This window comes from Bombina bombina, chromosome 6 (assembly GCF_027579735.1).
Source record: "Bombina bombina isolate aBomBom1 chromosome 6, aBomBom1.pri, whole genome shotgun sequence".
NCBI classification, from domain to species: Eukaryota; Metazoa; Chordata; class Amphibia; order Anura; family Bombinatoridae; genus Bombina; species Bombina bombina.
The window spans coordinates 882,700,477-882,844,655 of NC_069504.1; the positions used below are offsets into that span (position 1 = coordinate 882,700,477).

A 144,179-nucleotide genomic window follows, 5' to 3' on the forward strand; every position below is an offset into this window, starting at 1 on the left:
AATGTTTGTGTTGACTGTCCTTTACATATCTTTCCCGCATGGCTTCAGCTGATAACAACTGCAAAACAATTCATTTTATGCTAACATAATGACCATGGCTAGCCTTCGTCTAGTCCAGAAGCAAGGATTGATTGACTCCTCTAAATAATTCAAGTTGTTTAGTGGAGTTTGACTATTCGAAAACTATTGCAGCAAATAAAACATTTGGCAGTTACAAATTAAAAAAGGAGGGCGGGGAGAGGGAGGGAAAGAAAAAGGAAGAAAGAGAATGGCACTACAAAATGGTGTCCCTTTTAGAATAAATACAGAGGAAAAATTGTGGGTGGGTGCTGTATCCAATAGAAATATGCAAGAGAATAGTGGTTGAAACTACCAATATAAAATGTAAACAAAATAGCACTCCTCACCATAAATCCACTAAAGGTTTAAACCAATATGTCCCGTGTTTGGGGAACCCAGAAAAAAGATAACAGTGGACGAGTTGTTATTAAATGAAATGGCAGCAGACCATGGTATGTTAAGTACTTATGTTACAACTTACAAACATTGCTTCCACTACATGAGTGAAGTGGAAATAATCCCTAGTAAATGGGGAAACACTTGAATAAAAACAAATCTTTATTGAAATAACTAAAATAAAAATGGGGAAAGGAATTAAAAAATGAGGAAGTGGCAATTAAGAACACAATAATAATAGTTAGGTTAGGGTAGGTAGCAAATAACTTGATGTCAGTGAGTTGGCACCACTAGGTGTGTGCACTAGTGATCAAAACTAATTGTAGGTAATTATAATAAGCCATTGTGTTGTATAGATGTGTTAATAACACTTTCACAAATTAAAGTAGTAACAAATATCCAGTTATAAAGTGAGGCAACAATGATAAGTCTCAAGTAGTTCAAAGATAGGCCAGCGTAATAGTTAAAATAAAGCTCCCTGTATATCCGTATCCATGAATAAACTGAACATTTTAATTGTCACACATTCTAGTTCATGTTACACAGCACACATAATATCAGTGGTTATGAGTAGGTGTAATACAAAGAATAATATCACGAGTGAATACGCAGTAAAATATTGTTACTAGTGGCTACAAAGTATCAGCGGCAATTGATGCATGTATCAAAATAGCAATGTCACAAATAAATGTGCAACAAAACAGTGTTGCTATTAACAGCTATGCAGTGAGAAAAATGTTGCAATCAATTGCGTCTAGCAGGATGATTTACTATGTGGTGTAATATAGGTAGATGGGTGGTCTGTAATACAGACATAGAGAACAGCAGAGTTATAAATAGAAAACCCCTGAAATAATATATCTATGTATAACCAAACTCTACAACTTTGTGCTATAGCATCATCAAAAATATTGAATGGTGGTGCACAAATAAGGTAGATCTAAGGTAAGTTACAATCTGATTATAAATATAAGGGTATACTTGTTTTATAACAAGCCGAAGCAATATTTCCCTATGAACCACAGCTATTAATTTTATGCTATAGTGACATATGAAAATGCAAGATGACACTGCATAAATATGAAAGCGAATGAAGTAGCGTGTTCGAAAGTGCTACAAATACTAGCTATTGCCCCGTATATGAGGTCCGCAAACAGGTCACTAGAATAAATAATGCTGTTAGCAAATCACTCTTGGGTGAGTTCACTTGAGCGGTATAAGCTACCCCCTATTTTATAAGTAATTATGAGTCATATATAGTGTTTCATCAGGCCATTTCAACTCATGTTTAAAAAAAAGAGGATCCCATCTATCCTCTACTTGATTCCCTAACATGTTTCGCGAATCGTGACAACGCTTTTTCAAAGGTTTGGCAGTTGCAGTACACTGTCAGAAAAAAGGGTACGGTTGGGGTCCGTTTGTGAACACTTAGGGTACAACTGCTGTGGTTGTACCCTCAATGGATCATAATTACACCTTAAGGAACTAATATGTACCATTTAGCAGTAAATAAGTTACAAATATGTTTCCAACTGTCAAAGAGTCCATGTCTATACCATTTAATCCCCCCAAAAAGGTACAATCACTTGTGTGACTAAAAGGTTGAGGGGATGGGTGGTTTAAGGCTGCTAAACCCTGCAAGTCCATATTATTTGTACAGCTCAGTTATTCATATTCACATAGCTGTCAGTCACCCAAAATGAATGCAACATACATGTTGTACAGCAAAATAATTATGTTCAATTGTTGTTGGTAATATGCAAGAAGTGGGCAAAGCAAAAAAAATACTTAATAACCCATATATTCAATGATACTGTGTTGCTGGTTCTAAATAGCAAACAAGCACTTACCATTTTAATGTTTATATTTAGAGCATCGAGATGTTAACTCTTAAACATAAAGCAAATGTATTAACTAAAATTACAAAGATTTTTTTTTGTTTTAAACTCTATAAAATAAACAAGAGCTGTTAAAGAACCAATTTAAAAAAAAAATAAAATAAAATTGTAACCGTTCCCCAATCACATACATGGACATTGTGTAACACGCCATAGCGCCATCTGTTGTTTGAAAGTTCTTTGACATGTGTAACACAGCTCCATCTATTGGTAGAAGGTTCATCACCAAAATGTGTACTGGGGAAATAGACTCATTTGCATATATTTCTTCTATAAGGTATGACAAGTCCACGGATTCATCCTTTACTTGTGGGAATATTATCCTGCTGCTAACAGGAAGTGGCAAAGAGCACCACAGCAGAGCTGTCTATATAGCTCCTCCCTTAGCTCCACCCCCAGTCATTCTCTTTGCCTACTCTAAGTACTAGGAAGGGTAAAGTGAAAGAGGTGATAAAAAATTCTGTACCTCTGTGGTCTAGTGGGTAGCCTCATGTACTTGCAAGCAGGAGCTTGGGAGTTCGATTCCACCTGCTACTGCAGTATCTACTGGAACAAAGAGTTCTCTAGCGATGATAGAGGTTACCAAAATAATTCGATGGGCAGAGACTCACTCTTGCCATCTATCAGCAATCTATATCCCAGGAGTGGAGAACTGGGAAGCAGATTTTCTAAGTCGTCAGACTTTTCATCCGGGGGAGTGGGAACTCCATCCGGAGGTGTTTGCACAATTGATTCAGCAATGGGGCACACCAGAATTGGATCTGATGGTGTCTTGTCAGAACGCCAAACTTCCTTGTTACTGGTCCAGGTCAAGGGATCCTCAGGCAGTACTGATAGATGCTCTAGCAGTACCCTGGTCGTTCAACCTGGCTTATGTGTTTCCACCATTTCCTCTCCTTCCTCGTTTGATTGCCAGAATCAAACAGGAGAGAGCTTCAGTGATTTTGATAGCACCTGCGTGGCCACGCAGGACTTGGTATGCAGACCTGGTGGACATGTCATCTCTTCCCCCATGGACTCTGCCACTGAGACAGGACCTTCTGATTCAAGGTCCGTTCCAGCATCCAAATCTACTTTCTCTGCGGCTGACTGCTTGGAGATTGAACGCTTGATTTTATCCAAGTCGGTCATAGATACCTTGATTCAGGCTTCGAAAGCCTGACACTAGGAAAATTTATCATAAGATATGGAGTAAATATCTTTATTGGTGCAAATCCAAAGGCTACTCATGGAGTAAGATCAGGATTCCTAGGATTTTGTCCTTTCTCCAAGAAGGATTGGAGAAGGGGCTATCAGCTAGTTCCTTAAAGGGACAGATATCTGCTTTATCAATTCTACTGCACAAGCGTCTGGCAGATGTTCCAGACGTTCAGTCGTTCTGTCAGGCTTTAGTTAGAATCAAGCCTGTGTTTAAACCTGTTGCTCCGCCATGGAGTTTGAATTTAGTTCTTAAAGTTCTTCAAGGGGTTACGTTTGAACCTATTCATTCCATAGATATTAAGCTTCTATCTTGGAAAGTTCTGTTTTTAGTTGCTATCTCTTCGGCTCAAAGAGTTTCTGAACTATCTGCATTGCAATGCGACGCGCCTTATCTTGTTTTCCATGCTGATAAGGTGGTTTTGCGTACCAAACCTGGATTCCTTCCTAAGGTTGTTACTAATAGGAATATCAATCAGGAAATTGTTGTTCCTTCTCTGTGTCCTAATCCTTCCTCTAAGAAGGAGCGTCTGTTGCACAACTTGGACGTGGTTCGTGCTTTGAAGTTTTATTTGCAAGCAACCAAAGATTTCCGTTGAACATCTTCTTTGTTTGTTGTCTATTCTGGAAAACGTAGAGGTCAAAAACCTACGGCTACCTCTCTTTCTTTTTGGCTGAAAAGCATCATCCATTTGGCATACGAGATTGGTGGTCAGCAGCCTCCTGAAAGGATTTCAGCTCACTCTACTAGAGCGGTGGCTTCCACATGGGCTTTTAAAAAGGATGATTCTGTTGAACAGATTTGTAAGGCTGCGACTTGGTCTTCGCTTCATACCTTTTCCAAATTTTCCAAATTTGATACTTTTGCTTCTTCGGAGGCTATTTTTGGGAGAAAAGTTCTTCAAGCAGTGGTGCCTTCTGTTTAACCATCTGTCTTGTCCCTCCCGTTCATCCGTGTCCTGTAGCTTTGGTATTGTATTCCACAAGTAAAGGATGAATCCGTGGACTCATCGTACCTTATAGAAGAAAAGTACATTTATGCTTACCTGATAAATTAATCTCTTCTATGGTACGATGAGTCCACGGCCCGCCCTGTCATTTTAAGACAGATTATATTTTTTGATTTTAAAGTTCAGTCACCTCTGCACCTTTTAGTTTCTCCTTTTTCTTCCTGTACCTTCGGTCGAATGACTGGGGGTGGAGCTAAGGGAGGAGCTATATAGACAGCTCTGCTGTGGGGCTCTTTGCCACTTCCTGTTAGCAGGAGGATAATATTCCCACAAGTAAAGGATGAATCCGTGGACTCGTCGTACCATAGAAGAAATTAATTTATCAGGTAAGCATAAATTTACTTTTTGCATAGAGTGACAATTCAATGTATGGTTGTGAGTTTTATCGTTTATGCATCCCCCAAATCCCCCTTCTTTTAGTTAGAGTTATATTTTACTATTATGTTGTTTTCTATATGTTTTCTATATATTTATGGTTTATATGGCATGTCACCCTAAATTAAATGAGGTGTTTTTAGAGTCTAGTACAGAGTGATATAAAACACATTGAGTAGTTCTTTTTTTAACTGGTTGTTTGGCCTGGTTTTTTCAGGTGGTTCTGTAGTAGTCTTTGGATTTGCTATATGGCTACAGTATCCAAACTTTTTTAAAACTGCAGCGTGGCTATTGTAATACTGTCTGAAAAAGTACACATTAAATGAATGCATATTTGAATGTTATATAAAAAATTAATGAAACAGTATTTGTAATATGCTGTGATGATGAGTACAAATTTGTCATCATGAGGTACAAAAGGCTTGTCACTGGGGCAGTACCCTTGAAAGGCCACAATATGGTACGATAGCACTGAGGTCCAATCTAGTCACCAAAGGTACATATTTGCCTTTGAAAGGTACAATCTGCAAGGATACCAATTTGTACCCATGTTAAAGGGTACAGCGGTTGTACCTTTGAGGGTACTGCCACAGTGACAAGCTGTTGTACCTTTAAAGGTACAATGTTTGCACATTTTTTCTGACAGTGTATGGTATTCTATAGCAACAGTAGAAATGCCATGTAATTGCAAGGAATTCACTGTCCCTTTAATATAAATCAGTGTGCTGTTTTCTGTATACTTTATACCTTGAGTTCACACAAGTTTTTTCTTTCAGTGCAATAAGCTTATTGTGTGTTTTGAGGCAAATTTGCCATTTTGCATTTGGTGGAACATGCACAAAATAAAATTCTTTCAAAAAATAGTGAGGCCTGTGAGAAAACTTTGTACATACATGAGGTATGCCCCTGTTCAGCCCAGTCACAAAAAGGCTGTAAGACGCATTTTACAATAGAAAAATTAAATGAGTTTTGAATTTTGCACTTGGTACAATTTTAACGTGCATTTTGACATTATATTGTACATTAAATATGATTTTAACTGTGTATTTTATATATGATTTTAACTGTGTATTTTATATATGATTTTAACTGTGTATTTTTCAAATATAATTTATTTTTTCTATACATACTTTAAATGAGAATTTCCTGCACAATTTTAATTCACATTTTGTTGCAAATGTTTAAACGGACATGAAATCCAAATTTTTTGTTTCATGATTCAGATAAAACATACAATTTTAAACAACTTTCCAATTTATTTCTATTATTTAATTTGCTTTCTTCTCTTGTTATCCTTTGCTGAAATGTTTATCTTGGTAAGTTTAGGAGCAGCAAAGAACCTAGGTTCTAGCTGCTGCTTGGTGGCTGCATATATATACTGTTTGTCATTGGCTCACCCATGTGTTCAGTTAGAAACCAGTAGTGCATTGCTGCTCCTTCAACACATAATACCAAGAGAATGAAACAAATTAGATAACAGAAGTAAATTAGAAAGTGGTTTTAAATGGTATTCTCTATCTGAATTATGAAATACATTTTTTGGGGTTTCGTGTCCCTTTAATATGAATTTTTAATAATTTTACTCTTTACTAATAATATTATTAATATATGTTTAATTTGTACTTTCAATTTGATTTTTAAAAGGCTAATTTTATTGTGCACTATACTATGGTGTATGTGTCTGCCCTTCTCATACATAAATATAGGTGCCTAGAGGGAAATAGCTGTACCTCACTGATGAGGCCCAAAGGAGGCAGAAACGATTGTCTGGGGTTACCATTTTCTTTCTTCAGAGAAGAATTGCCTGGTATTTTGGGGCTGGACTGACCTTGTTAGGCGGGATCAGACTCATATACTACAGGAAAGTTCTGCTCTCTGAAAAGCACTATTGGTCTAAAAGCAGCTACTCCCAGGTGGTAACCTGGCCATAGAACAAGCCACTGAGCTGCTGTTTGTTCCTGGCACACTGTTTCTCTTTCTGTTTGTATAAATATAGGTTACGCCGCATACGACCCTATGATCTAAAGCTTTACACAGAGGTGAGATTATATCATTTTAGGAAGACACTTACCGAATAAGTGTGTTAGAAACTAATTGCAAACCAATAATTATTTAATATCAGTCCTAGCAGCTTTGGTTCCTAAGTTATGCTGTGTAATTATTTATGCAAATGAGCACGGCTGATATATTTTTCCAGAATAGGTGGCAACCCTAAAGAGCCCCATGAATTTTATGTGATTTCTTACCATGCCGGGAAGTTTTTTTAAAAAATATACATTTACAGAACTCTGTGAAAAATCTTGTAGCACTGATTTTTATTGACATATACTAACTTGGGGGGAGCCTCAGGGAATTGGGCGCTATGGGATTTTTATTGATAAATGATCTGATAAACTTTTCTAAAGGCTTAGAATACACCCATATATAATAGAATAATGTTGTTTTAGTGTTTTGTTTTTATTTTTTCATCTAGAAGTGAAAGGCCTGATTTTTATTATAGGGTCATTTTTAAAGTAAAATTTCTTTCATTGAGGACCCAATGATCAAAGACTCGCCGATATGGAGAAAAATCATATAAAATGTATGGGGGCTCTTTTAATGCATTAAATGGTAATGTAGATGTCTCTCCTTCATTCACAGAGCCCAGCATAGCTAGAAAAGCAGTTATCAAGCTAAAATTTGTCATCTTAAAATTATTTGACGGACCTCACAGCACTGGCGAGACTGTTATAAAATCTTGCACATGCGGAATGCTTTATATTATTGGGCCTGTTATTAATAATCACGTTTACTTCACTTTATCCTTTTATCCTAAACTGTACAGAACATTTCAAAGACATGTGAGGTACTTGCTTCTAGAAATGTAAACACAGTTAGTCTAAGGAAAGAGGGGCACAACAAAATCAAACATTCAGTGTTAAAGGGACTTGAAACCCTCTTTTTCCCCATGATTCAAATAGAGACTATGATTTTAAACAACATTCCAATTTACTTCTATTATCTAATTTGTGATATTTTCTTGGTATCCTTTGTTGAAGAAACAGCCATGCACATGTGTGAGTCAATAACCAGGCAGTTACCAATCAGTAGCTCCTGAGCCTACCTAGGTGTGATTTTCCTCAAAGGATATCAAGAGAACAAAGGAGTAAATTGAAATTGTTTTGCTTAAAATTGCAAGCTATTGCGAATCAATAAGCAAAATGGGTTTTGATGTCCCTTTAAAGGTATTTATTATTAAACTACTGCTTGCACAGAACTATGGGGTTTATACAATCTTCCACTTAACAGAAAATGATTTCTGAATGTTGCCCGATATTCTCAGTGCGTTTTTCCAGCTATAACAATCACAAAATCCCTCTGCCGCTATAATACCCCTTAAGCATGAAATTGTTATCTTATGAAAACAATAGAAACTGATTATTTAACTTGTCAAACTAGCAATATCTTGACTTTAAAGGGGCAGTACACTGTAAAATTGTTTTTATATAAAAGTATTTTCAATGACTTGTTATACCAACTGCAGAGTATAAAATGTATGAGAAATTGCATTTTTCTGTTTATTTGTGTATATGAAGTAGCTGGTTTTGTGCTTTTAAACCACAGCCTATTAGAATGGGTTGAGCTTCAGGTAATATCAGATCTCATTATGTTATCACTTTTATGTAAACAGACTTGCTTCCTTATCTTATATATTTGTCTAGAAAACCAAAGCTCAATACTTATCATTTTATTACTTAACTATCCTGCCCCCCACTGAGAGTGTAACTTCTTCTGCTGACTGTGTTTACTTAGGCTATTCAATAGAATATACTCCAGTATATAAACTTTCAGTATAGGTTGGGATACCACAGGCTAAATCAGCTATTTAAAATGCCAAAATAGGGGTAAAAGAGCTACTTGTAAACAATTTAAAACACTCCAGCAGGTAAAATTAATCATTGGGAACAATTTAAAGGGGAGAGCATTTTTGGGTGAACTGTCCCTTTAAAGACAAACAAAATGGTGATATTGGAGCCAGCGTATTATTAACGCTAACATAATGTTAGTTATTATTATTATTATTATTCTTTATTTATAAAGCGCCAACAGATTCCGCAGCGCTGCCCATGGGTACAAGGATAACAGTACAGTGGAGAAACAATACGATAAGACACAAAATTTTACAGACAAATACAGGGGGAATTGAGGGCCCTGTTCCCGTGGGAACTTACAATCTAGTTGATTGAGCAGGTAGATTGTGATCAGAAAAAACAGTACTAGCACATGGCAAATAAACAGGCAATTTTCTTTTCTGTGTGCAAAATTGGTAATTTAAATTTTTTTTCAATTAACAATAAAAATGGCTGATTATGATCATGTTCATGTTGACATTGAAAATAGCTCCCAGTAGCATGCAGATAATGATCAAATGATAAACTGTGATCACCCCTGTGATTTAACCCCTGTGAAGGGTTTATGTGCAACTTGAGGGGAATGGCACTGTCAATGCTGAGCTGAAAAAAGCCAGTGATTGGTGGCTTTGTGCATACTGTAGACTGCCTCTGATTGGCCCAGCAGCGATGTTCATCTTTGGACCAGAAGTTCCATTCTGGAGCTGGCTTTAACTTTGTATGTAACCCCTTAACTGGGGATTAAAACATAATTATCTACAAGCAATAGTGCAAACATAAAATACTGTAATGCACAAGCACATTTTATTATTGCTCTGTCATGTCCCTTTAATTTAAGCTATATTTTTAATAATGTTTTCATGATTGTGACACAAGAAATACAGCACTGCCATTTTATATTAGCTTTGAGCAGTTGCATATAGCAAAAGCTACTGTAACAAACCATGCCATTTGTAAACCTTCCACTTGTTTGTCCCATATCTTTACCAAGGAGACAGTCAGCAAAAATAATAAAGTGACAAAATGTTGTTGCACCATTAACTTCATGAACACTGCTGAAAACATTGTTGCACCCATAGCAAAATAAGTGGTGGAGAAAAGAAAAATTGTGTTAAACCCTTGGATGCTAAAGACGGCCAAGACTATGTGTAAGTAGCATTAGAGAAATTGTCACACACACAGTACTTTGACAGCAACATTTTTTTTTAAATAATTTGTATTAGTTTTTCACATATAAAGAAAATAACATTTACATTTAAATCAGCCAATATAATTTCAGTAGCTCTCATCCTATTGGCTGATTTGAACAGCCAATAGGATTTGAGTAGCTCTTGTCCTATTGGCTGATTTGAATTTGAAGAATCAAATCAGCCAATAGGAATTCAAGGGACGCCATTTTTAATCGCGTACCTTGAATTCACTAATAAGTGTACGGCGGAGATCGTATGAAGAGAATCCTCCATGCTCCATGGCTCCGAGGTCGCCAGTCTTCAGTTCCACGGTCATCGGTCTTCATCTCCGCCCTCCACTCCGCGCAGAAGAAGACTTCACCTCATGGGACAGGACCTTCTCCGCCGGACTTCAGGAACGGTGAGTGCCAACCTGAGGGTTAGCCTTAGTTTTTTTTTTTGTTTTTTTTTCTTTAGATTAGGGTGGGCACTTTGAAAAAGAGCTAAATGCCCTTTTATGTCCAAACAAATGCCCTTTTCAGGGCAATCGGTAGTTTAGGTTTTTTAGGGTTAGGTTCTTTTATTTTGGGGGGTTTAGTGGGTGGGGGGATTTTACTGTTAGGGGGACTTTGTGTATTTTGAATGTAAAATAGCTGTTTATCTTGGGGCAATGCCCTGCAAAAAAAGCCCTTTTAAGGGCTATTGGTAGTTTAGCATTAGATTGGGCGTGTATTTATTTTGGGGGGGCTTTTTTATTTTTATAGGGATTATGTATAATTTTTAAAATTTGATAATATTTTTTTTATTTTCTGTAATTGTAGTTGAAAGGGACAGTCTACACCAGAATTTTGACTAGACTGTCCCTTTAATTTATACTTAGTTTTTTTTTTTTTAAAGTAGTGTTAGGTTTTTTTATTTTAATAGTAACTTTAGTATTTTGTAATTTAGGTAATTTGGGTTCATTTAGGGGGTATTAGGTTAGGGGATGTTAGGTTAGGGGGCTTAGTAATTTAATTATTTATTTGCATTGTGGGCTTTGGCGGTTTAGGGGTTAATACTTTAATAGGTAGTTTAAGTTGTGGGCTTTGGCGGTTTAGGGGTTAATACTTAAATAGGTAGTTTGCGTTGTGGGTTTATGGCAGATTAGGGGTTAATAGTTTTATTAGGTAGTTTGCGATGTTGGAGTTGGTGGATTTAGGGGTTAATACTTTATTTTTAGTTGCGGTGTGGGTTTAATGGCGGATATAGAGGTTAATACACTTTATTAGTTATTGCGGTGGGGGTTGGCGGTTGACAGGTAGATAGATATTGCGCACTCGTTAGGTGTTAGTTTATTTTTGCAGGCAGTTTCAGGAGTTACGGTGCTCCCATACTCAGCGCAAGGCTTGCTGCGGATGCCTTTGTGTGGCGAGGTGAAAATGGAGTAAGATTTCTCCATTTTCGCCACGTAAGTCCTTGCGCTGAATATTGGATACCGATTTGCGACGCGGTCCTTACCTTATGGGAGTAAAAATTGCGGGCAACAGGTGAAATATACGTGCCGCATTTATATGTGGCGCTGTATATTGGATACCAAAACTGCATAAAAACCGGCTTTGCCGGCTTTTGCGGGAGACGCCGCATATGTAATGGGGCCCATTATGTTTTTCTTCTTATATTCTAAAATGCTGAAACTTTGCTGTAGATTAATCATTTTTGTACACTTGAAGCAGCAGAAAATGCTGTCTCTGATACCAAGAATTTAAATGTCCCTTACATGAAATAATGGGTGGTAAACATTTAGGCCTAGATTATGAGTGGAGCGCAAAATTGCACTATTGCGAGTGCTTTATTTGTGATCTGCACAGCAATACCTGCGCACGCAAATGTGTGCTGGTATTACAAGTGCATTGCGAACGCGACCTCACGTTTGCTTTGCCTGAAAGCCTTTTACTCACAAGAGCGCGTTTCCACAGGCTCCAATAGGAGCCTGGTTCTCATGCCAAGAGACACGGCGCAGAACAAAGCACAGGGGGCAAGTCGCACAGCGTTGGGCCGCAAATTTAAAATACATATGTATATGAATATATACATATATAATTATGTTTTTATATGTATAATAACACAGTCTCCATAGACTTCAATGTAAAGGCACTTTTCAGTGCCATTTTTTTTCTAACATCCCACATCCCCTCACTTTAAACTCTTATGCTTCTTGCAGTTTAATTTTTTTTTTTTCATAATTATTATTTAATAAAAGGAACTTTACACTTTATTTTGGGGGCAATTGGGGCACATTTTTTAAGCACAAAGTGCTGCAGTGAACCTGCCAGAGCATCAACCAGCGACTTGTAATGGCTAATTATTTAAATGAATGAAATTATTATGAATTATTTAAATCAGCGCTCCACTTGTAATCTATTCCTTACACAGCTATGCTTTTTATGACTGCAAGGTAGTGTTTGAACAACAGGTGGCGCTCTTTTCCCACAGAGAAAGAAGTATACAGCGAGAGAAAGGTTTTGTAGCAATGATGGAGAGCTAAAATGAGAGATGTGGGATTAAAGTTTGTGTGTTCGATATAAACATCTATTCCCCAATATGAAGGGTAAACAATAATGTTTGTGCTAGGAAAATAGCAAAGATTAGTTACTAGATATTTACAGGGTGATACTTTAAAAATACTCTTTGCAGGACTGGACACCGGTAAGATAAGTAGCAGATAGGTGCCCCCTCTTAAAGTAGAAACATGACCTCCTATATCTGTCATACTCTTAATATAGATTATTTGCTTTCTCTTAATAACATCTCTCTTTATATTTTGTCATTCATTCCACCTCTTTCAGGCTTTTCTCATTTATGCCTTATTCAGCTATGGTAATTAAATATTGACAACTATGAGTAAATGCTGTTAAATACATTTATAATTGATTTGTTTTCTTGAGCTATTAGTATTTTTAAATTCCTTTTATGCTGAAATGCTTATAAAATGAATACATATCAAATAGAATTTCTGTGAATGGTGTCAGCAGTCAAATCATCTTCACTAGAATCACTACTTATAAGATTATTGGCTCATTTACAATGCATGATAAGACAGGTCCTTATTAATAATTAAGACTGGGAAATACATTTACAGGTTAAAAAAATTACCCTAGAATCCATCCATAATTCTCTTTGGAGTGTAAGCTTAACTATTTCTTAGCTTTATGCCTATCCCAAGTATTATTGAATTCCCTTACACTATTTGGCATTACCACCTTTACTGGAAGGCAGTTCCATATTTCAAGCACACCTTCTGTAAAGAAATGCTTACTGAAATGACTTCTAAATTGCTACCTTCTAATATGAACCCCCCCCTTGTTTAGATATTGCTGTTTTCATGTGAAATGCTTATTTCACATTTCCTTTATTAAATGCAATCATCTTAAAGGTACTTACTATATGAAAAAGTATATTTCAACTTTAAACCTTTAACCTTAAAGTAATGGTAAAGTTTCAAATTTGTATAATCAGGTCCGAAATTGAAACAATATTTTAGATGTACTTTAATTCATCCATTCTAATGAAGCTATGCTGTAACTTACTTTTTAATATAGCGATAAAATTCTAATACCCGCGCTCCGGCCATCCACTTAAAAAGTAATTTTATTTTTGTGAGGTAACGGTTTGAACTGTTCTCCAATCGGTGCTCTAGCCACAAAAAAACAAAAATCTTGTTTGAGTGCCGTATGACTTGAGCACTGATTGGAGAACAGTTATTGCTATATTAAAAGTAAGTTACAGCGTATTCATTAGAAAAGATTAATTAATGTCCATGATATTTAGACCTTTATAGTGTTAAAGTCTAAAGGGTTAGAAACGGTTCAGGGTTTATTTTTGTGAATGCTGCAACAACTCAAGTAATGTTTACAGGGGAGGGGTGATCAATGATTCAAAAAAGAAATGCTGGTTCTGTGTTTTCATATAAAATAATATTATGAGGTTGGTAAATATGCTTTAAAGAGACGTAAAAAGCAACAAAAAAAAACTAGGTGGGACCTAGGTGAACACATCTGGTGAACCAATGACAAGAAGCATATGTGTGTAGCCACCAATCACTGGCTAGCTCCCGGTGGTGCTTTGCTGTCCCTTAGCCTGTCGACAAAAGATACAGAGAGAAGTATGTTTCATAACAGAAGTATATTGAAAAGTCTCTTAAAATTGTGTTCTCTGGGGCTGAATTATCAAGCTCAGAATGGAGCTTGATGCCCCTTGTTTCTGGCAAGCCTTCAGGCTCGCCGGAAACAGAGGTTAGGAAGCAGGGGTCTAAAGACCGCTGCTCCATAACCTATCTGCCTGCTCTGAGGCAGCGGACAGAAATCAACCCAATCAAATATGATCGGGTTGATTGACACCCCCTGCAAGCAGACGATTGGTCGCGAATTTGCAGGGGGCGGCATTGCACCAGCAGTTCACAAGAACTGCTGGTGCAATGATAAATGCTGAAAGCGTATACTGTCTGCATTTATCGATGTGCGGTGGACATGATACGCTACTTCGTATCATGTCCGCTCGCACAATGATAATTCTGCCCCTCTGTGTGAACCATGATATTTCATTTTGACTTTGAATCCTGAAAGTCTTAAAACTGGCACTTTGCACTTTTCTTGCCAAAACAAAATTATAACCTTAACTTAATATATATATATATATACATAAAATCTTGACATTTCCAGTGGTCCAGTGACCCTCAAGAAATTGCAGCGGACGACTTAGGCATTTGACATTTTCCTATCTTTAACATTGAGTGGGCTACTAGCTTTCCCTCTGGGCTAGTAGCTTTTAACCCAAAACTAGTAAAGAATAGTGATATTTTTCTATTTTATATATATATATATATATATATATATATATATATATATATATATATATATATATATATATATATATATATATAATTTTTTTAATAATTGAGTAACCTCTGCATAATTTAGAAAGTCTGTTGACTATTAAGCCACACCCATCCAGCCAATCATCAGCGAGGAGGCGTGGCCTCTCAGCCCATTCCTGTCTCGCTGTGTCTGTACTGTGGAAGTTATTACTGGGATGCCGAGAGGATCTGAAATCCTACAAACTTCCCTATGCAAATCCCTGCACCCTATAGTCTGCGTGCAGAACCCTGAAGGACCCCCAGCCCCCACTCCAACAAAACAAGAAGAAAGCTCTTTGGAACACACTTTTTTAGGCATTTTACAGCAACAACGTACAACAAAAACATCTCAAATCCATTTAATGTGCTGGAGTGGACAAAGTTCGCGATTTTTTTTTTTTATATTCGTTTTTTTGCTATTTAATTTCTCCGCAGTCTCAAACCTTAATACAAATATAGGGTACAACATTTCTATTTAGTTAAAAAGCCAAGTCGGTCGCCTCGTGAGATTTTGTAGAAAAGAAGAAAAGTTTTTTTGGGGGACCTGAGCACATCAAGCACTTTTGCACTCAAATGTTCTCTTGCTAGAATACAAAGAAACTGACTTTTTCTGTGGTCAGATCCTCATTTCTATTACATTTCTGCAACGCTGCCGGACTTCACTACAGTGGAAGAAAATAATCTTTCGCATAAGCTTTCGGATGTTTTAGCAGCTTGTGGGACTTTTCTGTACTTATTAAGCAATGCGTTGATTTTAGGATTTATCCGCCCTTTACCCAGAGTACAAGAAAGCTGATCACTTCTGGTTTTAATTTATTTTTGGAATTTAATTTGGATTTATTTCGTTGTGGAATCTCTTTGTTTTCCTTCACTATGGATCAACTGGTCTTGCTGCTTATAACTATTCCCCTCTCCATGACTTTGGAAGGTAATGTATATCCAGATATGCACTTTTCTATATGGGTAGTGGCTGTGTATTTGCATATAATCTCTATATAATTGTGTTGTTTTTACATTTAGCTTCCATGCTACGCTTCTGGGAGTTTTAAATTTGAAACTTGTGACATTTCTGCTTTATTTTTACATGTCACAAATTACCCAACTAACATAACAAAGAAAAAATAAATCAAAATACACTTAAAAATACTACACAAACGGTGTCACCAAAATCTTTGAAGATTAAGAGTTTATACCTAAAATCATAACAACTTGTGGATCTTTCCACACTCACCTCTATTTATTTCTGACACATTCAGATGAGGGCTCTGATAACCTAAGTGTTTGTGTATTACTTATATATGATGCCAGTAAAGTGAGGTACACGTGTATGCATTTGTATTTGTGTGTAAATGATGTACAAAATATAAAAACAGACTGCTCTTATGTTTAGGTAATTTTATCAGCAATTCCTGAAAAAAAATCATACTATATTTTTAATTTCACTTGGCAAAAAAAGTTCTCATCTATTCCTTCTCTCTTTCCTTCATTATTTCTTTGTACCAATTGTCTCTGTTCTCCATATTTTACTCCATATTTACCTGTTTGTCACTTTACATCTTTCTAAACCTTTCTCTTATATCTAGAAGAATACTCATCTTTAGGCTATGACCTACATCTATAGGCCTAGTCCACCCAACTCTAGCCACCCTTTTTTATGTTTAGCCTACGTCAAATCAGTATCCTGCCTCATTTATGCTTGCATCACCAATATCTACTTAGTGCCCCAATCTGAAGGTCCCCTATAATTAGTGTGGGTCCATCATTTCTTGCCTGTCACCTCACTAAACTCTAGCCTGCTCCCCAAATTCCTAATGTATATCTGATATCTCTTCCCTGTGTCACCTCACTAAACTCTAGCCTGCTCCCCAAATTCCTAATGTATATCTGATATCTCTTCCCTGTGTCACCTCACTAAACTCTAGCCTGCTCCTCAAATTCCTAATGTATATCTGATATCTCTTGCCTCTGTCCCCAAAACCTGCATCCACCATTTTCTTTCTTGAATCTTCATAATTTGACTATCATCCTCAAATTGTAGTTTGTGTCCCTTCAATTTTTTGCCTGCATCCCACACTTCTAGTCTGTGTTCCTCAATCACTAGTATCTGTCATCTCTTGTCTATGTCACTTTCTGTTGCCTGTGTCACATCTCTAGGCCATATACTGTACCAATCTCTAGCACTTCTGTCCCATCTCTAGACAGTGTTTCTTTCTCAAGGACTGTGTCCTATATCTACGTTGTATCTTCCTTCAGTAAAAAAAACATCCCCATTGCTAAAATATGCCCCAATATCAGGGGTGTCCTCCTGTCCTATGCCCTCCATCTAAAGCTTGCATCTCCTAACTGTGGCCTGTGAATCCTCCAGCCCATGTTTATTCCTGTAGACCACCTGTGGTCCCATTCTCTGGGACTCCCCATTTCTTTCACTAAAACACCTGCATTCTTGCTTGTCTCTCTAATCTCCAGCATATTTTGTTTTATCTGTCACCCACCTCCCTCCGGCCCTCATTTTTTTTTTTACTTTGCCCCTAAATCATCTTTCTATCATTTTCTTTCTTCCTATTTTCCTTATCTCTCTCCGCTTGAATGAGTAGAATGAGCTTATGCTGAATAAAGAGCAAAGGTTAATCCTTCAAATTCAATGAAGGCAGATAAATCCTAAAAGTGGAAAGACCCCAGATTGGAACAGAACACTGTGCAAAAGAATATAATAAACTACGTATGTGTTTATTGTTCACTAATTGCACTTTCCTTAGGAAAATGGCATACCTGGGAATGAATCATAACCTATATTGTTTTGCCTTGTGTTGCTATAGTATACTTTACTTCAGGAGTCGACAAATCTGTTTAAAAATTTGGAGCCGTTAAGAATATTTAGGAGCCACGCACACTTTTAGGAGCCAGACAGTGGGATTTGTAGATATATATATGGAGACTAACCCAAAAAGTTAGGAGCCATGGTTAAATTTCTAGGAGCCTGTGGCTCCCAGGTTCCTGGGTTTGTCGAGCCCTGCAAGTTTACTTCTCTTCATTAAAGGAATAGTCTGGTCAAAATTAAACTTTTGTGATTCAGATAGAGCAGGCAATTTTTAAGCAACTTCTAATTTACTCCTATTATCAAATTTTCTTCGTTCTCTTGGTATCTTATTTGAAAAAGAAAGAATGTAAGCATAGGAGCCGGCCCATTTTTTGTTCAGCACCTGGGTAACACTTTCTGATTGGTGTCTAAATGTAGCCACTAATCAGCAACCACTACCCAGGTGCTGAACCAAAAATGTGCCAGGTCCTGAGGTTACATTCAAATAAAGTTACCAAGAGAATGAAGAAAAAATGATAATAAGAGTAAAATGAGAAAGTTGCATAAAATTGCATGCTCTATCTGAATTATGAAAGTTTAATTTTGACCTGACTATTCCTTTAATAGCTGGCAGATAATTTCCCACTTTGTCCCAAGCTCTCGACTCAGTTCTCTTAATTTAGTTTCTTTGCAATTCATTGGTGACAGTCAGAATAGTGAGAGCCAGTGAAGGAAATTTTATTTATAATCTAAAAATAAGAACCCAGAAGTAAACTTTTAGGAGCCATTGGTTCCTGTCAATACCTTTTTGTTAAAGGGACATGAGACCCCAACTTTATTTTCATGGTTCAGACAGAGCATACATTTAAGCAACATTCCCATTTACTTCTAATATAAATTTTGCTCCTCTTGGCATTCTTTGGTGAAGGAACAGTAATGCAATGCTGGGAGCTAGCTGAACACATTGGTAAGCCAGTGACAAGAGGCATATATGTGCAGCCACCAATCAGCAGATTGCTCACAGCTCCTGCTCCTACCTAGGTATACTTTTCAATAAAAGATACCAATAGAAGTAATCAAGTTAGATAAAAAAAGATAATACAAGTAAATTGGAAGGCTATTGAAATTCTATGTTCTATCTGAATGAAAAAAATGTGTATCTCATGTCCCCTTAAACAAAGAGATTGTCCTTTAAAGGAACATAACTTATTTTAGACAATTAAATAACTTAGAGTAAAGTTTTACTATGGCTCGAAGAAATATGTTGGAAAGCTTTTGCCTTGTTTAAGTTCTGAAGTCACAATTTCTCCAACACTTTTTTCACCCTTCGTAAATGTGTTTTTGTGCATTACTCCAATATTGGCAAACTCAACCCTAATACAGAGCTGATAAAACCCTAGTACACAGGAGTGTGCTTTGTGCAGCAGAGGTAATAGGAGAGCTTGGTAGCTGACGGGTAAGCTTTGCCTTTGTAGCCATGGCAACCTTTTGCTTTTAAATAGTGGTAGGAAGTACAATTAATACCTAGGTATCTTTTGCTTACTGGCTGACAGGAACAAGTGCCAGAGGGAAAGTAAAAAGTTTATTCAGCACAGCGATATCCAACAAACAAAGTGCTGCGATTGTGGAAAAACTCTCTCTTACATGAAACGAAGAACATTTCTGAGTATCTTGTCACTTTAAATCAGTCTGATTCTCTCCACGGTGACCATACAACTTAACTGTAATGTTTTACTGCTTTTATTCTCACTTATTACATTGACTGCTCCTTCTTTTCATATAACTCTATAGCTCTCCTTGACTCCAACTTAAATGTGAGCTCTGTGGCCAAATCTGCAGCCTGATATGTTCAGCTATTAATATCCCAGATACCTTACCCTCCCTATCAGGATTGTTTAAACACAATGGCTGCCTCTCCTCACTCCTCCTTCCTGTCTCCCCCTCCCTTCCTCTCTCCTTCCTCTCTCTCCCTCCCTCCCCCTCTCTTTCATCTCTCTCTGTCTTTCTCTCTTCTTTCACTTTCTCCTCTCCTCCCCCTTATCTTATTTCTAAAATTCTTTTAAAAATGTATCCACCTGTTCTCATTACCTCTGCTGTGTCTCTGACATTTCTTGGGAACACCCACAACTATTCTGAATAAACAATAGGTTGTTACAATGGTACTTGTTCTTAAAAACTAAACTTACTTTTTGGAGTAGAGAAAGGAAAAGGACAAATATTACCTTTCAAATGTAAGTCCAATAGGGAAGTATTTTCCAGATAAAGGAATGAAAGAACAAGAAGTAACAAGTTTAAGGAATTAGGCAGACTAAATTATTTTATTTGTTATTTTATGTCTATATATCTCATATCTATTTATCACCACATCATTTTATCCCCACTCTGCTTTTTATTATTTCTTTGGACTCCTTTTTTTTCCCTCTCTTCTTTGCAGCCCTATTTTTTTTTTTACCTTCTGTTTCACATCAAATCTTGACTTTCCTTCCCTCTGCGCTCTATATCTAAACACATTAATTCCTATCCCATATACTGTAATTTCAGCCAAACCCATACAGGTGGCTAATTACAGGGAAAAGGGGGGAGGGGTTCATATGACTTCACATTAGGGACCACCTACAGCTGGAGTGTGCGAGGGGGAGGCTGGCACTGCTGCCGCCTGGGCTATCATTGTGCTGTATATATACACATGTCATGCCTTAGTAGTGCTTATGGGGGTGGGGACAAATACATTTACTGGTTGCTTCAGGCCCTTTTTTAAGAGGACATAAAATATGTTAAGTAAATGATAGCAGTTAGAAATGTGCACATTTATTTAAACGTATTCTTCAACTAATAATTGTTGCTTAGCGACACATAGATAAGCTCCTGCACCAAGTGAACGCTTGATTAGGACATGGCCGGTCATTGGCTGCTACATGTGTATGCTGCTTCTGATTGGCTCATTGGCCATTTCATGCTGAGGAACCACTATGTATTACAGTTTATTTCCTTTGAAAAAATAATTTGTTTAGTAATAATATTTGCAAACAAAAATGAGTGCATTTTTTGTTATACAGCTGTTATGTCCCTTTAAGTCCAATACATCAGAGGGACAAAGTCACTGTTGCCCTGTTTGTGAATTCCCGTGAAATATTCTTCTATTGATTCTGGATTGGTTCTGTGAACATGCCTATATCTAATACAGAGCTGATACACAAGGCATTTTATTTTAGAGGTAGCAGTGACTTCCGTGTTTAAACACAAAGAAAAGATGTTTATTGAGAAGAACTTGCAGATAATTAAATTAAATAATTCTGATCTTATGTCTCTAGTCTAATAGGTCTTTTGTTTTTTTGCAGTAAAGTTTTTTTTTTTTCCCACTAAGCAGCTACACACTTGGTAATCTTTTTACAACATGATGTATTATTATAATACTCTGGGATGCTAATCTTTGAATATTCACAGGCTTTGATTCCATTTATAAGCGATTTAAATTCATTTTTACTGCTCTTTTTACGATTATTTTGTTTTGTAAATGAACATTGTGTAACATCATTTTGTAGTTCTGCATGGTGAGGTGCGGCTATATCTCTGCTGTTTAAAGGGGCATGAAAATCAAAGTTTAGAGAGAGGACGCAATTTTAAGAGCCTTTTCAGGTTACTTGTAATCAAGTGTACATCATTTTGTTGGTATCCTTTCTTGAAAAAAATTACATAGGTAGTAGAGATTTGTATTTGCAGGTTTTGTAAACCTCAGAATTATTTATTTATAAAATATTTTACCAGGAAGGATACAATGAGATTTCTCTCGTTTTCAAGTATGTCCTGGGTCCACAAAACATTGCATTGATACAATAGGGTACAATAAAATACAAAAACAATATTAATACACAATATATACAAAATTTAACATAGAACAGGTAGGAAATATATAATCAACCATGACAGATGCATTCTGTTTTGAGATATGTAGAGAGGGATCTCTTAAAGGCCATTAGGCTTGGGGAAGGTTTGAAAGTGTGCGGGAGGTCGTTCCATAATTGTGGCGCTCTGTAGGAAAAGGAGGATCGAGCTGCTTTCTTTTTGTATTGAGGCAAACTAAATAATGTGCTGGTACTGGATCAGAGGTTATAGGAGGTGGGAATAGCCGGGGGACAATGCGGAAAAAAAACAGATTTGCACAGATTTTAGCGTCTCGCTGTTGCACAAGAATGAATTTGGCAAAGAAAATGGCCGAGCAGCATGGAGGGCCTCCTTCTGCATTTAAAGGTTCACAAAACCTCTGAATGCAAATCTAGGTAGGCACCGCAGCAGCAATGCACTCCTGGGAGCTAGCTGCTTATAGGTGGCTGCACACATATTCTGGGAGCTAGCTGCTTATAGGTGGCTACACACATATGCTGGGAGCTAGCTGCTGATTGGTGGCTACACACACATGCTGGGATCTAGCTGCTGATTGGTGGCTACACACACATGCTGGGAGCTAGCTGCTGATTGGCGGCTACACACAAATGCTGGGAGCTAGCTGCTGATTGGTGGCTACACACATATGCCTCTTGTAATTCACTCAACATAAGTATTCAGCTAGGTGCCAGTAGTGCATTGCTTCTCTGGAGCGGACTAACTGTGTTAATCCATTTGCAGGGATAGATCAGTTTATATGAAAGCAATAGCGCAATAATACAATTATTTCATACATTAGAGCATACTGTATTTCTATTGTTTTGCAGTTTTGTGACAATTTAAACTCCACATGATATACATATTTATGCTAAAATACTGCTATGCTATTCTATGTACAGCTGTCATAGTGTATTAAGGAGAGAATTCTGGTCCTTACTGAAATTTACAACTGAAGTCTCTTTAGGACTGGTCTCCTCCTACTCAATTTGCCCCCTGGGTGTAATTACACCCCCCACCCCTTTCCTCGCCCTCCTTAGGGGCTCTCTGCATTCACAGAGGATTAACCACAAAAGATCAGAGTTATGTTCCAGACAGAGGCACTTTATCTAATTCACTACAACTTCTCAACCCCTTCGTCTTCTCTTGTCTATTTCCCAGTTATTGTGTGTATTTTTATGCATTACATTCACACCTGACAACCCATGCACTCTATTAGCTGAGTCATTAAACGGAGACAACCAGCATGTCCTTACAGGGGAAAACAGACTCTAGCAGGAACTGACAACTATTTGGCTCATGAAGTCTGCAATTTTCATACACTTATTTGATCTTTGCTTTGATCCTCATAATCGGCATAAACAGTAATATTGACACCTAAGTGAGAGAAGTGTCTCCTGTTCCTTTGTTTTTTTTATGGACCATACAGGGAATAAACATTAGAATTTGCAAATACATCTCTCCAGTCTCACCAATTCCTATGTTTTCTATGCACCTCGCAGACTAAAGCAGACTAGATTTATATTCTCTGTAATCTCTATTGTTTTGTGAGTCAACTGCATGGAATGTCATACAAACTATTGAAACTAGAGAGATCGGAGAGGTTTCACTGAATTCTGCCTAATATTAGCTTTATGCCTCTTCTGAGACACTGATCCACTCATATGCTAACTTTCCTGTGCAACATTACCACCTCATATTTTCTCCAAATACACTAATCTATTACTTCTGCTTTAAAGGGAAACTTAACCCAAATTTTTTCTTTTATGATTCAGATAGAGCATGCGATTTTAAGCAACTTTCTAATTTCCTCCTATTCGTTCTCTTGCTATCTTTATTTGAAAAAGAAGGCATCTAAGCTATTTGTTTGGTTCAGTACCATGGAAAGCACTTGTTCATTGGTGGATACATTTATCCACCAATCAGCAAGAACAACCCAGGTTGTTCACCAAAAATGGGCCGGCATCTAAACTTACATTTTTGAATTTCAAATAAAGATATCAAGAGAATGAAGACAATTTGATAATAGGAGTAAATTAGAAAGTTGCTTAAAATTGCATGCTCTATCTGAATCATAAAAGATAAAAAAATGGGTTCAGTGTCCCTTTAAGTGACTCCATCTTGATTTTTTTAAAAATAGTTTATATACTCTAAGCATTTAGTGAAAATCGAATGCAATAATAAAATATTCATATTATGTATAACCTTTTATTATTGCACAGATGCAAGTTGGAAACTCTAGACCAGTGCTTTCCAAACTGTGTGTCGGGACACACTAGTGTGTCGGCAACAGTGTGTAGGTGTGTCCCTGCTTCAGCACAATTTTTTTTTGAATTTTTGTTTTTGGTTTGTGACTTTCTGCCTGCTACGCATATCACATGGTTGACACGTGATAGATACCTAGGGGGACACAGATCATCTTAACCTATTGGCGCAGCTCAGTGGGAACTGAAACTATTCCCATTGGCGGCACATGGTCTCCTGACTGCACATGCAGTCTCCTTAATTGGCTTGTGACTGCATGTGTAGTCAGTGAGTGGGACAGCAATGTGTTTGCAGCGTGGGCAGTAGTCAATCGGACTCACCGAGCTATGAGGGCAGCACCTTAAATGCTGAGCTGAAGTCAGTGGGGTTTTTTTTGCAACTAGCTTCCAGTAGTGCATTGCTGCTCCTGCTCTTGATATATGGATAGGAAGTGGAAGCTTAAAAATGCTTGATGATAAAATGTGAGTGTCATTATCTAATATTCCACCAAATATTCAGAAATTGTGTTCATCCCATCAACCTTATACATCCCATTAAAATAGTAAGTAGCTATTGGTGTTATTAATTCTTGCACACACTTACTGTTACTTGTAAATACATTTAGTTATTATATAATTTATGTATGTGTCCGTATCTCTTAAAACAAGTTAGTTTAACCTCCTGTTTGCTAGTACAACTTCATTACTGTGTCGCAAAATGATGTAGGTCTAAAAAGTGTGTCACCAACATAACAAGTTTGGAAAGCTCTGCTCTAGACTTAAAGGACCACTCAATACAGTACACTTGCATAATTACAAAGTGCATAATAAAAAGACAATGATCTAACACTTACTCTAAATTTCAAATAAGCATTGAAATTTTTTTTCTCACAAATTTTATTTTTTCTCCCATTTTCCGGCCCCCACAGACTAGTATACGTATACTATACCCCGTGAGCTTGTGCACATGCTCAGTAGGATCTTGTTCCCCAGAAAGTGTGCATATAAAAAGACTAAATTGGAAAGTGTCTTAAAACTGCTGCTCTATCTGAATCATAAACGGTTTATTTTTGACTTGAGTGTCCCGTTAAACATTCCAGTAATTAATTTCATGCATTAGGCAGAATCCACCTGTGAAATTACGCCTATTACTAATGTATATTGGTGCACTCGGGAGCACGCCCGTGCGCCAACTCGCGAATGCAAGCGGAGTGCGAAGAAGTTTCTTTCAAAATTGCGCAATTATAGGCGCAGATTGCTTTCATAAATATTTTGACCACAATTACAGGCGAATTGCTATGATAAATCTACCCCTAAAACTCATGATATTGATAAAGTTTAAAAAAACTGTGTATCACTAAACAGTTTTTATTGCTCAAAACTATCCAGACCATTTATGGCCCTCACTTTTCTCCCTCTGGCTGTTGTAAAATTTCGTTTTGCTTATTGTCTAGCCAATGCAGTCAATCAGGCTGCACCAGCCAACTTATTTACATTTTACATGAATAGTTGTTGGAACCGGTCAGCAGTAATAAAAACATATTTCAAAACGGCCAGGAGTAAGTGTGTAGATCTGTCAAAGTGCTTCTGCAATACCAGACTTTGAACAATCTGGTTCTCCAGAAAAAGGGTTTGCTGCATGTTGCATAGCGCATTTTTTTTTACATTCTGGCAGCTAATAGGTTAATTGGGTCATGTGATAAGCTTGCATCTCCTTTTACCAATCCAATGGAGCCTTTTCATTACTGAAAAACAGCTTGTTGCCTGCCCCAGTATGGAATGCCTAGGTTCCCTGGTTAGACCGTTCTGCAACAGTGATATACTACAGAGACTAGCTGAAAAAAAACCTTCTCTGGTTTCTGCTTACAAGGAGAAAGGGCAAGATCTGCAGCCTGACAACCTGATCAAGCTACAATAGGAGACGAGGCATTTTAAAAAAAATAAATATTTAATCATAACAATGTCAATATGCATTTTAGTATAAACTAATATTTAAGGGTCACCACGAAACCTTTTGAACAATGAACTGTAATGAAACTTCAATGTTAGACAACAACTTGAAGTTTGAATGTGATTTAATTATTTATAATTTAAAGGGACAGCACAGTAAAAAAAACAACCAACTTTCATGGTTCAGATAGCAATTTTAAACAGCTTTTAAATTGACTTGTATTTGTTCTCTTGGCATCCTTTGTTGAAAAGCATACCTAGGTAGGCTCAGGAACAACAATGGTGGCTGCACATATGTGCCTCTTGTCTTTGGTTCACCCATTGTGTTAATCTTACTCCCAGTAGTGCATTGCTGCTCCTTCAACAAAGGATGTTAAGATAATTAATCAAATTAATAGAAATACATTAGAAAGTTGTTTTAAATGGTGTGTGTAGGGTTGCCAGCTGTGCTTCCTAAAAATACCAGATGACTTATAGGTGATTAGAGCAAATCCAAAAAAGGTGGCAGCAAAATATGGAAAATAAGATTTTATTCAGCACACAAGAGAAGCAATGTTTTGGAAACACCTTCCCTTAGTCATGCAATCTAAGGGTGTTCCCTAAACGTCGCTTGTCTTGTGTGCTGAATAAAATCTTTTCCATATTTTGCTGCCACCTTTTTTTGGATTTGCTGTGATTTACCTGAGGGTACAGGTGGTTACCCTGTGTGGCATGCAGTGGCCTGTGTTTGTATTATAGGTGATTGGATACAGGACATAGCTGGGTTCACACAATGTCTCAACTTTAGGCCCCACCCTTGATCCCACCACATATATTTTTCACAACTAAGCAGTCATTTTATCCCCTTGGTTGCCAGTAACACATGTACAAAGCAGTGATGTGACCCCCTTGGCTGCTAGAGGTACACACCCTGCAATGATTGAACACCCCCATGGTTGCCTGTAACACATATAATAGAAAATGCACAGTGTAACTTCTTTTTGAGCTACATTTCTATTTGCATAAAGGCCTAGAAGGCCCTTTACAATAGCTGGCGGGTATTTAAAAATACTGGACATTTAAGTGTCCAGTATTTTTGTACAGATTTTACTGGACAGCCTGCTAAAATACTGGACTGTCCTGTTGAATACTGGACACCTGGCAACCTTAGGTGTGTGCTCTGTCTGAATCATGAAAGAGAAAATATTTGGGTTTCCTGTCCCTTTAACTTTATCATGTTTTCCTATAAACTTGCAAGTGTGTATTTTTATTTATTCGTTTTAAACCATATCTGATGATTTTTTTGAGACAAAAAGAGTGTAATAATAAAAAACTCAGGGGTTGATCACACTTTTGTGATTATTTTCGGTAGATAACAATGTGTTAACCTCGGCTAGTATTTTAAATGTTTTCCATTGATCAGTGTCCAAAAATGCTTTCAACATTAATTCTCCTGTCCTTATAATTGTTCACAAAACCATTATCTGCATAGTTAAAGGGACAGTCTACACCTGTGACAAACGTACATTTTCTGAACGCTTCTCCCCACGCAATCCTCCAGCACCTTGATCCAGTAAAAAGCGCATACATTTTTTTTTCCTTTTTGTGTGCTGTATCAATCTTCAAGATGGCCTCAAACTCCTTCCATCATCTCCTTTTTCCCTTTCAAGGTTTTTTTGTTTTTTCTTTAGGCGCGTTCCTCTTAATGACGATGAATCCACTGCGCAGTGCAAAAGTAACAGCACATGCGCAGTGTATTGAACTTGCAGTCTTTGGCCGACTTGCTAGTACATAAATTAGCTAGTTGACTATCCACAAATCCCCAATCATAAATCACTGCTATATTTTTTTCCGCTGACCTTGCTTTGCGCTAGACATTTTACTTTGTATGGCAGCCAAATGATCCCTGTGATATATAACAACAAGTTTCTATGATCTGTGTTGTCGTACACTGTCCAGCCATCAGACTTTCCAATTTACTTCCATAAACAAAATCTGCACAGTCTTTTTATATTTACACTTTTTGAGTCACCAGCTCCTACTGAGCATGTGCAATAATTCATAGAATATACGTATATGCATTTGTGATTGGCTGATGGCTGTCATGTGATACAGGAGGCGTGGAAATAGACATAACTGAAATGTGTCTGAAAAAAATCTATTACTAATTTGAAGTTCTGACTGAGTGCTATTGCATTGTCTTTTTATCATGCATTTGATGATTATGCAGATCTACTGCATTTACTTATTCTTTAATATAGTCAATTGTACACAATCAATGAAAAAACTAAATGTTGATTTTGTGGGTTAGATTGAAGGGGCTATATTTCCTTTTAGCAGAGTATAATGCTGTTAAATGTGTGCATTTATCCTATTGTGCTCCAACCTAAGATTTATGTGTGCATGTCTTTAATTATCAGTATAGTGGGCATGTGTGTTGGGTTATTGATTTGAGCTATAGTTATTAAAAAAGTGTTTATTATTAATGTTTTATCTTTTTTGATTGAGTAGATAGCATTTGTATCCGTTTGCAATATTACGTTTAAAATCTTTTTGGGGTACTCAGTACTAAGTCAAAAAGGGATGTCCAAGGTTTATCAAATCTTTTTGGCTATTGAATCGATCAGTGAAAAATGGTTTAATAAATGTATATAAGTCGATAAGTTTCAAAAGTGTATTTAAGTATGCTCTGTGCACCAGCATTTTAAACACAGCACTTGCAAAGTTAGCCTAAGTTGTTTGTACTATCTGGTAATGACTCAATTTGTTTATTGCTGACATTATACAAGCCCCACTGGCTCTCTGAGCAGCTGCAGTATTAAAATGCTGGTGCACTAAGAATATCTAGCCATGCTTCACATGCATGAGCAGAAGAAAATGTTAACATTGAAACAGTGATAACTTTTACTAGTATCGTTTTTTGCCAATACATGTATCTTGAAAGTATGTTTTTATTCAAAGATGTAATTCATATATGCGCATGTAAATTTTGACTGGAATGTCCCTTTAAATATGGGGCAATTTTTCACTGAAACGATAATATAAAAAATGTTGCCAATAAACCATTAAAATGTCTAGTGTCTAATTGTCGGCAGTTCTGCCAGTATGCACACTACACCATGCATCTGTCATGTGTAGGTTGCTAAGTAACAGACAGGTAATGCTGTCATGCATACAAAATGTTGATTACTTCCCAGTTGGACAAAAACATCAGAAAGATCAATGTGTGGATAGGGTCGCCAGGTTCCAGTATTCAACCAGACAGTCCAGTACTAAAGTAATAAAGTTTTCACAAACATACTGGACACTTAAATGTCTTTTTTTTTTTTTCTTTTCTTTTCAGAGTTTTAGCTAAGTGTAAAAGGCCCCCTATGCCTCAACAAATTACATATATGGAGCAGAAAGAAATGATGTGCAGACAAGGGGGTCAAAAAAATATAAGGCTATTACTTTTACTCAGTGAAAAGTTTTCTCTATTCTAGCCCAGTGTTCAAAACTCTTATTTACTGCCCTTTAGGGTTCTTAAAGGGACCGTCAACACCAGAATTTTTGTTGTTTAAAAAGGTAGATAATCCCTTTATTAACCTTTCCCCAGTTTTACATAACCAACACACGTATAACAATACACATTTTACCTCTGTAATTACCTTGTATCTAAGCCTCTGCAAACTGCCCCCTTATTTCAGTTCTTTTGACAAACTTGCATTTTTAGCCAATCAGTGCTCACTCCTAGGAGTTCAATGTTATCTATATGAAACACATAAACTAACGCCCTATAGTAGTGAAAAACTGTCAAAATGCTTTCAGATTAGAGGCGGCCTTCAAGGTCTAAGAAATTAGCATATGAGCCTCCTAGGTTTAGCTTTCAACTAAGAATATCAAAAGAACAAAGCAAAATTGGTAATAAAAGTAAAATGGAAAGTTGTTTAAAATTAAAGTTAAAAAAAATTAAGTTTTTTTTTTTTTACTTGACTGTAGTTCAGAACTGCCATATTTGTACAAAAGGAAAGTAAAAGATACTTCCTCCCTGTAAAAAATATACTGGAGGTGCAAGTGAGATTTCTAGCTATCTAGCATAGTCTGTAATGGAAATGATGTGATACAGACCCTAGGCTCCTCTGCTATTACAAAATAAAGGGATAACTCCCCAAAAATAATAGTATTAATACAACCACAGAACAAGTACAGTATGAAAAATACAAATGTGTGTGTGTGTGTGATCTATATATATATATATATATATATACACAGATAAAATACAGCGCTATAAATATGATTGTCCCAAAATTTGGAGTACCAGTAATGTCCTGAAATTGCAGGTCTCCCTAGAAATCCCAAACACACCGATTCAGTGTAAGTAGGGGGGAGAGAGGGTAGTCCTTCACTCACAGCCTGATCCCAAAGGAGAGATGGAGTTCACCTAAAGTTAGGGAAACTTCCAAGGAAAATCTGGAACAGAAGAGGGAAGGGCGCACAGCAAAAGGAAATCTTCCTGGTGTAGTATGTAAATTGCACTTGAAGCCAAATGTTTCTACCTCAACTCCTATGAGGTATGGATAAGACACTGTGTGGTAAATATCCCCTCATATCCAATCCTCACCTCGCCAGCAGAAGATGAACTGCTCCAAAAGGGGGGGGCGAGCAATCTGTGTAGAATGGGTTTATGACGACCCTTAAGGGGAAATAGGGGAATATGTGCCTGCATACCAGTAATAAACAAAAGCGTGCTTTATTCAATGTTAAGCTCATATAAAAAACGTAAAACATAAAAGGCAAAACATGCACTGACAATCACCATATGCAAAATATCGTTAATACATATGGCTGAACAACTGTTGACAAACAAAGTCCTGAAAAACGTTTAAAATTGTGCCTTAGCACTTCTGACAAATGTCGGCTAGTGAGGGGGCGTGGTGCAACGCGATTGGTCGCTTCATCAGAAGTAGGGTACGCCCCCCCCAAGCCTCTTATTTATATTGTAATAGTGTCACTGTTCATTACCCAGCTTTGTATTAGACTCCATCTTTGTTAAGGGCAAGGGTAAAATATCCCTTATACGTGGTCTAACACTTCAGGGCAATCTGTTTTGAATAGAAAACCATCTTTACTTTCGTATTTGTTAACTTATTCCCTTCACTAGTATTCCATAATTCCTGCTTTGGTAACAGAATTACATAGTTCCTTTTCTGCATACTACATTTTGTATTCACTAAAAAAGAATCTTGCAATAGTGGTCTTTCAGCCTAAAGTAATCCTATGTTAAAAAACACACACATGATTCAGTCATAAAATGGAAATACATATATATATATATATATATATATATATACCTGTGTGTGTACAGGGAGTGCAGAATTATTAGGCAAATGAGTATTTTGACCACATCATCCTCTTTATGCATGTTGTCTTACTCCAAGCTGTATAGGCTCGAAAGCCTACTACCAATTAAGCATATTAGGTGATGTGCATCTCTGTAATGAGAAGGGGTGTGGTCTAATGACATCAACACCCTATATCAGGTGTGCATAATTATTAGGCAACTTCCTTTCCTTTGGCAAAATGGGTCAAAAGAAGGACTTGACAGGCTCAGAAAAGTCAAAAATAGTGAGATATCTTGCAGAGGGATGCAGCACTCTTAAAATTGCAAAGCTTCTGAAGCGTGATCATCGAACAATCAAGCGTTTCATTCAAAATAGTCAACAGGGTCGCAAGAAGCGTGTGGAAAAACCAAGGCGCAAAATAACTGCCCATGAACTGAGAAAAGTCAAGCGTGCAGCTGCCAAGATGCCACTTGCCACCAGTTTGGCCATATTTCAGAGCTGCAACATCACTGGAGTGCCCAAAAGCACAAGGTGTGCAATACTCAGAGACATGGCCAAGGTAAGAAAGGCTGAAAGACGACCACCACTGAACAAGACACACAAGCTGAAACGTCAAGACTGGGCCAAGAAATATCTCAAGACTGATTTTTCTAAGGTTTTATGGACTGATGAAATGAGAGTGAGTCTTGATGGGCCAGATGGATGGGCCCGTGGCTGGATTGGTAAAGGGCAGAGAGCTCCAGTCCGACTCAGACGCCAGCAAGGTGGAGGTGGAGTACTGGTTTGGGCTGGTATCATCAAAGATGAGCTTGTGGGGCCTTTTCAGGTTGAGGATGGAGTCAAGCTCAACTCCCAGTCCTACTGCCAGTTTCTGGAAGACACCTTCTTCAAGCAGTGGTACAGGAAGAAGTCTGCATCCTTCAAGAAAAACATGATTTTCATGCAGGACAATGCTCCATCACACGCGTCCAAGTACTCCACAGCGTGGCTGGCAAGAAAGGGTATAAAAGAAGAAAATCTAATGACATGACCTCCTTGTTCACCTGATCTGAACCCCATTGAGAACCTGTGGTCCATCATCAAATGTGAGATTTACAAGGAGGGAAAACAGTACACCTCTCTGAACAGTGTCTGGGAGGCTGTGGTTGCTGCTGCACGCAATGTTGATGGTGAACAGATCAAAACACTGACAGAATCCATGGATGGCAGGCTTTTGAGTGTCCTTGCAAAGAAAGGTGGCTATATTGGTCACTGATTTGTTTTTGTTTTGTTTTTGAATGTCAGAAATGTATATTTGTGAATGTTGAGATGTTATATTGGTTTCACTGGTAAAAATAAATAATTGAAATGGGTATATATTTGTTTTTTGTTAAGTTGCCTAATAATTATGCACAGTAATAGTCACCTGCACACACAGATATCCCCCTAAAATAGCTATAACTAAAAACAAACTAAAAACTACTTCCAAAACTATTCAGCTTTGATATTAATGAGTTTTTGGGTTCATTGAGAACATGGTTGTTGTTCAGTAATAAAATTAATCCTCAAAAATACAACTTGCCTAATAATTCTGCACTCCCTGTATATGTATGTGTGTGTGTGTATATATATATATATATATATATATCAGTCCATTGATTTATTATTGTTATTTTACATATAATGTTGATTACTATAGTGTATACATGGATATGATATATATATATATATATATATATATATATATATATATATATATATATATATATATATACATAAAATGTATGTTTATATATGTGGATATTTATTTTTCAAAATTTTCTTTTATGTCCCTTTTAATAACTACAATATTTATCATAAAAAGTACTGTAATATTTCTTTGGTGCAGGGTCAGTCTCTTGTACTAATTATTTACTCTAGTCTGTGTGTTATGTATTTGATTTGTTCTTTTTTTTCTTTGTTTATGTAAAACATTTACCATTTTAGTAATTCTGCAGAGCCTTGAATGGATTTCTCTTTAGTATATTTAAACTACAGGGCTGTAACAGCATTTATAACCCTCTTCCTGTTACTAATGACTCTCCCTATATACAATATAGCATCCTGTTGGCTTTTCCCACTGGTGCTGTTTAAGGGGCATTACTGTTGAAAACAATTAATAGGCTATGACCACTGTTATAGGTAAATGTAATATTTTATTTAGTTGGTTTTTTTTTTATTTTTATAGCCATAACCCAGCCGTTCTCAAGTTTTGCTTCTATTAGAGTTACTTAAATCTCTTTATATATGTATTTATTAGAATTTCAAGACGCATTTTACTTTTTAACACAAATTTTCTCTAGAATTTTTTTTTCACTTTTTTTAAAAAGTTTGACCATATGGACAGGTTAAGTGATTTTTGTCAAGATTCTGTAATTTATCCTGAAACTAAAGTCTGGGGGGAAAAATATTTTAAAAAAATTGAAATGTGCAAAAGCTTAAGCAGAAGAAATCATTCTGAACACAAAAGCAAGTATCATGAAGTAATTAATATAAGTATCAAAATATTGCACCAAGCAGAGATAACAATTAAGCTATTGTATTGTGTTTGTGTGTTCTGTAGTTTTAACTCCCCTTACACACCCAGTTTAATGATTCCCATGTCCCTTTTCACTAAGCTGATATTAATATTATAGTTTTTATAAACCTTGTTTTGATTTTTCTGTATTGTCCATTTTCTTCTGAGGTACTTTCTTCGGTCAGATTAATGTAAAATACACAGTCTAAATAAATATTTAAAGGGACACGCAAGTCAAAATTAATTTTTAATGATTCAGATACAGCATGCAATTTTAAACAACTTTCTAATTTACTTCCATTTACAAAATGTGCACAGTCTTTTTATATTTACACTTTGCTCCTACTGAGCATGTGCAAGAATTCACAGAATATATGTATATGCTTTTGTGATTGGCTGATGGCTGTCACATGATACAGGGGAAGTAGAAATAGCCATAACTTTGAAATGTGTCAGAAAAAAATCTACTACTCATTTGAAGTTCAAGCCAAGTGCTATTGCATTGTCTTTTTACCATGCATTTGTTGATTATTCAAATCTACTGTATTTACTAGTCCTTTAATTCATAAAAGGGTACAAAACTTAATATTTATCTTCCTATAAAATGTTATAGGTAGCAACAAAAAAAAGCAACTTGGTAAAGTGCTTTCATTCTATATTTGCTCTTTTTCCCTTTAAATTAACTCTATAAATTGTGGGTTTTCGACTGCCCTCAGTTTGGAATATATACTGCAGGATCCAGAACAATGTTTACCCTGCAACATGTTACACAGGGATTGCTTGTTCATTGCAGGAGCTCATTTGTTTCTGACATTAAAGGGACATGAAACCCCAATTATTTTTTCATGATTCAGATAGAGCATGCAATTTTAAACAGCTTTCCAATTTACTTATATTATTTAATTTGCTTGCTTCTCTTGTTATCCTTTGCTAAAAGGTTTTTCTATGAAAGCTCAGGAGAAGCAAAGAACCTAGGTTCTAGCTGCTGATTGGTGGCTGCATATATATACCGATTGTCATTGGTTTATCCATGTGTTCATTTAGAATCCAGCAGTGCATTGCTGCTCCTTCAACATATTTATACCAAGAGAATGAAGCAAATTCGATAATAGAAATAAATTAGAAAGTTGTTTAAAATTGTATGTTCTACCTAAACATGACCGAAAATGTTTGGGTTTCATGTCCCTTTAAGTGTCCACTGCAAAGCAGAAAATATAAACATTCACAAGAAGCTTTTTCAAGAGGTATGTTTCTAGACTGCACAACAAAAGGAAGTTTGCCAATGAAAGGACAGTTTTAAATGCTTTTAAAAACATTTTTATGTATGTCTTTTCCACTGAAGTGATTAATTATTAATATATGCTATATATGCTATAAATAAAAAAAATAATAATGTAACTTCGTTATGTACGCCGTTGTCATGACACTGTACCATTAATTCGCTTTTCAACACCAGGCTTATCGAACTTGTCATAATCTTATCTATTTTAAAAGACTAGTTGTGGTTTTAATTGGGAGCAAGGGGCAGTGCCGTTTCTGAGAGAGCGTTACAAGTTCTAAGATCTAGCAGGGCAAGGAAAGAGTTAAATGGGGGCAAAACAAACTATCCAAACAAGAAGAGCATGAATAAGTCATACAACTTAATGTCCCTCCCCTAGTACCACCATCCAGACTTGATATTTGGAATTGTGGCAAAATTTGATGGTTTTTAAAGGGACATAAAAGTAGAAAAGGAAACTCTCTAATGTGCAATTAGAGCAAAATACTGTTGCACTATTGCTTGTATATAAATGTGTGTTTGACCACATGCAAAGGAGTTATATACACAGTTAAACTCAGCTGCAGAGCAGCAATGCACTACTGGGGGACCTAGCTGAAAACATGGCAATAGCCATATGTGTGTAGCCACCAATCACCAGCCAGCTCACAGTATAGTGCACTGCTGCCACTAAGCCTATCTAGGTGTGCTTTTAAACAAAGGATACCAAGCAAACAGTAAATTTGATAATAATTTAAATGTATGAATCATGAAAAGTTAATTTTAATTTCATGTCCCTTTAATAATCTACTGAGCCTTGTTTCTTGCTTCCCTAGAGCAGTTTTGTTTTTTAAACTAATCATCGACTTGAGCCCATTTTAATGTTTTGTACACATATGACATGGATCACTTACTGGTCAGTGCTACTCAGAGTATTTACTGTCTACAAATGAGTATTTTCACAGCTGACTCCTTGATGTCCACACTTGACCTGAAGTCAGCGAGTTTATGCTTCCCTTTAAATCACTGTTTATAATATCCTTGTCTTTGTTCATATCTCTCTGTCCATCTCTCTGCATTGTTGCTTTTCTATTTAACCAACATTTTCTCTTTTTCACAATAACTTTCTCCACCCACCCCCATTCCTTATTCCCTCTAGCTCCAAAATCAACATCCTTGTGTATGCTTTAGTGTATTCCCCATCGTGTTGTCTGTGTCGTGGGGTTGGTGGGGAAAATCCCAGACAGGCTCCCCTAGGGCATATGACTACCTGTGACTGCACAGTTCCCTGTGAGCGTTCACCCTTTGTTTGCTATGTAATGTCTGCATGATATAGCTGACGGCCATTCTAAGTTTACTTAAAGTCTTGAGTAGTACTTCAATCCTGTTTTGTGGAGGCATAAATTATCTGTGTGTGTGTGTATGTATATATGTATGTATGTATATATATATATATATATATATATATATATATATATATATATATATATATATATATATATATATATATTATCTGCATATATTATTTGCCTGTACCTGCAACTAGGTATCTTGCGTTTTGATGCTATTTATTATATACAACTAGTGGTTCTTTATGCAGATAATTTAGAAATGTAAGAACCACTGAACAGATTTTCCGTAAATTTTCAGGCTTGTATTATAATGGAACCTTTTGAAAGGATTAAATCCATTTCAGCAGAACAATTATTTGACTAACTAATCTTTTGTGCAACTGTTAACTACTGTTATCCAATGATTATAAAGGGCTGAGTATATTTAATGTTACTAGTAACAATGATTAGTCGTACTTTGTAAATCTCCAAGTTAGTTTAACTGGTTAAGCAGAGATATTAAGCTTAGTTTGTACACACCCTGATTAAATGTGTAATTATACTTAGGCTTGGTCATGTTGCTAATTGTATACCAGTACTAATTTTCAGGAGATTACCCAGTTAATGTAAAGGTGTTAAAGAGAGGAAGTACACCTAGGAACCAATGGGGGGTTGCATAAGGTGACCTGTAACTCTGTGGCTTAGTAATGCTGCCCAGGCAGCTGAAAGGCTAACATTATTGCATCCTGACCCTTGAATTGTTAGTACATTTCATTTTACAGTTGATTGATTCCAAAAGCTGGTATATGTGTTTAGGGGCTGATAGCTTTAGCACTAGTATAAACTTAGAATTGAGATATATATATATATATATATATATATATATATAGTGGAGATAAAAGTTTGAGATTAAAATCCTCCATGTCTCAAAAGTAAATCAATAAAAAAAAATTGCATAGGAAATTAGCACATCTAGGCAAGTATCCCCGCTTGCTTTTCCCCATTAAAACTCCATATACATTGTTACCAATGCACAAGAGGATTCTGGGTAAGATATGCAAATTAGATATAAAAAATCTCAGACTTTTTGCTTCAAATACTGTTTTAACACAGCGATCCCTTAATAGGGTGAATGCAGCAAATACAGAAATCACTGCTAGACAGCCTGTTCCGTTCCTATTAGAACTCTTCAGTAGCAGATAGATTTCAGATTGCTGCTTAGGTAAAGCTCATTTTACATATATATATATATTTCTATCTGGGGCACACAGTGTTCTCCCCAGGACCTTTTTAGCGGATGCAGCACCCGGCTGAAATTTTTGCCAATATGAAGCTAAAATGAGCTAATATTAAAAATGTTAAATTTGTATTGCACAAATTATCATTATGCAATAAATGTGTGCTTTGTATAGCAAAAATGTATTAGAAAATATTACACTGCCCCCACCCGGCTACTTCATAATGCTACTTTATAAGGCCACCCAGCTGGCAAAATATTCTGTGGAGAACACTGACACTGTTGGCATACCTTTGACCGCCCAATAACCTCCCTGAATTATTGTATGCCCATCACACCACTCACAGAATTGTATTACTGTAATGCAATAATGTACAATGGTGCAAAATCAGAATTATAGTATATAAAGCGGATTATATAAAATGTGTTGCTCAAAAAAATAAAAATTGGAGCTGCAACAACTATTCGGCATAATCGATTAGTTGGTTTGTAATTAGTTGGTCTGTGCACAGCACCAGCTGCTTCACTCCGATGAGCTCCTGCACATGGTATTGTGTTTTATGGTTATGTCCTTAGCCTAAAGGACGTCTACAGCCATTTTACTTTTCACTTTTTTCAGGACACTATAAGTTTCCTTTTAAGTTTACAACTACTCCTGTCTTATGTGCAACCCATAAATAAAATAGGAGTCATAATTTGTATTGTTTATATTAAATCAGGGGATATGGGACTGTGATATAGTGTCGAGCTTGTTATTTACACCTAGTCCTAGATTGATGGCATTTGTTATATGAATTGATGTCACTATTACCTGTTTGCACAATTTTTAGCGGATTGCTTGCTATTGCTGATTGTACTCTATAGATAAATGTGTAAGGCTGTGTCCTGTTACTAATATATATAGTCTTTAGCCCTTTTGCCTTTTTATATATTTTTAATTAATTGGAATATGTACCAAATTCAACCTCTGTATATAGCTGTTATTTTAAAAGTGGGCTAGATATTCTCCCCCCCCCAACCTTATAGCTGGTTGTTTACCATTGCATATAGATATTCAATATATTTTTATGTCAGAATGAAGACCAGGCTTACTTTGTTAAGAGGCCCCTTGCATTGGTGGAGACTGGAGAGCTAACAAAGATAAATAGCCCACCTTGGTGAAATTGGCAAAACTCTACTTATGCATCTCAGGCACCTCAACACCATCTGAGCACCTCTTCTCTGCTGCAGGCAAAATAGCTTGCAAAAAAAGAGAGCCAGCCTCAGCCAGGAGCATGTGGACATGTTGAGATTTTTGCATTTCAATGCAAAGTTTCTGAAAAAGTGAATAACGGAATGTTATACTAGTTCTACCTCTTTTCAACAGTTTGTGGTTTTGCTTTGCTTAATTATAAAAATTTGTTCTGCTGCTTAAACAATTGGACCAACAGTTGTGTTAATGTAAAGTATTAGTCTGAAGTTTATTTATAACAGTCAGTATATGGATTTTATTTTAGTTGCAGCCCTAATAAAAATAATTATAGGTGTATTGTAATACAAACTTTAAATGTACTAGTTTGTTAGAGCATGTAAGTTTTACATTTATGTCACTCTTACTGGCCTAGTTTACGTGCCTCTTGCAAACCTTGTGAACTCTTAGTAACAAATACATATGTGTATTAAAGTCCATTGAGCTTTATAATGGTACCAGTTCATAAAATTTATAACTAAAATGCAAATTACCATTATGTGTTTAACCCCCACAAAGTGAGTCGTGCCCAGGAGCCTGAACTCATAGGCAAATTAGAAAATTTCTTTTTGCCTTACTAGTCCTTTTAGGAGTGATTTATTTATTTTTTTACCCCTAATTTTGTCTGACAATGTCCAAATATACACAAATTTTGAATCGCAGCATTAGCGTCTGTATCTCAGCTTCTAGGGTTAATTTATACAATGGGTGATTATCTGTAAATTTTAAATGGGACCCAGAGCCAGGCAGCAATAAGTGTGTGGAGCCCGGCACATCTGGGTTTAGTAGAGTAAGGTATGTAGGCTAAGGACCTTGCGTGTCAGCTGCCCTTACACAGGCGCACAGTTCTTTCTTCCTCTCACTCATACCCCCCCAGGGCAGCTCTCTCACCGTCTGCCAAGCCTGTAATTACCACCCCCTCTCCTTCCTCTCCACCTCAGGCACCTGGGAACCGACACACCTAGATTGGCTTTCTGCATGTCTGCCCCTTAGTGCACACTATACGAATTGTCGGAGGAGATGGTTTATTAAAAAATGATATATATATATATATATATATATATATATATATATATATATATATATATATATATATATATGTGTGTGTGTGCGTCTTAAAATAAAGAAAGTAAAAATTTATTTTCTCTTTTTACAGATGTGTATCTTTTGCTGTGAATTATACCTGCCCATGGCAAAAAATGTTTTGTGTGACTAAGTTTGTTATATATATATATATATATATACTTTATGATTTAATAAATCAGATGAGTTGACAAGATTATTCAAGGCACAAGATCCAGCTAAAAAACTGAAGAGCCATAGACACTTATAGATATATTATGGGCTATAAATTTTACTTCAGGTTAATAACTTTTTTTTTTTGTTTTGAACATTTATCTGTATAAAACCGTGGGTCTGGCTTCTCAATATTCTGACAGGTTAGTTTTATATAAATTTGTTAGGCGCTGATAAATATCTAACTATGCTTTCCAGGATCTGATTATCTTCATGTAGTTTTGCCAACCTCGCTATTGTGTGTATGTGTCTGTTTTCGTACACTACCTGCGTGTTTTTGGGTATGTTAACCCTGTGTTGGCTTACATCCTATCTGATAAGATAAACACTTCAAGTGCAAATCACTTTCCCTTCTGTCTCCTACACCTGCTCTGTGTATATACCGGGAAAGTGAGAGATAAAATAAAGGCCGCTGTGTGTCATTTCCAACCCCTATGCCCTTGTTCCCAATACTAACCACCACCCCCCCCTTCTGAGACAAGCTGGCGTTTAAAAGTCAATATTTACAAAGCAACCATATCTCAGTTTTCCATTAGTTATCAGTATATATACACAAGACAGTGGCAGTGCCAGTCTCCCCCGTTAACCACACACACGGATTTACCATGACAGGAATACACAGCACAATCTGTGCTAGAACTGGCCGCTCTGTCACTGGTACAATCTTTATTACAATAACAGGATATATACCAAAATATGCTATAATTTGCATGCATAGACCTAATACACCATTATTATAACATATTGGGGTCCATTTATCATTGTGCGAACGGACATGATCCGCTATAACGAACCATGTCCACCGCACGTTGATAAATGCTGACAGCATACGCTGTCTGCATTTATCATTGCACCAGCAGTTCTTGTGAACTGCTGATGCAATACCGCCCCCTGCAGAGGGGGTGTCGATCAACCCGATCGTATTCGATCGGGTTGATTTTCAGTGATGTCTGTCCGCCACCTCAGAGCAGACGGACAGGTTATGGAGCAACGGTCTTTAGTCTGCTCTGCTGCTTTATAACTTGTGTTTCTGGCAAGCCTGAAGGTTCACCAGAAACACGGCGCATCAAGCTCTGTTCGGAGCTTGATAAATAGACCCCATAGTGCAGGGCTTGACAAACCCAGGAGCCTGGGAGCCACTGGCTCCTAGAATTTTAACCCTGGCTCCTAACTTTTTTATTCTCCATATATCTATATTCAAATCCCACTGTCTGGCTCCTAAAAAGATGTCTGGCTTCTAAATATTCTTACTGGCTCCTAATTTTTAAACAGATTTGTCAAGCACTGCCATAGTGTGTATTCAGCATTAAAGGGACATGAAACCCAAACATTTTCTTTCATGATTCAGATAGAACCTACATGTTTAAACAACTTTGCTATTTACTTTTATTATAAATTTTGCTTCATTCTCTTTTTTTTTTTTATCCTTTTTGTTGAAAGAGCAGCAATACACTACTGGGAACTTGGCGAACATATTGGTAAACCAATGACAAGTAGCATATATGTTCAGCCACCAAACAGCATCTAGCTCCCAACTCCTGAGCCTACCTAGGTATGCTTTTGAACAAAGGGTTCCAAGAGAACAAATTAAATTAGACAATAGAAGTATATTTGAAAATGTATTAAAATTGTATGCCCTATCTGAATCATGAATTTTTTATATGTGTGTGTGTGTATATATATATATATATATATATTAGCGAGAAGATAGGTATTTTGGCGCTGGCTTATATTACCGTATATAGATTAAATATTTTTTGTATGTGTATGACAGAGGATAAATGCTATTTGGTGATACAGATAGCTGGATGGGTATTTTGGGCTAAAAAGCTCAAATGAGTGGAAAAAATAACTCAATCAAACAAATATATGAAAAATTAATAAATATGTAGATAAGTTCCTATTCTTTGAATGTATCTTTCTCAGAATCTGATAACATGAAAGTTAGTTCAAACAGTGTGTAGAAAGAAAGAATAGAACAGATATATATGTGGAGATGGTATAAACCTTGTCAATAAAATAAATGCGTAAGGATAATTAATTTAGTCTCAGGTGGAAATTTTCTTTTTACAAACACACATTCTTTAAAAATAGATAAAAATAGATAAATATATATATATATATATATATATATATATATATATATATTTATTAGTGGTCAATAAGTCAATATTTATAATTTGGTATTCGTATCAAAACACACAATCTTGAGTTCCCAAATTTGCTTGGTATATTTTCTTATCTTTACATAATCCAAAAATGCAGATAGATGCCTACTTACAGAAGGTAACCTCAATCCTATGAGGTAAGTAAATGCGTCCCTTAAAGGAATAGGTGTCCCTCAGCAATCCCAGAAACCGCTTCAATGTCTCCTCAATATGGTAGAATGGACCACTTGTGTTGCAGATCCTGTCCGATCTCTTCCTCTCAGTAGTATGGTGTATCATAAACATATAAGAAAGGGATACAAATACAGACCAGTAGTGCAACACTGTATGTACTTTAAAAGAATGATTTATTTTCTCAATATTAAAAATGCTCACATTTATAACCCTCAATCCAATATGAGGTATCACAAAGGCATATAATAAATGTTTGTCACATCAGTAGCAGTTGTTAAAAACTTGTACATCAAAAAATCGATCCACCATTCACACAGAGTGAGGTTAACAAAAAAATTGCAGTTCTCAAAAACAGATGAATAAAGTCTGTTATAGTGATCTCCTGATCTCATATATATATATATATATATATATATATATATATATATATATATATATATATATATATATATATATATATATATATATATAGAATAACCCAAAAATGTAGGATCCAGGGGTACATTTCTAGAAGCCATTGTGTGTGTTGCATAGTGGGATGTTGGTGGGCTCAGTAAAAATTAGCCTTTTGAAATTAAACTCCTGCAAGTAGGCAATAATGATTCATTACCAGGGCTCTCCAAATCCTATTGATGAAGCTAATTTGTAAGGCGTTGTAACAACGTAGTGTTGTTAATCTGACATTAATGCATAAAATAACTCCAAATTAGATTCTGCGGCAACAAATAAATTCACTCATGTCATACTGGTACATCTTGGCGTACCTTTACTGCAACCATGTATCCATAAAATAATAGCCCTCTTACAATGCAAGTCAGTGAGATCATTTTCATTGCATTTATGTATGTGGAGGCCTGGTCTGTGAATTTCAACACATGGATGAGCTCATTGAGAACCCAAAAAATCATTGGTTGCTTCCCTCATTCAGTCTCAGTGCTCAACCTGTTTGTTTTTTGCTGATTCAAGAGAGGATCACTAGGGAAATTATTTTTTTGGAATCATATATGGCTTCTCTCATTTTATGTTAGTCTAATTTTATAACAGATTGTTTTTTATTTGGATTTCTCCGTAGTGTTGATTTTGTATGTACAGACTGCTTTTTATCAAACATATCTACAGGGAGTGCAGAATTATTAGGCAAGTTGTATTTTTGAGGATTAATTTTATTATTGAACAACAACCATGTTCTCAATGAACCCAAAAAACTCATTAATATCAAAGCTGAATAGTTTTGGAAGTAGTTTTTAGTTTGTTTTTAGTTATAGCTATTTTAGGGGGATATCTGTGTGTGCAGGTGACTATTACTGTGCATAATTATTAGGCAACTTAACAAAAAACAAATATATACCCATTTCAATTATTTATTTTTACCAGTGAAACCAATATAACATCTCAACATTCACAAATATACATTTCTGACATTCAAAAACAAAACAAAAACAAATCAGTGACCAATATAGCCACCTTTCTTTGCAAGGACACTCAAAAGCCTGCCATCCATGGATTCTGTCAGTGTTTTGATCTGTTCACCATCAACATTGTGTGCAGCAGCAACCACAGCCTCCCAGACACTGTTTAGAGAGGTGTACTGTTTTCCCTCCTTGTAAATCTCACATTTGATGATGGACCACAGGTTCTCAATGGGGTTCAGATCAGGTGAACAAGGAGGCCATGTCATTAGATTTTCTTCTTTTATACCCTTTCTTGCCAGCCACGCTGTGGAGTACTTGGACGCGTGTGATGGAGCATTGTCCTGCATGAAAATCATGTTTTTCTTGAAGGATGCAGACTTCTTCCTGTACCACTGCTTGAAGAAGGTGTCTTCCAGAAACTGGCAGTAGGACTGGGAGTTGAGCTTGACTCCATCCTCAACCCGAAAAGGCCCCACAAGCTCATCTTTGATGATACCACCCCAAACCAGTACTCCACCTCCACCTTGCTGGCGTCTGAGTCGGACTGGAGCTCTCTGCCCTTTACCAATCCAGCCACGGGCCCATCCATCTGTCCCATCAAGACTCACTCTCATTTCATCAGTCCATAAAACCTTAAAAAAATCAGTCTTGAGATATTTCTTGGCCCAGTCTTGATGTTTCAGCTTGTGTGTCTTGTTCAGTGGTGGTCGTCTTTCAGCCTTTCTTACCTTGGCCATGTCTGAGTATTGCACACCTTGTGATTTTGGGCACTCCAGTGATGTTGCAGCTCTGAAATATGGCCAAACTGGTGGCAAGTGGCATCTTGGCAGCTGCACGCTTGACTTTTCTCAGTTCATGGGCAGTTATTTTTCGCCTTGGTTTTTCCACACGCTTCTTGCGACCCTGTTGACTATTTTGAATGAAACGCTTGATTGTTCGATGATCACGCTTCAGAAGCTTTGCAATTTTAAGAGTGCTGCATCCCTCTGCAAGATATCTCACTATTTTTGACTTTTCTGAGCCTGTCAAGTCCTTCTTTTGAGCCATTTTGCCAAAGGAAAGGAAGTTGCCTAATAATTATGCACACCTGATATAGGGTGTTGATGTCATTCGACCACACCCCTTCTCATTACAGAGATGCACATCACCTAATATGCTTAATTGGTAGTAGGCTTTCAAGCCTATACAGCTTGGAGTAAGACAACATGCATAAAGAGGATGATGTGGTCAAAATACTCATTTGCCTAATAATTCTGCACTCCCTGTATTTCTCCAACATAGGTGTGTCCGGTCCACGGCGTCATCCTTACTTGTGGGATATTCTCTTCCCCAACAGGAAATGGCAAAGAGCCCAGCAAAGCTGGTCACATGATCCCTCCTAGGCTCCGCCTTCTCCAGTCATTCTCTTTGCCGTTGCACAGGCAACATCTCCACGGAGATGGCTCAGAGTTTTTTGGTGTTTAAATGTAGTTTTTATTCTTCTAAGAGTTTGTTATTTTAAAATAGTGCTGGTATGTACTATTTACTCTGAAACAGAAAAGAGATGAAGATTTCTGTTTGTAAGAGGAAAATGATTTTAGCAACCGTTCGATGGCTGTTTCCACACAGGACTGTTGAGAGGAATTAACTTCAGTTGGGGGAAACAGTGAGCAGACTTTGGCTGCTTGAGGTATGACACATTTCTAACAAGACTTGGTAATGCTGGAAGCTGTCATTTTCCCTATGGGATCCGGTAAGCCATTTTCTTAATTTTCAATATAAGAATAAAAGGGCTTCACAAGGGCTTTAAAGACTGGTAGACATTTTTCTGGGCCAAAACGATTACTTTATAAGCATATTTAATGGTTTATAACTTTGGAGAGTTATTTTAATCTTGGGAATTTTATTAAAAAAAACGGCAGGCACTGTATTGGACACCTTTTTCACTGGGGGCCTTTTCTAGTCATAGGCAGAGCCTCATTTTCGCGCCACTAATGCGCAGTTGTTTTTGAGAAGCAAGGCATGCAGATGCATGTGTGAGGAGCTCAGACCCACTGAAAAAGCTTATTGAAGGCGTCATTTGGTATCGTATTCCCCTCTGGGCTTGGTTGGGTCTCAGCAAAGCAGATACCAGGGACTGTATAGGGGTTAAATGTAAAAACGGCTCCGGTTCCGTTATTTTAAGAGTTAAAGCTTTCAAATTTGGTGTGCAATACTTTTAAGGCTTTATGACACTGTGGTGAAATTTTGGTGAATTTTGAACATTTCCTTCATACTTTTGCGTATATTCAGTAAAAAAGTGTGTTCAGTTTAAAATTTAAAGAGACAGTAACGGTTTTATTTTAAAACGTTTTTTGTGCTTTGTTATCAAGTTTATGCCTATTAACATGTCTGAACTATCAGATAGACGATGTTCTGTATGTTCGGAAGCCAAGGTTCCTCTCCATTTAAATATATGTGTTGAATGTGACAAACAAAATAGGGACAATGATGCCACTGATAATAATGTTGCCCAAAATGATTCCTTAAGTGAGGGGAGTAAGCATGGTACTGCATCATCTCCTTCTATGTCTACACCAGTCTTGCCCACTCAGGAGGTCCCTAGTGAATCTAGTGCGCCAATCCTCCTTACTATGCAACAATTAACGGCTGTAATGGATAATTCTATTAAAAACATTTTAGCCAAAATGCCCACCTATCAGCGAAAGCGCGACTGCTCTGTTTTAGATACTGAAGAGCATGAGGTCGCTGATGATAATGGTTCTGACATGCCCTTACACCAGTCTGAAGGGGCTAGGGAGGTTTTGTCTGAGGGAGAAATTTCAGATTCAGGAAAAATTTCTCAACAAGCTGAACCTGACGTTATTACATTTAAATTTAAATTGGAACATCTCCGCGCTCTGCTTAAGGAGGTGTTATCTACTCTGGATGATTGTGACAATTTGGTCATTCCAGAGAAATTATGTAAGATGGACAGGTTCCTAGAGGTCCCGGTGCCCCCCGAAGCTTTTCCTATACCCAAGCGGGTGGCGGACATTGTAAATAAAGAATGGGAAAGGCCCGGCATACCTTTTGTCCCTCCCCCTATATTTAAGAAATTATTTCCTATGGTCAACCCCAGGAAGGACTTATGGCAGACAGTCCCCAAGGTCGAGGGGGCGGTTTCTACTCTAAACAAACGCACCACTATCCCTATAGAAGATAGTTGTGCTTTCAAAGATCCTATGGATAAAAAATTAGAGGGTTTGCTTAACAAGATGTTTGTTCAGCAAGGTTACCTTCTACAACCAATTTCATGCATTGTTCCTGTCACTACAGCAGCGTGTTTCTGGTTCGAGGAACTAGAAAAGTCGCTCAATCAAGCATCCTCTTATGAGGAGGTTATGGACAGAGTTCAAGCACTTAAGTTGGCTAACTCTTTTACCTTAGACGCCACTTTGCAATTAGCTAGATTAGCGGCGAAAAATTCAGGTTTTGCTATTGTGGCGCGCAGAGCGCTTTGGCTGAAGTCTTGGTCAGCGGATGTGTCTCTAAGAACAGATTGCTTAACATCCCTTTCAAGGGGAAAACGCTGTTTGGCCCTGACTTGAAAGAGATTATTTCAGACATCACTGGGGGAAAGGGCCACGCCCTTCCTCAGGATAGGTCTTTTAAGGCTAAAAATAAAACAAATTTTCATCCCTTTCGCAGAAACGGACCAGCCTCAAATTCTACATCCTCTAAGCAAGAGGGTAATTCTTCTCAAACCAAGCCAGCCTGGAGACCGATGCAAGGCTGGAACAAAGGTAAGCAGGCCAAGAAGCCCGCTACCGCTACCAAGACAGCATGAGATGCTGGCCCCCGATCCGGGACCGGATCTGGTGGGGGGCAGACTCTCTCTCTTCGCTCAGGCTTGGGCAAGAGATGTTCAGGATCCTTGGGCGCTAGAAATAGTTTCTCAAGGTTATCTCCTGGAATTCAAGGAACTACCCCCAAGGGGAAGGTTCCACAGGTCTCAATTGTCTTCAGACCAAATAAACAGGCATTCTTACATTGTGTAGAAGACCTGTTAAAAATGGGAGTGATTCATCCTGTTCCATTAGGAGAACAAGGGATGGGGTTTTACTCCAATCTGTTCATAGTTCCCAAAAAAGAGGGAACATTCAGGCCAATTTTGGATCTCAAGATCCTAAACAAATTTCTCAAGGTCCCATCGTTCAAGATGGAAACCATTCGGACAATTCTTCCTACCATCCAGGAAGGTCAATTCATGACCACGGTGGATTTAAAGGATGCGTATCTACATATTCCTATCCACAAGGGATATCATCGGTTCCTAAGATTCGCCTTTCTGGACAAGCATTACCAGTTTGTGGCACTTCCATTCGGACTAGCCACTGCTCCAAGAATTTTCACAAAGGTACTAGGGTCCCTTCTAGCGGTGCTAAGGCCAAGGGGCATTGCAGTAGTACCCTACTTGGACGACATACTGATTCAAGCGTCGTCTCTACCACAAGCAAAGGCTCATACGGACATTGTCCTAGCCTTTCTCAGATCTCACGGGTGGAAAGTGAACGTAGAAAAAAGTTCTCTATTCCCGTCAACAAGAGTTCCCTTCTTGGGAACAATAATAGACTCCTTGGAAATGAAGATTTTTCTGACAGAAGCCAGAAAATCAAAACTTCTAAGCTCTTGTCAAGCACTTCATTCTGTTCTTCTTCCTTCCATAGCGCAGTGCATGGAAGTAATAGGTTTGATGGTTGCGGCAATGGACATAGTTCCTTTTGCGCGAATTCATCTATGACCATTACTGTGCATGCTCAGACAGTGGAATGGGGATTATACAGATTTGTCCCCGACGATCCAAGTAGATCAGAGGACCAGAGATTCACTCCGTTGGTGGCTGACCCTGGACAACCTGTCCCAAGGGATGAGCTTCAGAAGACCAGAGTGGGTCATTGTAACGACCGACGCCAGCCTGGTGGGCTGGGGCGCGGTCTGGAAACACCTGAAGGCTCAGGGTCTATGGTCTCGGGAAGAATCTCTTCTCCCGATAAACATTCTGGAACTGAGAGCGATATTCAATGCTCTCAAGGCTTGGCCTCAACTAGCAAAGGCCAAATTCATAAGGTTTCAATCAGACAACATGACGACTGTTGCATATATCAACCATCAGGGGGGAACAAGGAGTTCCCTGGCGATGGAAGAAGTGACCAAAGTAATTCAATGGGCGGAGCTTCACTCCTGCCACTTGTCTGCAATCCACATCCCAGGAGTGGAAAATTGGGAAGCGGATTTTCTGAGTCGTCAGACATTTCAACCGGGGGAGTGGGAACTCCATCCGGAAATCTTTGCCCAAATAACTCAATTATGGGGCACTCCAGACATGGATCTGATGGCGTCTCGTCAGAACTTCAAGGTTCCTTGCTACGGGTCCAGATCCAGGGATCCCAAGGCGACTCTAGTAGATGCACTAGTAGCGCCCTGGACTTTCAACCTAGCTTATGTGTTCCCACCGTTTCCTCTCATTCCCAGGCTGGTAGCCAGGATCAATCAAGAGAGGGCTTCGGTGATCTTGATAGCTCCTGCGTGGCCACGCAGAACTTGGTATGCAGACCTGGTGAATATGTCATCGGCTCCACCATGGAAGCTACCTTTGAGACGGAACCTTCTTGTTCAAGGTCCGTTCGAACATCCGAATCTGGCATCACTCCAATTGACTGCTTGGAGATTGAACGCTTGATTTTATCAAAGCGTGGGTTCTCAGATTCTGTCATTGATACTCTTATTCAGGCTAGAAAGCCTGTAACTAGGAAAATTTACCATAAAGTATGGAAGAAATATATCTGTTGGTGCGAATCGAAAGGATTCCCATGGAACAGGGTAAAAATTCCTAAGATTCTATCCTTTCTACAAGAGGGTTTGGAGAAAGGATTATCTGCAAGTTCTTTGAAGGGACAGATTTCTGCTTTATCTGTTTTACTTCACAAGAAGCTGGCGGCTGTGCCAGATGTTCAGGCTTTTGTTCAGGCTCTGGTTAGAATCAAGCCTGTTTACAAACCTTTGACTCCTCCTTGGAGTCTCAATTTAGTTCTTTCAGTTCTTCAAGGGGTTCCGTTTGAACCCTTACATTCCGTAGATATTAAGTTATTATCTTGGAAAGTTTTGTTTTTGGTTGCAATTTCTTCTGCTAGAAGAGTTTCAGAGTTATCTGCTCTGCAGTGTTCTCCTCCTTATCTGGTGTTCCATGCAGATAAGGTGGTTTTGCGTACTAAACCTGGTTTTCTTCCGAAAGTTGTTTCTAACAAAAATATTAACCAGGAGATAGTTGTGCCTTCTTTGTGTCCGAATCCAGTTTCAAAGAAGGAACGTTTGTTGCACAATTTGGATGTAGTTCGTGCTCTAAAATTCTATTTAGAGGCTACAAAGGATTTCAGACAAACATCTTCCTTGTTTGTTGTTTATTCTGGTAAAAGGAGAGGTCAAAAAGCAACTTCTACCTCTCTCTCTTTTTGGCTTAAAAGCATCATCAGATTGGCTTATGAGACTGCCGGACGGCAGCCTCCTGAAAGAATCACAGCTCATTCCACTAGGGCTGTGGCTTCCACATGGGCCTTCAAGAACGAGGCTTCTGTTGATCAGATATGTAAGGCAGCGACTTGGTCTTCACTGCACACTTTTACCAAATTTTACAAATTTGATACTTTTGCTTCTTCTGAGGCTATTTTTGGGAGAAAGGTTTTGCAGACCGTGGTGCCTTCCATCTAGGTGACCTGATTTGCTCCCTCCCATCATCCGTGTCCTAAAGCTTTGGTATTGGTTCCCACAAGTAAGGATGACGCCGTGGACCGGACACACCTATGTTGGAGAAAACAGAATTTATGTTTACCTGATAAATTACTTTCTCCAACGGTGTGTCCGGTCCACGGCCCGCCCTGGTTTTTAATCAGGTCTGATGATTTAATTTCTCTAACTACAGTCACCACGGCATCATATGATTTCTCCTATGCAAATATTCCTCCTTTACGTCGGTCGAATGACTGGGGAAGGCGGAGCCTAGGAGGGATCATGTGACCAGCTTTGCTGGGCTCTTTGCCATTTCCTGTTGGGGAAGAGAATATCCCACAAGTAAGGATGACGCCGTGGACCGGACACACCGTTGGAGAAAGTAATTTATCAGGTAAACATAAATTCTGTTTTTTTGTTCATCTATACAATTGTTATCCTCATTTTGTTTGTATGTTGAAAGCCAAAATAAAACACTTTAGTAAGAAAAAAATAGTTTTATAACTTTAAAAAAAATAAAATTCTATTGAGTACAAAAGAAAAAAAAAAAGTGTTCTACTCATGATTTAAAAACACTTTAATATAATAATACAGTTGAGCTGTATGTAAAAGGTTAAACAAACTTATAGTACAGTTTTGCTACATCTGAATCGTGAAAGAAAAATGTTGGGTTTTATGCTGCTGATTGGTGTGTGTGTCTGTTTATATATATATATATATATATATATATATATATATATATATATATATATATATATATATATATAGTGTGTTCAGCTATCTCCCAGAGTAGTTCATTGTTCGTCCTTCAAGAAAGGATACCAAGAGAATGAAGCAAATTTGATATAAGTAAATTGTAGAGTTGTTGAAAATTGTATTTATCTGAATCATGAAATAAAAAAAAATTGGCTTTCATGTTCCTTTTAGAATTAATACCAATATATGTAATATTTTTGATAGCTAACAAAATGGTAAATTTCATTGTAATTGTAAAGTTTATCAAAGAATTTGTCTAATAAACTTTAATGCTAAAATATTTTAAAAGGCTGATCCTTTTAATCTACTCCAGGAAGTGTAAGTATGGAAGTTGTTTAATCATGGCTACAGCTTAGATAATTAACAGATTTGCTTTGAAAGAGGGGGGCATGAGACAGTGCAAGAGGATCTACAGTATTTTTCAAATTGCACTTTTTTTTTTGCTTTAAAGGGACAGTCAACACCAGAATTGTTGTTGTTTTAAAAGATAGATAATTCCTTTATTACCCATTCCCCAGTTTTGCATAACCAACACAATTATATTAATACACTTTTTAGCTCTAAGCATTTCCTGTCAGCCCCCTGATCACATGACATTTTATTTATTATCTATTGACTTGCATTTTAGCCAATTAGTGCAGTGTCTGCCACAACCCACGGGCGTGCTCACAATGTTATCTATATGGTTTACCTGAACTAGCTCTCCCCTGTTGTAAAAAGCAAATACAAAAGCATGTGATTAGAGGCAGCCTTCAAGGGCTTAGAAATTATCATATGAGCCTTCCTAGGTTTAGCTTTCAACTAAGAATACCAAGAGAACAAAGCAAAATTGGTGATAAAAGTAAATTGGAAAGTTGTTTAAAATGACATGCCCTATTTGAAACATGAAAGTTTTTTTGGGACTTGACTGTCCCTTTAAGGGAAAAAAAATAACAAGCATGACATTTTTTTAAAAAGTACGATAAAGCTGGGAAATGGATTTGTTTTTAAACGTAGGCAAATTTATAGGTCTGGCTTACAAAACATCTCAAAGCCAGCTAGCTAGACCGTATAAGAGTAAAATCAGGCCAATTTTCATATATAGCCACAACACTTGTATTATTAACATAGAGGTACGGTAGGATATGCTTTTTCTTCACAGAAATGAATCTCTTTAAATAGAGCCTGCGGGCATTTGAGTATTTGCAGATCTAAGGGGTGGGGTAAGATGGAATTTATTTACATAGTAAAGGTGGAATTTATTTAAATGGTTTATGCATAAACACTATCTACCTATCAAATCACAATTTAAATCACTAGTCATTAAGAATGATTTAAATCATGGTTTTCATTTTTCGAATAATAACTTTTCAGATTATTTTCCCAGTTATGTCAAACCATTTCTCGTTTCGTCATATATCATTAGATATGCATAAATAGATCATTTAAATTAATGAAACTATTGGGAGGAGAGCTATCCCCCGTTTAATACTCCTGTTTGATAGGCTAATCATTCATATTTGATCTATTTTTAAGTTGTACTTTATTGGAAGGAGAAAACTAATGAATTATTTAGTAACAATTTAAATAGTTTTACTTAACTAAAGAAAAAGAAATATTAACATAATCACTTTGTGCCGGGAGAAAATGGTTAACATCAGAACAAAGCCCGGGTTTGGATCATGGGGGACTGCCTATGCTGCTAGGCACAGTCCGATTCCTATCAAAGGGGGAGGCTGCAGGACGCCATATTAGGTAGGACGTTCCTTGCCATTCTATCTACGGTAAAGCCCCGCGCTGGTAGGACGTTATGAAACATCTTAACGACGTAAAGGGGTTAATAAACCAATTTAAATAGCTTTATTTAACTAAAACAATAAATTATATTTAATTTCTAATGCTTGCCCTTCCCTCCTCACACGTAGGTCTTTGTGCAGATCTATTCCACTCTAAATCATTTTCTATTCAATGAGCTTTATGAAACTTCTTATGGGTTGATTCTGTCTTCAAAGATTTACAGAGGAGCAATGGCATTAAAGGGACAGTTAATTCAAAAATCAATTTTCATGATTCAGAAAAAAACGCAATTTTTTTTTAACATTTTTCCAATTTATTTTTCATCTAATTTGCTTAGTTCGTTTGGTATCCATTGTTGAAAAGCATACAAAGGTAGGCTCACTACTGTGAGCTAGCTGCTTGTCACTATCTTATCCAGTGTATTCAGCTAGACTTCAGTAGAGCATGTCTCTCCTTCAACAAAGGATGCCAAAAGAATGAAGCAAATTTGATAATATAAGTATATCTGAAATTTGTCTGCTCTGTCTCAAACCCAATAATTACTTTACAAAAAAACTCAAACATTACACCCATAAATATACAGCATCTTGTTAAACTATTCTTTATTTCAGGATGAATAACCTTTAGATTATAATGTATCTTAAACATAAACTATCTTTTAGATTGTTCCTCAAAAAGCATTTTACTTAAAAAATCCTATTTAAATAAAAACATTGATCTTTCTTTTTAAATCATGTTTTCGTTCTATCTATCTATATCTATCTATCTATCTATCTATCTATCTATCTATCTATCTTCATCAGACATTGATTACTTAAAGGGACACTGAACCCAATTTTTTTTCTTTCATGATTCAGATAGAGCATGCAATTTTAAGCATCTTTCTTATTTACTCTTATTATCAAATTTTCTTTGTTCTCTTGCTATCTTTATTTGAAAAAGAAGGCACCTAAACGCTTTTTTGTTCAGTACTCTGGACAGCACTTTTTTTTATTGGTGGATGAATTTATCCACCAATCAGCAAGAACAACCCATGGTTGTTCACCAGAGATGGGCCGGCATCTAAACTTACATTCTTGCATTTCAAATAGATACCAAGAGAATGAAAAGAATTTGATAATGGGAGTAAATTAGAAAGTTCCTTAAAAATGTATTGCTCTATCTGAATCACAGAAAAAAAAAAATTGGGTTCAGTGTCCCTTTAATGAATGTTCCTGTGCCAAAACACTGCTGCTGTTGAGTTTTTGTGTTTTTGTTTTTATACATTTGGAGAATTTGCCTGTGAGCAAATTATAACAGTTGCAATATCAGTTATTAATTACTACACTTTTATATACACGGCAAAAATCTGTCTACTGCATTTTGCTTTCTCTTTTTAAGAAGTAGAGAAAAGCCGAATTGTCTAATCTTTTGTAGTTTTTAACCGTACTACATTAAACAGAAACCTTCATTAAAGATTATGAAGACATACTGTATGTTGTTACTACAGTTTATCAAGGTTTGCCACCATAAAAGGATCTTGTCATATGTACTTTCTGTTCCTTAAAGGGACAGTATACACCAATTTTATAAACTGCATGTAATAGACACGACTATAAAGAATAATATGCACAGATACTGATATAAAAATCCAGTATATATATATATATATATATATATACATATACATATATATATATATATATATATATATATATATATATATATATATATGTATATATATATATATAATTTTTTTTTTTTTTTTTTTAAACTTGCTTAAAAGCTCCCAGTTTAGCACTGTTGAAAAGTTGTCTGGGACACCCACTGAAATGGGCTGGAAAGCAAAAAAGTGCAGACACTCCCTCTTTACACAAACAGGAGCAAGCTGGAATAGGTAGACAACAGTCTACTTATAAAACTTTGGGGCTTGGTTAGGAGTTTGAAAAGCAGCACAATGTTATTTTAAAAATAAGCAAAACTATACATTGTTACAAAAACACTCCCTGATGGGTTTTATAAATGGATCATCTACAAAACATTTATGCAAAGAAAAATTTAGTGTACAATGTCCCTTTAAATGGACTCAAATGGCATTTTTGTCCCCCTTTTTGTTACATCTAAGAGAGTGCGTTTTAAAATGTACAGTTTAAATTGTATTTATTTATTTGTTAATTATAAAATCAATGTTACGAATTAATTTTCACTAATAATATGCTTGTTCTTTAGCTCAGTAACACTTAAATTTGTCTCTCTTTAAATTACAGTCACACTCATGAACACCAAGCTTGAAACGTCAGATCTAAAGTGGACAACGTTTCCCAATGTGGATGGCCAGGTATGAGCCCCTTTCTATGCTTGTTCTTATTTCCTGTGCATCCAGCATCATAAGCCAGTGTTATTTTTTGTTACGATAAATTTTTATTTTTATAATATGCTGCAAATAGAGAACGTTGTTATTATTTAGAGGCAATTATCTTTTCAATATCTTTTCGTTTACTGAACAATGTGTGTCTCCACACCTTCATTCTTTATAGAACATTGTAAACAATTCCATAATGACAAGCAGTCTATTCTTTTTAGCTTCTAGGACATTTCCTAAATTAATAACACATTTTTTTGTATTCATCCTTTAATTGTCCCTCAAGTATAGTTTACTCCCTTGTCAAACTCTTCTTCAAACTGAGCCCAATAAATATAAAATGATTTATTTGATCGGAATCCGCATTTGATTCTCCACAAAAAAATATTGAATTGCCAGTGGGTGACCAGGGGAGACCCAATTGCTATGTACCTTCAGTCACTTGTATGTCAGCATCAGACCCCAGTGATTACTGCGACTCTGTATAAGCCAATGCCCATATAGACCAATATCAAAGTCAATTAAAAGTTCAATAAAGTAAAAATTAAAGGGACAGTCTGCTTGATTGTTTTGTTTTTTATTGTTTAAAAAGATAGATAATGCCTTTACTACCCATTCCCCAGCTTTGCATAACCAACACAGTTATATTAATATACTTTATACCCTCTAAATCTCTGCTAGTTTCTAAGCTCCTGCAGACCTCCTCTTATCTCAGTGCAATGTTTAAGCTTTTCACAGCCAGAAAGTGCTAGTCCATGTGTGCCGTATAGATAAACATTGTGCTCACTCCTGTGGAGTTATGCATGCATCAGCACTAATTGGCTAAAGTGCAAGTTAGTAAAAGGCACTGAGATAAGAGGCTTAGATACAAGGGAATCACAGAGGTAAAAAAAAAAAAAAAAAGTGTGTTAATATAACAGTGCAGGATGCTTGGCAACCCTAGAGTTAAACAGTACATTTTAGCGAACTTCATCAAGTATTCTGGGATCAGGAGCATAGTTCATTTTCCATATTAAAATACTTTTTGTATTTTGTCTTGCTGATATACATCAGCCCGTCTTTCAGCAGTTTTACTGAGAATTCTGAAGGTCTCTGTGATGTATATAGAAAATAGTGTAAAACACTTTCATGCCACTTGCAAATAATTTTCCGCTGTCATTTTACTCTCTTTTCCTGCCACAATGTACACTGGAAGGAGATGCTATCCGTAACGAAGGGTGCGCTATATCCCACTTCCTGCTCATTCACAACTTCCTGGCCTTTCTTCCTTGTTCATTATATTTGCTCTTTTCCTTTCCTGTTTCTGACACCCTGAGATGCCACTTTTTCTTGATTCCCATACAGGCCTTCAGCTTTTTTAATACCTATGTTCTCTATACCACCTTATGGTTTATTTTTAACTCTGTCTTTTTCTTTGCTGTAACAGTGGGATGAAATGTCTGGCTTGGACGATGAGCAGACCACAGTGCGTACTTACGAGATTTGCAATGCTCACCTTTCTGGCCAGAACAACTGGTTGCGCACTAACTACATCCAGCGAGGTCCAGCTCTTTTTGCATATGTGGAGCTTACATTTACCATGCTAGAATGTTCATCCCTACCCCATGCTGGACGTTCTTGCAAGGAGACATTCAACCTTTACTACTATCAGGACAACTCAGACACTGCAAATGACCAGTACCCACCCTGGATGGAAAATCCGTGGGTAAAGGTGGATACTGTGGCAGCTGATTTCTTGGGAAGACGGGGCAGCCGTGGAAATGGAGGCTCAACACGGATCAATGTTAAGACACTGCGTTTGGGTCCCTTGAAAAGTAATGGTTTCTACTTGGCATTCCAAGATCAGGGGGCTTGTATGGCACTATTGGCTGTTCGTGTCTTTTACCGACTGTGTCCATCTGCTGTGGCATCGTTGGCATACTACCCTGAAACAGTGTCAGATGGATTAGTGGTGTCTGCAGAGGGGAGTTGTGTGGATGGAGCAGAAGGTTCACCTGGGAGACGTCCTACCATGTATTGTAGGGAAGATGGAGAGTGGGCAAAGCCTGCTGCAGGAGAGTGCATCTGCTCAGCAGGGCAAGAGGAAAGGGATGGGCGGACCAAGTGCACAGGTGAGAGTGTGAGATGGTGAAAGAGGTCATTTTATTTATTTAGTTTTATTTATTAAAAAATGGAAGTAAGGAAGTTGTCCTTATCAGTCAGTGAGTAATCTTTCCCATGGGCAAGTTGTGCACAGACATACATTTCCTGTTAGCTTTAACTTAAAAGGACAAACGGCAGATAAGAGTTCCTTGTATTTATAGGGATACTAAACAGTTCTTTTTTGGTAAAATCAAATATGTTTAATCAAAGTAAATATAAAAAGAAAGTAATTGTGTAAAAAAAACCAGCAAAACAGTGATAATTTCTGCACTTAGAAATTCTCAGTGTAGTCCCGTCCCAAGTGTTTTAAGAGCAAAGGATTTTCAAAACCCAAGTTTTTATTCTGTCAGTTCTGAGCATGAGCAAATCTGACTCCCTGTTATCTGGTCTATCCACTAACCTAGAGGTTTTTTGACATCAGGCTAATGATAAAAATTCCTGCAAAGGCCTCCTCCTCCTTGTAGGAATAAATAAAAGGTAAAATCAATTTGAATAAATGAATACTACATATTGCAATGATTTATATTAAGTATAAGCAACTGCTTAGTGCTTTTTTTATTACAACAATGAAACAGACTGTTTAATATCTCTTTAAAGCTGATTCAGGAAGACCCTTTAAAAGGGCTGGGCTCTCCCTTCTACCACCTTCTGGGATGTATATTTCTTTGGATGTCTTTTGTTTACATAGCTTTTCTGTAGCCAGTATTTGTGTAGCATAGGTGGAGGTTTCAACTGGAAAATAATTTATTTCACAGAACAAAATAAAGCTAAATTAGTTTTTTGTAAGCAATTTTAATGTACTTTAGCAGGTAACATTTATAACTGGGAAACATTAAAGTGGAGAACATTTATAGTACAATAACCCTTTTACCCAAGGGTCAGCAACCTTGGTATCTCAGATGTTTTGGAACTACATTCCCCATGATGCTCAGACACACTTTAGGCTGACTGAGTATCATGGGAAATGTAGTTCCAAAACATCTGGGGTGCCAAGGTAGCTGACCCTTGCTTTAACCTTTCTCTTTCAAAAATATTTTTCTAATGTGTTTAAATACTGCCCTTTATATGCATTGTACAAATGTTTTGAGATTTAGATCCTTTTACAGACCTAAAAAGAAAATAATGTAGCAGGGGCATCTCATGAAAGTTACAAGAACATCAGATGCAATAAAGGGAAAATGTCAATACTATAAATTAGTGTATTTGCCTTTCACTGAGCTTTGCTCTGTGCCCAGGGTCTTTCCTTCTCATCCCCTATCTGTGCATACTTTTGAGGTATAGCATTCTATGCATTGTAGGTGGGGGGGGGAGTGCAGAGCTGCCCCTGTCAGCGCACTCTGCTCTGAGGTGACACAGACAAAAGGGATCAGGAATTTCAGGTATGTGAGGGGGGAGGGGGCAGGAAATGTGAATGGAAGAGAGAAGAAAGAAGGGAAGGGAAGAGGGGAGCTTGGTTAAAGTGAATATAATTAACTCTTTTTTGGCAGGTGGTTTGTTCAGTGTCCTATCCTTCAAAAATTCAGTAGTAGTAGTTCAGTAGAACATCACTGTTTTATCCATTCTCTCTTTTCAGCTTGCCCACCTGGCTTCTTTAAGCCCACTGTAGGAGAGATCTCTTGCCAAGCCTGTCCCCCTAACAGCTTCTCTGCTGGCCCTGGAGCAACAGTCTGTAACTGCAAGTTGGGGTTTTACAGAGCACCCACTGACCCTCCAACTGCATCCTGCACCAGTAAGTACAGACCACTGTACTTCCACTTTCCCTCTACTTTTTACATTCCTCTACATTCTAATTGTGAATTTACATGCCTTTAATTTTTTATATGTACTATATTCCTATTACACCACCAAATAGTCTCTTCTTACCCTTTACTGTATTATTTATCAATTTATTCTCTCTCCAGCCCCACCATCTGCTCCTCGAAGCATTGTCTCCCGCTTAAATGGTTCCTATGTTGATCTGGACTGGAGTGAACCACTGGACTCTGGCGGGCGAGCAGATCTGTATTATGATGTGCAATGCACTGAATGTGCTGGGGGTGGACCTTGTTCACCTTGTTCCCGCCTATCCTTCTTTCCTCGTTCTCAAGGACTGACTGATCGTAGGATTCGTGTCACTGGGCTCCGCCCTCGAGTTACTTACACATTTCGCGTGTTGGCACGAAATGGAGTGACAGAGCGCAGTGGAGCTGTGCCCAGTGGAGAGGAGCTTAATGTCACCACTGACCGTGATGGTGAGTCACTTAGACATACATGTCGGGAGTTTATAGAGATGTAGCTAAATGCAGTTCACTGGCTTTTATATTCTGGTTATGTTATAAGGATCTGAAGGAATATTATAGTTCAGTTTTCTACATAAATCAAATCAGTAGGCAGTAAATAAAAGCAGAAATATTTTCATCCTCATTTGCTTTATGGGGGAAAAGATTATAGGATTGCAATATCCTTTTTAAATTCAAAACTAGTCTAGGCACAAATGTGAGATGATTTCAATATAATATAAGGAAAAAACACAACAAAAATAAACGTATTGACTATTAGTGTGTAAAGACATGGATATATAGAGTTGTTTTTCATACTTAGACATTTTCATCTGGTTAATCAATGACTCTGGACTGTATTAAGATGATATGCATGCTCTAAAAAAGTTAGTTGACTCCACTTCTCCCTTGTTATGTTACCTAAAGCTATTATGTCTGTAAATATCGCACTTGTCATAAAAAAATGATCTAGACACCAGGTACTGAGAGAAGTATTGTATTGTATCCTCTTTTTCTGTTAATAATGCATCTACTCAAAGACAAGGTCTTGTATATGGAAAAGGAAGGTCACGTGACCATTAAGCTCCCGTCATTCCTGTGACAATATACATTATATTATGTTCACTAATTGCCTTATTAATTAGTAAAGGAATTATATGCATATAAATGGCATAGTTGGGGTAGTAGAAAGAAATAGAGGGTTAAAGAAAACCAAAGTGAATGAGAACGAGAAATAAACTGGAAGGGTAATAAATTGTGGACGAGATAGAGAAATGGGTAAGTGGAAAGAAAGACATAAGCAAGATAGAAAATCAGGAGAGTGAGAGAAGTACTGTTAAAAATGCTTCTTCCCTAGTTATTCAATGTCCAGCAAGCCAATGGCAGAACACAAATATTCCTGAGATTTTTAAATTTACAAACGCATAAATCTTTCATATCATACTTTGGAGTAACTGGATATATAATATGCTTCTTTCTCGTAGTACCTCTTCCTGTGACTGGCATCCAGCAAATGGCAGCTTCAGAGACCACACTGACACTACGTTGGACACCACCGCACCCACCTCCTCCCAATGGTGGGAACATTCTTGATTATGAAGTGAAATATTATGAGAAGGTAAGAGAAAGGATGGTGTGAGAAAATATTTAAGAAAATTAAATAAGGAGGTTCTGTGTAGGGGTGGAAGAATAAAATATTATAGCACTTATTCTTGGTTTTATTGCCGTTAGGATCAGGAGAAACCTTTGGTTATGTTCCTGAAGACCCCAGGCAGTGAAGCTCAACTGGTCGGGCTCCAAACAGGAGCAGTGTATGTGGTGCAAATACGTGCGAGGACAGAGGCTGGATATGGGGCATTCAGCGGAGATGCCCTATTTCAGACCCTGACACAGGGTAAGTGAGAGAAAGCCAGCTGCATTCGTACCTGCACTGTATATATCCTTGCTGTAGTATATTACTGTATTTTGGGTAGAGATTAATGTTAATTACGACTTTGCTTTGCCTACATGTTGTAGTATTATAATGTGTAAATTTGGAGCTGGAACTGCAAGTATCTGCACTATATCTGGACTAACATCTAAAAATATTATTGTGTGTTAAGCTGAATATGATGCTTCTTGCTACCGTGTTCTTGTACTGTGCATACATATTACTGTGTAGTAATGTGTCAGGGAAACCGGACTGTGTCTGCCTGTGTTGGGTACCTGACATGGTGTAGGGAATATAAGTCTAATCCTTGCACTGCTGTTCCACTGAATTTACATTTTGCTTCTTTCAGATCTGGAGAGGGCACAGCCTCAGGTGGCTTTAATCGCTGGCACAGCTGGTGTGGGCACTCTTCTAGTCCTAGCGGTGATCATCACAGCTGTTGTGTGCGTCAAGTGAGTACCTACCTTCCTATAAAGAGGGAGAATCATTCTCACTCCCATAGCTGATCTATTAATTATAAGAACTCACACGTACACACACCCATATCTACACAAACACACATTCACTTAGCTACCAACAGACTGATGAAAATATCCGTTTACATTGTATAGACAGCAGTTGTGTGTTTTGTTGGATTCCCCATGAGTGACACTTGATACTTTTCTGTCTCTTAGGAAGCATGGAAGCAATAAGGAACCAGAGTACTGTGACAAACCTGGACAATACCTCATCGGACACAGTAAGTGCTCTTTTTGTGTGTGTGCGTCTTTCTGGAGTCACTATTATTATTTCATATATGCGATAAGCATTGTGTTGAAATTCCCAGATCTCGTCTGTACTAGTGATATTTATTTTTGTAGTTGGCATCTTTCACTTTCTCATTTGCATATGTCTAGAAGCTGCTACGTGCTGTAAATTTGTTTATGAAATTGTTTTGAAAAATAATCTACTTCACTTTGATGAGCATTTTGATAAAATCTAACTCATTTAACTTGAGCAGCATTACAGATTAATAATCACCTATACACACATTTTTTGTTTTTTTATAAGATTACATTTTTTTACAAAATTCCATAAGTGAAAGATAATTACCCAGAGTTTTCTCTTCATGTCATTAAATCTGAATATTAATAGTTTTCTAATTCTTAGAATCTGAGGTGCATATGGCAGTCAGGCTTCACCGACCTCACCCTGCCAAATATCTGTCCCTAAATTGCCTCAGTAGGGCAACCAGGTTACAACCTACAAAACAATAATAGCTTTCCTAACAAAATGGCTGTGGCTAGTTGTGTGTCTTCCCCAGTAACAAATCTAGATTGGCTCCTACAAATAAGGCAAGTCGTGGGTGAACTTTTGCTATTGAAAAACAATTGCAGGAAGCAAATTGTTAATGTGGTCACACACAAAAAAACCCACTCATCTAATATGTTGATTTATTGCAACAAAACAACTGTAGAAAAAAATACAAGAACAAACACCCAGACCACTTGTTTATTCACAGCTTCAATAAAACATATAAAATGCACTTAATAGATTTAAAATGAGCATAGTCACATAGCTACTCGACGTGTAGTGATGAGGTGTAGTTGGTACTGCATGGTCTCCCCATACCACAATACACCGTTTGTCTTGAGTTGGCTCAGGGGTATACTGTCCCCCCCTATTCATGCTCCCTCAGAGCGTTTCCCCTGCTCACGGGCAGACTTTCTCAGGAGGATATGAGCGTGAACGCCACTCATCCCGGAGGAGACTACAAATTATAAATCTTGTTTCTAAGCAATAAGTGTGTAGTTCGTAGCCATTTTGGGCAATGTGCAGCATTGTTTCAGAATACTCAGGTTACAGAATTTGATTTCCAGTCTTTATAGAAAGCATGTAACAGGAACATTTGTACTTCTGTTCTACAAACTGGCTTTCTTAAATAATCATCAGTGACTGGGAATATTAAAGGAACAGGTTACTGTAAAATTGCTTTCACCTTAATGTGTTTCCAATGCCTTGTTAAACAACTATGAGTATGAAATGTATGGGAAACGGCTCGTTTATCTTTATCTTTCTATATGAAATAGCCACAATATTGTTTCTTTTCCACATTGAAACCACAACCCATTAAAATAGCTGTACTTGCAATTAAAGAAGAGCACACCCCAATTATCTTATCTGACTCATTATACGGAAAGGTCTGTACTTAGAAAGGGCAATTTAAAATTAAAGGGACAGTCTACACCAGAATTTTTATTGTTTTAAAAGATAGATAATCCCTTTATTACCCATTCCCCAGTTTTGCATAACCAACACATTTATAATAATATACTTTTATCCTCTTTGATTATCTTGTATCTAAGCCTCTGCAAACTGCCCCTTTTTTCAGTTATTTTGACAGACTTGCAGTCTAGCCAATCAGTGCCTGCTCCCAGATAACTTCACATGCACGAGCACAGTGTTATCTATATGAAATACGTTAACTAACACCCTCTAGTGGTGAAAGACTGTTAAAATGCAATCTGAAAATAGGTGGGCTTCAAGGTCTAAGAAATTAGCATATGAACCTCCTAGGTTAAGCTTTCAACTAAGAATACCAAGAGAACAAAGCAAAATTGGTGATAAAAGTAAATTGGAAAATTGTTTAAAATTACATGATCTATCTGAATCATGAAAGTTTATTTTGGCCTAGACTGTCCCTTTAACATTTTAGTACTTATCCATTTTAATTGGATGTGGTTACAAAGAACAAAACCAGCTATTGAATATAATAAATAAACCTAAAGAAGCAATATCTCTCACATTTTATACTCTGCAGCTGGTATAACAAGTCATTGGGTACACATTAAGGGAAAAAACTATTTCTCCTACATTGGTGTATCCGGTCCACGGCTTCATCCTTACTTGTGGGATATTCTCAATCCCTACAGGAAGTGGCAAACAGAGCACACAGTAGAGCTGTCCATATAGCTCCCCTCAGGCTCCGCCCCCCCAGTCATTCTCTTTGCCGCTCTAACTAGTAGCATCTCGACGGGGGTGGTAAAGAGTATGTGGTGTTTAGTTGTAGTTTTTTATTCTTCTATCAAGAGTTTGTTATTTTAAAATAGTGCCGGCTTGTACTATTTACTCTGCAGCAGAAAGTGATGAAGATTTCTGCCGAGAGGAATATGATTTTAGCACCAGTAACTAAAATCCATTGCTGTTCCCACGCAGGACTGTTGAAACCAGAGAACTTCAGTTGGGGGGAACAGTTTGCAGGCTTAACTGCTTCAGGTATGATCAGTCATTTTTCTAACAAGACCTAGTAATGCTAGAAGACTGTCAGCAATCCCCTCTGGGATAGGTAAGCCATTTTTCTTAGACTCTGTATAAAATTATGGCTTATATTAAGGGCTCTATGCTGGTTGACACTATTGTGGGCTAAATCGATTGCTTTTTAGCATGTTTTCACTATAAATAAGGTGTTTTTTCAGACTTTAAAACACTTTTGGGGTTTTATTTTGTGCCTGGCACTTATTTGGACACCTATTCTAGTCAGAAAGGCCCCTCCACTCTGGAATGAAGAGGGAGGAGGCCTCATTTTCAGGCCTCAATTGCACAGTTGTTTTGCTTAGGCAGTTCATGCAGCTTCACGTGGGGAGTCCAGAGGCATCAGGAAAAGACTCCAGAGAGGCTTATTTCCTACTAAAATAATCCCTAAGGAAGGTAAAGGCCACTGTGGCATAGTACTGTAGTGTTTTTAACAGGTTAATTGCTGTTATTAGCTCCGGTTTGGGCATTAAGGGGTTAATTGGTCTGAAAATGTGTGTGCAATCATTTCAAAGCATTAAGACACTGTGGTGAAAATTTCATTAAAATCGGATGTTTATTTGATGGTTTTTTGATGTTTTAGTAATAAAGTGTGCACTTTTATTATTTAAAGACACAGTAACGTTTTTGTCAAAAATTATTTTTATTGCATTGAAGATCTGTTTAAGTCTGTCAAACATGTCTGACCCTTCAGATAACCTATGTTCAAAGGCCAAGGTGGTTCCCCCATTAAATGTAAGTGTGCCATAGCGTCCAAACAGCTTAAGGACCGTACAATCACGCTTAAAGATATAGCCCAAGATGATTCTTTAGCTGAAGGTAGTGAGGATAGCTCACTATCCCCTCCTTCTGTGTCAACACCAGCTATGCCTGCGCAAGCGATGCCCAGTACATCTAGCACGCCAATTGCTATTACTATGCAACAGTTAGCAGCAGTAATGGATAATTCTCTCGCAGCATTTTTATCCAAACTGCCAGCTTTTCCTAGGAAGCGTGATTGCTCAGTTTTAAATACAGAAAATGAGCAAGCAGACGCAGAGGATAATTTATCTGTAGTGCCCTCAATCAATCTGACTTGGCGGTGAGGGAGGGCCTGTCTGAGGGAGAAATTTCTGACACAGGAAAAGTTTCTCAGCAGGCAGAGCCTGATACCATATCATTTAAATTTAAGCTTGAACACCTCCGCACTCTACTTAAGGAGGTCCTAGCTACTCTTGATGATTGTGACCCTTTGGTGGTCCCAGAAAAATTGTGTAAAATGGATAAATTCTTAGAGGTCCCAGTACACACTGATGCGTTTCCGATACCTAAGAGGGTGGCGGATATAGTGAATAAGGAGTGGGAGAAGCCAAGTGTACCTTTTGTTCCCCCTCCTATATTTAAGAAAATGTTCCCCATTGTTGACCCCAGAAGGGACGCGTGGCAGACGGTCCCTAAGGTAGAGGGGGCAGTTTCAACGCTAGCTAAGCGCACAACTATACCAATAGAAGACAGTTGCGCTTTCAAAGATCCTATGGATAAAAAATTAGAAGGTTTACTTAAGAAAATGTTTGTTCAACAAGGTTTTCTTCTTCAACCAATTTCTTGCATTATTCCTGTAACCACTGCAGCTGCTTTTTGGTTTCAGGAATTAGAAAACTCGCTCCAGAAGGAGACTTCTTATGATGAAGTCATGGATAGAATTCACGCCCTGAAGTTGGCTAATTTTTTCATTACAGATGCCGCTTTTCAGTTAGCTAAATTAGCGGCGAAAAATTCTGGTTTCGCAATAGTGGCGCGTAGGGCGCTTTGGCTAAAATCGTGGTCGGCGGATGTGTCGTCCAAGACAAAATTGCTTAATATTCCTTTCAAGGGTAAGACCCTATTCGGGCCAGAGTTGAAAGAAATTATTTCAGATATCACTGGGGGAAAAGGCCATGTCCTTCCACAGGATAGACCTTTCAAAGCTAAAAATAAGTCTAATTTTCGTTCCTTTCGCAATTTCAGGAACGGACCGGCTTCTACCTCTACAGCCACTAGGCAAGAGGGTAACGCACCCCAGCCCAAACCAGCATGGAAACCATTGCAAGGCTGGAACAAGGGTAAACAGGCCAAAAAGCCTGCTGCTGCTACCAAGACAGCATGAAGGGGTAGCCCCCGATCCGGGACCGGATCTAGTAGGGGGCAGACTTTCTCTCTTTGCTCAGGCCTGGGCAAGAGATGTTCCGGACCCCTGGGCACTAGAAATTGTCTCTCAGGGGTATCTTCTAGAATTCAAGGGCCTTCCTCCAAGGGGAAGGTTCCACATGTCTCGCTTATCTTTAGACCAGATAAAGAGACAGGCATTCTTACATTGCGTAGAAGACCTTTTAAAAATGGGAGTGATAAACCCAGTTCCAACAGCAGAACAAGGACTGGGATTTTACTCAAACCTGTTTGTAGTTCCCAAAAAGGAAGGAACTTTCAGGCCAATTCTGGATTTAAAGATCCTAAACAAATTCCTCAGAGTTCCATCATTCAAAATGGAAACTATTCGGACAATTTTACCAATGATCCAGGAGGGTCAATATATGACTACCGTGGACTTAAAGGATGCGTACCTGCATATTCCTATCCACAAAGATCACCATCAGTTTCTGAGGTTCGCCTTTCTGGACAAGCATTACCAGTTTGTGGCTCTTCCCTTCGGATTGGCCACTGCTCCCAGAATTTTCACAAAGGTGCTAGGGTCCCTTCTAGCGGTGCTAAGGCCAAGGGGCATTGCAGTAGCACTTTACCTAGACGACATTTTATTACAGGCGTCGTCCTTTCACAAAGCAAGGGCTCATACGGACATTGTTCTAGCCTTTCTAAGGTCTCACGAGTGGAAGGTGAACATAGAAAAAAGTTCTCTGTCCCCGTTCACAAGGGTTCCCTTCCTGGGAACAATAATAGTCTCGGTAGAAATGAAAATCTTTCTGACAGAGGTCAGGAAATTAAAACTTTTGAACACTTGTCGAGTTCTTCAATCCATTCCTCAACCCTCCATAGCTCAGTGCATGGAGGTAATAGGACTAATGGTTGCGGCAATGGACGTGGTTCCTTTTGCTCGAATTCATTTAAGACCATTGCAACTGTGCATGCTCAAACAATGGAATGGGGATTATGCAGATTTGTCTCCCCAGATTCAGATGGACCAGCAAACCAGAGACTCACTCCTCTGGTAGTTGTCTCAGGATCACCTGTCTCAGGGAATGAGTTTCCGAAGACCGGAGTGGATCATTGTCACGACCGACGCCAGCCTCTTAGGCTGGGGCGCGGTCTGGAAGTCCCTGAAGGCTCAGGGTCTATGGTCTCGGGAAGAATCTCTTCTCCCGATAAACATTTTGGAATTGAGAGCGATATTCAATGCGCTCCAGGCATGGCCTCAACTAGCGGAGGCCAAATTCATCAGATTTCAGTCGGACAACATGACGACTGTAGCGTACATCAATCATCAGGGGGAACAAAGAGTTCCCTGGCGATGAGGGAGGTATCCAAGATCATCAAATGGGCAGAGGATCACTCCGGCCATCTATCAGCAATTCACATCCCAGGAGTGGACAACTGGGAAGCGGATTATCTGAGTCGTCAGACTTTCCATCCGGGGGAGTGGGAACTCCACCCGGAGGTTTTTGCTCAGCTGACCCAGCTTTGGGGCATTCCAGATCTGGATCTGATGGCGACACGTCAGAACTCCAAAGTTACACGTTACGGGTCCAGGTCCAGGGATCCCAAGGTGACATTGGTAGATGCCTTAGTAGCGCCTTGGTCGTTCAATCTAGCTTATGTCTTTCCACCGTTTCCCCTTCTCCCCCGGCTAGTAGCCAGGATCAAACAGTAGAAGGCTTCGGTAATTCTGATAGCTCCTGCGTGGCCACGCAGGACTTGGTATGCAGACCTGGTGAATATGTCATCGGTTCCACCATGGAAGCTGCCTTTGAGGCAGGACCTTCTAATTCAAGGTCCATTCGAACATCCAAACCTAGTTTCTCTGCAACTGACTGCTTGGAGATTGAACGCTTGATTCTAGCTAAGTGTGGGTTTTCGGAATCAGTTATAGATACTCTGATCCAGGCTAGAAAGCCTGTCACCAGGAAAATTTACCATAAGATATGGCGGAAATATATCTTTGCTGGTGCGAATCCAAGGGTTACTCATGGAGTAAGATTAGGATTCCAAGGATACTATCTTTTCTCCAAGAAGGATTGGAGAAAGGTCTGTCAGCTAGTTCTTTAAAGGGACAGATATCTGCTCTGTCTGTTTTGTTACACAAGCGTCTGGCAGCCATGCCAGATATTCAGGCGTTTGTACAGGCTTTAGTCAGAATCAAGCCTGTCTACAGACCTGTGGCTCCTCCATGGAGTCTAAATTTAGTTCTTTCAGTTCTTCAAGGGGTTCCGTTTGAACCTCTACATTCCATAGATATTAAGTTACTATCTTGGAAAGTTTTGTTTTTAGTAGCTATTTCTTCTGCTAGAAGAGTTTCTGAATTGTCTGCTTTGCAGTGTAATTCACCCTATCTGGTGTTTCATACAGATTAGGTAGTTTTACGTACCAAACCTGGTTTTCTTCCAAAAGTGGTTTCCAATAAGAATATCAACCAGGAAATAGTTGTTCCTTCTCTGTGTCCTAATCCAGTTTCTAACAAGGAACGTCTGTTACACAATCTTGATGTGGCTGAAAAGCATCATCCTGTTGGCTTATGAGACTGCTGGAAGGCAGCCTCCTGAACGAATTACAGCTCACTCTACTAGAGCTGTGACTTCCACATGGGCTTTCAAGAATGAGGCTTCTGTTGAACAGATTTGTAAGGCAGCGACTTGGTCTTCACTGCATACGTTTGCCAAATTTTACAAATTCGATACTTTTGCTTCTTCGGAGGCTATTTTTGGGAGAAAGGTTTTGCAAGCAGTGGTGCCTTCCGTTTAGGTTACCTGACTTGTTCCCTCCCTTCATCCGTGTCCTAAAGCTTTGGTATTGGTTCCCACAAGTAAGGATGAAGCCGTGGACCGGATACACCAATGTAGGAGAAAACAGAATTTATGTTTAACTGATAAATTTCTTTCTCCTACGGTGTATCCGGTCCAAGGCCCGCCCTGGCATTTTGGTCAGGTTTAAATTTATTTTTTGTAAACTACAGTCACCACTGCTCCCTATGGTTCTCCTTTTTCTCCTAACCGTCGGTCGAATGACTGGGGGGGCGGAGCCTGAGGGGAGCTATATGGACAGCTCTGCTGTGTGCTCTCTTTGCCACTTCCTGTAGGGATTGAGAATATCCCACAAGTAAGGATGAAGCCGTGGACCGGATACACTGTAGGAGAAAGAAATTTATCAGGTAAACATAAATTCTGTTTTTACAATACCTGTCCAACGTTCCTTATTCAGTTGGAGTTATTAAATCATTTTAAATTTACTCTGAATTTATGGGGGGAAAGATTTATAGTTTTACTATCTTTGCTGTTCAACTTCTGGAATTCGTATATCACTTTACATAAATTTACAGATAGCTATTTCAAGCTAAGAGGGCTATGAACTCCAGATAACAACATTCTTGCGCATGGTGGGCAGTGATCAGTTTACATTCAGCACTGTCTATAATTGTGTATTAATAATAATAATAGTGCACTTAAATTGTGTGCAGGTTTTTATTTGGATTTCTGTACTACTTTTAGAGTTAATCTTCAGTTGTTATCATTCTTGGTTATTTAATTTGGGAGGGTGAATTTGAAGTCACTGATAGCTTTAATCCTGTCCTTTGCAGGAGTAGGAAGATATAAATTAGTTATTTTAAACTGTATATAATTCAATAGCAGAAGAAAAAAATTGCAAACATGTTTTCCTGCTGTAATCAGCCATGAATATAGGTCATTATAAGTTTGTGTGTATCATGTGAATTATTTTAACTGAACCAAATGAATTAGGAAGATTTCCCGCTTATTAAAGGGGCAGTCAACACCAGAATTTTTGTTGTTTTAAAAGATAGATATTCCCTTATTTATCAATTCCCCAGTTTTACATAACCAACACCGTTATAATAATACACATTTTACCTCTGTGATTACCTTGTATCTAAGCCTTTGCAGACTGCCCCCTTATTTCAGTTCTTTTGACAGACCTGCATTTTAGCCAATCAGTGCTCACTCCTCAGTAAATTCACGTGCATGAGCTCAATGTTATTTATATGAAACGCATGAACTAACGCCCTCTAGTGGTGAAAAACTGTCAAAATGTATTTAGATTAGAGGCGGCCTTCAAGGTCTAAGAAATTAGCATATGAACCTCCTAGGTTTAGCTTTCAACTAAGAATACCAGGAGAACAAAGCAAAAGTCGTGCTAAAAGTAAATTGGAAAGTTGTTTAAAATTACAAGTCCTATTTGAATCATGAAAGTTATTTTGGACTTGACTGTCCCTTTAATTGTGTCAGTGTGTTTGTTGAGTTTATTTTTAAGATTTAACTTTATTTATTTATTTGGCCCCTTATTTTGCTAAAGATTATTGTTTTTTCAATTTCAGTAAGTTTCTAAAAAGTAAAGGGTACCACCATGTTGAAACCTAGGTTTCCCCCCTTATCTAATCATAGATCAATATAAAACCGTCAATAAATGATAGTTTGCAAATAAGGCTGTGTGGAAACCCTGTTAGACAATTGCTTTAACAATCATATTTTCCAAACTACCCTGTTTGCACACTCTTTTATTATTATATTGGTCTCTAATTGTCCTCAGAAAAAGAGACATATGGGGGATACCTAGGTTCCATCATGGCAGCACCCATTACTTCAAAGAAACCAAAGTACTTTATAAAAAAACTAAACATTCACACATCTTCAATATTAAAAACACATATATCATTTTAAAAATATATTTACATCCTGTTTTCAGGCTAATCTTTGCTTTGAATACATCATTAGGTATATCATTTATTTACTGTTTAATATCCCTTTAATAAAAAAAATATATTGTTCCATGCCAGGTATCCCATTCATATTTACATACACTATCCGTTTAAAGGGACATAAAACTACAACAAGAAAGTGCTCTTATTTTTATGCTTCTTGCATATAACTGTTTAGCCGCCAATCAGCAGCTAGCTCCCATTATGCATTGCTGCTTCTGAGCCTATCTAGGTATACTTTTCTACAGTTAAGCTGAAAAAAACTCTTAAAATGGCGTGCTCTATCTTAACCATTAATATAACACCTACTCTGAATTTCAAATAAGCAGTAGATTATTTTTTTTCTGGCAAAATTTTTTTCCCTCACATTTTCTGGCCCCCCTATACCATGTGACAGATATCAGCCAATCACAGACTAGTATACATATTCCCTGTGAGCTTGTGCACATGCTCAGTAGGATCTTGTTCCACAGAAAGTGTGAATAATTTGATAATGGAAGTAAATTGAAAAGTGTCTTAAAACTGCATACTCTATATGAATCATAAAATATTATTTTGACTTGAGTGTCCCTTTAAGATATATCAGTATATTTTCTATCCATTTTTAACTGTGTGTTTGTAGAATTATTGATTCCATAGGGAAAGAAATCACGAACATGGCAGCGGTTTGTGGCATTCGGTCTATTACTGAACCAGACCTATTAGAAAATTAAGTTCAACACGCAAATGTTTGTGTTTGTACGTATATTTGTGTGCTGCAAATTTTTTCAAATTAATTGGGGGCCAAAAAAAACAATTACTGCAAATGTGGCCTTTTTCGTGATTTATTAGTGAATCTAAGCACATATCTAGTTGCTTGTTTTCTAATACAAGAAGGTTGATAAAATGTTGCTCATTGGTTTTATTGTTGCACAAGACATTTTTGTATTTAGAAAATCTATTTCTAACATTAAAACAAGCTTATTTTTGAAGATTTCAAACATTGTCAATATACAACAGTACATAGATTGGTACAAAGAAAATACTTAATCATAAAGTCACAGTTTCAACCTTTAATTTATATGCTGCTAACTTGCAAAACAGTCCAAAATCAATTTGATAAAAGGTATATAAATATTGCACTGTTCCCAAATGACATTCACCCTCTGGGAGCACAGCTCAATGATAGCCAGGAAAAAAATCTTTTAATTTGTGTATAGTTAATTTACTTTGTACTCTAGGACTTACGTAAACCAACTGTTTATCTTTCCGATTTTAAGTTAATTGAGCTCTGCAAACAACCTACAAAAATGTTAGCCTGTCACAGATTATATTCTGGTATACATTGTAGATTATAAATATTCAGGTCATGAGCAAGTAACTGAGCCATTCAAATATTTCTGTTACATTTAAGTGTGTCTATTAAACCGTTTTAAAGCCATTTGCGTAAAAAATAGGTGTTTCTGTCCTGAATAAATGTACTTTTTTTTATAGTCATGGAATTGTCTCCCTATCATTAGAATATTTTTCATTTTGAACGGACATAAATTGTCTCTAGCATTTATACCTCATGTTACTATGTGCAAGCAATTCAATAAGAAAATGCTTTTATATGTTATTGTTCTAGCTCTGTCCCATTAAAAAGACATGAAAGTTAAAAATTAAATGTTCATGATTCAGAATTTCAGATAGTAGTAAATTTTAATTTTAAGACACTTTTCTATTTACTTCTGTTATCACGTTTACTTTGTTCTCTTGCTATTCTTTGTTGAAAAGCATACATAGATAGACTCAGCAGTAATGTACTACCGGGAGCTAACTGGTGATTGGTGGTATACACATAAGCTTCTTGTCATTGGCTCCTCAGATGTGTTCAGCTATGTTCCAGTAGTGTATTATAGATACAGGTCCGACTTTATGCTTTTATCCCCTTTGCAGGAGTTAAACAAACATGGATCAATCACAATCCTTTAAAAAAGCTTATCAAATTATTTATTTACAAAAATCCCCTTTAGTGGCAAATTTTGCATAAAAATCATTAGATAAGCTTTTTCTAAAGGATTGTAATCAACCCACTAGTTATATGCAATTACACATTGTAACATTTTATTTTTACACTCTTTGTCCCTAGAACGGCTCTTTAAACGTTCCTGTTCAAAAGACCTAGGGATTTATATAAAGGCTACACAGTAAGATACATACATGGGCATATTTTGGAATTTTACAGTGCAGAGTAAGAGATTAGAGGATAAGTAAAAGGAGATTGGTCTGAACAATACTAACAAAACAAGGAAAATAAATAAACTGGTTGCGGAATAGGGAGCCGAGAGGAACCTTATATAGTCTGTTTACAGTTGTACGAGGAGTTCAGGAGGTGATACAGGTTTCCCTGCTTGCTATTTTTATTATTTATTTTGCCAGAGGAAAACTTTTATATGTTGATATGTATCTGTAAATCATAGTAGATACTGTAAACATCTTATGTACATATAGAAAACAATATGGTGTCTGTGCTACCATAAACAAGCTAACTCCAAGCCTCAGCCACTTGAGTTGATTTCCGATCATCAGAGGCTAGTTGCACGGCATGTGGTTTTTTAGGGATCTCAAAGGATTAACATAAAAGCGAATATAAAGAGTAGAGTCACTAGTGTTGCAGATTACACTAAATTATATATATAGGAGTATGGAATCAGAACAGGATGTTTGTTCTCAGCAGCAGGAAAAACTAGAGAAACAGGCAGATAGGGCTTAAAGCAGATACATGTAGGGTAAATTATTCTGGGAGTAAAAATAAGCAAGTTACCTTTAAATTAAACAAGATCATTTTTGAGTGATCCCAGCTGAAGAAGGATTTAGTAATGTTGATACATCAGGTCTTTGCAGCAGTGCTCAGTATAAGACAGAAGCAATAGAAGCTAATCCAATTGTACCATACAATAGAACATGGTGTCACTTTACTATTTTTATATTCCTAACCAGGCCTACGGATATGCAGACAGTATAGGACAGCTGTATAACTATGTCAATAGAAAGTTTAGGGACATTTTAGGGTTTGTGTACTGTAAATGAGGTTTGTAAATTGCTACAAATATTATGTATTATGTCCATTAAAAAAAGCTTTGCTACACATATTATTTATTATGTATTTTGTCCATAAAAAAAGTTTTTCATTTTTTGATGAAGTTCACAATATGTTTAAAGGGACAGTTTACTCAAAAATGTTCTCCCCTTTAATTTGTTTCCAATGATCCACTTTACCTGCTGGAGTGTATTAAATTGTTTACAAGTAGCTCCTTTACCCTTATATAGGCATTTGAAATAGTTGATTTAGCATGTGGTATCCCCACCTATTCTGAAAGTTTGTGGCCGCAGGTCCCAGCTATAGATAAGCTTTGTAAACACAGCCAGCAGAATAAATTACACTCCCAGTGGGATATAGCAGAGATAAGGTAATAACATGTTGATTTTCCATTGTTTTCTCCAAGTACTGGTGATTGTTTTATAGCTATAAGATAAATAAGCATGTATATGTACACAATGTAATAACATCTTATTATACCTACAAGCTCAACCAATTTTATTAGGTTGTGTCTTCAAAACACAAAATCAGAGCTTTAATATACACAAATAAGCCTTAAAAAAAATAATTTCATACTTTTTATTCTCTGCAGTTGGTAAAAAAAGCAATTGTAAACACATTAAGGGAAACACTATTTTATAGTATACTGTCCCTTTAACGCTCGTGTGAAGTTGCTAGCATTCATATAGCTATGTCTGGCTTCACTTTAAAGTGCGTGGTTGACTCGTCAATATTTTTGGTGGTTCCTAAAATTGCTGTAAATTTGTCAATTCTTATGTTTACTAGTTAGGGGGTGTATGTCATTTTTGCGTATATATTCAATTTGTCTATTCACTGGTTGTGTTTCAAATAACCTGTGTGATCTGCTTAGTTGGTTTATCGTGTTACAAACGTCAAGCTTGGATTTTGCAATGTGAAACATTTTAAATGGAACCAATAAAGTTTTATGTTTTCAATTTTTAGCAATGTATCATAATATTGCATCTGCATATTTAACGCACTGGTTTATTTCTGCAGACACCAAACTCTACATTGATCCTTTCACCTATGAAGATCCAAATGAAGCTGTGAGAGAATTTGCTAAGGAAATTGATGTATCGTATGTGAAAATTGAGGAGGTTATTGGAGCAGGTGAGGAGGAGGATTGTACTCGGAAAGCTGCAATTGGGGGGATTTAAGAGGAATTGAGGGACTTCACGTAACCTGCACACAAAACATAATGTATATATATGTTATTCCTTCTACTAGGTGAATTTGGGGAGGTTTGTAGAGGACGACTTAAAGTTCCAGGGAAGAAAGAGAACTATGTGGCTATCAAGACATTAAAGGGGGGATACACAGAACGGCAGCGGCGGGAGTTTTTGAGTGAAGCCAGTATCATGGGGCAGTTTCATCACCCTAACATTATCCATCTGGAAGGGGTAATTACCAACAACTGCCCTGTTATGATCATTACTGAGTACATGGAGAATGGAGCCCTTGACTCGTTTCTCAGGGTGAGTTTACACATATTATCTACTAAACCTTTTTTTATTAAATGAAGAGGTAGTTTCATGGGATTGCTTACTAAAGGGACATGAAACCTAAAAAAATTTCTTTCATGATTTAGAAAGAGCATTCAGTTTTAAACAACTTTTTAATTGACTCCTATTATCTAATTTGCTTCATTCTCTTGATTTTCTTTGTTGAAAAGCATATCTAGATAGGCTCAGTAGCTGCTGATAGGTTGCTGCACATAGATGCCTCGTGTGATTGGCTCCCCCATGTGCATTGCTCTTTCTTCAACAAAGGATATCTAAACATTGAAGCAAATTAGATAATAGAAGTAAATTGGAAAGTTGTTTAAAATTGCATTCTCTATCTGAATCATGAAAGAAAAAATGTAGGTTTAGTGTCCCTTTAACAGAGGCAGTACAGTAAGGGAATTCAGTAATTAGGATAGACCTAAAGTTCTTCTGGTAATAAAAAAACAAAAGCAATATGTCACCAAATATTACATTACTGAACATGTGTCTATCCTGCAGCTAAATGACGGTCAGTTCACACCCATCCAGCTAGTGGGAATGCTGAGAGGTATCGCTTCTGGGATGCGTTATCTGGCAGAGATGAATTATGTTCACCGGGATCTGGCTGCAAGAAACATTCTGGTGAACAGTAATCTGGTGTGTAAAGTGTCAGACTTTGGCCTTTCGCGGTTCCTGCAGGAGGGATCCACTGACCCTACATACACATCTTGTCTGGTGAGTGGAATTAGTGGTATGTTATTAAAGGGACAGTCTAGTTAAAATTAAACTTTGATGATTCAGATAGGGCATGCAATTTTAACCAACTTTCCAATTTACTTCTATCATCAAATTTGCTTTGTTGTCTTGGTATTCTTTGTTGAAAGCTAAACCTAGACAGGCTCATATGCTACTTTTTAAGGTGTTGAAGGCCGCCTCTTATCTCAGTGCATTTTGACAGTTTAGACAATGCTAGTTCATGTGTTCCATATAGATAACATTTTGTTCACTCCCATAGAGTTATTTATGATTCAAAACTGATTGGTTAAAATGCAAGTCTGTCAAAAGAACTAAGATAAGGGGCGGTCTGCAGAGGCTTAGATACAAGGCAATCACAGAAGTAAATAGTGTATTAGTATAACAGTGCTGATTATGCAAAACTGGGGAATGGGTAATAAAGGGATTATCTATCTTTTTAAACAATAAAAAATTCAAGTAGACTGTCCCTTTAAGGAAGGGCGCATCCTTGGGTTAAAAAAAAATCTTATAGTATGTCTTCATGGAATACTGTATATACATTTAAAGGGGCATTACACACTAAATTGTTTATTTATACATAGTAAAAAAATCTTTGCTTATGGCTTACATTATCTGTTCTGTCTACTATTTATGCTCTTTAACTCTGAAATTGTGTTTTTATTTTCACTGCCCCTGGAAAAGCTGCACATTTATTGTTTAATATGTGCAGGAACTCATTGAAATATGTCCCTGTGGCCACAGAAAAGAGGGAATAAGATAAATGTCCTTGAGGCATTTAAAAAGGGTGTGCCACTGGATAGCAAAACAATCCAAATTATATATAGTCTTTATTACTGTATGTTATGCATATCTAAAAAAAACAATTTAGTGTTTTTATCTCCATGTGTTACTAGCCATATGAGTATATCTGTGTTTCAGAAAAAATATGACTCATCACTTGAGTTGATGAATCAGTGGTTATCATGTAACCAGTGACATGAAAGAGAGAGCATTTATATAAATGATGTTCTATTCTTTGCAATAACGTAGACTTATCAAATATGAAATAACTGATAATATCAGCATCATCAATTATTTTCTAAATAAATATCACAGTTGGGTAATATTTTCATTGCAAATGAAATGAATGATACATTTTGTAAGACACTAATCACACATTGCCACTGTAAAAAGACAAATATTTGGATGAAACCTTGTTAAAAAAAAAAATTAATGGCCATTTATCATCTGTGTTTAGATCACGCTATGGGAATATAGGATGATGTCAGTTTGGATAATTTTCATAAAAAGTAATAATATTGTCTAGTACTTGCATATGCAAATATGTACTTGCGATATTTGAATATTCTGAAGGGAACAGCACTAAATATTACAGCAGGAAATTGATATGTGTAATTTGGCATTAGATAGATCTCCGTTCAGTGCATTAGTTGATAAATATTATGTGTGTAGCAACAGAGCTTAAAGAACCATTAGACTTGACATTTCAACATCACATAAAAGGTTTCATTATTGCTAGTGAAATATTATTGCAATATACATTCATTTATTTATTTTTTTGCTTTTTAATGTAAAATACATTTGAAAATTGTGCTTGTACCACTTTCTTCCACAGAGGCTTGGGTGAATAATTTTAGGCAATTTATGTGAGCTTTTGTTTACCTCCACCAAAACTTCTCTGAACTCACTTACTATTAAAAGGTGGATTGTCAGTTTTTTTTATCAACAATTATGATAGGAAAATCATTCTTTGCAATAGATGTGGGAACATTAGAGAGGCCAAAAAGCACAATCTGTAACATAGGTTTTCAAACTGCTGCAAATGACCTAAACCAGCTTTCTGAGTTTCAACAGTTTCAACACCTAGGTTACAGACTTAGCTTTGTGGCCTCTCTCTAGTGAGCGTGGGACAATCACATTTAAGAGATGTTTACTATCACTTTAAGAAGTGGGTCTGGCTGAACACAAATTAAGTATTAAAACATGAGGGATTAAATAGAAAAGTGGATGGTAGAGGGAGTTGGAAAATATTAAGGGAAGGTTAAAGATATATAGCGTACGTTGCTAACTGTACAGTATTTTTATTTTCTCTACAGGGTGGAAAGATCCCAATACGCTGGACAGCCCCAGAAGCCATTGCCTTCCGCAAGTTTACTTCTGCCAGTGACGTCTGGGGTTATGGAATTGTAATGTGGGAGGTTATGTCATTTGGTGAACGACCGTATTGGGACATGTCTAATCAAGATGTAAGGGAAACCTTTGTATACTCTTTAAAACTAGTGATGAGCAGTTACCTTGGCAATCTCCAACCACTTTGAGTATTCTGTTATCAAAAGATTAAAGGGACATCAAACCCAATTTATTTTTTCATGATTCATATAGAGCATGTTATTTAAAAAGACAACTTGCCTAATTAACTTCTGTTATCGAATTTGTTTTGTTCTCTGTTGTTCTAAGTAGACTCAGGAGCTGCTAATTGGAGACTGCACCCAATGTGTTTAGCTAGCTCCCAGTAGTGCATTGCTGCTTTTTTTCAACAAAACATACCAAGAGAATGAAGCAAATTAGATAATAGAAGTTAATTGGAATGTTTAAAATTGTATTCTCTATGATTCAGCTAGAGCATGCAGTTTTAAGACACTTTCCAATGTACTTCTATTATCATATTTTGCACAGTCTTTTAATAGTCACACTTTCTGGTGAACAAGATCCTACTGAGCATGTGCATAAGCTCACATGGTATATTTATACTAGTCTGTGATTGGCTGATGTCTGTCACATGATACAGGGGGCCGGCAAATAGGAGAAAAAAATATGTCAGAAAAAAATCTACTGTTAAATCAGAGTAGGTGTTAAATCATTGTCTTTTTATTATGTACTTGCTAATGATGTAATTCTCCTGCATTGAGTGGTCCTTTAACCACATTTGTTGGTATTACTTCTTGCTGATTTGCACATGTGTTAAAAAGTGTTTATACATTTTTCCTCTAGGTGATTAATGCCATAGAGCAAGATTACCGTCTACCAGCACCTCCAGACTGCCCTTCTGCGTTGCACCAGTTAATGCTGGACTGTTGGCAGCGAGATCGTGCTGCTCGACCGCGTTTCACAGATATTGTCAGCTCCTTGGACAAACTTATTCGCAATCCAGCCAGCCTTAAGATAACGACACGAGAGCAACCAGGGTAAGGGAGCAGAGATACTCCGTAGCGCTGTGAAAATGGCTCAAATTAGTGCAGAAGAGTTCAACTAGACACATTATTAAAGGGACAGTACAGTCAAAAGTAAACTTAAATGGACTGGATAGAACATGATATTTGAAACAACTTTCCAATTTACTTCTGTCATCAGTTTTGCTTAGCTCTTAGTATTTTTTGTTAAAGAGTAATATTAGGTGAGCTCAGGAGCGTGCACGTGTCCTTAGATATCTGGCATCAGTGGTCATAACAATGTTTATAGCAATGTTATACATACAAAAACTTCTGCTATAGAATGCTAAAAACACTCTATGACAGCATAGTTTGCAACTATGTATACCAGTAAGCACTGCTGCCAAATGGCTAAGCACACATGCACGCTCCTGAGCTCATCTAGAATTACTCTTTAGCATAGAATACAAAGAGAACTAAGCAACATTGATAAAATAAATAAATTAGAACGTTTTTTTAAAATTGCATGTTTTATCTGACTCATGAACATTTAATTTTGACTTTATTGTCCCTTTAAGTGAAAGAGAGAGAGTAATAATCTCAGGGCTGAATTTGTCAGGCAAAAAATGCAGCTATCTTAGAGAAGAGAATGTTTGTTGGGCATTTAATGCAGGTGTGTAATCTACTGTATAATATCTTAAAGGAACATGAAACCCATATTTTTTCTTTCATGATTTAGATAGAGCATGCAATTTTAAACAACTTTTTAATTTACTTCTATTATCTAATGTGCTTAATTCTCTTGATATTCTTTGCTGAAAAGCATATCTAGATAGGCTTAGTAGCTGCTGATTGGTGGCTGCACATACATGCCTCGTGTGATTGGCTCACCCATGTGCTTTGCTATTTTTAAACATAGTATATCAAAAAAATTAAGCAAATTAGATAATATAAGTAAATTGGAATGTTGTTTAAAATTGTATTCTCTACCTGAATCATGAAAGAAAAGTTTTGGGTTTAGTATCCCTTTAAATTCTGTGTGCCACAAATTTGATTGAACATTAGAGGAGATTCATATTCTCCTCTTAAAGGGACCATAAACACTATGATATTGTATTCTAAAACATTTATGTGAAGCAAAAAAAACAACCCATTGCTTTACACTTTCATTACACTTCATTTTTTTCGTACCCCCTTTTCCTGTAATTTATGTCTGAAAATTGTGTTTTTGTTTTACTTCTGAGAATGGGATGTGCACATGTCAGGCTTCTCAAGCCTAACCCTGCTACATATCTGTCCCTAAATGACCTCAACAGGGTTGATCTAACTGAAAAGCAATGGAGATTATGCTTATAAAATAACAGTGGCTAGTTTTGTCACCTTCAGTAATAAGTCTTGATTTGCTCTTGCATATAAGGCAAGTTGTGGGTGGAGTTTGGCTATTGCATCAAACAAGGTGTTAAAGAATTCCAAAAAAACACACACACTCACATAGTATGTTAAAGGGACAGTTTACTCAAAAAATTTCTCCCCTTTAATTTGTTCCCAATTATTCACTTTACCTGCTGGAGTGTATTAAATTGTTTACAAGTAGCTCCTTTACCCTTATATCAGCATTTGAAATAGTTGATTTAGCGTGTGGTATCCCCACCTATTCTGAAAGTTTGTGGCCGCAGGTCCCAGCTATAGATAAGCTTTGTAAACACAGCCAGCAGAAGAAATTACACTCCCAGTGTGATAAAGCAGAGATAAGGTAATAAAATGTTGATTTCCCATTGTTCTCTCCAAGTACTGGTGATTGTTTTATGGACAGATATAAGATAAAGAAGCAGGTATATGTGCACAATGTGATACAGTAATGAGATCTTATTATATCTACAAGCTCAACCCATTTTATTAGGTTGTGGCTTCAAAACACAAAATCAGAGCTTTAAAATACACAAATAAACCTTAAAAAGCTTATTTTCATACATTTTTTGCACTGCAGTTGGTAAAAAAAGCAATTGTAAACACATTAAGGGAAAAACTATTTTACAGTATACTGTCCCTTTAATTTATTGCAGAAACTGCTGAAAAAGCTTGAAATTACAAGATAGTTACTGTCCCTTTAATCATTTGCGTATTAGACAGTAGGTCTGCTAGTGATAATGCTACTCGGCTCCAGGAGCAGGAATAGGGTTTAGAGGTTGAAATAAATTGTTTCCAAGGAGTTCCAGAGATACAAACCTAGCCTGAGAGGGGTTAAGTGGGGATCACTCAAAGAGGATAGAGTTAAAGAAAAAAAAATCTGGTAGGAGAGGGGTTAATAGCCTCAAAAAAGCAGTAGAGTTTGCAGCGTTGCTTCAGTTTCCTAAAGACTATCAGCAAACAAAACAGCAGAACCACACTTAGATGTCTGATAAAGGGGGCATTACCCCTGGAAATAAACCCCTAACATTTTCACTTTGCATTTATAATAAAATGGTAGTTATGGCTACTTAGCCGCAAGCCCTATGAATGCTGTTTTACTTCTTTGCTTGCTGATTAAGGAACTGGATCCAGGCCAAAGAGGGATTAAACAAGCTGGATTCCAGCAGTAGAGGGGGGGGGGATAAGTAAAGAATGAGGCTCTGGCAAGAGAAGGGTTATTCAGTGATTGTGACCTTAACACAAGAAGGCTTAAAGAGCATGGCCAAAGGAAAAATTGTGTGATGGGGAGATAGATAAATAGTGCTCTGGGTGGAGAGGGGTTAATCAGAGCATTGAAAGACAGCAGTTAAGAAATTAATCTCAGGAAAAAAAGAGCATTATGTATGGCAAAAAAAGGATTAAATTAGCAGGGATAGCACAGGTGACTGTGATATAAACAAACAGGAGAGGCTTAAGTGAGAAATGCTTAAACAGGAGAGGGCTTAAGTGATCAGGGCTCTAACAGGAGAGGGCTTAAGCTAGAAAAGCTTCAACAGGAGAGGGCTTAAGTGACCAGAGCTCTAACAGGGGTAGCTTAGGCGAGAAAGGCTCTAATGGGAGAGAGCTTAAGTGATCTAGGCTTTAAATGAATAGTTTGTTAGAGAACAATAGCTGACTGGCAGTAAAAGGGTTAAGTATGCAGGACTCTGTCAGAAGAGGAGTTAAGTGTGGAAAAGAGGGGTTAAGAATGCAGGGCTCTGGTAGAAAAGGGGTTAAGTGTTTAGGGCGCTGGCAAGAGAGGGGTTAAGGGGACAGTGGGTTCTGCAGCTGCATGTTTCATGTTACCGAAATGACAGGGTTGGAGTTCAGGGGTCATCATGCAATTGTGGGCAGAAGAGGGGGAGTTCTAGCCTTGACCTTGTGAGTGAAAGGAGGGAGCAAGGACCTAGAGGGAGAGAGATAAAAGAGGCTTTGTACTGGAAGAGTGAAACATATCTGCAGATCTCTCTCCCATTCCCTCCTCCCTTTCTCTTTCCTCCCCCTTTTTTTTTCTCTCTCTCTCTCTCTTGCTCCCCCACTCTCACTCCTCCCTGCGTCTCACTCTGCTTTCCTCTCTGTCTCTCCTGCAGACCCTCGCAGCCGCTCCTGGACCAGCGTACCCCTCATTATTCTTCCTTCTCTAACGTGAGTGAATGGCTTCACGCCATCAAAATGGGCAGATACGAGGATGGATTCAGAAACGCAGGGTTCACCACTTTCAGTCGAGTGCGGCAGATCACAGCAGAGTAAGTGATTTCAGCAGAAATGGAGAGAGAGGAGAGACCCAGTTATGTTTGGCATAAAGGGGGAAACAATAAAGAAAATTATATTTTTCTTACATCATTAAAATTTTCTTCCCTGACATATATCTAATGTATTGATGCAGATCATGTTTCTTTTTCTATCTATATACGAACCTGCCATTGGCTAAATATTCTTGAGCTTAATTTTACTTTTCTCTTTCAACAGAGACCTTCTCCGGATGGGCATTACCCTCGCCGGTCACCAAAAGAAAATTCTCTCCAGTCTTCAACAAATTGTACCTGTAGAGAAGCCCCCTTCCGGCCCTGCCCCCTGCTATTAACTGTGCCTTTTGTAGTGTTAGACTCAGGACCAAAAGCCCATTGTGAAAATGCAAAGGAGAAACTGCTAAGCTGGTTCCGTCGATACCTTGCTGATATTGCAACTCCATTGATACCTTACATGATGCTGGGACTTTTTATGTAATTTCATTTACAAAATAACAGTGCTAGGGTCTGGCTGTGTATATGTACATAAGTACAATTATTCAGGCCTCACTTTCTACACTCTGTGTGTTATTACACACTAAATATATATATATATATATATAGCACTGTGAGACTCCCCTTGTTATATACACCCTGTACAATATGTATATATGCATTGTGAAAATGTCATTTTGTTTTTCATTTTTATATTAAATTATTTGATAATAAAATAATTAAAAAAACAAATCACATATTTTTTTATTATTAACTTTATTGACAATTGTGCATTATCCATGCAAGTTACATGCAGCAGCAAATAAAAAATATAGATACCAAATAAGTATTGCTAAGTGTATTATAGTTTCTCCCACTCTCAGATGTTCCTGACAAATTCCATTCTTTAAAGCATTGAAAAACTCCAGACTAAACAAAAAACCCAGCAGGTGCTAAACATGGATAAAGACATAGCTCATCATAAAACAACATGAATCCAAGTTAGATGCTATGAGTATCAATAACATAGCTCTGTTCAGAGAGTTAAATATTACAGCTTACAATTCTGAGTCTGACCTAATCCAACCATTTGCTACTTGAGAATTATCTTGGTGAATGTTCATCATGACAGATGTGTATTCACTTGCAATTAATAGTAGCGATTATGTGATGATAAATATGTTATTGCACATAACTGCTCAATCTACCTCATCTTTCATTCATTTTACGCAAGTGTGTTTTATAGCGTTGCTTAAATCACTCATTTTAAAGGACATAATAAAAAATAACATGATTATTTAGTGTGCTAATTATACATTAACATATTTTTTGCATGAAAGCAAGTTTAAAGGGACATTCCAGCCAAAATGGGAAACCACATGGATGCTTTTCTGTTTTGAAAAGAAGCATTTTTGTAATATACATGTATATACAAAAAGGCTTCTAATAACAGCTATAGCTGTTTCAAAAGTGTATTTAACCCCTTAGTGACCAAACCATTTTTCAATTTTCTTACCGTCCGGGACCAGGGCTATTTTTACATTTCTGTGGTGTTTGTGTTTAGCTGTAATTTTCCTCTTACTCATTTACTGTACCCACACTTATTATATACCGTTTTTCTCGCCATTAAATGGACTTTCTAAAGATACCATTATTTTTATCATATCTTATAATTTACTATAAAAAATTATAAAATATGATGAAAAAATGGAAAAAAACACACTTTTTCTAACTTTGACCCCCAAAATCTGTTACACATCTACAACCATCAAAAACACCCATGCTAAATAGTTTCTAAATTTTGTCCTGATTTTAGAAATACCCAATGTTTACATGTTCTTTGCTTTTATTTTTGCAAGTTATAGGGCAATAAAAACAAGTAGCACTTTGCTATTTCCAAACCATTTTTTTTTTTTTCAAAATTAGCGATGTTACATTGGAAAACTGATATCTGTTAGGAATCCCTGAATAACCCTTCACATGTAAATATTTATTTTTAGTAGACAGCCCAAAGTATTGATCTAGGCCCATTTTGGTATATTTCATGCCACCATTTCACTGCCAAATGCGATCAAATAAAAAAAATATACTTTTTCACAAACTTTAGGTTTGTCACTGAAATTATTTACAAACAGCTTGTGCAATTATGGCACAAATGGTTGTAAATACTTCTCTGGGATCCCCTTTGTTCAGAAATAGCAGACATTTATGGCTTTGGCATTACGCTGTGCACCACACTTGTATTATGCCCAGCAGTGAAGGGGTTAATTAGGTAGCGTGTAGGGTTAATTTTAGCTTTAGTGTAGAGATCAGCCTCCCACCTGACACATCCCACCTCCTGATCCCTCCCTGACCCCTTTCAAACAGCTCTCTTTCCTCCCCCACCCCACAATTGTCACTGCCATCTTAAGTACTTGCAGAAAGTCTGCCAGTACTAAAATAAAAAAAGCCTTATATATATATATATATATATATATATATATATATAAACACAGGATAGCGCACTCCCACTCGCCAAAAGTCCCAAGACCAGGGTGCATAAATCTTCAAATAGAATACTAAAAATATGCACTCACTAGTGACGTTTCGGAGCATTCACCCCTTACTCAGGAAGGGGTGAATGCTCCGAAACGTCACTACATAATAAAGTGTGTTGTGGTTTAAATACAGTGAGTGCATATTTTTAGTATTCTATATATATATATATACTGTATGTATGTATGTATATATATATATATATATATAGTTTCTGCAGTGTAGGTTCCCCCCTAACCCCCCAACCTCCATGATTCCCCCCAAACAGCTCTCTTAAGCTCCCTCAATTCCTATGTGTTGACACCTTTGTTACTGGCAGCTGTCTGCCAGTACCCAGTTTCTGATCAAATTTGCTCACTTTTTAATTTTATTTATTATAACCCCATTTTTCCGTAGTGTAGCTGCCCCCTCCCCTCAATATCTTACCCCTTTCCCAACAATTATTCCCCTCCTTCCCTTAGACAATCTGCACTGTACCGGGCGCGCACGCTCCCGCCTACCTCTGATCACTCCCGGAACAGCGGCCGGAACTACTCCAGCAATGGGCCGCCCATCCGCCACCCTGCTGTGGCTCCCACCCACCAACGATAAGCAGCATCAGTGGGTAAAAACGGTATTGCATTGATGCCTCAATATCGAGGCATCACTGCAATACCTTGAAAGCGGTTGGAAGTGATCATCATCGCTTCCACCGCTTGAAACCCCTGAGGACGTACAGGGTACGTCCTTGGTCATTAAGTGACAGTTTTTGTAGGACGTACCCTGTACGTCCTTGGTCATTAAGGGGTTAAAGGGACACTCAATCAAAATTAAACTTTCATGATTCAGATGGAGCATTCAATTTTAAACAACTTTCCAATTTACTTCCATTAAAATGTGCACAGTCTTTTTATATCTACACTTTGTGAGTCACGAATTAACAGAATATACGTATATGCACTTGTGATTGGCTGATGGCTGTCACATGATACAAGGGGAGTGGAAATAGACATAACTTTGAAATGTGTAAGAAACAAAGTTCAGACTAAGGGGCCGATTTACTAAGTGCCGTAGCGAATCATGTCCGCCCTGCATCGCTAAATGCTGACAGCATACGCTGTTAGCCTTTAACATTGCACAAGCATTCCACAAGAAATGCTTAGGACCGCTGCTTCTTAAATTCAGGGGTAGATTGCAGCATCTGCTGCTTGGTAAATCTGCTCCTTAGTGCTAGTGCATTTTCTTTTTATCATTTATATGTTGATTATGCAAATCTACTGTATTTACTGGTTGTTTAAGCATGTATTGTGCACCAGCATTTTAAAACACAGCACTTACTCAGAAAACCTACGGTGCTTGTACCATCTGGTAATTTGATACAATCTTCACTGGTGCTCTGAGCAGCTGCAGCATTAAAAATGCTGGCACACTGAAAATAGCTATGCTTCACATGCACGTGCAGAGAAAAATGCTAACACTAAAACAGTGATAACTTTTATTAGAAACATTTTTGCCATTACATGTACAGGGATACCTTGTTTTATTGCGCTTCGCTTTATTGCACTTCGCAGATATTGCTCTTTTTTATTTTTTAAAACTTAGATGATGGTTAGAATTTTTAAGCAATAAAGTATTTTTTAATTATGGTATGATTTTTTTTTTTAGATATAATGATTTTGCCCACTTAAGTCAAAATAAACTTTTATGATTCAGAAAGAGCATGCAGTTTTAAGACACTTTCCAATTTACTTCCATTATCGAATTGTGCACAGTCTTTTTATATTCATACTTTCTGGGGGACAAGATCCTACTGAGCATGTGCAAAAGCTCACAAAGTATACATATAATATATGTGATTGGCTGCTATCTGTCACATTATTACAAGGGGCCAGAAAAGTGTAGAAAAAATAAATTGGTCAGAAAAAAATCGTCTGCTTATTTGAAATTCAGAGTAGGTGTTATTGCATTGTCTTTTTTTCTCCAACATTGGTGTGTCCGGTCCACGGCGTCATCCTTACTTGTGGGATATTCTCTTCCCCAACAGGAAATGGCAAAGAGTCCCAGCAAAGCTGGTCACATGATCCCTCCTAGGCTCCGCCCACCCCAGTCATTCTCTTTGCCGTTGCACAGGCAACATCTCCACGGAGATGGTTAAGAGTTTTTTGGTGTTTAAATGTAGTTTTTATTCTTCTATCAAGTGTTTGTTATTTTAAAATAGTGCTGGTATGTACTATTTAGTCTGAAACAGAAAAGGATGAAGATTTCTGTTTGTAAGAGGAAGATGATTTTAGCAGACAGTAACTAAAATCGATTGCTGTTTCCACATAGGACTGTTGAGATGAAGTAACTTCAGTTGGGGGAAACAGTTAGCAGACTTTTCTGCTTAAGGTATGACTAGCCATATTTCTAACAAGACTGTGTAATGCTGGAAGGCTGTCATTTCCCCTCATGGGGACCGGTAAGCCATTTTCTTAGTCAAAAACAAACAGAATAAAGGGCTTATTATGGGCTAAAAAACTGGTAGACATTTTTATGGGCTAAATCGATTGCTTTATTTGTGCATATTATTCAAATTTAGGCTAACAATTGACATTTATAATCTTGGGGAACGTTTATAAAACGGCAGGCACTGTATTGGACACCTTTTTCAGTCAGGGGGCCTTTCTAGTCATAGACTGAGCCTCATTTTCGCGCCACTAATGCGCAGTTGTTTTTTGAGAGCAGGGCATGCAGATGCATGTGTGAGGATCTAAGAATCTCTGAAAAAGCTTTTAGAAGGCATCATTTGGTATCGTATTCCCCTCAGGGCTTGGTTGGGTCTTAGCAAAGACTGTATCTGGGACTGTATAGGGGTTAAATTGAAAAACGGCTCCGGTTCCGTTATTTTAAGGGTTAAAGCTCTGAAATTTGGTGTGCAATACTTTTAAGGCTTTAAGACACTGTGGTGAAAATTTGGTAATTTTTGAACAATTCCTTCATACTTTTTCACATATTCAGTAATAAAGTGTTTCTGTTTGAAATTTAAAGTGACAGTAACGGTTTTATTTTAAAACGTTTTTTGTGCATTGTTGACAAGTTTAAGCCTGTTTAACATGTCTGTACCTTCAGATAAGCTATGTTCTATATGTATGAAAGCCAATGTGTCTCCCTATTTAAATTTATGTGATAATTGTGCCATAGCGTCCAAACAAAGTAAGGACAGTACTGCCACAAATAATGATATTGCCCAAGATGATTCCTCAAATGAGGGGAGTAAACATGATACTACATCATCTCCTACTGTGTCTACACCAGTTTTGCCCATGCAGGAGGCCCCTAGTACATCTAGTGCGCCAATACTTATTACCATGCAACAATTAACGGCTGTAATGGATAACTCCATAGCAAATCTTTTATCCAAAATGCCTACTTATCAGAGAAAGCGCGATTGCTCTGTTTTAAACACTGAAGAGCAAGAGGACGCTGATGATAATTGTTCTGTCATACCCTCACACCAATCTGAAGGGGCCATGAGGGAGGTTTTGTCTGAGGGAGAAATTTCAGATTCAGGAAAAATTTCTCATCAAGCTGAACCTGATGTTGTGACATTTAAATTTAAATTAGAACATCTCCGCGCACTGCTTAAGGAGGTGTTATCTACTCTGGATGATTGTGACAATTTGGTCATTCCAGAGAAATTATGCAAGATGGACAGGTTCCTAGAGGTTCCGGTGCCCCCCGACGCTTTTCCTATACCCAAGCGGGTGGCGGACATAGTAAATAAAGAGTGGGAAAAGCCCAGCATACCTTTTGTTCCCCCCCCCCTATATTTAAGAAATTATTTCCTATGGTCAACCCCAGAAAGGACTTATGGCAGACAGTCCCCAAGGTCGAGGGGGCAGTTTCTACTCTAAACAAACGCACTACTATTCCTATCGAAGATAGTTGTGCTTTCAAAGATCCTATGGATAAAAAATTGGAAGGTTTGCTTAAAAAGATTTTTGTACAGCAAGGCTACCTTCTACAACCAATTTCATGCATTGTTCCTGTCACTACGGCAGCGTGGTTCTGGTTCGAGGAACTAGAAAAGTCGCTCAGTAGAGAAACTCCATATGAGGAGGTTATGGACAGAGTTCACGCACTTAAATTGGCTAACTTTTATTTTAGATGCCGCTTTGCAATTAGCAAAATTAGCGGCGAAAAATTCAGGGTTTGCTATTGTGGCGCGCAGAGCGCTTTGGCTAAAGTCTTGGTCAGCGGATGTGTCATCCAAGACAAAATAACTTAACATTCCCTTCAAAGGTAAAACTTTATTTGGACCTGATTTGAAAGAGATTATTTCAGACATCACTGGGGGAAAGGGCCACGCCCTTCCACAGGATAGGTCTTTTAAGGCTAAAAATAAGCCTAATTTTCGTCCTTTTCGCAGAAATGGACCAGCCTCTAATTCTGCATCCTCTAAGCAAGAGGGTAATGCCTCACAACCCAAACCAGCCTGGAAACCAATGCAAGGCTGGAACAAGGGTAAGCAGGCCAAGAAGCCTGCCACTGCTAACAAGACAGCATGAAGGAGTAGCCCCCGATCCGGGACCGGATCTGGTGGGGGGCAGACTCTCTCTCTTTGCTCAGGCTTGGGCAAGAGATGTTCAGGATCCTTGGGCGCTAGAAATAGTTTCTCAAGGTTATCTCCTGGAATTCAAGGAACTACCCCCAAGGGGAAGGTTCCACAAGTCTCACTTATCCTCAAACCAAATAAAGAGACAGGCATTCTTACATTGTGTAGAAGACCTGTTAAAGATGGGAGTGATACACCCAGTTCCAATAAAGGAACAAGGAATGGGATTTTATTCCAATCTGTTCGTAGTTCCCAAAAAAGAGGGAACGTTCAGACCAATTTTGGATTTGAAGATCCTAAACAAATTTCTCAGGGTACCATCGTTCAAAATGGAAACTATTCAAACGATTCTACCCACCATCCAGGAAAGTCAATTTATGACTACCGTGGATCTAAAGGATGCGTACCTACATATCCCTATCCACAAGGAACATCTTCAGTTCCTAAGGTTCGCTTTTCTGGACAAACATTACCAGTTTGTGGCTCTTCCATTCGGATTAGCCACTGCTCCAAGGATTTTCACAAAGGTGCTAGGGTCCCTTCTAGCGGTTCTAAGACCAAGGGGCATTGCAGTAGTACCTTACTTGGACGACATTCTAATACAAGCGTCGTCCCTGTCAAAGGCAAAGGCTCATACGGACATCGTTCTAGCCTTTCTCACTTCTCACGGATGGAAGGTGAACAAAGAAAAGAGTTCTCTGTCCCCGTCAACAAGAGTTCCCTTCTTGGGAACAATAATAGATTCCTTAGAAATGAGGATTTTTCTGACAGAGGTCAGAAAATCAAAACTTCTAAGCTCTTGTCAAGTGCTTCATTCTGTTCCTCGTCCTTCCATAGCGCAGTGCATGGAAGTAATAGGATTGATGGTTGCAACAATGGACATAGTTCCTTTTGCACGAATTCATCTAAGACCATTACAACTGTGCATGCTCAAACAGTGGAATGGGGATTATACAGACTTGTCTCCAATGATTCAAGTAGATCAAAAGACCAGAGATTCACTCCGTTGGTGGCTGACCCTGGACCATCTGTCCCAGGGAATGAGCTTCCGCAGGCCAGAGTGGGTCATTGTCACGACCGACGCCAGTCTAGTGGGCTGGGGTGCGGTCTGGGAATCCCTGAAAGCTCAGGGTCTATGGTCTCGGGAAGAGTCTCTTCTCCCGATAAACATTCTGGAACTGAGAGCGATATTCAATGCTCTCAGAGCTTGGCCTCAACTAGGCCAAATTCATAAGGTTCCAATCAGACAACATGACGACTGTTGCTTATATCAATCATCAAGGGGGAACAAAGAGTTCCCTGGCGATGAAAGAAGTGACCAAAATAATTCAATGGGCGGAGGATCACTCCTGCCACTTGTCTGCGATCCACATCCCAGGAGTGGAAAATTGGGAAGCGGACATTTCATCCGGGGGAGTGGGAACTCCATCCGGAAATCTTTGCCCAAATAACTCAATTATGGGGCATTCCAGACATGGATCTGATGGCGTCTCGTCAGAACTTCAAGGTTCCTTGCTACGGGTCCAGATCCAGGGATCCAAAGGCGACTCTAGTAGATGCACTAGTAGCTCCTTGGACTTTCAACCTAGCTTACGTATTCCCACCGTTTCCTCTCATTCCCAGGCTGGTAGCCAGGATCAATCAGGAGAGGGCCTCTGTGATCTTGATAGCTCCTGCGTGGCCACGCAGGACTTGGTATGCAGACCTGGTGAATATGTCATCAGCTCCACCATGGAAGCTACCTTTGAGACAGGACCTTCTTGTTCAAGGTCCATTCGAACACCCAAATCTGGTCTCCCTCCAACTACGGCTTGGAGATTGAACGCTTGATTCTATCAAAGCGTGGGTTTTCAGATTCGGTGATAGATACTCTGGTTCAGGCCAGAAAACCTGTAACTAGAAAAATTTACCATAAAATATGGAAAAAATATATCTGTTGGTGTGAATCCAAAGGATTCCCATGGAATAAGATAAAAATTCCTAAGATTCTCTCCTTTCTTCAAGAAGGTTTGGAGAAAGGATTATCTGCAAGTTCTATAAAGGGACAGATCTCTGCGTTATCTGTCTTACTACACAAAAGACTGGCAGCTGTGCCAGATGTTCAAGCATTTGTTCAGGCTCTGGTTAGGATCAAGCCTGTTTACAGACCTTTGACTCCTCCCTGGAGTCTAAATCTAGTTCTTTCAGTTCTTCAAGGGGTTCCGTTTGAACCCTTACATTCCATAGATATTAAGTTACTATCTTGGAAAGTTTTGTTTTTGGTTGCAATTTCTTCTGCTAGAAGAGTTTCAGAGTTATCTGCTCTGCAGTGTTCTCCTCCTTATCTGGTGTTCCATGCAGATAAGGTGGTTTTGCGTACTAAGCCTGGTTTTCTTCCTAAAGTTGTTTCTAACAAAAATATTAACCAGGAGATAGTTGTACCTTCTTTGTGTCCGAATCCAGTTTCAAAGAAGGAACGTTTGTTACACAATTTGGACGTTGTCCGTGCTCTAAAGTTCTATTTAGAGGCTACTAAAGATTTCAGACAAACATCTTCCTTGTTTGTTGTTTATTCTGGTAAAAGGAGAGGTCAAAAAGCGACTTCTACCTCTCTTTCCATTTGGCTTAAAAGCATTATCCGATTGGCTTATGAGACTGCCGGACGGCAGCCTCCTGAAAGAATCACAGCTCACTCCACTAGGGCTGTGGCTTCCACATGGGCCTTCAAGAACGAGGCTTCTGTTGATCAGATATGTAAGGCAGCGACTTGGTCTTCACTGCACACTTTTGCCAAATTTTACAAATTTGATACTTTTGCTTCTTCGGAGGCTATTTTTGGGAGAAAAGTTTTGCAAGCTGTGGTGCCTTCCGTTTAGGTGACCTGATTTGCTCCCTCCCTTCATCCGTGTCCTAAAGCTTTGGTATTGGTTCCTACAAGTAAGGATGACGCCGTGGACCGGACACACCAATGTTGGAGAAAACAGAATTTATGCTTACCTGATAAATTACTTTCTCCAACGGTGTGTCCGGTCCACGGCCCGCCCTGGTTTTTTTAATCAGGTCTGATGAATTATTTTCTCTAACTACAGTCACCACGGTATCATATGGTTTCTCCTATATATATTCCTCCTGTCCGTCGGTCGAATGACTGGGGTGGGCGGAGCCTAGGAGGGATCATGTGACCAGCTTTGCTGGGACTCTTTGCCATTTCCTGTTGGGGAAGAGAATATCCCACAAGTAAGGATGACGCCGTGGACCGGACACACCGTTGGAGAAAGTAATTTATCAGGTAAGCATAAATTCTGTTATTATGCACTTGTTAATGATGTAATTCTACTGCATTGAGTGTTCCTTTAATAGACTACAGTATAGTGTAAACATAACTTTCTTTTACAAGATATGACGAGTCCACGGATTTCATCCTTACTTATGGGATTATGCCTCCTGGTCAGCAGGAGGAGGCAAAGAGCACCACAGCAGAGCTGTATTTTTAGCTCCTCCCTTCCCTCCCACTCCAGTCATTCTATTTGCCTGTGTTAGTGATAGGAAGAGGTAAAGTGAGGTGTTAGTTTAGATTCTTCAATCAAGAGTTTATTATTTTCAAATGGTGCCAGTGAGTACTATTTTTCTCTGGGTGGAGTATCAGAGTTTCAGCAATGGGAACTGAGGAGTTTTCTACATTATCACTTCACTCCCCATGCTAGTGCTGCCCTGCTAATGGTCTTATAAGATGTCACATAAGGCCCTATTTGTCCCCACAGACTTGCAGGAGGTGATGTAAAGAGTCCTCTTCTTCGTGTGGGACAGGTTTGGATCAGTACTACGGTATGTATAGTCTTTTTGTTTTCTGGGGAGAGTGTAGCTCAGAACAGACTGGACGTTAGCTGCTGCAACACAAGTGGGGTAACTAACTTACATAATAAAAGTTTTATTCCCCTATCTGTTTCTCTTATTATACTATTTAGATAATATGCAGTGATGTATAATATGCAATGATTTGGTGTACTTATGTGATCCGTTTTTTTGCTAAGGGATCAGACACGGTCACACTTCTGAGCAGGCTGACGCTGGAGAAAGATGGTGTTAAAAGGGTTTATTATACCTTTATTTTGTGACAAGGGTTGGCTTTGAGGGACACATTGGCTGATTCAGGTTTTCCCGACATTGATTAATGCTGCGTTGGGTTTTTCTCTATAACGCCCACGAAGGGCGGGGCTTACTTTGCGCGCTTTGCTGCGCACTTGTTATTCCGGTCTCTGCAACGGAGGAGTACTACAGAGCTCCTGCTGCTTCCTAGGTCCACTTGATTTGTCTTACTCACAAGCGGACTTAGGCAGTGTTTATTGGCCATCTTGTTGGTGTGAGGTAGGCGCCACAGCGGAGCTGTGGTTCGGTGCAGGGGTTAATTTTGTTAGAAGGTCTTTAATTGCCAACGATGTAAATAACCCTGGCTAAGCGTACGACTATCCCTATTGAGGACAGCTGTGCTTTCAAAGACCCTATGGACAAGAAGTTGGAGGGTCTTCTGAAAAAGCTGTTTATTCATCAAGGTTTTCTATTACAACGGCCTGCATTGTACCTGTTACCACTGCGGCCGCTTTTTGGTTTAATGCCTTAGAAGAGTCTCTTAAAACTGAGACTTCTTTAGAGGAAATAATGGATAGAATTAAGGCTCTTGAGCTGGCGAATTATTTTGTTACGGATGCCGCTTTCCAAATTGCAAAATTGGCGGCTAAAAATGCAGGTTTTTCCATTTTAGCACGCAGAGCCTTATTGTTAAAATCTTGGTCTGCGGATGTGTCCTCTAAATCCAAGCTTTGGCTATTCCTTTCAAAGGTAAGACCCTATTCGGGCCTGACTTGAAAGAGATAATTTCTGACATTACGGGAGGTAAGGGTCATCTCCTACCTCAGGATAAGACTTCTAAGCAGAGGGGTAGACAGAGTAATTTTCGTTCCTTTCGAAACTTCAAGGGAGTCCCCTCTTCCCCTTCAACTAAACAGGAAGGGAACTTTGCACAAGCCAAGGCCGTCTGGAGACCCAACCAGGCTTGGAACAAGGGTAAACAACCCAAGAATCCCGCTGCTGCTACCAAGACAGCATGAAGGGGCTGCCCCTGATCCAGGACCGGATCTAGTAGGGGGCAGACTTTCTCTCTTTGTCCAAGGCTTGGATAAGTGATGTTCAGGATCCCTGGACACTAGAAATCGTGTCTCAGGGGTATCTACTAGAGTTAAAAAATTCCCTCCCAAGGGGAAGGTTTCTTCTTTCACGATTGTCTGTAGACCATCTAAAAAGAGAGGCGTTCTTACGTTGTGTAAAAGACCTCTCCACTATGGGGGTAATTTGTCCCGTTTTGTGGTTCCCAAAAAGGAGGGAACGTTCAGACCCATTTTGGATCTCAAGAGTCTAAACAAGTTCCTCAGAGTCCCATCATTCAAGATGGAGACGATTCAGACAATTCTTCCATTTGATCCAGGAGGGTCAATATATGACTACCGTGGATTTAAAGGATGCATACCTTCACATTCCTATCCACAAAGATCATCACCAGTTCCTAAGATTTGCCTTTCTGGACAAACATTTTCAGTTCGTGGCTCTGCCCTTCAGGTTGGCCACGGCACCCAGGATCTTCACAAAGGTTCTAGGGTCTCTGCTTGCGGTTCTCAGACCGCGGGGCATTGCAGTGGCGCCTTATCTGGACGATATTCTAATCCAGGCGTCGTCTTATCATCTAACAAAGTCTCATACCGACATGACCTTTCTAAGGACTCATGGGTGGAAAGTGAATCTAGAAAAGAGTTCATTAATTCCACAGACAAGGGTTCCTTTCCTGGGAACTCTAATAGATTCCGTATCCATGAAAATCTTCTTGACGGAGGTCAGGAAGTTAAAGATTCTGAATACATGCCGAACCCTTCAGTCTAATTATCGACCTTCAGTGGCTCAGTGCATGGAGGTAATTGGATTGATGGTGGCGGCAATGGACATCATTCCGTTTGCTCGTTTTCATCTCAGACCTCTCAGGCAGTGGAATGGAGATTATGCAAATTTGTCTCCTCAGATATATCTGGATCCGGAGACAAGAGACTCTCTTCTTTGATGGTTGTCGCAGGATCATCTGTCCCAAGGGACGTGCTTCCGCAGACCCTCATGGGTGATAGTGACAACGGATGCCAGTCTACTAGGTTGGGACGCAGTCTGGAATTCCCTGAAGGCTCAGGGTGTGTGGACTCGGTCGGAGTCGTTACTTCCAATCAATATTCTGGAGTTAAGAGCGATATTCAATGCGCTTCAGGCTTGGCATCAGTTGGCTTCGGCCAAATTCATCCGATTTCAGTCGGACAACATCATGACTGTGGCTTACATCAATCATCAGGGAGGAACAAGGAGTTCCTTAGCGATGAAAGAAGTATCCAAGATAATTTGGTGGGTGGAGGCTCACTCTTGTTATCTGTCAGCAATATACATCCCAGGAGTGGACAACTGGAAAGCAGACTTTCTGAGCAGACAGACGTTTCATCCGGGGGAATGGGAACTCCATCCAGAGGTCTTTGCCTCTCTGATTCTCAGGTGGGGCAGACCGGAATTGGATCTGATGGCGTCTCGTCAGAATGCCAAGCTCCCAAGATACGGATCCAGGTCGAGGGATCCTCAGGCCGAACTGATAGACGCCTTGGCAGTGGCTTGGTCATTCAACCTAGCTTATGTGTTTCCACCGTTTGCTCTCCTTCCCCGGGTAATTGCTCGGATCAAACAGGAGAGGGCTTCGGTAATTCTTAGCACTCCTGCGTGGCTGCGCAGGACTTGGTATGCGGATCTGGTGGACATGTCCTCTCTGCCGCCGTGGAAGCTTCCATTGAGGCAGGACCTTCTCATTCCGGGACCATTCCATCACCCGAATCTAGTTTCTCTGCAGCTAACTGCTTGGAGATTGAACGCTTGATTTTATCTAAGCAAGGGTTTTCTGATGTAGTCATTGATACCTTTATTCAGGCATGTAAGCATGTTACTAGAAAGATTTACCATAAGATATGGCGTAAATATCTTTATTGGTGCAAATCCAAGGGCTACTCATGGAGTAAGGTTAGGATTCCCAGGATTTTATCCTTTCTCCAAGAAGGTTTGGAGAAAGGGTTGTCAGCAAGTTCCTTAAAGTGACAGATCTCTGCTTTGTCTATTCTGTTACATAAACGTCTGTCAGATGTTCCAGACGTTCAATCTTTTTGTCAGGCTCTAACTAGAATCAGGCCTGTGTTTAGACCAATTGCTCCTCCTTGGAGTTTGAATTTAGTTCTTAATGTTCTTCAAGGGGTTCCTTTTGAACCTATGCATTCCATAGATATTAAGTTGTTATCTTGGAAAGTTTTGTTTTTGGTTGCTATTTCTTCTGCACGCAGAGTTTCGGAGCTTTCAGCTTTATAATGTGATTCTCCTTATCTTATTTTCCATTCTGATAAGGTGGTCTTACGTACCAAACCTGGTTTCCTTTCTAAGGTTGTTTCTGATAAGAATATTAATCGAGAAATTGTTGTTCCTTCCTTGTGTCCTAATCCTTCTAAGAAGGAACGTCTGTTACACAATTTAGACGTGGTTCGTGCTCTGAAGTTTTACTTTCAGGCGACTAAGGATTTTCGTCAATCATCTTCATTATTTGTTTTTTTTTCTGGAAAACATAGGGGCCAGAAAGCTACGGCTACCTCTCTTTCCTTTTGGCTGAAGAGTATCATCCGTCTGGCTTATGAGACTGCTGGACAGCAACCTCCTGAGAAAAGTACGGCTCATTCCACTAGGGCTGTGGCTTCCTCATGGGCATTTAAGAATGATGCCTCTGTTGAACAGATTTGCAAGGCTGCAACTTGGTCGTCTCTTCACACTTTTTCCAAATTTTACACATTTGATACTTTTGCCTCGTCCGAGGCTATTTTTGGGAGAAAGGTTCTTCAAGCAGTGGTGCCTTCCGTTTAGGTTCCCTGTCTTGTCCCTCCCTTTCATCCGTGTCCTATAGCTTTGGTATTGTATCCCATAAGTAAGGATGAAATCCGTGAACTCGTCATATCTTGTAAAAGAAAAGGAAATTTATGCTTACCTGATAAATTTATTTATTTTACAATATGAGTCCACGGCCCGCCCTGTCAACTTTCAGCCAGGTTTTTATATTGTTAAACTTCAGTCACCTCTGCACCTTGGATTTTCCTTTCTCTTCCTAAATTCGGTCGAATGACTGGAGTGGGAGGGAAGGGAGGAGCTATATATACAGCTCTGCTGTGGTGCTCTTGGCCTCCTCCTGCTGACCAGTAGGCGTAATCCCATAAGTAAGGATGAAATCCGTGGACTCGTCATATAGTAGAAGAAATACATTTATCAGGTAAGCATAAATTTCCTTTTTATATGCACTGGGAGACAAGAGAATTAGTGTGAGTCACTTTATTGCTATATTTACTTTTATTGCGGAGGTTTGGAACCAAACCCGCAATATCTCTGAGGTATGCCTGTATATGGCAAATATGTTTTTATTCAAAGATGTAGTATTGTAAAGGGACTAAAGTCAAAATCTAACTTTTGTGATTCAGATATAGCATGCAATTTTATACAACTTTCTAATTTACTTCCATTATCAATTTGTGTTCAGTCTTTAGGGCCCATTTATCAAGCTCCAAACGGAGCTTGTGGGCCCGTGTTTCTGGCGAGTCTTCAGACTCGCCAGAAACACTAGTTATGAAGCAGCGGTCTAAAGACCGCTGCTCCATAACCCTCTCCGCCTGCTCTATGAGGTGGACAGGAATCGCCGGAAATCAACCCGATCGGGTTGATTGACACCTCCCTGCTGGCGGCCGATTGGCCGCGAGTCAGCAGGGGTGCGGCGTTGCACTAGCAGCTCTTGGGAGCTGCTGGTGCAATGTTAAATGCGGAGAGCGTATTACTCTCCGCATTCAGCGAGGTCTTGCGGACCTGATCCGCACTTTCAGATCAAGTCCGCAAGACCTTTAATAAATAGGCCCCTTTGTACCTCACCCCAATTAGAATACAGCATATATATAGGTCATCTTCTGGGAAATGTTGGAGAAACTGTGGGGGAGAGGGCTCTTTGCTACACATATGGTGGGAATGCCCCAAACTAGATACATACTGGGTGGAAGTCCTCTCTCACATTAAAAACGTATTAGGCTGTACTCTGCCTAATGACCCCAAAATTCTTCTATACCTCTCGCTGCCAAGGATTGAGGGCAAAGATCACAGAGCATTAATGATGATCATGCTGAATAGTGCTAAAATATTAATCTCTAAGAACTGGAATACACACACTGTCCCGACACTGTCAGATTGGAAAGCGCAGGTCACCTTGTTACTCCAACTCGAAAGGTACCACCACTTAGTGCAGGACACCACTGATATACACGAGCTTATGCTGTCAGCTTGGGCAAATGGAGAAACACGCCCTACAGAATAAGACACTAGGCGACTATAGAGACACATATACTCAAGCTTGCCGCTGGGACACCCCTCTCCGCTCTTCTTTTCTTTCCTTTTCTTACCTCCTTTTTACATACAATTTTTATCAGTGAATAAGCAATGTACATACTTTTGGAACTTGTTGAATGCACTTTTGTATCCTAGACTATTGTTTGCATAGCACTTCAATACTGAGACAATGATATGGAACTAACTAAGCACCTTTGGTGTTGACTCAGGAGATGATGATTGGATACTGGACACTACAGACATTTAATTTATACCTTTTGTGAGACTATCAGATTATATTGCAACATTTGCTATGATTGTTATGTTTATATTTTCAATAAAGCTTTTGAAACTTAAAAAAAATAAATAAAAAATAAATAAATAAATAAATAGGCCCCTTTGTATACGCACACATTCTGAGGCATCAACTCCTGCTGAGCATGTAAAAGAGTTCAAAGTGTATAATTAAATGAGTCTGTAATTGGCTGATGGCCATTACATGATACAATGGGCAGGGAAAAGGGGGGAAACAATCTGTTAATTTGAAATGAAGTGCTGTTGCATTCTCTTTTTATAGTGCTTTGGGGATTATTCAATTTACTGTATTTAATAGTCATTTAATACTTATTTTATTGAGAGATGTTGCATTGTTTTTCAGTTCTGCAGCATCTCTTGAACAACCTTTTGAGCATGTTTATCTTATTTCCTCCACTGTGGCCAACTATATAAATGAGCTCCTTTACTGATCAATTAATTGCTGTCTAGAATGTAGCAGGGTCATCTCTAGAGGAATATAGTTATTTTAAGCTTAAAATTGACTTCATTCCTAGATGTTACATTTTATTGGAAGGAGTCTATAGATGGGTTGGATGGTGCCTAGTCCCTCTCCTTGAGTTCTCAGGTATTATTATTGGTTATTTGTAGGGCGCCAACAGATTCCACAGCGCTAAGATAAGGTAAGATATGGTTGATTTAGTAATAAGGCCACATATGGAGTGACAGCCTTGCCAGGGTCTGGCCCCACCGGGTTTTGAGAAGTGATACTTTCAGAAGCCTAGTGATATATCATTTATTTTGTAGATTGTAAAATCCATTGCATTTCCAGTGGTTATGGAATGACAGAAAGCTGGACAAATATTGTTTTCTTTTCCAGGATTCTTATCTTAATGTAGGCAAAGACCAATATCCTAACAGTGAGTGAGTTCCTTCTAGTTTTTTAGATAGACTTTAAAATCTCAGGTAACACAGGACACTGTAACAATATGAGTTCTTATATTTGTTTAAATATACCTGATTATAGCAGGGTCAAGATTCTAGATCCTGCAGAATCCTCTCCAGCCTTTCTGGGACCAGTGGGTTTTTTTTTTTTGTTTTTTGTTTTTATGAAAAGTGAAAAAATAAATAAGTAGAATACATTACTAATTGTGTGTGTGTGAATGATGACATTGATTAATTTTCCTAGGTACAACATCTCTGTTCCCTAGAGGTTGGGAAAATAAGAAGGAAATCATAGGTCCATTCTCATTATCAGCCTTCCCATGCTTGTTTTTGATTTTACCACGTTGTGTAGTGAAGATGGGGCTCATACAGGGAGTGCAGAATTATTAGGCAAATGAGTATTTTGACCACATCATCCTCTTTATGCATGTTGTCTTACTCCAAGCTGTATAGGCTCGAAAGCCTACTACCAATTAAGCATATTTGGTGATGTGCATCTCTGTAATGAGAAGGGGTGTGGTCTAATGACATCAACACCCTATATCAGGTATGCATAATTATTAGGCAACTTCCTTTCCTTTGGCAAAATGGGTCAAAAGAAGGACTTGACAGGCTCAGAAAAGTCAAAAATAGTGAGATATCTTGCAGAGGGATGCAGCACTCTTAAAATTGCAAAGCTTCTGAAGCGTGATCATCGAACAATCAAGCGTTTCATTCAAAATAGTCAACAGGGTCGCAAGAAGCGTGTGGAAAAACCAAGGCGCAAAATAACTGCCCATGAACTGAGAAAAGTCAAGCGTGCAGCTGCCAAGATGCCACTTGCCACCAGTTTGGCCATATTTCAGAGCTGCAACATCAATGGAGTGCCCAAAAGCACAAGGTGTGCAATACTCAGAGACATGGCCAAGGTAAGAAAGGCTGAAAGACGACCACCACTGAACAAGACACACAAGCTGAAACGTCAAGACTGGGCCAAGAAATATCTCAAGACTGATTTTTCTAAGGTTTTATGGACTGATGAAATGAGAGTGAGTCTTGATGGGCCAGATGGATGGACCCGTGGCTGGATTGGTAAAGGGCAGGGAGCTCCAGTCCGACTCAGACGCCAGCAAGGTGGAGGTGGAGTACTGGTTTGGGCTGGTATCATCAAAGATGAGCTTGTGGGGCCTTTTCGGGTTGAGGATGGAGTCAAGCTCAACTCCCAGTCCTACTGCCAGTTTCTGGAAGACACCTTCTTCAAGCAGTGGTACAGGAAGAAGTCTGCATCCTTCAAGAAAAACATGATTTTCATGCAGGACAATGCTCCATCACACGCGTCCAAGTACTCCACAGCGTGGCTGGCAAGAAAGGGTATAAAAGAAGAAAATCTAATGACATGGCCTCCTTGTTCACCTGATCTGAACCCCATTGAGAACCTGTGGTCCATCATCAAATGTGAGATTTACAAGGAGGGAAAACAGTACACCTCTCTGAACAGTGTCTGAGAGGCTGTGGTTGCTGCTGCACGCAATGTTGATGGTGAACAGATCAAAACACTGACAGAATCCATGGATGGCAGGCTTTTGAATGTCCTTGCAAAGAAAGGTGACTATATTGGTCACTGATTTGTTTTTGTTTTGTTTTTGAATGTCAGAAATGTATATTTGTGAATGTTGAGATGTTATATTGGTTTCACTGGTAAAAATAAATAATTGAAATGGGTATATATTTGTTTTTTGTTAAGTTGCCTAATAATTATGCACAGTAATAGTCACCTGCACACACAGATATCCCCCTAAAATAGCTAAAACTAAAAACAAACTAAAAACTACTTCCAAAAATATTCAGCTTTGATATTAATGAGTTTTTTGGGTTCATTGAGAACATGGTTGTTGTTCAATAATAAAATTAATCCTCAAAAATACAACTTGCCTAATAATTCTGCACTCCCTGTATATCCACCACACCACTTAGGAACCCCTATCTTTCCCCTGTTTGACCTTGAGAAAAGTGGCTGCTCATTTGAAAGGGGAGAATCCCCTTTTTTTTTTAAATGGAGGACTTACAGTCAGACAAACTTTGTTTGCCTTCCCCATTGGCAGGATTTTTTTTTTATGGAAGAGGATTGTTACAGAGATCCTGTCACCCACTCTAATTAGAGGGAAAATGTGCAGCCACCAATCAGCAAATAGCACCCAGATGCTGTGCCTACCTAGCTATGCTTTTCAACAAAGGATACCTAAATAGTGAAGCAAAAAAAGTAATAGAAGTAAATTGGAAAGTTGTTTAAAATTGTATGTGCTATTTGAACCGTGAAAGAAAAAATGTGGGTTTCCTGTCTTTTTAATAGGTCAATCACGTATCTCATGTATTTACTAAATGGGGGATAATGGTTGCAATGGAACTTATGTATCCTAAAGACATAATACAACAAACAAACAAACAATATCAAATGAAAGAGGAAATTACTCTCTTATAAATAAGGGATCTCATGTATCTCTAGAGAGCAGGTTATTGCCATAGGCTGTAACTGGAACCCTAGCACCCCTAAGCACTAAAATGGGCAGGTAAACCCTCTTTCAAATTAGGGGGTCACACAACTAGATAGCTATCAGGTGATCACCATGGCAACAGTAGACCACCTGATAGAACCAAAGCTATATTAAACAAAATAAGATGTCTGGATTTTCTCTAGTTTTGAAATGTATGGAATATTTTTATGGTTCAATAATTTTGTTCTCATATTCGACATACATTGCAGGATGGTGCATAGTGACCAAAAATATAAATTGTATGTTCTAATTTCCATTTAGATATTTTTTATTAAACTACATAGTTATAAAACCCCAAATTGCCTGGGTTTGAGAAAGTGAACTCACCATATGATGTGAAACCATAAAGGGGGATATGTATCAAGCCGTCAACCGCAAATACGCCGGAATTCCGCAGCGTAATTGTTGCAAGCTTGATCCGACCTAGTTATCAAAGCCTACAGACCGGCAAATGTTGAAATTTGTGACGTAACATACGATCCACCGGTCTCAATCCGACGCAGATCGATGCTTACGTCATTACAGATGTTCCGAATACACATTCGGCTCTATCTGACACTTTTTCCGCAGTTATCAAAATTCTAACAGGTAGGCTCGTGGCTATTCCGGCCCAGCGTACCTGGTTTTCAATCCGCCACCCTGGAGGCCGCGGATGCCATAGAAATCAATGGGAGTCTGAAAGCAGCGAAAGCTTATGTTCGATGCTGCCAGATATCCCATTGATTTCTATGGTTGAAAACAAGTTACGTTTACACCTAACACCCTAACATAAGCCCTGAGTCTAAACACCCCTAATCTGCCACCCTGACATCGCCGCCACCTACATAATGTTATTAACCTCTATTCCGCCGCTCCCTGACATCGCCGCAACCTAAATAAAGTTATTAAGAAAAAAGGAGGCGGACGCTATAGCGGAGTGCAAAGGGTTAATAAAAGTGCTGAAAAAATCAATATTAAGTGAAATATTACCAGTGGCAATCATTGATTTTCTAAATAGGTGTAAATACAAAAAAATTCAAAAAATATATATATCAAAAAATATCAGTGCAAATTTCTTATATTAGTGTACATAAATACAAATACAGAATAAATATACAAAAAACTATTTAATGAAATAAAACACACAATCAAAATACTACAGTAAGTGTTTGCATAACCCCAAACTAAGTAGCTATATGGGTTATATTGGAATCTGGATTAATAAAATATACGACTCAAATGCAGTAAATGCTAAAATAAATAAAATACAATAAAAATAACCTCAAAAAGTCTGACTAATGGACTAATAAATCGGACGTCTCCCAGAAAGCCTCCAAGGTAATACCACCAAATGAAATAATTGGATGTATAGTCAGGAGTATAAGCTGTAGTGGATAGACTTCCAGCAGCGTAGTACACTGAAAAGCAAATGTCAGAAGACAGATTCTTATGGGAGTCTCTCCTATTGGACAGCGCTCATCCACTGTACCTCAATCTTGTTCTGAGTGTAAAGCGGGGGAATGAAAATTGAATTGAGCTCTCATCCTATTGGCTGATTGGAACAGCAAATAGGATGATAGCTGCTCAAACCCTATTGGCTGATTGGAACAGCCAATAGGATTTTAGCAGCTCTATTCCTATTGGCTGATTGAAATCTTTCAGCCAATAGGAATGCAAGGGACGCCATCTTGGATTACATCACTTGCATTGAAGTTCCAGTTTACGGCGGAGACCGTATTGAAGAGGATGCTCTTCAGGATGGACCCCCTCTGTGCCGGATGGATGAAGATAGAAGATGCCGTCTGGATGAAGACTTCTCCGGCTGGATGAAGATGGAAGAGGCTGCCCAGATGAAGACTTCTTGCCGCCTGGATGAGGACTTCACAGGCTGGATGAAGATCGAAGAGGCCGCCTGGATGAAGACTTCTTCCTGGCTGGATGGATCCTTCAAGCAGGACTTCAATAACTGTAAGTGGATCGTCGGGGGTTAGTGTTAAGTTTATTTAAGTTTTTTTTGGGTGGGTTTTATTTTTAGATTAGGGTCTGGGCAGGTAAAAGAGCTAAATGCCCTTTTAAGGGCAATGCCCATACAAATGCCCTTTTCAGGGCAATGGGGAGCTTAGGTTATTTTAGATAGGGTTTTTATTTGGGGGGGTTGGGTGGTGGGTTTTACTGTTGGGGGGTGTTTGTATTTTTTTTTACAGGTAAAAGAGCTGATTTCTTTGGGGCAATGCCACACAAAAAGCCCTTTTAAGGGCCATTAGTAGTTTATTGTAGGCTAGGGTTTTTTTTATTTGGGGAGGGCTTTTTTATTTTGATAGGGCTATTAGATTAGGTGTAATTCTTTTTTATTTTTGATAATGTGTTTTTTTCTTTTCGTAATTTAGTGTTTTTTATTTTTTGTAACTTAGCGTTTATTTTTTTTGTAATTTAGTCATTTGTAGTAAGGTTTAATAGTATATTTAATTAATTTTAGCAGGGTTAGGTTTTTTTAATATGTCATTTATTTTATTTAATTGCTAGTTTAATTTAATTATAGTATAATAGTTAGGGTAGGTTAATTAATAGTTTCAAATTAGTTTATTTTAATTCTACAGGTAAAGTTTAAATTTATTTTAAGATAGGGATGTTGTAATTTTAATTTAAAGTTAGCGGGTTGTTAGGTTTAGGGGTTAATAGCTTAATTTAATTTATGGCGATGTGGGGGACTGGCGGTTTAGAGGTTAATAGATTTAGTTAGTGGTAGTGATGTGGGAGGCCAGATGTTTAGGGGTTAATACATTTATTTAGTGGTGGCGGGGTCCGGGAGCAGCAGGATAGGGGTTAATAACTTTATTTAGGTTGCGGCGGGATAGGGGTTAATAACTTTATTTGGGTTGCGGCGGTGTCCGGGAGCAGCGGGATAGGGGTTAATAACTTTATTTAGGTTGTGGCGGGGTCCGGGTTAATAACTTTATTTAGGTTGCGGCGGGGTCGGGGAGTGGCTGGATAGGGGTTAAACATTTTAGTATAGTGGCGGCGTTTAGTGACAGGGTATAAATAAAGTTGGTAAAATGCCGAATAGACGCAAGACGCGTACTTGGTGCGCGTCTTTTTGCCGGCTTTTTTTTATAAATATGGAGAGCGTATTGATGCTGTCGAATGCAACACAGTTTTTTTTATAGTGCTTTGGGGATTATTCCATTTACTGTATTTAATAGTCCTTTAATACTTATTTTATTGAGAGATGTTGCATTGTTTTTCAGTTCTGCAGCATCTCTTGAACAACCTCTTGAGCATGTTTATCTTATCTCCTCCACTGTGGCCAACTATATAAATGAGCTCCTTTACCGATCAATTAATTGCTGCCTAGAATGTAGCAGGGTCATCTCTAGAGGAATATAGTTATTTTAAGCTTAAAATTGACTTCATTCCTAGATGTTAAATTTTATTGGAAGGAGTCTATAGATGGGTTGGAACAGCCAATAAGATGAATACTGCTCAAATCCTATTGGCTGATTGGAACAGCCATCAGGATTTTAGCAGCTCTAATCCTATTGGCTGATTGAAATCTTTCAGCCAATAGGAATGCAAGGGACGCCATCTTGGATTACGTCACTTGCATTGAAGTTCCAGTTTACGGCGGAGACCGTATTGAAGAGGATGCTCCGTGCCGGATGTCTTCAGGATGGACCCGCTCCGCGCCGGATGGATGAAGATAGAAGATGCCGTCTGGATGAGGACTTCACCGGCTGGATGAAGATCGAAGAGGCCGTCTGGATGAAGACTTCTTGCCGGCTGGATGGATCCTTCAAGCAGGACATCAATAACTGTAATCAGATCGTCTGGGATTAGTGTTAGGTTTATTTAAGGTTTTTTTGGGTGGGTTTTATTTTTAGATTAGGGTCTGGGCAAGTGAAAGAGCTAAATGCCCTTTTAAGGGCAATGTCCATACAAATGCCCTTTTCAGGGCAATGGGGAGCTTAGGTTATTTTAGATAGGGTTTTTATTTGGTGGGGTTGGGTGGTGGGTTTTACTGTTGGGGGGTGTTTGTATTTTTTTACAGGTAAAAGAGCTGATTTCTTTGGGGCAATGCCCCATAAAAGGCCCTTTTAAGGGCCATTAGTAGTTTATCGTAGGTTAGGGTTTTTTTTATTTGGGGGGGCTTTTTATTTTGATAGGGCTATTAGATTAGGTGTAATTCTTTTTTATTTTTGATAATGTTTTTTTTTTTTTTTTTGTAATTTAGTGTTTTTTATTTTTTGTAACTTAGCGTTTATTTTTTTGTAATTTAGTCATTTGTAATAAGGTTTAATGGTATATTTAATTAATTTTAGCAGGGTTAGGTTTTTTTAATATGTTATTTAGTTTATTTAATTGCTAGTTTAATTTAATTGTAGTATAATAGTTAGGGTAAGTTAATTAATAGTTTCAAATTAGTTTATTTTAATTCTACAGGTTAGTTTAAATTTATTTTAAGATAGAGATGTTGTAATTTTAATTTAAAGTTAGCGGGTTGTTAGGTTTAGGGGTTAATAGCTTAATTTAGTTTATGGCGATGTGGGGGGCTGGCGGTTTAGAGGTTAATAGATTTAGTTAGTGGTAGTGATGTGGGAGGCCAGAGGTTTAGGGGTTAATACATTTATTTAGTGGCGGCGGGGTCCGGGAGCAGCGGGATAGGGGTTAATAACTTTATTTAGGTTGCAGAGGGGTCGGCGAGCGGCAGGATAGGGGTTAACAACTTTATTTAGATTGTGGCGGTGTCCGTGAGCGGCGGGATAGGGGTTAATAACTTTATTTAGGTTGCGGCGGCGTTTAGTGACAGGGTATAAATAAAGTTGGTAAAAAGCCGAATAGACACAAGATCGATGACTGTTAGTTAACAACAGTCCGATGCTCATCATCCCGTACTTGGTGCGCGACTTTTTGCCGGCTTTTTTTTTATAAATATGGAGAGCGTATTGAGATATGCGGCCGCGATGTTAGGCGAGCGTATTGATGCCGTCGAATGCAACACAGTTGACGGCTTGACAGATATCTTCCTATGTGTGTGCTTGAAATTAAAAAAAAAATCCATACTTTTGTTTATTGTGTTGTGAATGATATACAAAATGGCATATAAATGAGATATATGGTGTCCTTTTCCCATATTTGGATATTTCTGCAAAGTAATTTGCTGAAAGTGCTCTGCTGGATAAAAACAAATATATATAAAAATATAAATGATTTGTGTGAGTACCTCTCAGAAAAAGCACTGACAATGATGGGAAACAGCAATGAGCAGAAATGAATAAAAACAGCTTTAGCACATGGGAACCAAATGGCTATGTCCAGCGATCAGCAAGATCTTTAAGCAACATTGTCACCATTTTGGCTCCATCAATTCCTTTAGTCCTCTTGTTTTAGCCTGTGTTACCATTTCTTTTAGCATTGTCACATAGGATTATATTATTGTTTACATTATAGTAATAAATGCTAAGAAATTAGCTATTCCCATCTCACTATACAGCTATATCAACCATTTGCAGCCCTTTATTCATTGACTTGAGATGACCAGATACTCCGTGATTCCTGTTGGGCTTATGAGGTAGTGCTTTTGATGTTGGAGGACAGGCCCATCCACTTAGAAAACATGTTGCAGTGTCTTCTGGGAGCAGCCGCACACTGTCTGCCATATTTATCTGATTTTTCAGACATTTTTCCTCATTACATATAACAAAATCAATACATTGACAAATCACAGATAAGCACGTTTTGTGAGTTGGACAAGTCACTGAACATTTTTAGTGCAGCCATAAAAATCCAACGTTTCAGTTTCCAAAGCAACTTTCTTCAGGAAAGTCCATAAAAAAAAGTTGCTGCAGCAACCAAAACAATGTTTTATTTTTCTTTGTGGCCATAATAAAGATTGTATCTTTTCCTGAGGTGCCTTGTCTGGCCTAATCAAAGTTTGGTCTTTTATGACTATTACAAATTGTTCAAATAACTGCTTGCTCTAATTTTGTATACAATAGAGCTGTAAGGCTTGTTTACTATGCAGCAATTTGCAATGGCAGTTTGTGTGTTTTTACAGTTTCAAAGAATAGGTGTATAGGTGTAATTTGTGTTTTTTCATTGCAGACACATTCCTACCTTTGATTTTCATTTACAACAGAATAGCGACTCTCTAACTTGTTTTGTCTAATCTCCAGTTTCCTTGAAATGATAAACCATTTTATATTGATTACTTTGAATTTTTACACTCGATCAGTACAGCCTAGGGCAGGGGTGTCCAATGTTTTTACAAGAGGGGGCTATGTTGATAGATGCCTGGTTACCTGATGATGATGCACCTGTGTTATTGCGCAGATCCAGAAATACACATAGACATTCAACTATTTTATGTCCCCTATAACTCCATCAGCACACATGTATTGCTTAAAGGGACATGATACTCAAAATATTTCCTTATAGCTAAAAGAGAATGTTTCAAAATATATTTCAGAGTTTTTGGTTAATGAAAAATAGGTGTCCCTGTCAGCCACTGAGTAGTAGAGTCCCAGGACTCAGATATACATAATTATACACTTCATTTTAAACAACTTCTACTTAACCTTTTAATTAGGCATGGATGAAAATTCATAATTCGGCATTAGTGTGAAAGTCCCACCAAACAAAAATCTGTGCAAATCCAGATCTTTGTGTGTTGCACTTTCACACTAATATATGAAAATAGTGAATGCTGCTGCTTGCTGCCATATTTGGTATTCGTTTAGCACCCCATGCCTACATTTTATACACAGAAAAAAGAAATAGATCTGTTTAATTTCTGCTTTTCATATACATTGAAGTAAAATTTAGTAAAATGGCCCTTTAAATAGACATATTGCTAATGTAATATAAAAATGAATGAAAAATGTATTCTTGGTTCCAACACTTACAGAAGTCAGATTGGAAAAATTGATGGCCGTCAATTTACATAGGAATAAATATTTTTAAAAGTGCCCCCCTTTGTGCTGAGACATCCAACAGCCTTTGCTAAATCTGTTTTCAGTCATTTGCTCCCATTATATTTACTCACATAATATTTTTTGGGGTTTTTAAAAAAAAATATGAGATACACACACACAAATCATACTTTGAGGCCTATTTACCAAATGTCTGTCGGACCTGATCCAACAGTGTGGATCAGGTCCTACAGACATCACTGAATGCGGAGAGAAATACGCTCTTTGTATTCAGCACAGCACTGCTGCCCCCTGCAGACTCGCAGCCAATCGGTCGCTAACAGGGGATGTCAATCAACCCGATCGTATGAGATCGGGCGGATTGATGTCTGCCGCCTCAGAAGCGCACGGACCAATTAAGAAGCAGCGGTCTTAAGATGCTGTTTCCGGTGAGCCTAAAGGCTCGCGCGGAAACAGGGGCATCAGGGGCCATTCGGCCCTTGATAAATCAGCCCCCAGGAGTGATCGTTTCCTAAATATTTCAAACACATTTTATGGCTCCATATTTAACATCAGTTCACTTCCCCAAAGCACCAAAATTAAGAATGTTTTCCAATAAAAATGACTCATTTTAAAATGAGAAAATACAGTTTATTATTTTGGTTAGTTTGCTTCTTTTTGCAATGTATGCAGCAAAGCTAGATGAATAAAATATTTGTCTATAAATGCATTAAATACGTTTGTACATTTCACAGAGGGGTTCCACATCATTTTGACAATGTATGCAGGATCCTATACTTCTCCAAACACTGAGTCTCTAAGGGCCCAATGATGTAAAATTCATCAACCTGCTGAGAAATATCACCTTGCATGGGCAGAATTATCAAACAAAATTCCCGGCATGTTGTGAATGTACGTCTTTAGAATGTAGCAAAACTCACTAGAATGCAGAATCTTACAGGGGAGAGAGAATGTGACAGGGGACACCCAGCATTGTTAATAGTAATGTTAAAGGGACACTAAACCCAATTTTTTTCTGTCATGATTCAAATAAAGCATGCCATTTTAAGCAACTTTCTAATTTACGTCTATTATCAATTTTTCTTCGTTCTCTTGCGATCTTTATTTAAAAAGCAGAAATGTGATGCATAGGAGCCGGCCCATTTTTGGTTGAGAACCTGGGTTATGCTTGCTTATTGGTGGGTAAATGTAAGCTTCCAATAAGCAAACGCTATCTAGGGTTCTGAACCTAAAATGCGCTGGCTGCTAAGATTTACATTCCTGCTTTTAAAATAAAGATACCAAGAGAACGAAGAAAAATTGATAATAGGAGTAAATTAGAAAGTTGCTTAGAATTTCATGCTCTATCTGAATGAATCATGAAAGAAAAAAATTGGGTTCAGTATCCCTTTAATGCAAATACAAATCAAATTATGCTGTTTTCATTGTACTTAACTAATCTTGCATTAATTTCTAGTTTTAAGCGTAATGAGTGTACTGTAAAATTGCTTATTTGGGTTTATTTTGTATATGAATGAGATGTTTTTTGTTCTTTGAAACCACAACCCATACAAATGGGTAGATCTTGCAGAGAAATCAGATCTCCTTATGTTACCACTTTTTGTACACACTCATGCTTCTTTATATTATCTCTGTATTTCAAAGCCCAATACATAAAAATATCAATTTAAAAATTCACATTTTATTGATTATTTCTCCTAACCTCCACTGGGAGTGTAATTTATTCTGCTGGCTATGTTTACACAGCTGTTCTATAGCCAATACTGAAGAATAGATACTTTCAGAATAGGAAGGTAGACTGTCTGCAAAATCTGCTATTTCAAATACCAATATAAAGGCGAAGGAGCTACTTGAGCACAGTTTAATACACTCCAGAAGGTAAAATGGATCATTGGAAACAAACTAAAGGGGAGACAACTTTAGGGTGCACTGCTAGCTTACATTCTGTGAGACAAAACTGCAAGATCAACCGGTGTAATATGCTTAGATAAATCCAATACTACTTGCAAAGAAACTTCATATACACCCAAGGAACTCCCTGTTCACCCTCCCTAACCTGTGCTGCACAACTCGTTTCACAACAGAAATATAACAAACCTTTCCATTTTCTCCACCTTGTTTATGATTTCAAGCAGATTTTATACACCTATTTGGCTGTGTGCTGTTTATACAAGTTGTTATGCATAATAAGATTCCATTTTTTATAATGTACATTCAGTGCGCTTTTGAAATGATTATTTTATTAAGCACTATCCTGTATATATGTATCTTGCCATTGCATACAGAAATGTGTACATACCCAGCTCACAAATTGTCTTTAGATCGTCCTATTGTGAAACTTGGTGCACTGATGGATTGTTTTAGATCATTTTCCCTTGAAGAGCCCTTAGTGTATTAAAAATAATTGAAAAATCTCTACAAAATACTTGCACCTATATACAATTTAACACTTTGGGGTTGATTTATTATTTTTCGAGCGGACATGCATTTATCATTGCACAACCATTTCTGGTGAAATGCTTGTGCAATACTGCCACCTGCTCACTGGCGGCCAATCGGCCGCTAGCAGGGTCTGTCAATCATCCCGATTGTATCGGATCGGGATGATTTCAATCCACCACCTCAAAGGTGTCGGACACGTTAAGGAGCAGCGGTTTTACGATGGGCCTCCGAAGCAGCATCCGCTGGTTAATAAATGGAGCCCAAGGTATTCTATTTTACACTGTTATTAGCCCAGAGAAGCAAGGATGTATGGCACTTGACATAAACAACAAAACAAAATGAGGCTAGTGGGTACTTCCAGCTTTCAAATAAGTGGTCTCATGTCCCTCTAGGAAATGTGGGGTGCAACAGATGGCATACCTCACCCCCTGGTTCTATTCTATTTGGTTAAGTGATCACCTTATAGCCACCTAGGTGTAGGACCCATCAATTCAAAGAAAGGTCTCTTCTCTTTCAAAAGAGTAATTACTTGCTAAATTGTAGTTTTTATATTGGGGTGCTAGCATCCATTTTAGACCCCAAAGCACCATAAAAGTCACATAGAAGACTGGCTATTGCTATTCCTAGAGGAACATGAAACCCTTTATATGATAATCCCCTCTTTCATATGAGGGGTATTGTGGGTGGGTGGGTCACTAACCCAGTAAATACATAAGGTAACTGATCACAAATAGCAAGCACCTACTAATGGCAGGAAAGAAGAGGTTCACAACTGTTAAATATAAGATCCCATGCTCCTCTGTGTCTTATGGGAGGATGAAAGAGTCCCCCTAATCATTATCATACACCTCCAGTGTACCTAATTTTGCAGGTGATAACCATAACCATGATGATCATCTGCAAAAATACAGATACATAGACAATACCTTCATTAGAACTCCCTAGTGGTCATCGGAGAAGGGAGTAATTTGTTCCTCTCAACACAAATAGAGGGATGATATGGGCTCCTTTAGAGCTTGGTGTTAGGGTTTTACCCTGCTTTGTTTGCTATTTGCTGTTGGCTGCCATTTTACACACCTCTCTCACTGAATCTGCTGCAGAGTGTGTAACGCTGCTCACTTATGTGGGCGCCCTCAAATGGCCAAACTGGTGAACATCATCAGTGTGAGACAGGTTGCAGTCCCAGGATTATGATTTCACACTTATTATTTAAAGGGCCGTTGTTCAGTATGCTTTTGCTCCCTAAACCTGTGATTTCTAATTACCCTGAATTTGTGGCCTCCTTTCGAAGGGTATTTGATGTTCCGACTCGCTCCTCCTCTGCTGCCAAACGACTCATGTCCATTCAGCAAAGTACGAGATCTGTTGCTCAGTATGCCATTGAGTTCCGTTTGGTTGGAATAATGAAGCCCTTGTTTCTGCCTTCTTTCATGGGCTTTCTGATGCGATTAAAAACGAAGTTGCTGCCAGAGATTTACCAGAGTATCTCGAGGCTTTGGTGTCTTTTTTAATCCTAATTGACATCAAACTCAGAGAGAGGCCCTCTTTCAAGGAGCGATTGCGGAAGCCTCCTGTTCCGTTGTCTCCTACGTTTTCATTCCCACCCATGCCTCCCACTCCTCCCATGCCTCCTGGTCTCGAGTCACCAGTAACTGCTGAGCCGATGCAATTGGGATTCACACGTCTCTCCGCGGCAGAGAGAGCCTTTAGGAGGAGGGAGGGGCTTTGCCTGTATTGTGTGTTACAGGGCCACCTTTTAAAGTTTTGTCCTACATGGCCAGGAAACGCTCGTACCTAAGGTCCTGTCGGGGGCAGACCTTGGGTGGTTTAACCTCGTCCCTGGAACCGCTAAAGGAGAAACCTTTGGTCACGGTTGTCCTTTGCTGGGTGGACTCCTCCATAGTCACCCAGGCTCTTGTTGACTCCAGTGCTGCGGGCTATTTCATTGGCAGTGCTTTTGAATCACAGCGCTCCATTCCTGTATTGCCTCGGTCCGTTCCGCTTGCTATTGAGGCCATTGAGGCCATTTTCATGAGTAACGAGGCCCGCACCCGTTACTCACGAAAACGCTCCGTTATCCATGGCTGTTGGGCTCTCCATTTTGAAACCCTCCAGTTCCAGGTGATAAACTCTCTGCATTTTCCGGTTGTTCTGGGTTATCCCTGGCTACAAAAGCACAATCCCAGTCTCGACTGGCGTAGGTCCAAAAGGCTGTCATTGTCTCTGCAATGTATTTCCACTTGTCTTCGGAAACCAGTCAAAATCCTGTGCACTTCTTCGGTATCTCAATTGCCTGAGGAGTGCAGAGAGTTCCTAGACGTTTTTGACAAGGTGCGTGCCAGTACGTTGCCTCATCACTGATCTTATGATTGTGCCATAGACCTGCAACCCGGAGCCATTCCTCCTCGGGGCTGGGTTCACCCTCTGTCTGTTGTTGAGAATTGTGCTATGGATGAGTATGTTGCCGATGCTCTGTCGCGGGGGATCATCCGCAAATCCTGCTCTCCTGCAAAGGCTGGCTTCTTCTTTGTGAAGAAAAAGAGTGGCGAGTTAAGACCATGCATCGATTATAGGGGTCTTAATCGTCTTACCATTAAGAATGCTTACGCTATTTCGCTCATTATGGAACTCTTTGACAGCCTCAAGGGAGCTACGGTCTTTTCTAAACTTGATTTGAGAGGAGTGTACAATCTCGTTAGGATCAAGGAGGGCCACGAATGGAAAACAGCATTTAACACCAGGAGCGGGCATTATGAATATCTTGTAATGCCCTTTGGCCTATGTATTGCTCCTGCTGTTTTCCAGGAATTTATTAATGATGTCCTACGAGATATGTTGCAACAGTGTGTTGTGGTGTACTTAGACGACATCCTCATACACTCACCCACACTTGAGGCTCATCATTCTGATGTCACACAGGTACTTTAGAGACTATGTGAGAACGGCCTGTTTTGTGAACTCGAGAAATGTGAGTTCCAGAATCAAGAATCAAGTAACCTTCCTAGGTTATGTAATCTCCATTGCAGGGGTCTCCATGGATCCTGACAAGTTGTCTGCGGTTCTGCAGTGGCCTCGCCCAATTGGTCTTCGGTCTATTCAGTGTTTTTTGGGCTTCGCCAATTACTATAGAAAGTTTAAAAAACTTTTCTTCCTTGATCAAACCTATCACAGACATGACCTGTAAAGAGAATGATCAACTCCATTGGTCACCTACTGCCATTAAGGTCTTTGAGAGTCATAAGACTGCCTTTGCTGCCGCTCCAGTTCTGGCTCATCCTAACCCTGTCCTGCCTTTCGTTCTTGAGGTCGATGCGTCTGAGACTGGAGTAGGTGCCCTTTTGTCTCAATGTCCTACGCCTGACGGTTCCTTGCATCTGTGCAGTTTCTTCTCTAAAACATTGTCCCCAGGGGAGTGCAATTATGAAATTGGCGACAGGGAATTACTAGCCATAATTTTGGCACTCAAGGAATGGAGGCATCCTCTTGAGGGTACTAGCGTACCAGTGCTTTTCTTTCATGTAATTGGCAAGAGTCCATGAGCTAGTGACGTATGGGATGTACAATCCTACCGGGAGGGGCAAAGTTTCCCAAACCTCAAAATGCCTATAAATACACATGGAGGTGATGAAGAAAGTTTCTGCTTGATTTTCCACGTTGATATGCGCTTCTCAGCATTTTGAAGCCCGATTCCTCTCAGAGTACAGTGAATGTCAGAGGGATGTGAAGGGAGTATCACCTATTGAATTCTATGGTTTTCCTCACGGGAAATCTTTTTTCATAGGTTCTCTATTATCGGTTGTAGAGATTCATCTCCTACCTCCCTTTATCAGATCGACGATATACTCTCATATTCCATTACCTCTACTGATAACTGTTTCAGTACTGGTTTGGCTATCTGCTATATGTGGATGGGTGTCTTTTGGTAAGTATGTTTTCATTACTTAAGACACTCTCAGCTATGGTTTGGAACTTTATGTATTAATATAAAGTTCTAAATATATGTATTGTACTTATATTTGCCATGAGTCAGGATTTATGTATGTTATCCTTTTGCAGACTATCAGTTTCATATTTGGGAAAAAACATATTTAGGAAAATATTTTTCTTACCTGGGGTATAGTCTTTTTTCAAATTGACTGCTTTTTCATTAAATTTTCGCGGGCAAAATTAGGCTTGTGAGGTCGCAAAATGCTGATGTTTATTGCGTCATTTTTGGCGCGAGAACTTTTTTGGCACGAAGGTACGTCCGGTAACGCAAATTCGTCATTTCTGGCGTCTTAGTTGACACCGAGTTTCCTTGCACAAGGTTGCGTCTGCAATGACGCGAGTGTGTCATATCCGGATGTTGTTAGCGCCAAAAAATTTCATTTTGCGTTGTGCGTCATACTTGGCGCCAAATAATTTCCATTATTTAAGACCCCATTCCTATATGCCTCTTGCCTTTTTCTATATCAGAGGGCTATGCTGTTTGCATTTTTTTCCTATTCCTGAAACTGCCATATATGGAAAATGATAATTTTGCTTTATATGTTGTTTTTTCTCTTACATTTGCAAGATGTCTTAATCTGATCCTGTCTCAGAAACCACTGTTGGAACCCTGCTGCCTGATAACAGTTCTACCAAAGCTAAGTGTATCTGTTGTAAATTTGTGGAGGTTATATCTCCAGCTGTGGTATGTAATAGTTGTCATGATAAGCTTTTACATGCAGAGAATGTATCAATCAGTAATAGTACAATGCCTGTTGTTCCTTCAACATCTAATGTACATGATATCCCTGTGAATATAAAAGATTTTATTGCTGATGCGATGCAGAAGGCTTTGTCTGCTATCCCGCCTTCTAATAAACGTAAAAGGTCTTTTAGAAACTTCTCATAAAGTTGATGACATTTCAAATGACTGACAACATACTGAATTATATTCCTCTGATGAGAATCTATCTGATTCAGAAGATCCTACCTCAGATATTGACACTGACAAATCTACTTATTTATTTAAAATGGAGAATATTCGTTCCTTGTTAAAAGAGGTGTTGATTATGTTGGATATTGAGGAAACTAGTCCTCTTGATATTAAAACTAGTAAACGTTTAAATTCTGTTTATAAACCTCCTGTGGTTACTCCAGAGGGTTTTCCAGTTCCTGATGCTATTTCTGATATGATTTCTAAGGAATGGAATAGGCCTGGCACTTCTTTTATCCCTTCTTCAAGGTTTAAAAAATTGTATCCTTGTTAGTTTGGAGTTTTGGGAAAAGATCCCCAAAGTTTATGGGGCTATTTCTACTCTTGCCAAACATACTACTATTCCTATGGAAGATAGTACTTCCTTGAAGGGCCCTTTAAATAGGAAACTTGAATCTTATCTAAGGAAAGCTTATTTATATTCTGGCTATCTTCTCAGGTCTGCCATTTCTATGGTTGATGTTGCAGTTGCATCAACGTTTTGGTTGGAAAGTTTAGCGCAACAGGAAATGGATCCTGATTTGTCTAGCATTGTTCGCTTGCTTCAACATGCTAATCATTTTATCTGTGATACCATTTTTGATATCATCAAAATTGATGTTAAATCTATGTCTTTAGCTATTTTAGCTAGAAGAGCTTTGTAACTCAAATATTGGAATGCTGACATGGTATCTAAGTGTAGATTACTATCTCTTTATTTCCAGGATAATAATTTATTTGGTTCTCAGTTGGATTTGATTATTTCAACTGTCACTGGGGGGGAGGGAGTTTTTTTTGCCTCAGGATAAAAGACCTAAGGGTAAATCTAAAGCTTCTAACCGTTTTCGTTCCTTTCGACAAAATAAGGAACAGAAACCCAATCCTTCCCCCAAAGAATCTGGTTCCAATTGGAAACCTTCTTCAAGTTGGAGTAAATCCAAACCATTTAAGAAACCAAAGCCAGCCCCCAAGTCTGCATGATGGTACGGCCCTCATTCCAGCTCAGCTGGTAGGGGGCAGATTAAGATTCTTCCAAAGTATTGGGCAGATTCTGTCCAAAATCAATGGATTCAGAGTATTGTCTCTCAAGGGTACAGAATAGGATTCAGAGTAAGACCTCCTGTGAGAAGATTTTTTTCTCTCACACATATCAGCAAATCCAGTCAAGGCTCAGGCTTTTCTGAAGTGTGTTTCAAACCTGGAGCTTTCAGGGGTAATCATACCAGTTCCGTTTCAGGAACAGGGTCTGGGGTTTTATTAAAATCTATTCATTGTCCCAAAGAAAGAAAATTCATTCAGGCCAGTTCTGAATCTGAAAATTTTGAATCGTTTTGTAAGAGTGCCAACTTTCAAAATGGTGACTATAAGGACTATTCTTCCTTTTGTTCAGCAAGGGCATTATATGTCCACAATAGACTTACAGGATGCATATCTTCATATTCCGATTCATCCAGACCACTATCGGTTTCTGAGATTCTCTTTTCTAGACAAGCATTACCAATTTGTTGCTCTTCCATTTGGCCTAGCAACAGCTCCAAAAATCTTTTCAAAGGTTCTTGGTGCCCTACTCTCTGTAATCAGAGAACGGGCTATTGCGGTGTTTCTTTATTTGGATGATATCTTGGTACTAGCTCAGTCTTTACATTCTGCAGAATCTCACACAAATCAACTAGTGTTGTTTCTTCAAAGACATAGTTGGAGGATCAAATTACCAAAAAGTTCCTTGATTCCTCAGACAAGGGTCACCTTTTTAGGTTTCTAGATAGATTCAGTGTCCATGACTCTGTCTCTAACAGACAAGAGACAATTAAAATTGGTTTCAGCTTGTTGAAACCTTCAGTCTCAATCATTTTCTTCAGTAGCTATGTGCATGGAAGTTTTAGGTCTCATGACTGCAGCATCGGACGCGATCCCCTTTGCTCGTTTTCATATGAGACCTCTCCAGCTTTGTATGCTGAATCAATGGTGCAGGGATTATACAAAGATATCACAACTAATATCCTTAAATCCCAATGTTCGACTCTCTCTGACTAGGTGGTTAGATCGCCATCGTATAGTTCAAGGGGCTTCTTTTGTTTGTCCAACCTGGACTGTGATCACAACAGATGCAAGTCTTTCAGGTTAAGGAGCTGTCTGGGGATCTCTGACAGCACAAGGGGTTTGGAAATCTCAAGAGGCGAGGTTACCAATCAATATTTTAGAACTCTGTGCTATTTTCAGGGCTCCTTAGGTTTGGCCTCTGTTGAAGAGAGAACCATTCATTTGTTTTCAGACAGACAATATCACAACTGTGGCATATGTCAATCATCAGGGTGGGACTCACAGTCCCCTAGCTATGAAAGAAATATTTAGCTCCTGTCTAATTTCTGCGGTACATATCCCAGGTGTAGACAATTGGGAAGCGGATTATCTCAGCCGTCAGACTTTACATCCGGGGGAGTGGTCGCTCCATCCAGATATGTTTTCTCAGATTGTTCAGATGTGGGGTTTTCCAGAAATAGATCTGATGGCTTTCCATCTAAACAAGAAGCTTCCCAGGTACCTGTCCAGGTCCAGGGATCCTCAGGCGTAGGCAGTAGATGCGTTAGCAGTTCCTTGGTGTTACCAACCTGCTTATATTTTCCCACATCTTGTTCTTCTTCCAAGAGTGATTTCCAAGATCATCATGGAACAATCATTTGTGTTTCTGGTAGCTCCAGCATGGCCTCACAGGTTTTGGTATGCGGATCTTGTCCAGTTGCCAACCTTGGCCACTTCCTTTAAGACCAGACCTTCTGGGGGGTAGTTATCAAGCCGTCTACTTTTCTGGCTTCGCCGGCCCAATACGCCCGCCTAAGCTCGCCTACCTTCGCCGCCGCGGACCTGAAAAAATACGCCTAAGTTATCAAATAAAGCTGTCAAAAAGCCGCGGGGCGATGAGCAGCGGACTGTGACAGTTATCACTCATCCGATCTCGCTGCCCTTCGGCTTTTTCCCAGCTTTATTGCTAGCCTGTCACTAAGCACTCACACTAAACTACACTGTTCTACCCCCTATACCGGCGCCCCCGGAGCCTCCCGCAACTAAATAAAGTTACTAACCCCTAAACCGCTGCTCCTAGACCCCGCCGCAACTCTTATAAATGTATTAACCCCTAAACCGCCGCTCCTAGACCCTGCCGCAACTCTTATAAATGTATTAACCCCTAAACCGCCGCTCCCGGACACCGCTGCCACCTACAGTATACCTAGTAACCCCTATCCTGCCCCCCCTACACCGTCGCCCTCTATTATAAAATTATTAACCCCTATCCTGCTGATCTCGCACCTCTCCGCAACTAAATAAATAGTTTAACCCCTAAACCGCCGCTTCATGAACCCGCCGCAACCTATATTAAACCTATTAACCCCTATCCTGCCCCCCTACACCGTCGCCACCTATAATAAATTTATTAACCCCTATCCTGCCCCCCACTACGCCGCCGCCGCCACTGTAATAAAATTATTAACCCCTAAACCTAAGTCTAACCCTAACCCTAACGCCCCCCTAACTTAAATATTAATTAAATAAATCTAAATAAATTAACTCTTATTAACTAAATGAATCCTATTTAAAACTAAATACTTACCTTTAAAATAAACCCTAATATAGCTACAATATAAATAATAATTATATTCTAGCTATCTTAGGATTTATTTTTATTTTACAGGTACCTTTCAATTTATTTTAACTAGGTACAATAGCTATTAAATAGTTATTAACTATTTAATAGCTTACCTAGCTAAAATAAAGAGAAATGTACCTGTGAAATAAATCCTAACCTAAGTTACAATTACACCTAACACTACACTATACTTTAATAAATTATTCCTATTTAAAAATAAATACTTACCTGTAAAATAAACCCTAAGATAGCTACAATATAATTAATAATTATATTATAGCTATCTTAGGATTTATATTTATTTTACAGGTAACTTTGTATTTATTTTAGCTAGTTAGAATAGTTATTAAATAGTTATTAACTATTTAATAACTACCTAGCTAAAATAAATACAAAATTACCTGTAAAATAAATCCTAACTTAAGTTACAATTAAACCTAATACTACACTATCATTAAATTAATTAAATAAACTACCTACAAATAACTACAATTAAATACAATTACATAAACTAACTAAAGTACAAAAAATAAAAAAGCTAAGTTACAAAAAATAAAAAAATAAGTTACAAACATGTTAAAAATATTACAACAATTTTAAGCTACTTACACCTAATCTAAGCCCCCTAATAAAATAACAAACCCCCCCAAAATAAAAAAATGCCCTACCCTATTCTAAATTAAATAAATTTTAAAGCTCTTTTACCTTACCAGCCCTTAAAAGGGCCATTTGTGGGGGCATGCCCCAAAGAAAACAGCTCTTTTGCCTGTAAAAGAAAAATACAACCCCCCCCAACATTAAAACCCACCACCCACATACCCCTAATCTAACTCAAACCCCCCTTACAAAAACCTAACACTAATCCCCTGAAGATCATCCTACCTTGAGTCGTCTTCACTCAGCCGAGCCACCGATGGAACTGAAGAGGACATCCGGAGCGGAAGAAGTTAATCCTCCAAGCGGCGCTGAAGAAATCTTCCATCCGATGAAGTCATCATCCAGGCGGCGCTGAAGAAAAGTCTTCGATCCGGCCGATGTCATCTTCAAAGAGGCGCTGAAGAGGTCTTCTATCCGGGCGAAGTCATCTTCCAAGCCGGGTCTTGAATCTTCCTTCCGCCGACGCGGAACCACCTTCTTCACCGACGGACTACGACGAATGACGGCTCCTTTAAGGGACGTCATCCAAGATGGCATCCCCTCAATTCCGATTGGCTGATAGGATTCTATCAGCCAATCGGAATTAAGGTAGGAAAATCTGATTGGCTGATGGAATCAGCCAATCAGATTCAAGTTCAATCCGATTGGCTGATCCAATCAGCCAATCAGATTGAGCTCGCATTCTATTGGCTGATCGGAACAGCCAATAGAATGCGAGCTCAATCTGATTGGCTGATTCCATCAGCCAATCAGATTTTTCCTACCTTAATTCCGATTGGCTGATAGAATCCTATCAGCCAATCGGAATTGAGGGGACGCCATCTTGGATGACGTCCCTTAAAGGAGCCGTCATTCGTCGTAGTCCGTCGGTGAAGAAGGTGGTTCCGCGTCGGCGGAAGGAAGATTCAAGACCCGGCTTGGAAGATGACTTCGCCCGGATAGAAGACCTCTTCAGCTCCTCTTTGAAGATGACATCGGCCGGATCGAAGACTTTTCTTCAGCGCCGCCTGGATGATGACTTCATCGGATGGAAGATTTCTTCAGCGCCGCTTGGAGGATTAACTTCTTCCGCTCCGGATGTCCTCTTCAGTTCCATCGGTGGCTCGGCTGAGTGAAGACGACTCAAGGTAGGATGATCTTCAGGGGATTAGTGTTAGGTTTTTGTAAGGGGGGTTTGGGTTAGATTAGGGGTATGTGGGTGGTGGGTTTTAATGTTGGGGGGGGTTGTATTTTTCTTTTACAGGCAAAAGAGCTGTTTTCTTTGGGGCATGCCCCCACAAATGGCCCTTTTAAGGGCTGGTAAGGTAAAAGAGCTTTGAAATTTATTTAATTTAGAATAGGGTAGGGCATTTTTTTATTTTGGGGGGGTTTGTTATTTTATTAGGGGGCTTAGATTAGGTGTAAGTAGCTTAAAATTGTTGTAATATTTTTAACATGTTTGTAACTTATTTTTTTATTTTTTGTAACTTAGCTTTTTTATTTTTTGTACTTTAGTTAGTTTATGTAATTGTATTTAATTGTAGTTATTTGTAGGTAGTTTATTTAGTTAATTTAATGATAGTGTAGTATTAGGTTTAATTGTAACTTAAGTTAGGATTTATTTTACAGGTAATTTTGTATTTCTTTTAGCTAGGTAGTTATTAAATAGTTAATAACTATTTAATAACTATTCTAACTAGCTAAAATAAATACAAAGTTACCTGTAAAATAAATATAAACCCTAAGATAGCTACAATGTAATTAATAATTATATTATAGCTATCTTAGGGTTTATTTTACAGGTAAGTATTTATTTTTAAATAGGAATAATTTATTAAAGTATAGTGTAGTGTTAGGTGTAATTGTAACTTAGGTTAGGATTTATTTCACAGGTAAATTTCTCTTTATTTTAGCTAGGTAAGCTATTAAATAGTTAATAACTATTTAATAGCTATTGTACCTAGTTAAAATAAATTGAAAGGTACCTGTAAAATAAAAATAAATCCTAAGATAGCTAGAATATAATTATTATTTATATTGTAGCTATATTAGGGTTTATTTTAAAGGTAAGTATTTAGTTTTAAATAGGATTCATTTAGTTAATAAGAGTTAATTTATTTAGATTTATTTAATTAATATTTAAGTTAGGGGGGCGTTAGGGTTAGGGTTAGACTTAGGTTTAGGGGTTAATAAATTTATTATAGGTGGCGACGGTGTAGGGGGGGCAGATTAGGGGTTAATAAATTTATTATAGGTGGCGACGGTGTAGGGGGGGCAGGATAGGGGTTAATACATTTAATATAGGTTGCGGCGGGTTCAGGGAGCGGCGGTTTAGGGGTTAATACATTTATTATAGTTGCGGTGGGCTCCGGGAGCGGCGGTTTAGGGGTTAATATGTATAGAGTAGCTTGCGGTGGGCTCCGGGAGCGGCGGTTTAGGGGGTAATAACTTTATTTAGTTGCGGCGGTGTAGGGGGGACAGATTAGGGGTGTTTAGACTCGGGGTACATGTTAGGGTGTTAGGTGTAGACAGCTCCCATAGAAATCAATGGGATGTCTGTCAGCAGCGAACTTGTACTTTCGCTATGGTCAGACTCCCATTGATTCCTATGGGATCCGCCGCCTCCAGGGGTGGCGGATTGAAAACCAGGTACGCTGGGCCGTAAAAGTGCCGAGCGTACCTGCTAGTTTTTTGATAACTAGCAAAAGTAGTGAGAATGTGCCGCACTTGTGTGCGGAACATCTGGAGTGACGTAAGAATCGATCTGTGTCGGACTGAGTCCGGCGGATCGATGCTTACGTCACAAAATTCTACTTTGCCGGTCTCGAGCCTTTGATAACTAAGGCGAATCAGCCTCGCCACAAATACGCTGCGGAATTCCAGCGTATTTGAGGTTGGCGGCTTGATAACTAGGCCCCTCTGTCTCAAGGTCCGTTTTTCCATCAGGATCTCAAATCATTAAGTTTGAAGATATGGAAATTGAACACCTAGTGCTTAGTCATAGAGGTTTCTCTGACTCAGTGATTAATACTATGTTACAGGCTTGTAAATCTGTTTCTAGGAAGATTTATTATGGAGTTTGGAAGACTTATATTTCATGGTGTTCTTCTCATAAATTCTCCTGGCATTCTTTTGGAATTCCTAGAATTTTACAGTTTCTTCAGGATGGTTTGGATAAAGGTTTGTCTGCAAGTTCCTTGAAGGGACAAATCTCTGCTCTTTCTGTTTTATTTCACAGAAAGATTGCTAAGCTTCCTGATATTCACTGTTTTGTACAGGCTTTGGTCCGTATCAAGCCTGTTATTAAATCAATCTCTCCTCCTTGGAGTCTTAATTTGGTTTGGGAGGCTTTACAGGCTCCTCATTTTGAGTCTATGTATTCTTCGGACATTAAACTACTTTCTTGGAAAGTGTTGTTCCTTTTTGGCCATCTCTTCTGCTAGAAAAGTTTTTGAATTATCTGCTCTTTCCTGTGAATCTCCTTTTCTGATTTTCCATCAGGATAAGGCAGTTTTGAGGACTTCATTTTATTTCTACCTAAGGTTGTGAATTCTAACAACATCAATAGAGAAATTGTTGTTCCCTCTTTGTGTCCTAATCCTAAGAATTCTTTGGAGAGATCTTTACATTCTTTGGATGTTGTAAGAGCTTTGAAATATTATAGTGAAGCTACTAAAGATTTCATAAAGACGTCTACTCTATTTGTTGTCTTTTCTGGTTCTAGAAAGGTCAGAAAGCTTCTGCCATTTCCTTGGCATCTTGGTTAAAGCTTTTGATTCATCAGGCTAATTTGGAGTTGGGTCAGGCCCTGCCTCAGAGAATTACAGCTCATTCTGCTCGATCAGTCTCCACTTCGTGTGCTTTTAAGAATGAAGCTTCAGTTGATCAGATTTGTAAAGCAGCTACTTGGTCTTCTTTGCATACATTTACTAAATTCTACCGTTTTGATGTATTTGCTTCTTCACAAGCAGTTTTTGGTAGAAAAGTTCTTCAAGTAGCTGTTTCAGTTTGATTCCTCTGCTTATGTTTAATTTTTTTTCTTTTCAACAGTGAGAAAAACTTACATTTTTTTGGTTGTAGATTATTTTTTTCAGCAGAAAATGGCTGTTATTATTTTTATCCCTCCCTCTCTAGTGACTCTTCTGTGGAGTTCCACATCTTGGGTATTACTATCCCATACGTCACTAGCTCATGGACTCTTGTTAATAGCATGAAAGAAAACATAATTTCTGTAAGAACTTACCTGATAAATTAATTTCTTTCATATTGGCAAAAGTCCATGAGGCCCACCCTTTTTATGGTGGTTATGTTTTTTTGTATAAAGCACAATTATATTTCCCGTTCCTTTTTTTGATGCTTTTTACTCCTTTCTTTATCACCCCACTACTTGGCTATTCGTTAAACTGAATTGTGGGTGTGGTGAGGGGTGTCTTTATAGGCATTTTGAGGTTTGGGAAACTTTGCCCCTCCCGGTAGGATTGTATATCCCATAAGTCACTAGCTCATGGACTCTTGCCAATATGAAAGAAATTAATTTATCAGGTAAGTTCTTACATAAATTATGTTATCTAGCCAAAGCAAAACGTTTGTCACCCCCACAGGCCAGATGGGCGGTATTTTTGTGTCGGTTTAATTATGTGGTCTCCTACCTGCCTGGTAGTAAGAATGTTAGGGCTGATGCCCTCTCTCGACAATTTACGCCTCTGTCCAAGGAGTCTGTACCTACTCCAATTATACCTCCTGACCATATTTTGGCCACCATACATACTAATTTGACTTCTTCCTTGGGGGAGGAGATCCTGGCTGCACAAACCAATGCACCTCCTGAGAAACCTAGTGGTAAGTGCTTTGTACCTGAGAATCTTCGAGCTAAACTATTGCACACTATCCACTATCCTAAAGCCGATGGTCACCCGGGCAAGAACCAAATGATTTGGTCTGTCACTCGACAATTCAGGTGGCCAGGTCTTTGTTCTGATGTTGCTGCGTATGTTGCCTCCTGCTCAGTCTGTGCACAGAATAAGACTCCTCCACGTCTTCCTGTGGGTCTTCTCCAACCAATTGCTAACGGTGAGCATCCTTGTACACATCTTTTTATAGACTTCATTGTCGAGCTCCCTGTTTCCAATGACAATACTGTTATCCTAATGGTGGTTAACCATTTTTCTAAAATGTCACATTGCATTCCTTTGAAGAAGCTGCCTACCGCTCAGGAGCTTAATTCAATGTTTGCCTGGTAGGTCTTCCATTTACATGGGTTACCCAAGGAGATAGTCTCAGATTGGGGTAGCCAGTTTGTCTCCAGATTTTGGCACTCCTTTTGTGCTCAAATGGGGATCCAGCTTTCCTTCTCCTCGGCATATCACCCTCAATCCAACAGTGCTGCGGAACGGTCTAATGGAGCTCTGGAACAGTTCTTCTGTTGCTATGTCTCAAATCACCACAATAATTGGTCTGAACTGTTACCTTGGGCAGAGTTCGCTCGTAATAGTGCTATTAATGCTTCCTCCCAGTTATCCCCATTCATGGCGAATGATGGGTTTCAACCATCCTTGTTGCCTGATTCGTTCATGACTCAGGGTATTCCGGCTTTGGAGGGGTATCTCCGGCAACTCTGTTTCCCTTGGGTGCAGATTCAGGATTGCCTTCATCGGTCTATGCAGCACCAAAACTTCAAGGCTCACCGTAGGCATCTGCCCGCGCCTTCCTACCAGGTTGGTGAGAGGGTTTGGCTGTCCTCCTGCAACTTGAACTTTTGTGTGCATTCCAATAAACTGGCTCTCCATTATGTTGGTTCTTTTTGAATACTCTGACGGGTCAATCCTGTTGCCTACGCTCTTGACCTTCCTCCTGCAATGCGCATCTCCAATGTTTTTCATGTCTCCCTCTTGAAACCATTGGTTTGTAATCGGTTTACCACTGTGTTGCTTCATACCCATCCTATCTCTGTTGATAACCATGAAGAATATGAGGTCAGCAGCATTATTGACTCTCGTATGTCCAGGGGCGGGTACAGTATTTGGTTCACTGGAGGGGTTACGGTCCGGAGGAGCGTTCATGGGTTCCCTCCTCTGATGTTCATGCTCCCGCCCTCCTCCATGTCTTCCATGCCCGTTTCCCCAATAAGCCTTTTGTCCTTCCACACTGGAGGGGTCATTGAGGGGAGGGTACTGTCAGGGTTTTACCCTGCTTTGTTTGCTTTTTGCTGCAGGCTGACATTTTACTTACCTATCTCACTGAATCTGCTGCAGAGTGTGTAACGCTGCTCACTCATCTGGGCGCCTTCTTATGGCCAAACTGGTGAACATCATCAGTGTGAGACCGGTTGCAGTCCCAGGATTATGATGTCACACTTATTATTTAAAGGGCCTCTGTTCAGTATGCTTTTGCCCTTGCGTTGTCTCAGACTTGTTTGTGAGCCCCTGTGTTCCAGTTCCTGTATATTACCTGGCTTGTCTGACGTCCCTTCTGGTTCCTGATCCCTGGCTTGTTCCTGACTTTGCTGTTTTCCTAGTTCCTGATCCCGGCTCTTCTGACTACTCGCTTTGGCTCCTGACTCAGCTCCTCTGACTATCAGGTCTGGCTTTGACTCCTGGCTTGTCATTTGGCTTGTGGACTTTCTTTTATATCTTGTTATTAATAAAGGTGTGATTATTTTTTGCACTTCACTTCTCTGTCTGATTCCTGATACCCTGACACTTGGTCTCCCTCTGCCAAAAGAGCCTTTGATGTCTATTTTTACAGCAATCACCTGCAATCTAGAGGGACCTATCTCTGAGACCTCTGATTTAATTTAAAAGGGCAGATTAGTCCCCTCTTTCAATTGTGGGATATCTCGTCCCTCTAAGTAGTGTTGCGGGGATATATGAATCCCATAAGTGCCCCCCTGCTTACACTACTAACAACGAGGAGATGCCCCTAGGCACTTCCTCATAGGGCATGACCTATCACCCATATTATGCTCATGGCAGTCCTAGGGGCACTGGAAACCTTGAATTCCACCTCATTATCTCCTCGCAAGTGCTGCTAATTGCTCTGTGCAGGAGGACAAGGATGACCCAGTGTCATTTTCCGCATGCAAGCAATACTTTTTATTCATGTGTAGCTGAATGGATTTCATTTATTTTTTTATGCAATAAGACTAAGTTACATATTAAAATAAAAATGTGTACTGTGCCTTCAGCAACACAAAGAAACACTTATTTGGGAAAAATAATCCCTTACAGGCCAATGTTTCGGTGCTGATAACACAGCGTGGGGTTGTTTTGTACAATGGGTCCCATTTAATTCCTTTACAGTTTGGCATGCAAACATTTTTTTTTTATTCATTCATACTTTGTCTTTGGTTTTTAAGCTATTCCAATCCATTTGAATAGTCAGATTTTCTAATTAAGAAAAACAACAGAGTTGTGTATATTAAAGGGCAAAAAAGTAAAAATGAATCTTTCATGGTTCAGATAAAACATGCAATTAAAAAATAAAACTTTATAATTTACTTCTGTAATCAATTCTACTTTCTTGTCTTGCATATTGTTTGTTACAATTTAGCTCCTTTACATGAGAGCATACCGAGGTAGGCTCTGTGTATGTATTCATCTTGGTTGAGCACTTCTCTTTATGTATATATGTATTCCTCTTGAGCTCTATATGTTTGTAACAATGTTATACATATAGTACCAAAGTCACATGCTCCTGAGCCTATCCATATATGGTTTAATGGAAAGCTCCAAAAAAAGGATACCAAGAAAATGAGGTACATTTGAAAATAGATATAAATTTACACACTGGATCTGAATCATAAGTTACATTTTTACTTAAATGCCCCTTTAATTTTACAAATGTCACATGCTCTGTAGTATAATAAAGGCATTCAAACAAGCTTTCTTGGTATGACCTGGTTATTTATCAATGTAAGTATGTATCAAGCACATGTTATAAAGCAAAGGGGACTATGGGATAGGCAATCTGGGTATCTCAGCCTAATGATAGATATGAGTGTTGACAGCTCATTTGGGAGATACCATTAAAGTGGTTTGGGGGAAGGGGAGTCCTTTAGGGATTTCAGTGTTCCTTCTCTGTTTATGACACATGTTGCTACCCACAGGGCAGTTTTTAAAACTTATCCAGCAAATATTTTTACCTTTTGTTCTATATAATACTGTATTTCTGTGTTTAGGGAGGAAGTTGTATCATTTACTGATCTTATACTCTTATCTTCTTCTGTCATTTCAATCATAATCACTCACTGTCCATTACCTTCCCCCAACTTTTTTCACTCTCCTTATCCCCATATATCTCCTATTACCTCCAAATGCCCCTCTCCATATCTTTGTCTCTGTGTCTCTCTCGCTCCCCCTCCCTGGCATCTCAAGGACTTGACGCTCCCATCTGGAAGTAGAGAGCAGAGTTTATTTAAGACAGGGTGGGTTAATTAGCAGAGTTTGTTTAATAGCTGTCTGACGACCTTGGAAGTGGGAGGTAAGGGGGAGCTTGAGCCCTACTCAGGAAATGAAACAGGACGTGTTTACATTGGGGTAATTATGGTAATTATTATAAATTGAGGGTCCTTTAATGATCACCACCCCCCAACACACACACACACAACCTATTCCTTTGGGTATTCTGCATCTGTCCTGAAATTTACAGATATAAAGGTGCCAGGCATTCTATTTTAGAGATACAATTCTCTATTCACCCTACCAGCAAGAGAGGTGCCAGCTTGTGTGCCTTCTGCAGTATTGCTTGAGGTACCAAACCCATTTACTCCCTCCCCCTCTCCTGCCCTTTATAAATACCCCACAGAGAGGTCAAATTCCAATGACAATGCGTGTGTGTGAATGATGGATGGGACCTGAAGGTGTATTACAGAGAGAGAGCTAAGACAAGGATGATTCTCTATATACAGTACCTGAGGCTGTGTCTGACCCCAGTCCCTGTACACGGATACAGCTGTGAATACCTGAGCATCATTGATTGCTCAGATGGGTATATTTTTATTATTATTTTTTTTTATTATTTTTTTTAACATATTTATATAAAAATGCAATACTCAAGTATCCAAAACCTGCATTTTAAATGGACATTAAATACTATGAGATTGTAATATAAAATGTTTAGATGTAGTAAAAAAATGCAATATAGGTTCATTATTTATTTTGTTCCTTTGTCCTGGAATTTAATTCTAAAAATTGAGGTTTTTCCAATTCCTGTTAAAAGTGGAAGTGTATACACGATACTGCTATTTTCTCACTCATTCATTGGTTGCATGCTATAGTACCCCATTGATAACTGCCCCTAATTTAACTCACCAAAGATGGAAACCTAGGTTACAACATGGCAGCACTCATTGGTTTATTGTTACTGAAACCAACAACTAATATAATTTTCAAAAATCCACCTGCATACTATTATCAGTCTAATCTTTGCTCTAAAAACATTGATTTATCTAGCATTTATTTAGTGTTTATTATCCATGTAAGCCTATGAGCCAAGCTGTTTGTAGATCACCTTTATAAGAGCCGACTACAACAGTGCAACTCTCGGCAGGGCCCTCTACCCATTTGATAAATGTTATCTTGTATACCGCCTATGTTTATAGCTTTGCGGAATCTGTTGGCGCTCTACAAATACCTGATAATAATAATAATAATTATGCCTTAAATTTTTTGTGGCTTTTGACCCTTTACAAAAGAACACAACGTGCCATGTTGAAGGACAATTAAATAAAATAACTTTCCAATATAATATATTTCCATTATCTAAATGTGCACGTTTAAAAGCCATCAGCCAATCACAAAATGAATATTTACTTATATACTGTGAACTCTTGCACATGCTCAGTATGAGCTGGAGCCTCAGAAAGTGTGCATATAAAAAGAATATGTACATTTTGATTCTGGAAGTATATTGGAAAGTGTTTTTTTTATATTACATGCTTTGGGGCCTTCAGGTTCGCCGGAAACAGGAGTTAAGAAGCAGCGTTCTAAATGCCGCTTCTCCTTAAAGGATTACTTTCTGTTATAATTTTTAAGCTAAACAACTAACATATTAAAGTTAATAAACATTAATTAAAACCTACTGACCTATATTTTCTCCAAAACCAAGTTTCATAACGTTCTAAAAGTTATATCTTTTATTCACCGATGATGTCACGTTATCCTTCCCACTATTTTCAGCACTGCATGTTCAAAATACTTAAACCAATAACTTTGTGTTTAAAGAGCCATTTTGAAACCTAGGTATTGTAAACGGATTGGTACAGAGCAAAGGATACCCACGGAGTGGGTTTGTAAAACAATTAAATTTACAGACAAGATTTCTGATATACGGTAGAGATATGTTAATGAAATGCTATTGATAAAAAGCGTATTTGGGGTAGTTAGTTAGTAACAGGCATAGAAAATATTTACTTACAGTGGCCCTTTAACTCATCTGCTGCCTCTGAGGCCGCGGACATCAATCCGCCCGATCACCTACGATTGGGTTGATTGACACCCCCTGCTAGCGGACGATTGGTTGCGAATCTGCAGGGGGCGGCATTGCACAAGCAGTTCACTAGAACTGCTTGTGCAATGATAAATGCAGACAGCGTATGCTATCGGCATTTATCGATGTCTGGCGGACATGATCGCTACAGTGGATCATGTCTGCCAGACATTTGATAAATCGACCCCTTCATCTGAATGATTAAACTTCTGACTTTAATGGCTCTTAATTTTGTGTATGTATATGCACAGTGTAAATCAGCAATTAAATGGACATTCTAAAGCAAATTTTAATGTTCCAATTCATTAGAGTATACAATTTTTGCATTACAGACCATACAAAGAGGTTAAACACTTAGGTACCGACCCTGCAAATGGATTACATGTAATTGGCTCATCTGAGATGTTCTGCTTGGTAGCTGCAAATCTTGCTGCTCCCAAGTGGGACTTTAGTACATTGATAGGTTTATTAATACAATATTAAAAACTTTAATAATTTAATACACTCCAGCAGGCAATATGGATCATTGGTACCAAATTAAAGAGGAAATAAACATTAGGGTACACTGTCCCTTTAACCACTTGACATTCTAGTAATAGCGCACCCTGTGCTATCCATTAAAAGTATAGGACGTGTTAAAAAAATGTCAGCCGCATTGATTCTCTTTTTTTTTTTTACTATTTACTGGTAATACCAGGCTGTGCACTATTTTTAGTACACGGTCACACTAGGAATAATGCACCCTGCACTCCACATTATGGGGAATTTTATTTTGTGTTGTATGTTCCTTTAATGGATCATTTCAATGTTCTTAAAAGTACTGCATTTCAGCTTTATCATATCTATAGTTTGTTCATGCGTTTAATTAAAACTTGTCCTATACTTGCAACCTTTGTTTAAATTATTAATTTTATTACTATTAAAAAATGGGTTTTAGGTGGTACAGCCAATCAGAATGTGGTTTGCACTTGGTTAGTATAGGTAATTGTATTATCTTTAGACATGAAGATGCTGTGTGTGCTCATTTGCATGTTGTATTATTTCAAAGTGCAAAGGAAACATTTTAGTTTTTACTTAATTTGAGCAAAGAATATTTTTTATCTGATTCAGACAAGGAAATACACCAAAAAGTTTTTTTGTTTTTTTTTATTGTTTGCTACAAATATAGATGTTACTTAAAATATTATATAAATCCTGCATTGACAAGGAAAGGGACATATGATTGATGAGGGCATATAGTAAATATTGTATACATAAAGCGACATAAATGCAATTACAATCAATAAGGTCTAATGTTAAAGAAAGTATTTCAGATGTATTTATTGGACTAATGATCCAATAATGAAAAAGTGACCTATGAAAGGTCTCCTGCAGTATATGAAAACATTAAAGCTACTACTGCCTCCATCGCTTTCCACTGCTTAAAAAACAAACAAATAAAAAATACTCCCCTGCATTGCATTGCACAAGCATTTGCTCTGGGTTGACTGGCAGTATGGAGCAAACTGTTATTGGCCAAGTTTTTTTTTATTTATTTCAACTTACACTGTGAACTTTTAAAAAGGACTTTTATTTTAAATTTTATTAATGAGGGAGTTTGACCAGAAGAAGAAAAATGGCAAATTGTAGTATATAATAAAAATAAAAAAAACAAACATATATATGTTGCGGGTAAAGTCAGATATTGGGTAATCCTAGGAATACCCAGGTAAAACAGACATTACCCTAGCGGCTGTGGGTAAAGCCCAATGTAAGATCATAAATCCAATGCGCTTCATCAAGTTACCGCATCAAACATAAATACGATGCACTGTAATTCCCCCATCTCCACTATCTTTTTTTTGTCTCTGCCTGGGGGGTTCATGGAGGTGAAGCCCCCTTGTAAACCTCATTCCCCATAGTTCACTTGGGGTGGATGCCAGAGGATCGGCGGAGTGCCTTCCTTGAAATAGTGTAGATGGGGGAATTACAGTACATCAGGCTTTACCCACAGCTGCTTGGGTAATGTCCGTTTTACGGATTTCTTACTTTACCCGTAACATATATATATATATATATATATATATATAGTATCCATAGAAATAGAGAAGGCACTCGCTGAAAAAAGTTAAAACTTAGCCTTTAATAAATGCTTTTAAAAGTGCATAACGTTTCGGAGGTATTGCACCCCCTTTTTCAAATGCATGATACAAACAATTTGAGTAGAACAAAAAGCAGTATATCTTATACGTTACCCCTTCACCTTAAATAACCCTAAGTGGCTCCTCACAACGCCGAGCCGCACACGCGGCCCATGCACAGTGTGACCGGACGCTACATCATCAGTGTAAGACACGCACGGACGTCCGTAACTATGGCGACCTGGACTGTTGTGTTACGATAGCATGGGCCAATAACAAAAGCCTCTTTACCTGTCAAAAGGATAATCACATCATAATCGCTATATCAATTATAAAAGTCATATGTCTAAATGGTAGAAATTGTTAGCGGAGCCACATGTGAATATTTAAAACCAATGTTAGCTGCCGATTATTTAAAATCAATAGCTGCTAAATAAAATAATCATACTATGTATGGAGGACATAAATTATCTTAGTATCTAAGGAAACATGTATATATATATATACAAATAGATGCAAGGTATTGGTCAATTAGGGGTCAGAGACAGTTATACTGTTCACATATACACCATTAACATGATTAAACCAATCCCTATACAGCAAAATACATCATATTGTTATTCATGATTCCTGGAGTTTGGCAAAAAATACCAGAGGACTTGAAATTGTCAAAATAGCACATGAATGTCACGTATATAAAGGAGAAAAAAGAGAAAATGATGATAAAAAGTGGTGATAAAAAAATAGTGAATAATAGTTCAAGTTCCTGCATAAAATGGTGAGAAATCCAACATGGTGTTTAACCCTTTCGGTGTTATGGTATCCAAAGTATAAATCCATCTTGTCTCCAGTCTTAGAAGTCGATTGCCCCTATCGCCTCCCCTTGTCAGTGGTGGTACCTGGTCAATCAGCATAGTTCTAAGACTTGAGACACTATGCTTATGGCGGGCAAAGTGGCGTGCCACCGGCTGATCAGATTCACCCCTTTTGAGGGCTTCTCTGATCGCACAGCGATGATTAGCCATGCGCTCCCGAAAAGTGGTGACCGTTTTTCCTATGTATACAAGGGAGCATGGGCAAATCAACATATAAATCACGTAGGTACTCATACATGAGAGTCTGTAGTTGATTCTGTAGCGCTTATTTGTGTGTGGATGTTGAAACGTGTCTCCCTTCAGCATGCTATCACATGTGACACAGTCACCACACTTAAAGTAGCCCTTCTTGCTGGATTTTAACCAGTTACTTGTCTCGTAACACCTAATTGGGTCAGTTTTCACCAGTATGTCTCTCAGATTTTTAGCTCGGCGATATACCATTCTAGGATGTTGTTGATGCACAAATGGTAAGGATTTATCTGTATTGACTAGATCCCAGTGTTTTGAGACTGCTCTCCTAACACTTTGATTCATAGGGTCAAATGTAGTAATAAAGTTGAGTTTTTCATCAGTCTTTATATTCTCCCTTTCTCTGACCATTGTATTTTGGAAACGTCCCATAACTTCGTTCTTAATTTCTGTGACCATCCTCCAGTCATAGCCAATAGGCGATAGGGGCAATCGAATTCTAAGACTAGAGACAAGATGGATTTATACTTTGGATACCATAACACCGAAAGGGTTAAACACCATGTTGGATTTCTCACCATTTTATGCAGGAACTTGAACTATTATTCACTATTTTTTATCTCCACTTTTTATCATCATTTTCTCTTTTTTCTCCTTTATATACGTGACATTCATGTGCTATTTTGACAATTTCAAGTCCTCTGGTATTTTTTGCCATACTCCAGGAATCATGAATAACAATATGATGTATTTTGCTGTATAGGGATTGGTTTAATCATGTTAATGGTGTATATGTGAACAGTATAACTGTCTCTGACCCCTAATTGACCAATACCTTGCATCTATTTGTATATATATATATACATGTTTCCTTAGATACTAAGATAATTTATGTCCCCATTCATAGTATGATTATTTTATTTAGCAGCTATTGATTTTAAATAATCGGCAGCTAACATTGGTTTTAAATATTCACATGTGGCTCCGCTAACAATTTCTACCATTTAGACATATGACTTTTATAATGTGTTATTAAAGGACCAGTCAACACTGTAGATTTGCATCATGAATGCATATACGTATATGCTGTGAATTCTTGCACATGCTCAGTACGAGTTGGTGACTCAAAAAGTGTAAATATAAAAAGACTGGGCACATTTTGATAATGGAAGTACATTGGAAAGTTGTTTAAAATTGCATGTTCTATCTGAATCATGTAAGTTTAATTTTGACTTGAGCATCCCTTTAATGATTCATATAGCGATTATAATGTGATTATCCTTTTGGCAGGTAAAGAGGCTTTTGTTATTGGCCCATGCTATTGTAAAACAACAGTCCAGGTCGCCATAGTTACGGACGTCCGTGCGTGTCTTACGCTGATGACGTAGCGTCCGGTCACACTGTGCACGGGCCGCGGGTGTGGCTCGGCGTTGTGAGGAGCCACTTAGGGTTATTTAAGGTGAAGGGGTAACGTATAAGATATACTGCTTTTTGTTCTACTCAAATTGTTTGTATCATGCATTTGTATCATATTCACATGTGGCTCCGCTAACAATTTCTACCATTTAGACATATGACTTTTATAATGTGTTATTAAAGGACCAGTCAACACTGTAGATTTGCATCATGAATGCATATACGTATATGCTGTGAATTCTTGCACATGCTCAGTACGAGTTGGTGACTCAAAAAGTGTAAATATAAAAAGACTGGGCACATTTTGATAATGGAAGTACATTGGAAAGTTGTTTAAAATTGCATGTTCTATCTGAATCATGTAAGTTTAATTTTGACTTGAGCATCCCTTTAATGATTCATATAGCGATTATAATGTGATTATCCTTTTGGCAGGTAAAGAGGCTTTTGTTATTGGCCCATGCTATTGTAAAACAACAGTCCAGGTCGCCATAGTTACGGACGTCCGTGCGTGTCTTACGCTGATGACGTAGCGTCCGGTCACACTGTGCACGGGCCGCGGGTGTGGCTCGGCGTTGTGAGGAGCCACTTAGGGTTATTTAAGGTGAAGGGGTAACGTATAAGATATACTGCTTTTTGTTCTACTCAAATTGTTTGTATCATGCATTTGAAAAGGGGGTGCAATACCTCCGAAACGTTATGCACTTTTAAAAGCATTTATTAAAGGCTAAGTTTTAACTTTTTTCAGCGAGTGCCTTCTCTATTTCTATGGATACTGGATATTTTTCTTAAGTGCACCCTGGAGGCTGCTATATTATGGAGTGCCTATTATATATATAAATAGATATATAAATAGATATATAAATAGATAAAACATAAATATTATAGTGAAAAAAATAAAATGTCAAAGATTGATTTTCCATATACATTTGTAGAGTCTCGATTTTAAATATTAAATTCTCTCCATTTCAGTATAACAGGAACATCTATTTAATCACATAGAAAACATTAAAAACAAGAGTTTTTCAGACTTTTCAAAAAGTTTTTCACTGGGATTTTCCCAGACCTCTATGGAACCAAAGCTTATGCATTTAATGCAAAAGTAAAACATGATAGCTAATTAATTAAATATTCGTTGCCTAATGTATTTGAATGCAGCTTTTGTCCCTTAACCATTAATATCAATTCATGACATGTGTTTTAGCACTTAAACTGTAAACTCCCTAGGGAGCAGGGCCTATAGTACTTCTGCCCCAGCCTGCCTTCCCTGTCTGTTTTTTATTTATTGCATCCCCTGTACACAGCTCAAGAATCTGTTGTCACATTAATTATGTTAAAGATAATTATTTTAAAATTAAGATTTTTTTTTTAAATGTCCAAGCACTTCATTACAGTCATAAATACAAATTATGGTTACTCTATTTAGGTTTTGGGTACAAATTTCATAATTTATAAATGTGATTTTTTTAACCTATCTTGTGCTGATGAGAACTAATAAGTTGAAACAGCTGTCCAAAAGTGGTTTTGTTTTTGCTGCACCTATCCCATAAGAGGATCACTGTGGTTAACCCCTTTGTTCCGATGTAAAATAAAACACTTGCTCGAAAAATGAAATAATTTAATCGTTGATGCGTTCACAGGATTTCAAGGCCGGGATCGGATCATGGAGGACTGCCTACAATGCTAGGCATGCCCCCAGTCCGATTTTTCATGATCTTAAAGTAGAAAGCGTTAAAACCCAGCGATGTTAGGATGACATGTCCTAACGGCTTTTAGAGGTTAAACACGGTACCAGAAGCAAAAAGAATGAGATATTGTATATCGTACTCAGAATCCTCTTCTGCATTGGCAACATTATGTACACTTTGCATAGTAATTAGATCTGCTAATTACCTATGCAATAATTCTATACCAAAAGCATGTGAACTGAGCAATACACAAACACTTTAACATTGAGGGATAAACACACTAATATTGGTAAGGCTATTTAATTTAAAAAGTACCTAAATTCTGTAAAAACTGGTGGAAAGGGAGTTAATAATGGACTAGAATAATGATTTTATTTTTATTTTTTAAGTTGAGGAGGTTTTAATATGCCAAAAAATGTTTTTAAAAAGCTTGTGATAAGTTACAGACCACTTTACTAAGGAACTCAGATATATTGGAGAAGAGGGGCTTAGTGAGAAAGGGGAATAGGTACAGAGGAATATTCCATTTTAATAAGAACCTGTAAAAACCCTATAGACACTTTAGGGTACACTAACTTATAAAAGATAACAGCAAATCTGACATCCAAATTTTGTTTGCATTAGGCGTCCTTTGAAGATGCCTCTTCAGTGACAGAGGAGTCACAGCCTGAGGAGCTCATTAATCAAGTTCATGATATGGCGATGGCAGATAAACGGATCACTAGTTGAAAAAATTGTGAGGCCACATGGGGCTACTTGTGGGACAGTGCATTTAATCTTGACTGAGCAATTGAAAGACTAGCAGCAAGACAGTTCCCAGGAATGTCAGTTGATAAAAAGAGTTCGAGATATTTTCAGCATTTTCTCATGTGCTACTGACACAAATCCAGGAGAAGATTCCTCTTCATTTGCAGGGAATGTGTCATTGTAAGGAAGATCTGCATCGATCACTTTGATGAAAAGGAGAAAAAGGGTAGAAAGATGTTCTGTACTACAAAATGCTGGGTAATTCCTCTATCTAGCGACACTTTCTTGTGTGCTTAGTATTTTGTTTGTGTTGTAAATATGGGGCCAGGTTAACAGTGGTGCAATAACAGTTACGTGCGAGTGACATGGGGTTTATTGTGACTGTTTGCACGGTGACGTCAGAAGTATTGAGCGCAATTGAATTTAACGAGCGTTGGGATAGCGCGACCTCAGAGCTCTGGTTAACTGTACCGCGAAACAAAAAAGTGTCACAAAACACATCTACAATACATTTAAAAGTACAGTTACATTTATAATAATACTATCTCATAAAATTATTTTAAAAACAAATATTGCACAAAAAAGTTATAAGGGCTCAAAGATATGAGGTCTCAGGTGTTAGGGGGAAAAGCCTGCAAAGGACTTTAATATAGAGCTACATACATACATATAGATACATATATAGATACTGTATGTGTGTGTGTGTGTGTACATATGTATTTATGTATTTGTATGTGTATTTACAGGCATATATACACATAAAAACATATAAATACATATGTATATACTGTATATGTGTGTGTGTGTACATATGTATTTATGTATTTGTATGTGTATTTACAGGCATATATACACATAAAAACACATAAATACATATGTATATACTGTATATGTGTGTGTGTGTGTGTGTACATATGTATTTATGTATTTGTATGTGTATTTACAGGCATATATACACATAAAAACACATAAATACATATGTATATACTGTATATGTTTGTGTGTGTACATATGTATTTATGTATTTGTATGTGTATTTACAGGCATATATACACATAAAAACACATAAATACATATGTATATACTGTATATGTGTGTGTGTGTACATATGTATTTATGTATTTGTATGTGTATTTACAGGCATATATACACATAAAAACACATAAATACATATGTATATACTGTATATGTGTGTGTGTACATATGTATTTATGTATTTGTATGTGTATTTACAGGCATATATACACATAAAAACACATAAATACATATGTATATACTGTATATGTGTGTGTGTACATATGTATTTATGTATTTGTATGTGTATTTACAGGCATATATACACATAAAAACACATAAATACATATGTACACACATTTAAAGACAGTTAAGTAGATGAAAACATGTAAAACCATATTTATGCACGATTCATATTTAATTTTTCTAATTTACTTCTATTATCAAATTTTCTTTGTCCTTTTGGTATCTTTTGTTGAAAAGCAGGGATGTAAGCTCAGGAGCGTGCATGTGTCTGCAGCACTATATGGCAGCAGTTTTGCAAGAATATTATCCATTTTCAAAAGCACTAGATGGTAGTGCTCCAGACACCTACCTACAGTAGGTACAGTATCTCTTCAACAAAGAATACCACGGGAACAAAGCAAATTTGATAATAGAAACCATCTGGAAACTTTTTTTAAATTGTATGATTTGTCTGAATCACAAAAGAAAATGTATGTCCCTTTAATACTGCAGGTCTAAAAGCCTCTTTTTCATGTGCACTGATTTTTAGAGGTCAGAGTAAGGCCTCAATTTATAAAGCTACGGCGGACAGGGGCGTACATTTGCACCCCTGTCCGCTGCAGCTCGCCTCTGGAGGACAGAATTCCGCTAGCGGAATTTAACATTGCACGCAAGCGCTATTTTTCGTTCACGTGCAATGCCGCCCCCTGCTCGGGCATAGCCAATCACGCGCGGGCAGGAGCTGTCAATTTCCCCGGTCGGATGAGACTGGGGAGATTGAAATTCTCCACCTAAGAGGTGAAGAAGAGGGTATGAAGCGGTGGTCTGATGACCACTGCTTCATAAATACGGACCACAGATTCTCTTGTGAGAAGCTGCAGTTGAAGAGCAGGAGAAGGCTTGATAAATCCAGCCCTAAGCAGCGATAGAGGCGGATCAGAAGTGAGTTGGAGAAACTGTAATGGGGTACGCCGGAGGAGTACACAGTAGGGCTTAATAGTTTGCACATGAGGAAATGTTAGAGGCAAGTGCACAGCAATTATATAAACCGGCATGAGAGATACAGTATACAGGCATGGGAGAGTGAGATATGGTTGTGTGGGCCAGTCATGAATAGATCACATGCTTTATTACTGTTAGTAAGTGGTGAACATGTAATAGCGTTGTTCTTTTTTAGCAAGGGTGACACCTAGGCTGCTTATTTTTAATTTCAGTGCTATTTTGGACTACTTATTTGTGGATACGTATTATTATCTTATTAAGGTACATTCAATACCTAGAAGTCATTACTTGAAACCCAACAATGACCTCATGATTGATTCCCATGGCCACACCTCACAACAGATTTTTACATAATTGAACAGACTCCTGGGACAATTATAGCACAGAAAAGGAAGCCAAATATTGAGACCAGGAAAATAGGGACAGTTGGTAAGTACACTTTGGGGCAGATTTATTAAAAGGCGTATGCCCCTATAAGCTGCAGGCTGACTCATGCAAGCGTACAACTGATATTTATAAAGCAGCAGTTTACACTACTCCTTCCTAAACCCTCTCTGACCCCTCAGGGATGGCTGCTTAAAATCACCCTGGACTGATCTAACTCTCATTTTCTTGTACAGTGATAACTATGGATCTTAAAGGGACAGTATACATCAATTTTCATATAACTGCATGTAATAGCAACTACTATAAAAAAAAATATTCACAGATACTGATATAGAAATCCAGTACAAAACCTTTTAAAAACTTATTCAGAAGCTCCAAATGTAGCACTGTTGATGAGGTTAATTTGGGACACCCAGTGAAAGGGACTGGGAAACCAGAAGACAGCAGACACTCCCCCCGTCCCCCCTTTCCTGCATATGAAAAGACAGATTAGACAAACAGGAGCCAGCAGTTGTCTGTAAACACATGTATACATCTGACAATTTGGGGCTTGGTTAGGAGTCAAAATAAGCAGAATGTTATTAAAAAATAACCAAAACTATACATTGTTACAAAAACACTCACAGATGGGCTATATGAATGGATTATCTACAATATATTTATGCAAAGAAAAATCTAGTATACAATGTCCCTTTAAGCTTTCTGCAATTTTCATTTTCAGGCAGAACCTTGTCCGTCTTGACAATGATAATGCTACCCCTTTTGGGTTACTACTATGTGAATCTAACAAATTTAATTTCTAATACAGTGATGGTTTACTGGAGGGCAGAAGCCATCAGAGGTTTCTCTCCATTGGAAGAAAACAGCATGTCCTGTTTTTACCTCTAGATAGAATGTATCACAGTTGTACCCTAAAAACTTGCACTATTTTATTTTTCTTTATTCTTCTCCCCAATTTTACATTCCCATGCAATGTAATAGATAAGGGGCTGTGTGCAGACCTTAGTGATGAGCAATTTGCCCTTTGGGGTAAAGGTTTTAACCTATCACAGTTAAAGTATTTTGAGCCTCTGACATCCTGTGTCCTGTGTCTTTGATTTCCTGGTTCTTTAGTATCTTGTGATTATTATGTCCTGTGACTCTAGTATCTTATCCAATTGGTGTATTATGCTACTAGTACATTGTACATTTAGTATAATAAAACTCTGGAACTTTGTATGTCTATTCTATGCCTCTAGTATTTTTTGATGATGTATCCTGTAAACATAGTATCTTATTTACCTAGCATGCTATTGCTAAGATCTAGTGTACATAGTAATGTGTGTATGTTTTGCCTTCTGTGTGTAGTTCCATACATATGTAGTACTTTTTGTATGCAAACCTATGACCACTTAACATTGCAAGAGCAAACTGATGAAACTGAAATATTAAAACACAGTTTTATTTCCTGGTTATTTTCTTCCAATCCCAATTGACATCTGATGACGTGTCCAGTAAGAAGTCAGTGAGACATGAAGAGGTGATAAAAGATAACAGTCAATTAATGTTTATGGATCCATTGGGAAAAGTGATGCTTTCCATTTATTGTGTGAACCAGACTAAAACACTGGACTTGTTAGAAAGTGGGAATCATGCACACTAAAAAAAACAACAAATGCTACAGCACCACCATATTGTTTGGTCTAGGAAATTGCAGTAACTTTGCCAGATATCCCTT

The 144,179-nt window shown here is 38.3% G+C and overlaps 1 protein-coding gene across 1 annotated transcript; it reads left to right on the forward strand.

The window, feature by feature from the left end:
- Positions 1–15,042: 15,042 nt before the first annotated feature.
- On the forward strand, positions 15,043–84,201 carry EPHB4 (EPH receptor B4). Its single transcript, XM_053718382.1, has 16 exons — positions 15,043–15,814; positions 55,218–55,288; positions 56,739–57,423; positions 59,028–59,183; positions 59,356–59,685; positions 60,696–60,829; positions 60,943–61,105; positions 61,491–61,593; positions 61,816–61,880; positions 75,406–75,519; positions 75,637–75,884; positions 76,413–76,628; positions 78,746–78,895; positions 79,641–79,834; positions 83,317–83,472; positions 83,696–84,201. The coding sequence occupies exons 1-16, from the start codon at positions 15,760–15,762 to the stop codon at positions 83,808–83,810; spliced, it is 2,955 nt and encodes a 984-aa protein (XP_053574357.1). The 5' UTR covers positions 15,043–15,759; the 3' UTR covers positions 83,811–84,201.
- The last annotated feature ends 59,978 nt before the right edge of the window (positions 84,202–144,179 follow it).

Coding starts and splice junctions, on each gene's coding strand:
- EPHB4 (XM_053718382.1), top strand. CDS start 15,760: ATGGATCAACTGGTCTTGCTGCTTATAACTATTCCCCTCTCCATGACT. Junction 15,815..55,217: donor CCTCTCCATGACTTTGGAAG/GTAATGTATATC, acceptor TTTAAATTACAG/TCACACTCATGAACACCAAG. Junction 61,594..61,815: donor ACAGCTGTTGTGTGCGTCAA/GTGAGTACCTAC, acceptor TCTGTCTCTTAG/GAAGCATGGAAGCAATAAGG.